The sequence below is a fragment of the Syngnathus acus genome, chromosome 4 (assembly GCF_901709675.1).
Source record: "Syngnathus acus chromosome 4, fSynAcu1.2, whole genome shotgun sequence".
Classification (NCBI taxonomy): Eukaryota; Metazoa; Chordata; class Actinopteri; order Syngnathiformes; family Syngnathidae; genus Syngnathus; species Syngnathus acus.
In genome coordinates this window covers 12,461,674-12,602,638 of record NC_051090.1, presented here as the reverse complement: position 1 = coordinate 12,602,638, position 140,965 = coordinate 12,461,674, and the positions used below count along the sequence as shown (strand labels likewise).

Below are 140,965 nucleotides of genomic sequence, written 5' to 3'. Positions count from 1 at the left end.
CACTCTGGTTAGGTTGGCAAAGTAAAAAGCGCTCTTGGGTGCTTCAGAGTGCCGAGTTTATCACTGCACATAAAGAAATGACCACCTGCAACGTTTGGTTTATGTTTTATGAGCATTTTTAATTGTATTGCTTAGAGCGCATTTTCTCGACGAGCTGAGCACTATTTCTAGTAAAAAGCGCTCTTGGGTGCTTCAGAGTGCCGGGTTTATCACTGCGCATGCAGAAATGACCACCTGCAACGTTTGGTTTATGTTTTATAAGCATTTTTTGTTTTATTGCTTAAATCGCATTTTCTCGACGAGCTGAGCACGTTTTCTGGATGGTGCCTCTCCCGTCACTCTGGTTAGGTTGGCATAGTAAAAAGCGCTCTTGGGGGCTTCAGAGTGCCCAGTTTATCACTGCGCATGCAGAAATGACCACCTGCAACGTTTGGTTTATGTTTTATAAGCATTTTTAGTTTTATTGCTTAAATCGCATTTTCTCGACGAGCTGAGCACGTTTTCTGGATGGTGCCTCTCCCGTCACTCTGGTTAGGTTGGCAAAGTAAAAAGCGCTCTTGGGTGCTTCAGAGTGCCGAGTTTATCACTGCACATAAAGAAATGACCACCTGCAACGTTTGGTTTATGTTTTATGAGCATTTTTAATTGTATTGCTTAGAGCGCATTTTCTCGACGAGCTGAGCACTATTTCTAGTAAAAAGCGCTCTTGGGTGCTTCAGAGTGCCGGGTTTATCACTGCGCATGCAGAAATGACCACCTGCAACGTTTGGTTTATGTTTTATAAGCATTTTTTGTTTTATTGCTTAAATCGCATTTTCTCGACGAGCTGAGCACGTTTTCTGGATGGTGCCTCTCCCGTCACTCTGGTTAGGTTGGCAAAGTAAAAAGCGCTCTTGGGTGCTTCAGAGTGCCGAGTTTATCACTGCACATAAAGAAATGACCACCTGCAACGTTTGGTTTATGTTTTATGAGCATTTTTAATTGTATTGCTTAGAGCGCATTTTCTCGACGAGCTGAGCACTATTTCTAGTAAAAAGCGCTCTTGGGTGCTTCAGAGTGCCGGGTTTATCACTGCGCATGCAGAAATGACCACCTGCAACGTTTGGTTTATGTTTTATAAGCATTTTTTGTTTTATTGCTTAAATCGCATTTTCTCGACGAGCTGAGCACGTTTTCTGGATGGTGCCTCTCCCGTCACTCTGGTTAGGTTGGCATAGTAAAAAGTGCTCTTGGGGGCTTCAGAGTGCCCAGTTTATCACTGCGCATGCAGAAATGACCACCTGCAACGTTTGGTTTATGTTTTATAAGCATTTTTAGTTTTATTGCTTAAATCGCATTTTCTCGACGAGCTGAGCACGTTTTCTGGATGGTGTCTCTCCCGTCACTCTGGTTAGGTTGGCAAAGTAAAAAGCGCTCTTGGGTGCTTCAGAGTGCCGAGTTTATCACTGCACATAAAGAAATGACCACCTGCAACGTTTGGTTTATGTTTTATGAGCATTTTTAATTGTATTGCTTAGAGCGCATTTTCTCGACGAGCTGAGCACTATTTCTAGTAAAAAGCGCTCTTGGGTGCTTCAGAGTGCCGGGTTTATCACTGCGCATGCAGAAATGACCACCTGCAACGTTTGGTTTATGTTTTATAAGCATTTTTTGTTTTATTGCTTAAATCGCATTTTCTCGACGAGCTGAGCACGTTTTCTGGATGGTGCCTCTCCCGTCACTCTGGTTAGGTTGGCATAGTAAAAAGCGCTCTTGGGGGCTTCAGAGTGCCCAGTTTATCACTGCGCATGCAGAAATGACCACCTGCAACGTTTGGTTTATGTTTTATAAGCATTTTTAGTTTTATTGCTTAAATCGCATTTTCTCGACGAGCTGAGCACGTTTTCTGGATGGTGCCTCTCCCGTCACTCTGGTTAGGTTGGCAAAGTAAAAAGCGCTCTTGGGTGCTTCAGAGTGCCGAGTTTATCACTGCACATAAAGAAATGACCACCTGCAACGTTTGGTTTATGTTTTATGAGCATTTTTAATTGTATTGCTTAGAGCGCATTTTCTCGACGAGCTGAGCACTATTTCTAGTAAAAAGCGCTCTTGGGTGCTTCAGAGTGCCGGGTTTATCACTGCGCATGCAGAAATGACCACCTGCAACGTTTGGTTTATGTTTTATAAGCATTTTTTGTTTTATTTCTTAAATCGCATTTTCTCGACGAGCTGAGCACGTTTTCTGGATGGTGCCTCTCCCGTCACTCTGGTTAGGTTGGCATAGTAGAAAGTGCTCTTGGGGGCTTCAGAGTGCCCAGTTTATCACTGCGCATGCAGAAATGACCACCTGCAACGTTTGGTTTATGTTTTATAAGCATTTTTAGTTTTATTGCTTAAATCGCATTTTCTCGACGAGCTGAGCACGTTTTCTGGATGGTGCCTCTCCCGTCACTCTGGTTAGGTTGGCAAAGTAAAAAGCGCTCTTGGGTGCTTCAGAGTGCCGAGTTTATCACTGCGCATGAAGAAATGACCACCTGTTTTATAAGCATTTTTAATTGTATTGCTTAGAGTGCATTTTCTCGACGAGCTGAGCACGTTTTCTAGTAAAAAGCGCTCTTGGGTGCTTCAGAGTGCCGAGTTGAGTGCGTGGTTTAGCGTCCGCCCCCGGTCCCTTATGGGACCCTATTTGGCCCGCGGACCGGCCGGCGGGAGCTCCGTGAAAGCCTGTCCGCCCTCCGAGCACTCCTGCCGGGCGTGGGTTAGAGACCGCGCCCGGTCACTTATGGGACCCTAATTGGCCCGCGGACCGGCTAGCGGTACCTCCGTGAATGCCTATCCGCCGTCCGAGCACTCCTGCCGGGCCTGAGTTAGAGACCGCGCCCGGTCACTTATGGGACCCTAAATGGCCCGCGGACCGGCTGGCGGTACCACCGTGAAAGCCTATCCGCCCTCCGAGCACTCCTGCCGGGCGTGAGTTCGAGACCGCGCCCGGTCACTTATGGGACCCTAAATGGCCCGCGGACCGGCTGGCGGGAGCTCCGTGAAAGCCTGTCCGCCCTCCGAGCACTCCTGCCGGGCGTGGGTTAGAGACCGCGCCCGGTCACTTATGGGACCCTAAATGGCCCGCGGACCGGCTGGCGGTACCACCGTGAAAGCCTATCCGCCCTCCGAGCACTCCTGCCGGGCGTGAGTTCGAGACCGCGCCCGGTCACTTATGGGACCCTAAATGGCCCGCGGACCTGCTGGCGGTACCTCCGTGAATGCCTATCCGCCCTCCGAGCACTCCTGCCGGGCCTGAGTTCGAGACCGCGCCCGGTCATGTATGGGACCCTGAATGGCCCGCGGACCGGCTGGCGGGACGTCCGTGGATGCCTATCCGCCCTCCGAGCACTCCCGCCGGGCGTGGGTTAGAGACCGCGCCCGGTCATGTATGGGACCCTGAATGGCCCGCGGACCGGCTGGCGGGACATCCGTGAATGCCTATCCGCCCTCCGAGCACTCCTGCCGGGCGTGGGTTAGAGACCGCGCCCGGTCAGTTATGGGACCCTAAATAGCCCGCGGACCGGCTGGCGGGACCTCCGTGAATGCCTATCCGCCCTCCGAGCACTCCTGCCGGGCCTGAGTTTGAGACCGCGCCCGGACAGTTATGGGACCCTAAATAGCCCGCGGACCGGCTGGCGGTACTTCCGTGAATGCCTATTCGCCCTCCGAGCACTCCTGCCGGGCCTGAGTTTGAGACCGCGCCCGGTCAGTTATGGGACCCTAAATAGCCTGCGGACCGGCTGGCGGGACCTCCGTGAATGCCTATCCGCCCTCCGAGCACTCCTGCCGGGCGTGGGTTTGAGACCGCGCCCGGTCAGTTATTGGACCCTAAATAGCCCGCGGACCGGCTGGCGGTACTTCCGTGAAAGCCTATCCGCCCTCCGAGCACTCCTGCCGGGCGTGAGTTAGAGACCGCGCCCGGTCACTTATGGGACCCTAAATGGCCCGCGGACCTGCGGGCGGAGCTTCCGTGAAAGCCTATCCGCCTTCCGAGCGCTCTTGCCGGGCGTGAGTTCGCGTCCGCGCCCGGTCGCCTCACGTCACTGTGGTTAAGTTGGCATAGTAAAAAGCGCTCTTGGGTCCTTCAGAGTGCGGAGTTTATCACTGCGCATGAAGAAATGACAACCTGCAACGTTTGGTTTATGTTTTATAAGCATTTTTAGTTTTATTGCTTAAATCGCATTTTCTCGACGAGCTGAGCACGTTTTCTGGATGGTGCCTCTCCCGTCACTCTGGTTAGGTTGGCAAAGTAAAAAGCGCTCTTGGGTGCTTCAGAGTGCCTAGTTTATCACTGCACATAAAGAAATGACCACCTGCAACGTTTGGTTTATGTTTTATGAGCATTTTTAATTGTATTGCTTAGAGCGCATTTTCTCGACGAGCTGAGCACTATTTCTAGTAAAAAGCGCTCTTGGGTGCTTCAGAGTGCCGGGTTTATCACTGCGCATGCATAAATGACCACCTGCAACGTTTGGTTTATGTTTTATAAGCATTTTTTGTTTTATTGCTTAAATCGCATTTTCTCGACGAGCTGAGCACGTTTTCTGGATGGTGCCTCTCCCGTCACTCTGGTTAGGTTGGCATAGTAAAAAGTGCTCTTGGGGGCTTCAGAGTGCCCAGTTTATCACTGCGCATGCAGAAATGACCACCTGCAACGTTTGGTTTATGTTTTATAAGCATTTTTAGTTTTATTGCTTAAATCGCATTTTCTCGACGAGCTGAGCACGTTTTCTGGATGGTGCCTCTCCCGTCACTCTGGTTAGGTTGGCAAAGTAAAAAGCGCTCTTGGGTGCTTCAGAGTGCCGAGTTTATCACTGCACATAAAGAAATGACCACCTGCAACGTTTGGTTTATGTTTTATGAGCATTTTTAATTGTATTGCTTAGAGCGCATTTTCTCGACGAGCTGAGCACTATTTCTAGTAAAAAGCGCTCTTGGGTGCTTCAGAGTGCCGGGTTTATCACTGCGCATGCAGAAATGACCACCTGCAACGTTTGGTTTATGTTTTATAAGCATTTTTTGTTTTATTGCTTAAATCGCATTTTCTCGACGAGCTGAGCACGTTTTCTGGATGGTGCCTCTCCCGTCACTCTGGTTAGGTTGGCATAGTAAAAAGCGCTCTTGGGGGCTTCAGAGTGCCCAGTTTATCACTGCGCATGCAGAAATGACCACCTGCAACGTTTGGTTTATGTTTTATAAGCATTTTTAGTTTTATTGCTTAAATCGCATTTTCTCGACGAGCTGAGCACGTTTTCTGGATGGTGCCTCTCCCGTCACTCTGGTTAGGTTGGCAAAGTAAAAAGCGCTCTTGGGTGCTTCAGAGTGCCGAGTTTATCACTGCACATAAAGAAATGACCACCTGCAACGTTTGGTTTATGTTTTATGAGCATTTTTAATTGTATTGCTTAGAGCGCATTTTCTCGACGAGCGGAGCACTATTTCTAGTAAAAAGCGCTCTTGGGTGCTTCAGAGTGCCGGGTTTATCACTGCGCATGCAGAAATGACCACCTGCAACGTTTGGTTTATGTTTTATAAGCATTTTTTGTTTTATTGCTTAAATCGCATTTTCTCGACGAGCTGAGCACGTTTTCTGGATGGTGCCTCTCCCGTCACTCTGGTTAGGTTGGCATAGTAAAAAGTGCTCTTGGGGGCTTCAGAGTGCCCAGTTTATCACTGCGCATGCAGAAATGACCACCTGCAACGTTTGGTTTATGTTTTATAAGCATTTTTAGTTTTATTGCTTAAATCGCATTTTCTCGACGAGCTGAGCACGTTTTCTGGATGGTGCCTCTCCCGTCACTCTGGTTAGGTTGGCAAAGTAAAAAGCGCTCTTGGGTGCTTCAGAGTGCCGAGTTTATCACTGCACATGAAGAAATGACCACCTGCAACGTTTGGTTTATGTTTTATGAGCATTTTTAATTGTATTGCTTAGAGCGCATTTTCTCGACGAGCGGAGCACGTTTTCTAGTTAAAAGCGCTCTTGGGTGCTTCAGAGTGCCGAGTTTATCACTGCGCATGAAGAAATGACCACCTGCAACGTTTGGTTTATGTTTTATAAGCATTTTTAATTTTATTGCTTAAATCGCATTTTCTCGACGAGCTGAGCACGTTTTCTGGATGGTGGCTCTCCCGTCACTCTGGTTAGGTTGGCATAGTAAAAAGCGCTCTTGGGGGCTTGAGAGTGCCGAGTTTATCACTGCGCATGAAGAAATGACCACCTGCAACGTTTGGTTTATGTTTTATAAGCATTTTTTGTTTTATTGCTTAAATCGCATTTTCTCGACGAGCTGAGCACGTTTTCTGGATGGTGCCTCTCCCGTCACTCTGGTTAGGTTGGCATAGTAAAAAGTGCTCTTGGGGGCTTCAGAGTGCCCAGTTTATCACTGCGCATGCAGAAATGACCACCTGCAACGTTTGGTTTATGTTTTATAAGCATTTTTAATTGTATTGTAGAGCGCATTTTCTCGACGAGCTGAGCACGTTTTCTAGTAAAAAGCGCTCTTGGGTGCTTCAGAGTGCCGAGTTTATCACTGCGCATGCAGAAATGACCACCTGCAACGTTTGGTTTATGTTTTATAAGCATTTTTTGTTTTATTGCTTAAATCGCATTTTCTCGACGAGCTGAGCACGTTTTCTGGATGGTGCCTCTCCCGTCACTCTGGTTAGGTTGGCATAGTAAAAAGTGCTCTTGGGGGCTTCAGAGTGCCCAGTTTATCACTGCGCATGCAGAAATGACCACCTGCAACGTTTGGTTTATGTTTTATAAGCATTTTTAGTTTTATTGCTTAAATCGCATTTTCTCGATGAGCTGAGCACGTTTTCTGGATGGTGCCTCTCCCGTCACTCTGGTTAGGTTGGCAAAGTAAAAAGCGCTCTTGGGTGCTTCAGAGTGCCGAGTTTATCACTGCACATGAAGAAATGACCACCTGCAACGTTTGGTTTATGTTTTATGAGCATTTTTAATTGTATTGCTTAGAGCGCATTTTCTCGACGAGCTGAGCACGTTTTCTAGTTAAAAGCGCTCTTGGGTGCTTCAGAGTGCCGAGTTTATCACTGCGCATGAAGAAATGACCACCTGCAACGTTTGGTTTATGTTTTATAAGCATTTTTAATTTTATTGCTTAAATAGCATTTTCTCGACGAGCTGAGCACGTTTTCTGGATGGTGGCTCTCCCGTCACTCTGGTTAGGTTGGCATAGTAAAAAGCGCTCTTGGGGGCTTGAGAGTGCCGAGTTTATCACTGCGCATGAAGAAATGACCACCTGCAACGTTTGGTTTATGTTTTATAAGCATTTTTAGTTTTATTGCTTAAATCGCATTTTCTCGACGAGCTGAGCACGTTTTCTGGATGGTGCCTCTCCCGTCACTCTGGTTAGGTTGGCATAGTAAAAAGTGCTCTTGGGGGCTTCAGAGTGCCCAGTTTATCACTGCGCATGCAGAAATGACCACCTGCAACGTTTGGTTTATGTTTTATAAGCATTTTTAGTTTTATGCTTAAATCGCATTTTCTCGATGAGCTGAGCACGTTTTCTGGATGGTGCCTCTCCCGTCACTCTGGTTAGGTTGGCAAAGTAAAATGCGCTCTTGGGTGCTTCAGAGTGCCGAGTTTATCACTGCACATGAAGAAATGACCACCTGCAACGTTTGGTTTATGTTTTATGAGCATTTTTAATTGTATTGCTTAGAGCGCATTTTCTCGACGAGCTGAGCACGTTTTCTAGTAAAAATCGCTCTTGGGTGCTTCAGAGTGCCGAGTTGATCACTGCGCATGAAGAAATGACCACCTGCAACGTTTGGTTTATGTTTTATAAGCATTTTTAATTTTATTGCTTAAAACGCATTTTCTCGACGAGCTGAGCACGTTTTCTGGATGGTGTCTCTCCCGTCACTCTGGTTAGGTTGGCAAAGTAAAAAGTGCTCTTGGGTGCTTCAGAGTGCCGAGTTTATCACTGCGCATGAAGAAATGACCACCTGCAACGTTTGGTTTATGTTTTATAAGCATTTTTAATTGTATTGCTTAGAGCGCATTTTCTCGACGAGCTGAGCACGTTTTCTAGTAAAAAGCGCTCTTGGGTGCTTCAGAGTGCCGAGTTTATCACTGCGCATGCAGAAATGACCACCTGCTACGTTTGGTTTATGTTTTATAAGCATTTTTTGTTTTATTGCTTAAATCGCATTTTCTCGACGAGCTGAGCACGTTTTCTGGATGGTGCCTCTCCCGTCACTCTGGTTAGGTTGGCATAGTAAAAAGTGCTCTTGGGGGCTTCAGAGTGCCCAGTTTATCACTGCGCATGCAGAAATGACCACCTGCAACGTTTGGTTTATGTTTTATAAGCATCTTTAGTTTTATTGCTTAAATCGCATTTTCTCGATGAGCTGAGCACGTTTTCTGGATGGTGCCTCTCCCGTCACTCTGGTTAGGTTGGCAAAGTAAAAAGCGCTCTTGGGTGCTTCAGAGTGCCGAGTTTATCACTGCACATGAAGAAATGACCACCTGCAACGTTTGGTTTATGTTTTATGAGCATTTTTAATTGTATTGCTTAGAGCGCATTTTCTCGACGAGCTGAGCACGTTTTCTAGTAAAAAGTGCTCTTGGGTGCTTCAGAGTGCCGAGTTTATCACTGCGCATGAAGAAATGACCACCTGCAACGTGTGGTTTATGTTTTATAAGCATTTTTAATTTTATTGCTTAAATCGCATTTTCTCGACGAGCTGAGCACGTTTTCTGGATGGTGGCTCTCCCGTCACTGTGGTTAGGTTGGCATAGTAAAAAGCGCTCTTGGGGGCTTCAGAGTGCCGAGTTTATCACTGCGCATGAAAAAATGACCACCTGCAACGTTTGGTTTATGTTTTATAAGCATTTTTAATCTTCCATGCGTGTCGCGGTGTGTGCGAAGCCCGAGCGCGGTCCACCGTCTTCGGACAGCCAGCAGCCGAGCGCCGGCCTCTCACTTCCACCCGCTGAGGCTGAAGAGAGCCCCGGAGAATAGGACCGGGCGTGTGTAAAACCCGTGCCCGAGCGCGGTCCACCGTCCTCGGACAGCCAGTCACATGGGCCCCTCCGGAGGCGCCTCCGTAGAATACGAACGGGCCGTGGCAGCGTGCGCCACAGCAGCCTCGCAGTGCCACTGGGCGAAAATGCACCAAAGCCCATTCATTTACAACGGCGTGTCCGCCAGATATATGGGGCTTGTTAGAGAGTGTATCCGCCTTCCGAGCGCTTTTGACGGGCGTGGGTCTGCGGCCGCGCCCGGTACATTGTGGAACCCTATTTGGCCCGCGGACCGGCTGGCGGGGGCTTCCGTGAAAGCCTATCCGCCTTCCGAGCTCTCCTGCCGGGCGTGGGTTAGCGTCCCTCGCCCGGTCCCTTATGGAACCCTATTTGGCCCGCGGACCGGCTGGCGGGAATTCAGTGAAAGCCTATCCGCCTTCCGAGCGCTCTTGCCGGGCGTGGGTTAGCGTCCGCGCCTAGTCCCTTATGGAACCCTATTTGGCCCGCGGACCGGCTGGCGGCGCTTCCGTGAAAGCCTATCCGCCTTCCGAGCGCTCTTGCCGGGCGTGGGTTAGCGTCCGCGCCCGGTCCCTTATGGAACCCTATTTGGCCCGTGGACCGGCTAGCGGGGCTTCCGTGAAAGCTTATTCGCCTACCGAGCGCTCCTGCCGGACGTGGGTTAGCGTCCGCGCCCGGTACCTTGTGGAACCATAATTAGCCCGCGGACCGGCTAGTGGGGCTTCCGTGAAAGCCTATCCGCCTTCCGAGCGCTCCTGCCGGGCGTGGATTAGCGGCCGCGCCCGGTACCTTGTGGAACCATAATTAGCCCGCGGACCGGCTGGTGGGGCTTCCGTGAATAGGTAGAAAAAAGATGAACAGTTAAAAGTTGGAATGGGTTGAAAAATGTAGAAATTAGATTAGAAAAACAACATTTTGGAGAATTTGGTTGAATTTCAAATTTGAAAATTATGAATTTTTGATAAGTGGGAAGTTGTGGAATAGCTAGGCAAAAGATGAACAGTTGAAAGTTGGAATGGTTTGAATCGAATGAAAAATGTAGAAGTTATAGTTGAAAAACAAAATTCTGGAGATTTTGGTTGAAGTTCAAATTTGAAAATTTGGAATTTTTGGTAAGTGGGAAGTTGTGGAATAGGTAGAAAAAGATGAACGGTTGAAAGTTGGAAGTGGTTGAATCGGTTGAAAAATGTAGAAATTAGATTAGAAAAACGAAATTTTAGAGAATTTGGTTGAATTTCAGATTTGAAAATTTGGAGTTTTTGGTAAGTGGGAAGTTGTGGAATAGGTAGGAAAAAGATGAACGGTTAAAAGTTGGAATGGGTTGAATATGTTGAAAAATGTAGAAATTAGAGTAGAAAAAAAAATGTTTGGAGAATTTGATTGAATTTCAAATTTGAAAATTTTGGATTTTTGGTAAGTGGGAAGTTGTGGAATGGGTAGAAAAAAAGATGAACAGTTGAAAGTTGGAATGGGTATAATCGGTTGAAAAATGTAGAAATTAGAGTAGAAAAACATAATTTTGAAGAATTTGGTTTAATTTCAAATTTGAAAATTTTGAATTTTTGGTAAGTGGGAAGTTGTGGAATAGGTAGGCAAAAGATGAACAGTTGAAAGTTGGAATGGGTTTAATCGGTTGAAATATATAGAAATTAGTCTAGAAAAAATTTTTTGGGAGAATTTGATTGATTTTCAAATTTGAAAATGTTGAATTTTTGGTAAGTGGGAAGTTATGGAATAGGTAGAAGAAGCCTCTAGCTGTTTGTATTTTACTTGAATAACATTCCATTTGTTATGATTCCATTGGTGACAATAAAGGTCAATAAAGGGGATTATTAACACGTTAAGAAATCAATGAACCTGGACTGAGTCATAGTGGCATCATTCAGCAAATCTTTTGTGGAACTGATGAGTGATCAGTTAAGGACTTTCTAGTGACATAAGCACTGACCACTAATATACTGTATCTCCTGATAAGACCTGATAAATTTTAATATTAATTTGTCTTATTGAAACCAATACGCTTACAGTTACTATACAGGGTCCATGTATGTAATACTACTCAAAAGTATTTAAAGCAATTGTATTTTTCTTGTCTCTCGTTCATTCATTTGGATATTTCTATTTCTTCTACCCCCACACCACCACTACCACCGCTTCACTAATCTCCACCTGACAGGACTGTCTCAGAAAATTAGAATATTGTGATAAAGTTCTTTATTTTCTGTAATGCAATTAAAAAAACACAAATGTCATACATTCTGGATTCATTACAAATCAACTAAAATATTGCAAACGTTTTATTATGTTAGATATTGTAAGCCTTTTTTATTTTAATACTGTTGATTATGGCATACAGCAGGGGTGGCCAACCAGTCAGAGGCGAAGAGCCACATTTTTGACTGTGTCATCCCAAAGAGCCACATCCCCCCCCCCCCGCAAAGAGCCACATCACCCCGAGAGAGACAGACACACACAGGCCTCTGCTCAGCCAGATTTATTGAATATGTCCCACACCAAGATAATGACAGTTATTTAACAGTTAACATTGTGTGCACTGTCTCACACACACATAAACTCTCAGTTCAAGCAAGTCCACAAACAGAAATATAACAATTTTCAATAACCCTAACCCTTTAATGAAGTCGCCTTCATTGTATGGCTTTTTAGCCTGTGCAATGTTCCAAGCCAGTTGATATGATGCAAGCGTTACGGTCTCTGAGTGGTTTGTAAATTTTTGGAAAAAATGCATCTGCTTTTCTGCCTGACTTTTCAAAGTGACCAACCTGTGCTTGCGAAGTTCAGTCCCTTTTGGAAATTCCTGGTCGATATTAGGATGGACTGAGCTGAAGTGACGCTGAAGATTTGAAGCTTTGAAATGAACTAATGATGCCTGACATATAAGGCAGAATGGCTTGCCATTACGTTCAACAAAAAAATATAAACTCTCCCACTCTGTTAAAAACGTCCTGTGTTCTTCTTCATATTTTTGTTTGGCTGTGCTTTTTTTCCCTGCCATTTTGAGAGCGAACTTGAAACAAATTATTTACAACTCAAATGAACGCGCGCATTTGTCATCAGTACGTCATTCTTCTTCTTCTTTTCAACTCAAACCGATTCAACTGGTCAGCGCACCACCGCCACCTAGGGGGAATAAATGGCAGCGCCAGCCAAGCATTTTGACGCTTGTCATGTGAAATCTCCTGAAGAGCCGCATGAAACCAGCCAAAGAGCCGCATGCGGCTCGCGAGCCGCGGGTTGGCCACTGCTGGCATACAGCTTAAGAAAACTCAAATATTCTATCTCAAAATTTTAGAATATCATGAAAAGATATACTAGTAGGGTATTCAAATAATCGCTTGAATCGTCTAACTCAGAACACCTGGAAGGGTTTCCTGAGCTTTGAAAAACACTCAGCTTGGTTCAGTAAACTAAATCACAAGCATGAGGAAGACTGCTGATCTGATGCTGTCCAGAGGGCCATCATTGACACCCTCCATCGGGAGGGTCAGACACAAAAAGAAAAAGGTTGACGTCATGATGGCGCCACGGATGGCCGCCACGGTTAGTCACTCTCTGTTACTTTGTCTTATTTTGTGTTTTCTGTGTCCTCTGATTTCCATCCCGGATCACTTTTACCAGAGAAGCGTTGTTAAACATCGGACAGTCTTCTCCTGGTATTTTCTCTTCTGTTCTCTTTGATCCAGACTGTTTGACGGAGATTTTAGCCGGAGCGGCGGTGCTATACAAGCTAGCACGTCGAAGACGACGCGCCAGAGCCCTCGTAAAGCTGAGGTGCCCTACCATCAATTCATCCGGCGAATGTCCGCTCCCTGGCGAACAAGATGGACGAACTGCTGCTCCTCGCTTCAAGGAACACGGACTTCAGCAGATCCGCCGCGCTGTGCTTCGTTGAAACGTGGCTTGACGGACGCACCCCCCACCATGCCGTGGAGTTAGCTGGGTTTCGGCTAATGCGTGCAGACCGCAGCGCGAAGCTCACCGAAAAATCAAAGGGAGGTGGTCTCTGTTTCTATATTAATGAACGTTGGTGTACTGATGTCACGGTGTTGAAAGAGTCTTGCAGCCCTCTCCTAGAAACACTTTTCATAAACTGCCAGCTGTTCTATTCACCACGGGAGTTCTCCTCGGTCGTCATGGCGGCTGTTTAAATTCCACCACACGCACGTGCGAGTGAAGCCACGCAGATGCTGGCTGACCAGGTGACAGACACGGAGAAACTTCTACCAAATTCACTAATCATTGTTCTGGGTGATTTTAACAGGGCGAACCTCGCACACGAACTCCCCCAATACAGACAGCACATAACGTGTCCCACCAGAGGGGCACTGGACCACTGCTACACCGTAATTAAGGATCCATACCACTCTGTGGCTCGTGCAGCTTTAGGATTCTCGGACCACTGTCTAGTTCATCTTATCCCGGCCTACAGGCAGAAATTACTATTTCTAAGCCTGTGGTGAGGACTGTGAGGAAGTGGACAGTGAAATCAAGGCAGGACCTCCAAGCCTGCTTTGACTGCACCGATTGCGGAGTTTTTGAAGCTGCAACTTCAGACCTGCATGAACTCACTGACACTGTCACATCATACATCAGTTTTTGTGAGGATCTGTGTGTGCAGACTAAGACCTTCTGCACGTACAACAACGACAAACCTTGGTTTACACCGAACCTCAGGAGGCTGAGCAAAGTCAAGGAGGAGGCCTACAGGAGCGGCGACCGGGACCTGTTCGAGCAGACCACAAACACACTGAACCAAGAGGTCAGGAAAGCCAGTAGGTGTTACGGGAAGAGCCTGTAGAAACACTTCTCTGCCAATCCTGATCCCTCAACAGTGTGGAAAGGTCTGCAGAGCACCACGGGCTTCAAGAAACGAATGGGGCTACATCTGCCAGAAACCTTTCTGTAGCTTGAACAGTGTCACTTTTGTTCTTTAAGAAATATACAAACACAGTCGTGGAAAAATCATCAGTAAATGAAACTGCATATCTGTAACCATTAGGGGTGTAAATCGCGGGTTTTGTCACGATACGATATCATATCGATACAAAGGACCACGATACGATTATTGCCGATATCTTAAAGCCTGCTGTGATTCATTCATGATACATCACGATATAGTGCTCCACGATCGATATTTTTATTTATTTTTTTTTTTTTTTAAATAAAAAATATAGAACAATATCCTGATTTATAACAATTCATACGCAAAATCAACAAGGTACTGCAAACTCTTTATTTAGGAAATTACAAGAGTATTGTAGTATACAAAGTGCTTATTTTAACACTGAACTTTATCAAATTCCTATATTTTTTCTCATATAAGTAAAGAAAAATGAATATTCTTTCTTTTTTTGGAATACCATTAACTTTAAAGTGCATTACTGAACTATTTATTTACAATAATTTTAATTGTCCGTTGAGCCATCTTTTCTTTGGAATCCAAAGTGCTTCCAAACGAATGACTTGAAGCCCAAAGGGGAGCGAATTTCCTCGTCTTCTTGGACACTAGCCATAGCACCAGCACGCCCAGGAGCCGCGTAGTTGTCGGCTCCCCTTTCACGCGCCTGCTCTGCTCACAACACAGCACGCCGCGTACTGCTCCCGGAAAGAGGAAGCAAGCAACAATGAACTGGATTTCAAAATAAAGTCGCGTCTAATGTCCGAGGTCAAACACGGCGATATAAATCGATGTTTACGTTTAGCATCGATGCCAATAAATCGTAGAGCATTATATCGATTAATCGATGTGTATCGATGAATCGTTACACCCCTAGTAACCATCTCTAGACTCTGGCTGGATTGGCCCTGCCAAATCTGTGTGAACTAGCTCAAGAGGGATTTTAGCCCTCACATCAGGTTCTTCGTTTCTGGTTTGGAAAAACTTCCCTTTAGTACACACTTCACAATGTTTAGGTCTGTTCATCGACCCCTTAATTTTCATGCCATCAACGACATTTTGTAACTTCTGAATGTCATTATAGTTGCAGTGCCCCAGTATCTCATGCCACGTCTGAATAGCATGACACCCTTTACATTGGTCATCATCACAATCATCGTTATCATCATCATTTACTGTGTGCAAATAACACACTTCTTTTGTCGATCAAGCAGACTTCTGCATCGCCTCGGCGCTCCGCGACACCCTTGCACCGCGTGCCGTCCGCTAGCTCCACGCAGTGTGTCTCGGCCTGGAACCCGTCATCAAACCGCTTGAACTTTGCCTGGTCTGTGACGATGTGCGAGGTAGCCCCGCAGTCAACCATCAGGCCTCTCACATGTCGACTCTCACTGTCCCCTCGCTCACTCGGAAGAAGTACTCGCCCTGGTCCTGGGAGCGGAAGTGTCTCCCCGTGGGCCCTACGTGCGTCGTCCCGGTTGCCGCTCTGCTTCCGCCTGCAGGTCGCGTCCCGGTGTGTGCTGCTCTTGCAATGGCTGCACCACAGTTTACGTCGGCAGGCTCTGGCCATGTGTCCCTTCAGGCCGCACTTGAAGCACACACCTCCGCGGCGCTCCTCTCGGCTCCCCGGTCACCTGAACTGTCAGGTCTTGCTCTCCTCTGCCGCACGTTAATCACGTTGTCATCTGCTTCAGCCCGCATCTTCTTTGTGTCCTCGTAACTGCGCAACTTTGTCTTGAAGTCAGAAAACTGCATCGTCTCATCACGTTGTGTGACATGGATTGAAAATGGTTTAAAAGACTCTGGCAGACCTTTTAAAACCATTGCTACCAATAGTCCATCACTTAATGTCTCACCGGCGTTTCTTAGCGCTGTGATTGCGGTCTCTGCCCGGATCACATACACTTTCACTCAAACTTCTGCAGTGATGTCAATTCTGTGTAGAGACTTATGATGCGTGGCTTGCCTTTGCCTTGATAGTAGTTTCTCAGGATCTTTAAGGCCCTTCGTCCGTCATTGCCAGCATCGCGCATCACCAGCGACAAACTTTTATCATTCAAAAACTGAATGAGTTCTGCATACGCTTCCGCATTCTTTCTTGCGTCTTCCCGTAGTTCGTCTTCTTCCTCTTCTTCCTCGGTTGTGGGCTCAGTTAAGATAACGTCTTTTAAACCCTGCAATCGCAGGTGGCCCAAAAACTTTGCCTCCCATAATTCGTAATTCTTTTCATCGCCGTAGAACAGTAACCGCGACCAGCGGCTACCAAGACTGTTCCTCTCTGCAGCCCGTCCGCTCATGGTGCTCACAGCATGCTATGAGTACGAGTACGTCGGTGGGAACATGCGGTGTTGGGTTTACCTGGGCCCATAACCTGTTGGCAGAGTAGCCATACAGCAGCAGGTACTTGTGAGAAACCCAATCGCACCATACCCAGTGGAATAAAATAAAGAAAAACGAGGTGGACGATCAACTCTGTTTGCACACCTCTCGAAAGATTTCATGACCACAGATGTCAGAGCGACAGGTCTATAGTCATTCAAACCTGTGATGGCGGGCTTCTTGGCCACCGGTACGATGGTGGAGCTCTTGAAGCACGAGGGCACCTCACACAGCTCCAGGGAACAGTTGAAGATCCGTGCAATGGTGGGTGCCAGCTCTTCAGCACAGACTTTCAAGCAGGAAGGTGACACGCCGTCTGGGCCCGGTGCCTTCCTGATCTTTCGTCTCCGGAACATCTGGCGCACTTCCTTCTCACGGATCTGGAGTGCGGGCGCGGCCTCTGCAAGAGAGAGAGTAGGTGACAACGGTGATGGAGGTGTGGACAGAGCGGTTGTGGGGGGAGGTGAGTTGTTGGCAGAGTAGCCATACAGCAGCAGGTACTTGTGAGAAACCCAATCGCACCAAACTCAGTGGAATACAATAAAGAAAGACGAGAAGGACGATCAACTCTGCACACCATTCACTGCGACTACTGCGGCAACAGCTAGTAGGGACCTACTGCGCAGCATGCGGGAAGGCATTTTATTAAACATGCCCACTAATCAACACAGGTGTCTTCATTTAGCACTTAGACAGTCAACATTTTCTGTCATTAAAACAATAAATTAATAAATACAATAAACCAACATTTGGAAAAACAATAGAAACCATATAATTGAGAGCATATCTCGGCATGAGTATGTTCCAAGATGGCGGCGCCCCTGTTGGCCGCGGCCGCTACGGGTCTCAGCATACGACGGGGATATTCACAAAATATGTCGCCTAGGACACTACAAACAACTCAAAGTTTAGTTTATCCATCCAGTAGATTAGCGTATGATCGCCAGCGCCTGCTGGAGGTACGGTCATCGAGTGTTTTCGGACACGTAGCCACAACTACCCTAGTCTGTTTGCGTAGCCTCGGAGTGCTCAGGGCGCTAGCCCCAGGAGCTCACGACGCAGCGGGCTCGCCGGGCAGCACACGCCGGAGGAGGAGTAAGCGTAGGCGGTGTGACCGGCGGCGAAAGCGCGGCTGTCGAGGTGGGCTAACGGCTAAGCTGAGAGCTAACCCCTACAAACCGCCGCTTCCATCCATCTTCCTCTCCAACGTCCGCTCGCTGGATAATAAAATGGACCATCTAAAACTGGAACTCTCTTCAAAGAGGGAAGTTAGAAACTGCTGCGCTCTCATCCTGACGGAGACATGGCTGAACTCATCAATGCCGGACAACGCCGTTAGCCTGGAGGGGCTCGCTACATTCCGCGCCGACAGAAACAGCGAGCTAAGCGGTAAATCCCGAGGAGGTGGGCTGTGTGTCTACATCAACAACAACTGGTGCAAAAATGCTAGATCTGTCGCCAGCTTCTGCTCTTCGGACATCGAGCTTTTGACTGTGAACTGCAGACCCTTCTACCTGCCCAGGGAGTTTACTGTTGTTAGCATCACGGCTGTGTACGTGCCTCCTAGCGCTAACACTAAAGAGGCCATGAGGGTTCTCTACCGGACAATTAGTGAGCTGCAATCCACGCACACAGAGGGGGTTTTCATCATTGCTGGGGACTTCAACCAGGCTAGCATGAAGACTATTCTCCCTCATTTTTACCAACACGTGGATTTTCCAACTCGGGGAGAGAACACTCTGGACTTGGTTTACACCAATATAAAGGATGCATTCAGAGCAGCCCCCCGCCCCCACCTCGGCTCTTCAGACCACCTATCTGTTATGCTAACCCCTGCATACAGGCCCCTGCTGATCAGAGCAAAACCCACAGTGAAGCAGGTGAGGGTGTGGTCTGAGGGGGCCATGGAGGCACTCCAGGACTGCTTTGAGTGCTCTGACTGGGACATGTTCAAATCAGCAGCAACATATGACAATCAGATCAACATTGATGAGTACGCCATGACTGTGTCAGCCTACATCAACAAATGCTCCGAGGACGTCAGCACCACTAAGAACATCATCACCCGAGCCAACCAACGACCCTGGATGACTGAGGATGTACGTCATACGCTGCGAGCACGGAACTCAGCCTTCAAGTCTGGCGACAAGGAGGCACTGAGGACAGCGAGAGCCAACTTGAACCGTGCCATCAGGCTAGCGAAGCGAAGCCACAGTCGGAAAATTCAGGATTTTTTCCACGACGCCAATAACACCAGGAGTATGTGGCAAGGCATACGGGCGATCACGGACTACAACTCACCCTCCCCCCCGGTGGGTGAGGTTGATGCTGACTTCCTAAATGGTCTAAATAACTTCTTTGGGCGTTTTGAGGCACTAAACAGCACTCCGGCAGTTAAAACTGTTCCCCACCAGGAAGAGGAGGTCCTCTGCCTTGACTCAGCCGACGTGTGGAAGACTCTGAGAAGAGTCAACCCACGTAAGGCCCCAGGCCCCGACAACATACCTGGGCGGGTGTTCAAGGAATGTGCAGGCCAGCTGGCTGGTGTCATCACAGACATTTTTAACATCTCGCTGGACCAAGCCAAAGTGCCAGTGTGCTTCAAGGCTGCCTCCATCATTCCGGTGCCGAAGAAACCTCAAATCACCTCATGGAATGACTACAGACCTGTGGCACTGACTCCCATCATGATGAAGTGCTTCGAAAGGCTGCTCAAAGATCACATCGTCTCCAGACTCCCCCCAACATTCGATCCGTTCCAGTTTGCCTACCGGCAGAACCGCTCCACTGAGGATGCCATCTCCTCCGTTCTTCACCTGAGCCTGGCTCACCTGGAGGAGAGGAACACCCACGTGCGGTTGCTGTTCCTGGACTTCAGCTCAGCGTTTAATACCATCATTCCACAACATCTGGTGGAAAAACTGGAACACCTGGGCTTCAGCACCCCCCTTCGGAACTGGCTGCTAGACTTCCTCACCAACAGACCTCAGTCAGTCCGGGTCGGACAGAACACCTCCGATGTCATCACCCTCAGCACAGGCTCCCCTCAGGGCTGCGTCCTGAGCCCCCTGCTGTTCACCCTGATGACACACGACTGCGCCCCCAGGTTCACCACCAATCACATCGTGAAGTTTGCAGACGACACAACGGTGGTGGGCCTCATCAGGGACAACAACGACCTGGACTACAGAGAGGAGGTGGAGCAGTTGGTGGGCTGGTGCAGAGAAAATAGCCTGATCCTGAATGTGGAGAAGACGAAGGAGATCATCGTCGACTTCAGGAAGAACCAGCCTCACCACGCTCCACTGATCATCAACAGCTCAGCTGTGGAGGTGGTCAGCAGCACTAAATTCCTGGGAGTCCACATCACAGACGACCTCACCTGGACTGTGAACACCACAACACTGGTCAAGAGGGCACAGAAGCGCTTGTACTTCCTGCGGAGGATGAGGAGAGCCCACCTGCCCCCACCCATCATGAGGACGTTCTACCGAAGCACCATAGAGAGCATTCTGACAAGCTGTCTCTCGGTGTGGTGTGGAGGTTGCAGCGCCTCCGATTGGAAGAACCTGAGGAGAGTGGTGAGGACAGCAGAGAGGATCATCGGGGCTCCTCTTCCCTCCATTCAGGACTTGTCATCCCAGCGCTGCGTGTCCCGAGCCCGAAATATTATCAGTGACCCATCACACCCCCACCATGGTCTGTTCTCCCTGCTGCCCTCTGGGAAGAGGTTTCGCAGCATCCGCTGCAGGTCCACCAGGTTCTGCAATAGTTTTTTCCCTGCTGTCGTCAGACTGCTGAACATTCAAACGTAGCATTCCTCTGCACACTTGTAAATACTGTTTTTGTCTCCTGCACTGTTCACATACTTTATCACTGCTGCACTTTGTACTTTATAATTATCTTATCTCATATTTTTATATAGAATGTCACTTTTTTTAACCAGCCGAAATACCTCTACATTGCTGAAAGCCGTATGCAACGAAATTTCGTTTTGTACACACCTAGTGTTGACAAAATGACAATAAAGTTCTGTCTAAGTCTAAGTCTAAGTCTCTAAGTTGATTGTGCTGCAGGAGGTCCTGTTGTGTGGGAGGACCGATCAAACCTGCAGTAGAACCTGTTTAGCTGGTTTGCAAGCCTTGAGCCCAAGGCATGATACGTACATGATACACTATATTATTTGCACTCAGTAAATGATGATGATGATAACGATGATTGTGATGATGACCAATGTAAAGGGTGTCATGATATTCAGACGTGGCATGAGATACTGGGGCACTGCAACTATAATGACATTCAGAAGTTACAAAATGTTGTTGATGGCATGAAAATTAAGGGGTCGATGAACAGACCTCAACATTGTGAAGTGTGTACTAAAGGGAAGTTTTTCCAAACCAGAAACATATAACCTGATGTGAGGGCTAAGGTCCCTCTAGAGCAGGGGTCACCAACACGGTGCCCGCGGGCACCAGGTCGCCCGTGAGGACCGCATGAGTCGCCCGCAGGACTGTTCTAAAATGGCGGCACTTGTCAGTGAGCTGCATCTATTTATTTTACAGTCAAACCTTGGCTTTTGAACATCCTGGTTCTCGAACAAATCGGAATTCTAACAAAAAATTCGAGATTTTTTTGCTTCGGTTGTCGAACAAAATTCGGAGGTCGAACCTCGCGAGATGAGCCGGGAGGACCCGAGAAAACCCGACCGCGCGGCCCGGATGCCGACTGACTCCGTTGTTATTGTATTTTCGTTACTTTGAGGATTGTATTAACCCCTAATCATGCCTCCAAAGAAAGGAAGTGGGAGCAGTAAAGCCATCCTAAAACACAAAGACGCTCTTAAAGCAATGCGACAGTGAGCGCCCGGCGCGCTACGGTTGCGCGATCGGACCAAATTAAGCTCCCTGCGCACTGAGGTCCACTTATAATTTTGGAAAGTACATCAGGACTTTAAAGATATTTTCAAAATTTTAGCGACGGCTCTGTCACAATAATGCGACCAGCGCGGTGCGGTTGCGCTGTCGGCGTCGCGCTACTGTTGCGCGTTCGGCGGTGCGCTGCGGTTGCACGATCGGACAAAATTAAGCTCCTGCGCACTTAGGTCCACTTAAATTTTGGAAAGTATATCAGGACTTTAAAAATATTTTCTAAATTTTAGCGACGACTCTGTCACAATAATGCGACCAGCGCAGTGCAGTTGCGCGGTGGGCGACGCGCTACGGTTGCGCGTTCGGCGGTGCGCTGCAGTTGCGCGATCGGACAAATCGGACCTCTCTCTGTCCCGCCCGTACGGTGTTTTGTTCGTTTAATCAAAGTCAAAGTCAAAGTCAGCTTTATTGTCAATCCCTTCATATGTCAAGACACACAAAGAAACCGAAATTCCGTTTCCTCCATCCCACGGTGACGAGACATACAAGTAGGCGACTCAAAACAAAAACAAGAAGGCACAAACCATAAATAATAAATAATAAATAAAATAAAATAAAATGAGCGATGAATAAATAACAGACCAATAACCCATTAAATATGAGGGGCAAAACCGAGCCAGTGTGCATACAGCAAGAACAGGACGCTACGCTGAAAGGGGGAGCGAGTTCAGGATCCTAACAGCCTGGAGTACGAAGCTGTTGGAAAGTCTGGTGGTGCGGGAGCGCAGGCTCCTGTACCGCCTCCCAGAGGGCAGAAGTTCAAACAAAGAGTGAGCGGGGTGACTCACATCACTCACAATCTTGGTCGCCTTGCGGGTGAGATGGGAGGTGTAAATGTCCTTCAAGGAGGGGAGAGAAGCACCAATAGTCTTACTAGCCGTTTTCACTATGCGCTGCAGGGCCTTCAAGTCGTGGTCAGTGCAGCTGCCACCCCAGACAGCAATACAGCTGGAGAGGACGCTCTCAATGGTGCCGCGGTAAAAAGTAGTCATGACGGCCGGAGGAGCCCCCGCTCGCCTGAGTTTCCGAAGGAAGTACAGGCGGCGCTGGGCCTTCTTCGCCAGCGACGCGGTGTTGGTGGACCAGGAGAGATCCTCACTGATGTGCACCCCCAGGAACCTGGCGCTGCTCACTCTCTCCACCACAGCACCGTCGATGGTCAGCGGCAGGTGTTGGGCGTGACCCTTCCGGAAGTCAACAACAATCTCCTTGGTCTTGTCGACGTTCAGCAGGAGGTTGTTGTCCCTGCACCACGCGGTCAGAAGGTCAACCTCCAGCCTGTATTGAGTCTCGTCTCCCTTGGTGATGAGACCCACCAGAGTCGTGTCGTCAGCAAACTTCACTATGCGGTTGCCGCTGCAGGTGGCAGCGCAGTCATGCGTCAGGAGGGTGAAGAGCAGCGGACTGAGCACGCAGCCTTGGGGGGCCCCTGTGCTCAGCGTGATGCTGGCGGAGATCTTGTCGCCAACACGTACCACCTGTGGCCTCTGACAGAGGAAGTCCAGTAGCCAGTTGCAGAGGCAGGTACTGAGGCCCAGCTTGTCAAGTTTGCTGATGAGACGCTGCGGCACAATGGTGTTGAAGGCAGAACTGAAGTCCACAAACAGCAACCTCACATACGAGTCCTTCCCCTCCAGGTGGGTGAGGGCCGAGTGGAGGGCAGAGCAGATGGCATCCTCAGAGGACCGTTTGGCTCGGTACGCAAACTGGAAGGGGTCAATGGTGGGGGGGAGAACTGACCGGATGTGCTCCAAGACAAGCCGCTCAAAGCACTTCATGATGATGGGCGTAAGTGCCACGGGGCGGTAGTCATTGAAGCAGGACGGAGCAGGCTTCTTCGGCACAGGTACGATGGTGGCAGCTTTGAAACACGACGGGACGATGGCCTGCTGCAGGGAAGTGTTAAAGATGTCCGTGAAGACACCCGTCAGCTCACCAGCGCAGTCCTTCAGCGCTCGACCCGGGATGTTGTCCGGGCCCGCCGCCTTACGGATGTCGATAGCGGCAAGCGTCCTCCTCACGCTGTCGGCGGAGAGGCACAGGGGCAGCTCGTGGGAAGGGGGAGTGGCCTTCAGCGGGCAAGTGCTGTTCCGAGCGTCGAAGCGAGCAAAGAAGCGGTTGAGGTCATTGAGCAGACGGACGTCGCCATCACAGCTCCGCGGCGCGGGCTTGTAGTCCGTGATGGTCTGAATGCCCTGCCAAAGGCGCCGTGCGTCCCTGCTGTCCTTGAAGTGGGCGGTAATTTTGCCCGAGAACGCCCTCTTCGCTTCTTTGATGCCCCGGGACAGGTCGGCCCTCGCAGTCCTCAAGCCAGCCTCATCCCCTGCCCGGAAGGCTTTGTCCCTGGCCCTCAGCAGCCTGAAGACAGCCCCTGTCAGCCATGGCTTCCGGTTAGCCCGAGTGACGACGGATACTGAGTGTGTCACATCATCAATGCACTTCCCGATGTAGGAGGAAACAGAGTCAGTATACTCCTCAATGTCCGCCCGACCGTCGCAAGTGGCCGCCCTCCTAAACACGTCCCAGTCGGTAGAGCCAAAGCAGTCACGAAGCGCATCAGAGGCACCCTCAGGCCACACCCGCACCCGCTTGCGAACCGGTCTGGATGTTCTCACCTTTTGTCTGTATGCGGGCAAAAGCATAACAGTGAGATGGTCAGAAAGTCCAAGATGGGGGAGGGGGGCGGCTTTGAAAGCTCCTTTATGCGAAGAGTAGACCAGGTCCAGGAAGCTGTCGCCACGCGTAGGAAAATCAACATGCTGGTGAAGCCTCGGAAAAACAGACTTCAGATTAGCATGATTAAAATCCCCAGCGAAGATGGTGAAACCGTCAGGGTGCGCTGTCTGTTGGTCACTGACAGCCTGGTACAGTTCACTAAGAGCCGCGACCCTGTCTCCTCCGATGTTGGAAGGCGGGATGTAAACCGCGACCAGCAGAATCGCGGTAAATTCCCTCGGCAGGTAAAAAGGACGGCACTTAATGATCACAAACTCCGCCAGTGGCGAGCAGTGCCTGCATACCACCACAGAGTCCCGGCACCACTCGTCACGGATGTAGACGCATATTCCACCTCCACGAGATTTCCCCCCTCGTACAATGGTCCGGTCCGCCCGATAGCACGCTAGCCGCTCCAGACGTACAGCCGAGTCCGGAATGTTGACGGTCAACCAAGTCTCAGTGAACACGAGCACACAGCAGTCACGCACCGTCCGGTTTGTAGATCTCAGCAAGCGAATGTAATCCATTTTGTTGTCCAGCGATCGAACATTCGCCAGAAGAATGGAAGGCACGGCCGGGCGAGCCGGGTTGGCTGCCAGCCTGGCCCGGACGCCCCCACGCTTGCCCCTCTTCAGCCTCCTCGCACACCGCTTTCGACGCTTCCCAACCGGGGGAGGAATAGCAGACGAGTCCGGCGACGCTTCAGGACGTAGCAGTCCGAGCTCCTTTAATGTCCCCGCATCAAAGTCCAGAACTCGACAAAACTCGCTTTCGCCGATGTCGAGCAGAACCTTCCTGCCGTACTTGTAGCACGACTCAGTACGACGAGACGAACGCACAAAACCGCCGGTCAAACACTCATTTGACGAACAAAACACCGTTCGAGCGGGACAGAGAGAGGTCGCTGCGTATGCACGCGCCGCCATCTTGTTAGCGTCTATGCGTTAATGAGTGTTTGTCCGAGAGTTTTGTGTGTTCGTCTCGTCGTACTGAGTCGTGCTACAAGTACAGCAGGCAGGTTCTGCTCGACATCGGCGAAAGCGAGTTTTGTGGCGTTCTGGACTTTGAAGCGGGGACATTAAAGGAGCTAGGACTGCTCCGTCCTGAAACGTCACCGGGCTCCCCTGCTATTCCTCCCCCGGTTAGGGGGCGTCGGAGGCGGTGTGCGAGGAGGCTGAAGAGGGGCAAGCGCGGAGGCGTCCGGGCCAGGCTGGCGGCCAACCCAGCTCGCCCGGCCGTGCCTTCCATTCTTCTGGCGAATGTTCGATCGCTGGACAACAAGATGGATTACGTTCGCCTGCTGAGATCTACGAACCGGACAGTGCGTAACTGCTGTGTGCTCGTGTTCACTGAGACTTGGTTGACTGTCAACATTCCGGACTCTGCTGTACATCTGTAGAGGCTAGCGTGCAATCGGGCGGACCGGGCCATTGTAAAAGGGGGAAAATCGCGAGGAGGTGGAATATGCGTCTACATCCGTGACGAATGGTGCCGGGACTCTGTAGTGGTATGCAAGCACTGCTCGCCACTGGCGGAGTTTGTGATCATTAAGTGCCGTCCTTTTTACCTGCCGAGGGAATTTACTGCAATTCTGCTAGTCGCGGTATACATCCCGCCTTCCAACATCGAAGGCGACAGGATCACGGCTCTTAGTGAACTGTACCAGTCTGTCAGTGAACAACAGACGGCGCACCCTGACGGTTTCACCGTCTTCGCTGGGGATTTTAATCATGCTAACCTGAAGTCTGTTTTTCCGAGGCTTCACCAACATGTTAATTTTCCAACACGTGGTGACAGCTTCCTGGACCTGGTCTACTCTTCACATAAAGGAGCTTTCAAAGCCGCCCCCCTCCCCCATCTTGGACTTTCTGACCATATCACTGTTATGCTTTTGCCCGCATACAGACAAATGGTGAAAGCATCCAGGCCGGTGGGTTAGAGTGTGGCCTGAGGGTGCCTCTGATGTGCTTCGAGACTGCTTTGGCTCTACTGACTGGGAAATGTTTAAGCTGGCGGCCACTTGCAATGATCGGACGGATATAAAGGAGTATACTGACTGTTTCCTCTTACGTCGCGAAGTGCATTGATGATGTGACCCACTCGAAATACATCGTCACTCGGGCTAACTGGAAGCCGTGGCTGAATGGGCCTGTCCTCAGGCTGCTGAGGGCCAGGTACAAAGCCTTCAGGGCGGGGGATGAGGCTGGCTTAAAAAAGGCGGGGGTTTTTGTCTTGAAACGGATTACATTTTTTTCCATTATTTGTAATGGGAAAAATAGATTTGGAATTCGACCGATTCGCTTCTCGAACCACCTTCTGGAACGGGTTGTGGTCAAAAACCAAGGTTTGACTGTATTTTTGCTATTCTTGTTAAAATCACACTTACATGTGAACTGGAAATGACAATAATAACACAGTGAAAGCCAAATTGAGCAAATTGGCTATTTCAGAAGTGTGTGTCAAACTGGTAGCCCTTTGCCTTAATCAGTACCCAGGAAGTAGCTCTCGGTTTAAGAACGGTTGGTGACCCCTGCTCTAGAGCTAGTTCACACAGATTTGGCAGGGCCAATCCAGCCAGAGTCTAGAGAGGGTTACAGCAGTTTCATTTACTGATGATTTTTCCGCGACTGTGTTTGTATATTTCGTAAAGAACAAAAGTGACACTGTTCAAGCTACAGAAAGGTTTCTGGCAGATGTAGCCCCATAGGACGGGGGGTTCGTTTCTTGAAGCCCGTGGTGCTCTGCAGACCTTTCCACACTGTTGAGGGATCAGGATTGGCAGAGAGGTGTTTCTCCAGGCTCTTCCCGTAACACCTCCTGGCTTTCCTGACCTCTCGGTTCAGTGTGTTTCTGGTCTGCTTGAACAGGTCCCGGTCGCCGCTCCTGTAGGCCACCTCCTTGACTTTGCGCAGCCTCCTGAGGTTCGGTGTAAACCAAGGTTTGTCGTTGTTGTACGTGCAGAAGGTCTTAGTCTGCACACACAGATCCTCACAAAAACTGATGTATGATGTGACAGTGTCAGTGAGTTCATGCAGGTCTGAAGTTGCAGCTTCAAAATTCCCCAATCGGTGCAGTCAAAGCAGGCTTGGAGGTCCTGCCTTGACTCCACTGTCCACTTCCTTACAGTCCTCACCACAGGCTTAGAAGTTTTTTGTTTCTACCTGTAGGCCGGGATCAGATGAACTAGACCAGGGGTGGGCAAACTTTTTGACTCGCGGGCCGAACTGGGTTCTAAATTTGGACCGGAGGGCCGAACCAGGAGCAGATGGACATAGTGTTTGTGTGAAGTAATATAAGCGACCTGTAAAGGTCATTGCATAAAAGATTTTGGCCTTTAGTAGGTAGTAAAGCATGGATATTCCAAACAAGTTTTTTGAAAACAAATGCATTTATTAACAGCATTAAAAAATAAAACAAAATCACTAAAAAACTGCTATCAGTGATTCTCATAAAATACGACACTGTTATTATGAATAACAGTCTCCATCACTTCAGCGCCCGCAGGTCAGATTAATGAAAGATGTTTATCTTATGAGATCACATCAAACGGCAAACATTCTGACCAAATATATCATCTTGAAGAATCGGTGAAAGCATACATCCAAATAAAGTAATCAAAACGGCAACACGGTGAGGGGTATCTGAAAATCAGAGCAGAGTTTTAACTCACAAACACCTGGTAACAGAGGTGAGGAAACGGGAAACACTTCCTTAAAGTAAGCCTTAAGAACTTTACAGGTTAAGATTAGTCGCAAACAGGTGGTGCATCAATGTCCTTGAGCAGGGGTCCCCAAACTTTTTCCTGTGAGGGCCACATAACTTTTCCCTTCTCTGATGGGGGGCCGGTGTCAGTTTGTAACAGAAAAAGTGTGACGATCGTAGGGGAGCTTAAAAAATTTATTGTTTTCCAGAAAGCCACATATAACCAAATAACGGTTATTTAATAACCCTTTCCAGGTTCTTTACAGAAAAAAAGTCAGGAAACAAATAATAACACTATTAATGAAATAAATAATAACTAAATAACCCTCTCTGAGTTCTTCACAGAAAAAACAGGAAATAAATAATAACTAAATAACTCTCTCTGGGTTCCTCATAGAAAAAAAAGCCATGGAACATTAACTTTCTGTTGTGCCATGCACAATCTTAACAGATAAAAGTTCAGCTCAGTTGTCAGAGCAGAATCTCTCTGACACATATGAGCAGTCTCTTAAAGTTCTTGTGTTCCTTCCTTATAATCCTTTTGTAGGTTCCAGTAGGCTTGTAGACACCGCTGTCTTTTTTGTTAAAGTTTGCTAGTGCGTCATAGTCTGGAGTAAAATTTGTTGTGGCAATTCTTAGGCGAGATCCGAGGTGTTGGTCCGTTTACCTCGATCTGTGACGGTTTGATGTTGACGTTCATGTGGCTGAACGTCACGTCGCGTACGTCGAGCCAAATTGGCCACTCTCTTTTAAACGCTCGGCACTGTGTCCACCTTGCTTTTCCTTGGGCGACTCATTTTAATGGAAGGATTCCAGGGGAAGGTTTGTGGGTGGCTTTAGCGCAAAACTGCATCTGAAAGCTCAGCGCGCGAATTACAAGAATGCTGTCGTCACAGCCCACGCTCTAAATTCGGGACTGATACAAATAGAGCGCGAGTGCGCCATGTCCGTACTACTGAGTACGTACACGCACTTGTGAGTGTGCACCGAGCTTTCTGACACGGCTTCCGGTAGTAAATGCGCAGGCGAGCGCTTCCCCATCTACTGGGGAAACGCAGTCATTGCAGGCAAAATGACTAAAAAAAAAAGTTTAATAATACAATTTGTTCAGGGTTGGCGGGCCGGATTAAACGGTCCCGTGGGCCGTATCCGGCCCGCGGGCCGTAGTTTGGTGACCCCTGTCCTTGAGCATCCTGCATTGTTTGAAAATGAGAATGGTCGCTAGTTTCAATCCCTGCTATGTGTACAAATCATATTCAAAATGCATTTTTTTACAACAAACTTGAGAGCCTCCCCTTCATTTTCAGTGGGAACAGTGTTGTTGGTCTCCCTTTTTTGCTAGTGCGTCATAGTCTGGAGTAAAATTTTTTGAGTAAAATTGCAATTCTTAGGAGAGATCCGAGGTGTTGGTCCGTTTACCTCGATCTGTGACGGGTTGATGTTGATGTGGCTGAACGTCACGTCGCGTACGTCGAGCCAAATTGGCCACTCTTTTTTTTAAACACTCGGCACTGTGTCCACCTTGCTTTTCCTTGGACAACTCGTTTTAATAGAAGGATTCCAGGGGAAGGTTTGTGGGTGGCTTTAGCGTAAAACTGTATCTGAAAGCTCAGCGCGCGAATTACAAGAATGCTGTCGTCACAGCCCACGCTCTAAATTCGGGACTGATACAAATAGAGCGCGAGTGCGCCATGTCCGTACTACTGAGTACGTACACGCACTTGTGAGTGTGCACCGAGCTTTCTGACACGGCTTCCGGTAGTAAATGCGCAGGCGAGCGCTTCCCCATCTACTGGGGAAACGCAGTCATTGCAGGCAAAATGACCAAAAAAAAAAAGTTTAATAATACAATTTGTTCAGGGTTGGCGGGCCGGATTAAACGGTCCCGTGGGCCGTATCCGGCCCGCGGGCCGTAGTTTGGTGACCCCTGTCCTTGAGCATCCTGCATTGTTTGAAAATGAGAATGGTCGCTAGTTTCAATCCCTGCTATGTGTACAAATCATATTCAAAATGCATTTTTTTACAACAAACTTGAGAGCCTCCCCTTCATTTTCAGTGGGAACAGTGTTGTTGGTCTCCCTTTTTTGCTAGTGCGTCATAGTCTGGAGTAAAATTTGTTGAGTAAAATTGCAATTCTTAGGAGAGATCCGAGGTGTTGGTCCGTTTACCTTGATCTGTGACGGGTTGATGTTGATGTGGCTGAACGTCACGTCGCGTACGTCGAGCCAAATTGGCCACTCTTTTTTTTAAACACTCGGCACTGTGTCCACCTTGCTTTTCCTTGGACAACTCGTTTTAATAGAAGGATTCCAGGGGAAGGTTTGTGGGTGGCTTTAGCGTAAAACTGTATCTGAAAGCTCAGCGCGCGAATTACAAGAATGCTGTCGTCACAGCCCACGCTCTAAATTCGGGACTGATACAAATAGAGCGCGAGTGCGCCATGTCCGTACTACTGAGTACGTACACGCACTTGTGAGTGTGCACCGAGCTTTCTGACACGGCTTCCGGTAGTAAATGCGCAGGCGAGCGGTTCCCCATCTACTGGGGAAACGCAGTCATTGCAGGCAAAATGACCCAAAAAAATGTTTAATAATACAATTTGTTCAGGGTTGGCGGGCCGGATTAAACGGTCCCGTGGGCCGGATGTGGCCCGCGGGCCGTAGTTTGCCCACCCCTGAACTAGACCAGTGGTTCCCAAAGTGGGCGGTACCGCCCCCCTGGGGGCGGTGGAAAGATCTGGGGGGGCGGTGAGGAAGAAAGGGGCGGTAGGGGGGCGGTAGGGGGGCGGCAGTCGATTTGTACACAACACGCCGCTCTGGCCCAGTCAGATCCGACAGCATAGACTACAAAAGCAAAAGCTCAGGTTTGTAATTTCAAGCTTGTAATGTTCAGAATTTTATCTTATAATAAAAACCGCATTCTGGCGGTCAACATCATCTTGAGTTCAAGTCAACATGAAATTGGGGACTCGCCAGAACGCGCCGTGTTGTGTTGTGTTGAGCTGGTTAGGGCAGTGGTCCCCAACCACCGGGCCGCGGACCGGTACCGGTCCGTGGGTCACTTGGTACCGGGCCGCCAAGCCGCACAGAATTTTTTTTTTTATCGACGATCAATTAATTCAGGTCAAGACACTCGTCCCGGTCACGTGACATGTTTTCCCAGTCGAGCCCGCAAAGCTAATATGTGGCGACAGGCTAACTAACCAGGCAGTGAAGCATTCAAAACTGCTTCAACACATGGAGACCAAGCATCCTGCAATAAAAGACAAACCTTAAATCACTTCGGGTGTCATTGTCTCCGATTACGTCTAGATGGGACCGGCTCGTTTCTGAGAAACAAACTTAGTGCTCCCACTAATTCAACGTAATGGTAATGATATTATAAATGTATTATTTATTTATTTATATAAATGTATTATTTATTTATATAAATGCCGGTCCATGGGGGGGGGGGGGGGGCGCTAGGAATTCACTGGGGAGCCAAAGGGGGCGCCAGCCTGCAAAAGTTTGGGAACCACTGAACTAGACAGTGGTCCGAGAATCCTAAAGCTGCACGAGCCAGAGTGGTATGCATCCTTAATTACGGTGTAGCAGTGGTCCAGTGTCTGTGCCCCTCTGGTGGGACACGTTATGTGCTGTCTGTATTGGGGGAGTTCGTGTGCGAGGTTCGCCCTGTTAAAATCACCCAGAACAATGATTAGTGAATTTGGTAGAAGTTTCTCCGTGTCTGTCACCTGGTCAGCCAGCATCTGCGTGGCTTCACTCGCACGTGCGTGTGGTGGAATTTAAACAGCCGCCATGACGATCGAGGAGAACTCCCGTGGTGAAGAGAACGGCCGGCAGTTTATGAAAAGTGTTTCTAGGAGAGGGCTGCAAGACACCGTGACATCAGTACACCAACGTTTATTAATATAGAAACAGAGACCACCTCCCTTTGATTTTCCGGTGAGCTCCGCGCTGCGGTCTGCACGCATTAGCCGAAACCCAGCTAACTCCACGGCGTGGTGGGGGGTGCGTCCGTCAAGCAAAGTTTCAACGAAGCACAGCGCGGTGGATCTGCTGAAGTTCCGTGTTCCTTGAAGTGAGGAGCAGCAGTTTGTCCATCACCAGGGAGCGGACATTCGCCAGATGAATTGATGGTAGGGCAGAACGGAACCCTCTCTGCCTCAGCTTTACGAGGGCTCCGGCGGGTCGTCTTCGACGTGCTAGCTTGTATAGCACCGCCGCTCCGGCTAAAATCTCCGTCAAACAGTCTGGATCAAAGAGAACAGAAGAGAAAATATCAGGAGAAGACTGTCCGATGTTTAACAACGCTTCTCTGGTAAAAGTGATCCGGGATGGACAGCAGAGGACACAGAAAACACAAAATAAGACAAAGTAACAGAGAGCAACTAACCGTGGCGGCAATCCGTGGCGCCATCATGACGTCATCCTTTTTCTTTTTGTGTCTTACCCTCCCGATGGAGGGTGTCAATGATGGTCCTCTGGACAGCAGTCAGATCAGCAGTCTTCCCCATGCTTGTGATTTAGTTTACTGAACCAAGCTGAGTGTTTTTCAAGGCTGAGGAAACCCTTGCAGGTGTTCCAAGTTAGACGATTCAAGTGATTATTTGAATACCCTACTAGTATACCTTTTCATGATATTCTAAAATTTTGAGATAGAATATTTGAGTTTTCTTAAGCTGTATGCCATAATCAACAGTATTAACATAATAAAACGTTTGCAATATTTCAGTTGATTTGTAATGAATCCAGAATGTATGACATTTGTGTTTTTTTAATTGCATTACAGAAAATAAAGAACTTTATCACAATATTCTAATTTTCTGAGACAGTCCTGTCAGGTGGAGATTAGTGAAGCGGTGGTAGTGGTGGTGTAGGGGTAGAAGAAATAGAAATATCCAAATGAATGAACGAGAGACAAGAAAAATACAATTGCTTTAAATACTTTTGAGTAGTATTAGATACATGGACCCTGTATAGTAACTGTATGTGTATTGGTTTCAATAAGACAAATTAATATTAAAATTTATCAGGCCTTATCAGGAGAAACAGTATATTAGTGGCCAGTGCTTATGTCACTAGAAAGTCCTTAACTGATCACTCATCAGTTCCCCAAAAGATTTGCTGAATGATGCCACTATGACTCAGTCCAGGTTCATTGATTTCTTATAGTGTTAATAATCTTCTTTATTGACCTTTATTGTCACCAATGGAATTATAACAAATGGAATGTTATTCAAATACAATACCAACAGCTAGAGGCTTCTCCTCTACCTATTCCACAACTTCCCACTTACCAAAAATTCAAAATTTTCAAATGTTTTTCAACTCTAATTTCTACATTTTTCAACCGATTCAAACCATTCCAATTTTCAGCTGTTCATCTTTTTTCTACCTATTCCACAACTTCCCACTTAACAAAAATTCCAAGTTTTCAAATTTGAAATTCAATCAAATTCTCCAAAATTTTGTTTTTAAACTATAATTTCTACATTTTTCAACCGATTCAACCCATTCCAACTTTCAACTGTTCATCTTTTGCGTACCTAATCCCCAACTTCCCACTTACCAAAAATTCAAACTTTTCAAGTTTGAAATCCAACCAAATTTTTCAAGATTTCGTTTTTCTACTCTAATTTCCAGATTTTTCAACCGATTCAACTCATTCCAACTTTCAACTCTTCATCTTTTTCTATCTATTCCACAACATTCACCACATTCAAATCACATTCAGAAATGCACACACTCACACACATTTCTCAAGTAATTCAACTCGTTTCAACATCATTCGGCAGCATTCTCCAAGACGTGATTTAAAGTGTTCGCCTTCTCATGCAATTTCTCCAGAAATTGCATTTTCTATTTTGAAAAATTAAATAAAGTTTATGCGTTTGAGCATTAAATATGTTGTCTTTGTAGTGTATTGTAGTGTAGTGTAAAACCTCCTAAAAACATTTTAATCAACCTGTTGATTAACCATACTGAATAAAACATCATAAAAACATTTGAATCAACCTGTTGATGAACCATACTAATTAAAACATAAGAATATTTGAATTAAACTGTTGATTAACTGTACTAATTAAAACATCATACAAACATTTGAATTAGGGGTGTAAATCGCGGGTTTTGTCACGATACGATATCATATCGATACAAAGAATCACGATACGATATTTGCCGATATCTTAAAGCCTGCTGTGATTCATTCACGATACATCACGATATAGTGCTCCACGATCGATATATTTTTATTTTTTTAAATAAAAAATATAGAACAATATCCTGATTTATAACAATTCATACGCAAAATCAACAAGGTACTGCAAACTCTTTATTTAGGAAATTACAAGAGTATTGTAGTATACAAAGTGCTTATTTTAACACTGAACTTGATCAAATTCCTATATTTTTTCTCATACAAGTAAAGAAAAATGAATATTCTTTCTTTTTTTGTAATACCATTAACTTTAAAGTGCATTACTGAACTATTTATTTACAATAATTTAATTGTCCGTTGAGCCATCTTTTCTTTGGAATCCAAAGTGCTTCCAAACGAATGACTTGAAGCCCAAAGGGGAGCGAATTTCCTCGTCTTCTTGGACACTAGCCATACCACCAGCCCAGGAGCCGCGTAGTTGTCGGCTCCCCTTTCACGTGCCTGCTCTGCTCACAACACAACACGCCGCGTACTGCTCCCGGAAAGAGGAAGCAAGCAACAATGAACTGGGTTTCAAAATAAAGTCGCGTCTAATGTCCGAGGTCAAACACGGCGGTATAAATCGATGTTTACGTTTAGCATCGATGCCAATAAATCGTAGAGCATTATATCGATTAATCGATGTGTATCGATGAATCGTTACACCCCTAATTTGAATCAACCTGTTGATTAACTGCACTGATTAAAACATCATAAAACATTTGGATAAACCAGTTTATTTTACTAATTCTTAACACACCACCATACAATCCTATGGCAGTGGGCATCCCTTTGTTAATCATGTGATAATATTGCTTTAAGCTGTACGGCTAGTACTGCTTTAGCAAATTTATCCTCCGTTGCCACAATATTTTGTGGCAGTTCATAATCTGAATGGTGGTGATCCCTGATTGGTGCCCCTCATACCCATCTGACCCATCAGTGCAGGGGGGGGGGGGGGAGTGGCTTCATCAGTGATTGGTTTCAGATGTGCCACCAGGTGCACTGATTGAACCTGCTATTTAAAAAGGACTCCGTGCGTTCAAGCTCGCTGTTTGTTGCGTGAACTGTGTGGCTAGTCAATCTGTCTCCATATTTGCTGAGGTGTGTTTGTAATGGTCTTCTATGTACTACTTTGTGTCAGTATACATTCACCTTGTGATGGTGAGAAAAAGTTCTTAACACAATAAAGCATTTTAGCCTAATGATGCACAATTGATCAACCAGTTTTTTTTAGTTTAGTTTATTTCGATCAGAAAAATATATACATTATATTCAGTACAAAAGTATCCACAGAAGGCAAATAATAAAAGAAAAACAATAACACAGAAACAAAACAAAAAATGAAAAGAGCCCTAAGGCTCAAAGTTCAGAAAGCTGACCGAAAGGGTTAAGGCTGAAGTTAAATAGCTTGTAAATGCCCGAACCTGTTTGCCTTTAAGTCTTACATGTAGGCATATGCAGTACACATGCATACATTTAAATACACAAATGTATATATTTACAACACCTAGCGTTCATACATATACATACATGCCCATATACACGCCACCTACCACCTATACATTTAAATACACATACACAAATAGAAATACAAAATGTCCCATAGGTCCTGATTTACCTCCCATCATATTTGTACTTCTCCAGAATAAAGTTTTTGTACTTTCTTTTAAACTGGACAAGATTTTTACATTCCTTGATCTCTTCCGGCAATGTGTTCCACAGTTTCACCCCACAGACAGACAGACACATGCTCTTCAAAGCAGGGCTGTGGACTCGGTCGGATTTTTGCACCGAGTCCGAGTCCGGCCTCTTGACCAGGAGTCCGAGTCCGAGTCCGGCTGTCCATTTTTTCTGTTAATTCATGTGACTGCTTAGTCTTTATTCAAGGCTAATTTAGATCAAAATCTAAATAATTACAACAGTTTTGTGATGGCTTTGTCTTTATTAAACATACACTACCGTTCAAAAGTTTGGGGTCACAAAATTGTTTGGGTGACCCCAAACCTTTGAACGGTAGTGTATATATTTATTTAGATAATTATTTATAGATTATATCTTCTGTGTAAAAAATCTTATAATATATATGTATACTTATATTCATAGATTATATATAATCTTATACAAATATAAGATATAATTTATAATATTTAATTCATAATATTTTATTATAATAATATTTACACTACCGTTCAAAAGTTTGGGGTCACCCAAACAATTTTGTGACCCCAAACTTTTGAACGGTAGTGTATAAACGAATACAATAAACAGATACTTTCAAGTTTTAATCATTAATTACACCATTATAGCTCAGACATTTATCTAAACACAAATACTTAGTGACGACCCCACAACTATCGAAACACATCAATGATATAAGCTGGGTGACATAATCGTCCTTGACATTGGTACATAATGTAAACATTAGCCTAAGTGCAACTCAACGTGGCCGCATTGAGGCGTCACGTCGTTGACCCGTCGGTAGTCCCCGCAAGGACTTCAGCCCCCTCCTGGTTTGTGGACGAGGTGCAGGGGGGAGGCCCAAGGACTGTTGGAGCGTCGAACAACCCCCAGGCGCTCCATGGACTCGAACTCCGTCTTGGCTATGGCAAGCTTGTTTGGCTCGAGGCAACGAGCGCGGGCGTATACGGGCGGGCTAGTGGTGTCAATGTGGTGCTTGACACCGTGCTTTGCTGTGGAAGAGGAGAAGATGGGCAGCGACCTTGGCCATCACAAAGTCACAGTTCGACACGCCTTGTCTGTCTCTGTCAGAGGCCTCATCACGCTGAGCACGGGGTCCCCCCAAGGCTGCGTGCTCAGTCCGCTGCTCTTCACCCTGCTGACGCATGACTGCACTGCAACCTACAGCGACAACCGCATAGTAAAGTTTGCTGACGACACGACTCTGGTGGGTCTCATCACCAAGGGTGACGAGACTCAGTACAGGTTGGAGGTTGACCTTCTGACCGCGTGGTGCAGGGACAACAACCTCCTGCTGAACGTCACAAGACCAAGGAAATTGCTGTTGACTTCCGGAAGGGTCACACCCAACACCTGCCGCTGACCATCGACGGTGCTGTGGTGGAGAGAGTGAGCAGCACCAGATTCCTGGGGGTGCACATCAGTGAGGACCTCTCCTGGTCCGCCAACACCGCATCACTGGCAAAGAAAGCTCAGCGCCGCCTGTACTTCCTGCGGAAACTCAGGCGAGCAAGTGCTCCTCCGGCCGTCATGACTACATTCTACCGTGGCACCATTGAGAGCGTCCTCTCCAGTTGTATCGCTGTCTGGGGTGGTAGCTGCACTGAATACAACATGAAGGCCCTCCAGCGCATAGTGAACACGGCTGGTAAGATTATTGGTGCTTCACTCCCCTCCCTGAAGGACATTTACACCTCCCATCTTACCCGCAAGGCGACCACGATTGTGAGTGATGTGAGTCACCCCGCTCACCCTTTGTTCGATCTTCTGCCCTCTGGGAAGAGGTACAGGAGCCTGCGCTCCCGCACCACCAGACTCACCAACAGCTTCATTCTCCGGGCTGTTAGGATCCTGAACTCTCTCCCCCCTTCTGCGTAACGTCCTGTACTTTTGCGCTATATTCTGACTGTCTGCTGTATGCACACTTGCTCCATTTTTGCTCCTCTTTTTTATTGTGTTATTTGTTTATTTATTATTTATTCATCACTCTTATTTATTCATTGTTTGTGCCTTCTTGTTTTTATTTTTTTTGTGTTGTTTACTTGTGTGTATATTGTGTACTATGTCTTGTCACCGTGGGATAGTGGGAACGTTATTTCGATCTCTTTGTGTGTCTTGGCATGTGAAGAAATTGACAATAAAGCAGACTTTGACTTTGACTTTTGACTTGTGCCGTACGTACGGATAGGGCTTCCATTGGCGGCTTCCATGGGGAGGCCGTGGGTGTCCGCCACCACGTCCTCCTGTGAAGCAGGCAGTAGACTCCGCTGCGCCCCTGTGTCGCAGAGGAAACGTCGGCCGGAGACGGAGTCATTGATGCAGAGCAGCCTGCCGGCATGGCCGACGCTCACGGCCACTAGTGAGCGCCAGCCTTGATGTTTCTAACACCACCGAAGCTGCATAGAGAGCGGCATCGTTTGGCCTTGGAGCCAAACTTGGCATGGTAAAAGCACACACCCGAAGACTTTTGACGAGGCGGAGCTGCTGCTGCGACGAGCGTGTGACCATCCAGTACATCAGATCCAAGACCAGTAGAGAGGAGGGCAGCTGCGCAGGGCTGCTGACTAGCCAGGATACACTTGTCAGCCTCAGCTGCCACATCTCTGCAAATCCGTGCTGGCAGTGTTGGCCAAAGCAGCATGAGCAGGCAGTTGGCACATGAGCAGGCAGTTGGCACAGGAAAGGGTAGAGGTAAAGGAAATCCGGCTTGTGGTCACCCAGCAGATCGAGCATCCAGTCCATTAGTTCTGAGGGCTTGCTGTCACCGAGCCCCTGAAAAGAGAAAAGCCTACAGGCCCTCTCAGTGCTAGACAGTTCAAATGTCTTTAGTAAGTATTCCTTCAGATATTCATACATTCTTGTCAGAGGAGGACGTTTAACAAGGCTCACCACCATCAAAGCTGTAGAACTTCCGAGGGCAGATACCATGTAGTACTTTAAAGGCGTAGAAAACGAGCCGAAAACTTCTCACATTCAGACTCTGTGAGCCATGTTTATTAACTGACCAAAGTACATCCCATGCGCATGACAGAAAAAGCCGTCACCGGAACTCTTAAAGGAACCACAACTCTAAATTTAATCAGAACGTCTTAACATATAACAGAACACACATGGTAAAGTGAATTATGTCGGCCTTGGAGAAAGCACCACACAATCTTAAAGACACGGCACGTCCGGAATCCAAACCCACATATGAGTGGGGAATTCAGTTGGATTCTGTTAGAATGTCTATTATGCTGGTGAAAATAAAAATATTTTGCTGTGGAAATATTGAAAATGTGTCCCTAGTTAAATTGAAAGATCATCACATGTAGAAGTTTGGAATGTAAATCAGCTTCTTCAGTTCAGAATGTCAAAAATGTAATAATGTTTTCTTTTCACAAGCATTTATATAGTCAGTGTCATTCATGGTTTTTGACTATAACTCTTCTTAGTAAATGTTCTTAATGGGTGATGATCATCATATAGAGCAGGGGTGCTCACACTTTTTCAGCTAGTCAACCTTCTCCAGGTGTGCACGGAATAATCTTTGAAGAGATCTGGCTCGAACAGAACAGGCAATCTTTGTTGTCACATCCATGATCTCTTTCAATTTGAGCATTTTAGCGCTAAAACGTTTGTTGGTGGATTATGCAATGGTAATTCAAGAAATCTGCAAAAGCATCATCCTGCCTGCATTTGGCAATACGCGGCCAACCATTGCGGGTGCTCCATCAATTGTAATAGACGCCAATTTCTATACTGGGAGTTTTCTCAATAAAAAATCAAATGACTGAAATTTGTCTTCTCGCTTTTTTTCTTTCATGGGAAGTATTGTCCACTCCTCTTGCAGTGAGGTCACTAAACACTATATGAATGAAAATGCACATCTGTGCTGTGTCACTCTCGTCAGTAGATTCGTCCAACTGCAGTGAAAAACACAATCACTGTTATCCTTCTAAATTTGCTGAATTACATACTCAGCCATGGCTTCACAGCGCTGTGTAACAGTATGTCTTGGCAACTGCAGAGAAGAAGGGGTTAGGGCAGGGGTGGGCAAACATTTTGACTTGCGGGCCGAACTGGGTTCTAAATTTGGACCGGAGGGCCGAACCAGGAGCAGATGGATGTAGTGTTTGTGTGAAGTAATGGCTCGTGTTTGTTTTGGAACTGGCTGATGCTCAATCTCATCATCTTCTTCTGAGTCACTGTCAGACTGAATTTTCAGAAATGTGATCCTCAAAATCTGAAACCTCTTCTTCTGAATCCTCTCCCTCGACATCAGGGGTCACCAACTCCGGTCCTCAAGGGCGCCAATCCAGCCTGTTTTAGGTGCAGCCCTGCAACAACACACCTGATTCAAATGATCAGCTTATCAGCAAGCTCTATTAAGGCTGATAGCGATCCTGATTATTTGAATCAGGTGTGTTGCAGGGGGGATACATCTAAAACAGGCTGGATTGGTGCCCTTGAGGACCGGAGTTGGTGACCCCTGCTCTACATCATAATCAAAAACTTCACTCTCTTCCAAAATCAATTTCAGGGCCCTCTGCGCAGAGTACCTTTTGGCCATATTGATCGAATGTGATAAGAAACCACACTGGCAGTTATAATTATAGTGTCCCGCCTCCAATTTGTAGCAGATTGACAGAGGGTCAAATGTGCGAGAAAATTAGAGCAGACAGTGTTGACAAACAATGTGTGGGAACCGTTTCTTTTGTGTTTCTGCACCTGCGGTTTCCACACAAGGTTGCAACATTGTTTGTCAACACTGTCTGCTCTCATTTTCTCGCACATTTGACCCACTGATGTTCTGTGTACCTACACTGTGTCCTCCTCCTGTCTTGGCCTGCTGTGCGTGTGTGTGCGTGTGCATGTGGGTGCGTGTGCGTTTGTGTGTGGTACACAGAACATCAAAATTTTGGATTTTGGCCACTTCTATTAGGCCAGGGTCCAGTGGACATCTTATATGTAATAGAAATGTGTCAGGGGGGTGTATGGTGTGTGGTCATTAAATATGTATTCTGATATATGTTCTTCACAGAAAATGAGCCAAAGCCAGTGAGTCTCAGTTGAAAAATTAATTCATTGTATCATTTTTATTTTAATAAGAAATGAAAACGGGTCCCACGGACCCGAACACCACAAAAGGGATAACCCTTTTGCATTTTTAATTGTATTGCTTAGAGCGCATTTTCTCGACGAGCTGAGCACGTTTTCTAGTAAAAAGCGCTCTTGGGTGCTTCAGAGTGCCGAGTTTATCACTGCGCATGCAGAAATGACCACCTGCAACGTTTGGTTTATGTTTTATAAGCATTTTTTGTTTTATTGCTTAAATCGCATTTTCTCGACGAGCTGAGCACGTTTTCTGGATGGTGCCTCTCCCGTCACTCTGGTTAGGTTGGCATAGTAAAAAGTGCTCTTGGGGGCTTCAGTAGTTCAAATTAAATAATGAATAAGGTACTCTAGAGCAGGGGTCACCAACTCCGGTCCTCAAGGGCGCCAATCCAGCCTGTTTTAGATGTATCCCCCCTGCAACACACCTGATTCAAATAATCAGGATCGCTATCAGCCTTAATAGAGCTTGCTGATGAGCTGATCATTTGAATCAGGTGTGTTGTTGCAGGGCTGCACCTAAAACAGGCTGGATTGGCGCCCTTGAGGACCGGAGTTGGTGACCCCTGCTCTAGAGCAACGTTCCCCAATCTTTTTTGTGACACGGTTAGGTGACACGGACAAATTCAACCGGGGGGGGGGGGTTGGAGTGACGTCACTGCCTGTCAGGTTTAAGTACCATCAGACATTAAACCACACGCTGGAACAAAGAGGAGAAGAAAACCAGAATAGGTTTACTCGCGAGGAGAACGATAGAGAAAGGAAGCTCAGTTACAATCTCCATCAATTCTGAGTCCTTCCTCTGAGTAACGTTTTTTTCCATGTATAATGCGCAAAATTTAACTAATTTATTGTCCTAAAATCTGGGGTGCGCATTATACATGGGTACAAATTTATTTTATTTTTTTTATTTTTTATTTTTTTTTATCCGGATATCATACGGAGGCCGCCATTACAGATGCGCTTTCTTCTCTGCTGTTCACTTCAAACACGCTCCGTACGAACACAATGCTCTCGTATCAGACGCTTGCTCGATCATCTGCTCGTTTGCTGTCACAATGTACCCTACACAAATCCGAAACATTTCTTCGCTATTGAGTTTGCTAGCGCATGCGCAGTGATACTGACCGGCAGAATAACATCCGGTTGTTCCCAAAGATGATCTTTTTTCTGAAATAATTTTACGTTTACGGACTTAAGTAGGAGTCAAAATTTGGGTGCGTCTTATACATGGGTACAGGCTTTTTTCCAGCATCAACATGCCATTTTTAGGGTGCGTATTATACATGGGGGCGCATTATACATGGAAAAAAACGGTAATCCTCTTTTTAATGTTTTGGTTGCCCTGGTTACAGAGGCATTGCTACACTAAAGGGAGGGGGTTTGGAACTGTAGCAACGCTGCCTATCTAAGGAATGTAGTGTGGTGTGATTCAGCATTTAATTGTTGGCCCGTGACCCCAGCACTGGAATTGGAGAGTCTGTCCTTTTTCCTCAACCAGCTGTCTTCTCCATGGTTGGCTGACTTGTCCTCGACTGTGATCAGATAACTTGAAGCACGTTGAATGCCGCTTTCCTGTGGAACAATGCAACTAAACCTTTGCTAAGTTTATCTTCTTGGTAAACTATCACAACACACAATAATAATGCGTAACTAACCCTACACACTTTGTGAGTGTCAGTTTCAGTTCAGTTTAAATTTCAAAGGTTAGATGTTGTATAGTTCTTGTCACACGCTTATCTTAAAACACTGTGTACAGCTGTTGCTCATACCCTTTTGAAGGTGGAGGTAGAATGTCCAAAATGGAGGCAAGCAGGCATGCAAGCCGAGGGAGAGAGGCAATGGCAGGCAGGCAAAGGTGGTAGGCCAAGCAAGGAAAGGGGGGAGGGGGAATGGCAGGCAGGCAAACAGGTGGCACACAGGTACAAATCCAAATTGTTTGTAATTCAACTAAGGTTTCAACATAAAGGGTTCCAAGAAGTAAACTAAAGTTTGTTTACTAAATTCTAAGTTTCAAATTCCAAAATTACAAGCTTTGAGCAGACTAGAAGTAGCTTGAAACGGCCTTTTAGCGGTAAAAAACTGTCACTACTATCTTCCTTCTCTGTCTAACTGAGACTGACTACCAAGTGGGAGCAGCCTATTTATTTCCCTGATCAGGTCCATGGCCCAAGGCCAGCGAATCTTAACCAAAAATATGAATTTAAGCTAAGGAAACTAAATTGGCTCCAACATATCCGGCCCCTTATAGCTACCACGTGTGGCTATAACAAAAAATTCACAATGGGGGCAATTTTCAAAAAATAAACAATGTTAATTTCTTAATTTTAAGTTTTACTTCCAATTATACTACAAATGTGTGCAAGTATCAGTGTATGAATGTAGTGCAAATGTAAGCACATGCAGTCTTTGTTCAATGTTGGTTGTTGGCTTTTACCAACAGGTAGATCTTGCTGATGGGCCGTAAGAGCTGGTTGGTTCTAGTTTGCAATCTCACAGAACGAACAAGGCCCTTGGAATCTGCTATGGCTTCGATTACTCTTCCGGTCACCCATGAGCCTCGCGGTGCTGTAGGATCAGCTATCACAACAATGTCTCCCACACCAAAGTTGGGCCTGATGCGGGACTATTTGGATCGTTCTTGCATGACTGGAACATATTCCCGTATCCACCGTGTCCAGAAAAGATCTGCGATATACTGTGTTTGCCGCCACCGCCTTCGGGCATACAAGTCTTCCTGTTTGAATGTTCCTGGTGGAAGCACGGGCTGGACCTTTAGCTGCAGTAGGTGATTAGGCGTCAGTGGTTCCGAGTCATTAGGGTCACTGGAAACAGTTGTCAAAGGACGGCTGTTCAGGATGGATTCAACCTCGCACATCACTGTTACTAAACCATCATACAAAGACTGCTGGTTTGTGATGGAGGATAATATCCTTTTCACCATTCTTATTATGCGCTCCCAGATGCCTCCATGGTGTGCACCGGCTGGAGGATTGAACGTCCACTTGACACCTTTCTGGATAAGACTACGCTCAATTTGATCCATGATCCATCGTTTCAGTGCTTCCCGTAGCTCCTTTTCAGAAGAGATCAAATTAGTTCCATTGTCCGACCTTAATTCTATCACTTGGCCTCTTCTGGCTATGAAGCGCCTAAACCAGCGGTGGCCAACCCGCGGCTCGCGAGCCGCATCCGGCTCTTTGGCTAGTTTCATGCGGCTCTTTTACGTTCATATCAACATTTGTGTTTATTTTTCGTGCGTATTTGCTTCGCTTGAGTTCAATATGGTATTTTGGTCAAACGCGCATGCGCGTGAGGTGAATTGGTTTTGCCCGCTTTTTTTATGAATGGCGACTGTGACTACGGGGGCCCATTAGGTCCAGTAAGGCTGACAAGACGCTTGCCAAAATGGCAAGGAAAAAATGCACAGCTAAACGAATATATGACGATGAACACAGGACGTTTTTAACAGAGTTAAAGTTGTTTTTTGTTGAACGCTATGGCAAGCCATTCTGCCTGATATGTCGGACGTCATTGGCGCATTTAAAAGCTTCAAATGGTCAGCGCCACTTCAGCTCACTTCATGCCAATATCGATAAGGACTTTGCAAAAGGGACTGAATTTCGCAAGCACAAGTTTGGAGACTTTGAAAAGTCAGGCAGAAAAATAGGTACAGTTTTTCAAAAAAATTACGAAGCACTCAGAGACTGTCACACTTGCATTGTTTCAACTGGCTTGGAACATTGCACGGGCTAAAAAGCCATACAATGAAGTGGAGTTCGTTAAAATATGCCTCAGTGACGTTATTGAAATCTTGTCTCCTGAAAACGACGAACTCAAACGAATGGTCTGTCCAGCCACACATAGTAAGTGAAAAAACTTATGTTTTTGTTTGTGGAATTTGTTGAACTGAGAGTTTGTCTGTGTGAGACAATGCACACAATGCTCATTGTTGAAAATGTGGTCTTTGGTCTGTGGTTTTAGTACTGTAGGAGTCAATTTGTCAGTATCATTTTGGTGCGTGACATAATAATGTCACAATAAATTTGGCTGAGCAGAGGGGTGTGTGTGCGTGTGTGTGTGTGTGCGTGTGTGTGTGTGTGTGTGTGTGTGTGTGTGTGTGTGTGTGTGTGTGTGTGTGTGTGTGTGTGTGTGTGTGTGTGTGTGTGTGTGTGCGTGTGCGTGTGCGTGCGTGTTTGTGTGCGTGTGTGTGTGTGTGGGGGGGGGGGGTGTTCATGTGTGCTCATGTGTATGATGTGGCTCTTTGCGATGACACAGTAAAAAATGTGGCTCTTAGTCTCTGACTGGTTGGCCACCCCTGGCCTAAACGCATTCACGCAAGAGTCTGTATCCATTGAGTGTGCTACTTCCAAATGGACTGCTCTAGTAGTCAGGCAAGTAAATAGCACGCCATAACGTTTTGCCATGCCACGCCCTCTTCTCACCTCTATTGGTCCAAAGTAATCCACTCCAACATGTGAGAATGGAGGGAGGTCAGGAGTCAAACGATCAATTGGCAGATCGGCCATCTTTTGTTCACCTGCACGTGCAAAGTTCCGCCTGCAGGGGACACAATTGTTCACAATTTCCCTTGCAAGAGAATTTGCACAAGGAATCCAATATTTTTGCCTTAAACTTGCCAAGATGTGATTTTTGCCACAATGGCCAACTTGCTGATGAATGTGTTGAAGCAGAAGCTCTGAAACGTGAGGCCTTTTAGGCAAGATAGCTGGATGTTTCGGTACCTCTGGCATAGCCATCCTGCTCAGGTGACCACCAACCCTCAATAAGCCATGGTCAAGGACTGGGTCCAGTCTGAAGATGGAGCTTTTCCAGTTGACATTCCTTCCGTTGTGCAAGCATGCCATCTCCTGTGGAAATCCTTGATTTTGGCAGAACTTCACAATGGCTTCTTCTACCTCTTCCAGGTCTTGAACAGAGAGTGTCTTAGGGCCAGCCATGTCTGCCTTTAAGGCCCGCTTTCTTTTGAGAACACATTGTGTGAGCAAACTCTTCAGCTTCAGGAACCAGGCAACGGCTCCTCTGAGTTTATTCCAAGTGGAGAAGTAATTCAGCAACACACTAGTCAGATCATGGTGACTGGCTAACGTGGCATTTACTTAATAATAATAATAATAATTCATTCAATTTATATAGCGCTTTTCAATGACCCAAAGACGCTTTACAGGGAATAAAAAGGGTGGTGGTGAGGGGGGGGACAATAGGTTATAGTTAACAGGACATCGGTCAGCAGTGCGAAGGAGATGGATGGAGGAGCAGGAGGGGCGGGAGCGGAGGTTGTTGAGGTTGCCAGTACGGGAGGTGGGGGTGACGGGGGGTTGGTAGTCCAAAAAGAGGAGATGGGTGAGCCATCGGGGAAGTGCCGGTCCAGATGTAGCGGCGACGGCGAAGGATCCCAGCCTCGTGTGGAAGCAGCAGTGGACCAGGTGGTGATGCCGGTCGACCTCGACTGCACCCGCTCGAACGGCAGGCCCCAACGCACCACGGCGGCACACAGCAGAGCCACGGTTGGCGAGCCCGCAGGGAGTGGAGCCCGTCCCCCAAGGACGCCGGACGGAAGGCCAGAGAGCCGGGCCAGAGCTGCCGTCGAGTCCACAGCAGGCGGCCACAGGCTCCGAGTCGGGAGGCAGGAGGGTCCGGTGGTGGTTTTGGCCAGTTGGCTGTTGGCTAGCTGGCTAACGTAGCTGGTAGTCCGAGGGAGAGGAAACAGATAGGTGAGAGCGGAGCTGCGGGGATGCGAGGTGGACGGAAGACAACACGAGAAAAATAAAAGAAGAGACGGGTGCACTGAAAACGGGAAAACGAAAAACAAGTAACGGACACGGTCCGGGACAGAAGCGGCAGTCAACAGATCTGACGCCAGCGTTGCTCTAACCCGGAAGACAACAGACGGTGGGGGAGGAGGGAACTTCTCTTCTCAACTCTGAGTCATCTGGAGGAATAGCAAGGTCGACAGGTACGTTGGGCCAGTGCTGGGTTAAGTCTTTCAAGAATTTGGGACCATTGATCCAGTTGTTGGTCCCTCCGTGAGTCGTCACCTTATCGTGGTGGAGGGGTTTGCGTGCCCCTATGATCCTAGGAGCCATGTTGTCTGGGGCTTCATGCCCCTGGTAGGGTCACCCATGGCAAACGGGTCCTAGGTGAGGGGCCAGACAAAGCACGGCTCATCAGCCCCTTATGATGAAAAAAATTAATGGATCACGTTTTCCCTCGCCCGGACGCGGGTCACCGGGGCCCCCCTCTGGAGCCAGGCCTGGAGGCGGGGCTCGAAGGCGAGCGTCTGGTGGCCGGGCCTTCGCCCATGGGGCCCGGCCGGGCTCAGCCCGAAAAGGAAACGTGGGTCCCCCTTCCCATGGGCTCACCACCTGTGGGAGGGGCCAAAGGGGTCGGGTGCATTGCAAGCTGGGCGGCGGCCAAAGGCAGGGACCTTGGTGGTCTGATCCCCGGCTGCAGAAGCTGGCTCTTGGGACATGGAATGTCACCTCTCTGGCTGGAAAGGAGCCCGAGCTGGTGTGCGAGGCAGAAAAGTTCCGACTAGATATAGTCGGACTTGCCTCCACGCACAGTTTGGGTTCCGGTACAAGCCCTCTCGAGAGGGGCTGGACTCTCTTCCACTCTGGAGTTGCCCACGGTGAGAGGCGTCGAGCAGGTGTGGGTATACTTATTGCCCCCCGGCTGGGCGCCTGCACATTGGGGTTCACCCCGGTGAACGAGAGGGTAGCCTCCCTCCGCCTTCGGGTGGGGGGACGGGTCCTGACTGTTGTTTGTGTCTATGCACCAAACGGCAGCTCAGAGTACCCACCCTTCTTGGAGTCCCTGGAGGAAGTGCTGGAGAGCGCTCCTTCTGGGGACTCCGTCGTTCTACTGGGTGACTTCAATGCTCACGTGGGCAATGACAGTGAGACCTGGAAGGGCGTGATTGGGAGGAACGGCCCCCCCGATCTGAACCCGAGCGGTGTTCTATTGTTGGACTTCTGTGCTCGACACGGATTTTCAATAATGAACACCATGTTCAAACATAAGGGTGTCCATGTGTGCACTTGGCACCAGGACACCCTAGGCCGCAGTTCGATGATCGACTTTGTAGTCGTGTCATCGGATTTGCGGCCGCATGTTTTGGACACTCGGGCGAAGAGAGGGGCGGAGCTGTCAACTGATCACCACCTGGTGGTGGGTTGGCTCCAATGGTGGGGGAAGATGCCGGTCCGACCTGGCAGACCCAAACGTTCTGTGAGGGTCTGCTGGGAACGTCTGGCGGAATCCCCTGTCAGGAAGAGCTTCAACTCCCACCTCCGGCAGAGCTTTTCCCACGTCCCGGGGGAGGCGGGGGACATTGAGTCCGAGTGGACCTTGCTCCGCGCCTCCATTGTTGAGGCGGCCGACCGGAGCTGTGGCCGTAAGGTCATTGGTGCCTGTCGTGGCGGCAATCCCCGAACCCGCTGGTGGACACCGGCGGTAAGGGATGCCGTCAAGCTGAAGAAGGAGTCCTATCGGGCCGTTTTGGCCTGCGGGACTCCGGAGGCAGCTGACAGGTACCGGGTGGCCAAGCGGAACGCGGCTTCGGCGGTTGCTGAGGCAAAAACCCGGGCGTGGGAGGAGTTCGGCGAGGCCATGGAGAATGACTTCCGGACGGCTTAGAGGAAATTCTGGTCCACCATCCGGCGTCTCAGGAGGGGGAAGCAGTGCAACGTCAACACTGTTTACAGTGGAGATGGCGTGCTGCTGACCTCGACTCGGGACGTCGTGTGTCGGTGGGGAGAATACTTCGAAGACCTCCTCAATTCCACCTACACGCCTTCCATTGTGGAAGCAGGGCCTGGGGACTCTGAGGCGGACTCTCCAATCTCTGGGGTTGAAGTCACTGAGGTAGTTCAAAAACTCCTCGGTGGCAAGGCCCCGGGGGTGGATGAGATCCGCCCGGATTTCTTAAGGGCTCTGGATGTTGTGGGGCTGTCATGGCTGACACGTCTCTACAGCATCGCGTGGACATCGGGGACAGTGCCTCTGGATTGGCAGACTGGGGTGGTGGTTCCCCTCTTTAAGAAGGGGGACCGGAGGGTGTGTTCCAATTACAGGGGAATTACACTCCTCAGCCTCCCTGGTAAGGTCTATTCAGGGGTGCTGGAGAGGAGGGTCCGTCGGGAGGTCGAACCTCGGATTCAGGAGGAACAGTGTGGCTTTCGTCCTGGCCGTGGAACAGTGGACCAGCTCTTCACCCTCAACAGGATCCTCGAGGGTGCATGGGAGTTCGCCCAACCAGTCCACATGTGTTTTGTGGACTTGGAGAAGGCGTTCGACCGTGTCCCTCGGGAGGTTCTGTGGGCGGTGCTTCGGGAGTACGGGGTACCGAGCCAACTGATAAGGGCGGTTCGGTCCCTGTATCACCGATGCCAGAGTGTGGTCCGCATTTCCGGCAGTAAGTCGGATTCGTTCCCAGTGAGGGTTGGACTCCGCCAAGGCTGCCCTTTGTCACAGATTCTGTTCATAATTTTTATGGACAGAATTTCTAGGTGCAGCCGAGGCGTTGAGGGTGTCCGGTTTGGGGACCTCAGCATCGCGTCTCTGCTTTTTGCAGACGACGTTGTGCTGTTGGCTTCTTCAGGCCGTGATCTCCAGCTCTCACTGGAGCGGTTCGCAGCCGAGTGTGAAGCGGTCGGGATGAGGGTCAGCACCTCCAAATCCGAGTCCATGGTCCTCGATCGGAAAAGGGTGGAATGCCCTCTCCGGATCGGGGATGAGATCCTGCCCCAAGTGGAGGAGTTTAAGTATCTTGGGGTCTTGTTCACGAGTGAGGGGAGGATGGAGCGTGAGATCGACAGGCGGATCGGTGCAGCGTCGGCAGTAATGCGGACTCTGTACCGGTCCGTCGTGGTAAAGAGAGAGCTGAGCCAAAAGGCAAAGCTCTCAATTTACCGGTCGATTTACGCTCCTACCCTCACCTATGGTCACGAGCTATGGGTCGTGACCGAAAGAACGAGATCCCGGATACAAGCGGCCGAAATGAGTTTTCTCCGCAGGATGTCCGGGCTCTCCCTTAGAGATAGGGTGAGAAGTTCGGTCATCCGGGAGAGACTCGGAGTAGAGTCGCTACTCCTCCACGTTGAGAGGAGCCAGATGAGGTGGCTCGGGCATCTCATCAGGATGCCTCCTGGACGCCTCCCTGGGGAGGTGTTCCGGGCATGTCCCACCGGTAGGAGACCCCGGGGACGACCCAGGACGCGCTGGAGAGACTATGTCTCTCGGCTGGCCTGGGAACGCCTTGGGATCCCCCGGGATGAGCTAGATGAAGTAGCTGGGGAGAGGGAAGTCTGGGAGTCCCTCCTGAAGCTGCTGCCCCCGCGACCCGACCCCGGATAAGCGGAAGAAGATGGATGGATGGATGGATGGATGGATGGATGGATGGATGGATGGATGGATGGATGGATGGATGGATGGATGGATGGATGGATGGATGGATGATCCAGTTGTTGCTTTTCAGAAAGTCTGCAGTGTTTAATCCGCGTGATGCATAGTCTGCTGGGTTCAATTTTCCAGGAATGTGTTTCCACTGTGATACATCAGACCTGCTTCTGATTGCATTTACGCGATTCGCAACGAACGTGTGAAATCGTCTATTGTCATTCTTTATGTATTTCAACACAGTCTGTCCAAAACACGGATGGTTCCAGGTCCATTTTTAATTCATCTACGAGCATCCGTTCTACACGAACTGCCAGCACTGCAGCAGTCAGCTCCAGACGTGGGATTGTCATAAATTTCAACGGTGCCGCTCTTGATTTCCCCATCACAAACTTCACATGTACCTGCTCCTTACTGCTGACCAACCTCAGATACGTCACCATGCCATATCCTACTTCACTTGCATCGCAAAAGTGGTGCAATTGTGCATGTTCAACTTTTCCGAAGTTCATGGGTTTAAAACTGCGGGTGATGTTGAAGGCTGTGAGAGTCCTAAGGCTATGCAGCCAACGTTTCCAGGATTGTGCATGAGTGTTCGGTATGTCTTCGTCCCAGGTAAGGTTCAGCCTGCAAAGTTCCTGCAGCAGATGTTTTGCTGGAAAAGTCACTGGGGCAAGAAATCCTAGCGGGTCATAGATTGAACTAACCGTGGACAGGATGCCTCGCCTGGTGCATGGTAGCTCTTTGAGAGCCACGTGGAATTTGAAGACATCATCTTCTGCACTCCAGTGCACACCAAGGGCCCTTTCTAGTGGCAGGTCGTCCAGGTCTAGGTCCAAGTCCTTCACTCCCTTAGCCATTTCGCATTCAGGAATGTGGACCAGGACGTTTCGGCTGTTACTGGACCACTTGGTGAGATTGAAACCTCCTGCTGCGCACAGAGCTTTCAACTCCTTGCACAGTTGAATGGCATCGGTCTCTGTATCCACGGACTTCAGCAAATCATCAACATAAAAGTTGAGGACTGTGTTCACTGCTTCAGCTGAAAAGCTGCCTTTGTTATCCTCAGCTGTCTTCTTTAAGGCATAACTGGCACAACAGGAAACGTGCAAGGAACATCTCTACAGACCCTTCTCACCCAGGTTGCAGTCTGTTTGAACTACTCCCCTCCGGACGGCGTTATAGAGCTCGGTACGCCAAAACCAGCAGACACAGAGACAGCTTCTTCCCCCAGGCTGTTGCTCTGATGAACTCACACCACTCTTAGAGTCTCAGAGCCATTACTGTGCAATAACATCCTGCTCTCCACACCTTTTTTGAATTTGTCTACACTGTTTGTACTTTGTGTCCTCTCTGCATCCATTGCAGCCTGGTCATCCTGGATAAGGGACCTTCCCATCTGTGGTCTCTTCTCAAGGTTTTGCAGTTCCCCTAGCTGGAGTTTTGAGTTCTTCCTTGCCCTCTTGGGAGTTTAAGATCAGGGGATGTCTGAGAATATTTGCCATTTTTCACATGTCCTGAGTGTTGTTAGTCACCTAAATGTTGAACAGAGGCTGTGATTTACCGAAGTCAAATTCCTTGTTTGGCACGCTCAAACATGGCGAATAAAAAACTCTTGAATCTTGAACTGGCTGATGATGTTGCTCCGAAGATATGCACTGTCATCCTGTATTCCATGAGAGGCTGAGACGTGTTGCCATCCTCCCACCACAAGAAGCGCAAAAAGTCAACATGCTCTGGTGGTATCTTTACCTGATAATACATCTTCTCTACATCTGCCAGTATGGCTACATTCCCCATGACAGAAACACAGCAGGACACCAATTAAGGAGTTTGTAAGATTTGGGCCCTTCAAGAGTTCATTGTTGAGAGATGTTCCTTGGTAAGATGCGGAGCAATCAAAAACCACTCGCAAGTTTCCTCTTTTGGGATGACGTTCCACGGTGGGGTATGTACCGGTCTTTGCCATTCTGTATTGACTCTTCCTGTTTGGGTAAGAGTTCAGCATGTCCACATTTCAACATGGTGTTCATGAACAATGCGTATTCTTCCCTAAAAATAGTGTTCCTTCCAAACTTGCGCTTCAAAGGCTCAGCCCGCTGCTCTGCCATCATACGGTTGTTGGGCATTCTGGGATGTCCTTTAAATGGCAGCGGCAATTGATAGTGTCCATCTTGTACTTTGACTGAGGTGTTCATTATGTTTAGAAATCTCAGATCCTCTTGAGACATTTCTTCCTTTTCCATATGCACTCTCCGGAAAGTCATGGTTGAGTTGCTGCACCAGAAGGTCACGTACAATTTCCACAGAAATCCGATTGGTGTAAACATATGGCTTGCCTTGCTTACTCAGACTTGTGTGCTCATCATGGAGGAGACCACTGACAACCCAGCCCAGCAGGGTTTTGGTTGCAAAGGGCCCATTGCCGTTGCTATTAATCACCCTCCATGACTCCATGAGTTTGGGCACATTTGTTCCAATCAAGAGATCGATGTCAGCATCAATGGTAGGCAGAAATACATCCTTCAACTGTGGCCATTTCTTCAAATCCTTCTGCTTTGGTATGTGGTCTTTGCTGACTGGAATTTCTTTCTGTGTGTAAACATCGGGCAATCCATAGAAAATTTCCCCTTCCAGACTGCTTACTTCTAAGCCACTGACGACGATGCTGTTGGTGGGTTTTTCTTGACCCATAGTTCGCAAAAGGATCCTGTGATTTATTCCTCTTGCATTGAGTCGTCGTCGGAGACTCTCAGTGCAAAATGTGGCGGAGCTGCCTGGATCAAGGAATGCATACGTCTGGACAACATGGTTGGAATTACTCAGCTTCACTTGAACGGGTACAATAGAGGCTTTGCAGTCACGTGGTTTTATCACGTGATTTTGTGTTATGCCGCCATCTTGGCGGTCAACCGGTCAGCTCGTTCCTACGTGTTCGTACAGATTCAGTTTGATTTCTGCGCTACATTTTCACCGATTTCATCCGAATTATGGCTGATTTGCTATCCAATGAAGTTGGGCATTTGGATGAAGAATCCAAGAAACGTTACAGAGAGAAGTTGAACCCTGTTGGCACAACGGATCCGTACCTTTTACCGAGAAGCATGCTAAAATCACCTGAGCATTTTGCAACAGCCGACCTGCCTGATCTCTCATATCCAGATATTTATAATTACCTCGTCGATTCACCATCTCCGTACACTGGAAAGGACCTTATGGCATACAAGAGTCTGGATGCCTACAAGTATTTTACAGCAGGTTTTGTGCATGATGGGCTGATATGGCAGATTCCAAACAGAATCGATTTCTTCTCATGACCAAGGTAAGGAAAATATCATATTGAAATCTGAGAAATTAATTCCTACAATAAAACATTACATAATTTCCAACTATTCAATATAGAGCTTATGCAACAATTTCTACAAAAATACTTTTTAGAATTCATGCTTGATAATTCCTTTTGGTCTCTTGCTCAAAATGAACCAGGTTTAAATTTTCAAGCCAATTTAATGAATGATTCATGAGAAAATTTACCAAATGCCAGGTAAAATATGCATAAATGGACAGTAAGAGGTCTAGCCTTGTATATTATATCCAAATTAGGGACTGATAATAATATAAGGTATGTCATATTATCTGTTTCAGGTAAAACACTCTCAACGGATGAATGATCCTCCCCTCAGACCTTGGGTAGCAATAGCGAAAGATGGTCAGATCCTGTGCTGCCACTGTACCTGCATGGCTGGATTGGGTGAAACATGTTCACATTCAGCAGCATCCCTGTTCGCCCTGGAGACATTAATACGTATGAAGACGGCCACTTCATGCACATCACTACCTTGTCAGTGGCTGAAACCATCAGCATCGCACATAGAATATGCTGAAGGATGCAATATCGATTTTGCCCGTCCAGCCCAGAAACGAAAGTCAGAAGTTTCAACTCCTGAGGAAAGTGCTGCGAGAAAACTGCTGAATGTTCCTCCACCAACTGAAGAGCAGAAAGCTGCCTTTTACAAGGCTTTGTCTGAATGCGGTGGAAGACCAGCAATTTTGAGCATTGTCCCTGACTATGCTGACAACTTTGTGCCAATGGCAGTGAAGCGAAAGCTTCCTGTACCTCTCTCACAGCTGTACGATTCTGGCAATATGAAACTCAGCCCAGATGAACTTGCACTAAAATGCCGGTCAGAGCTGGAAAAGTTACATTCCATTACCAGAGAGCAGGTTTGTATTTTTTTTGCACTTAGTAATTAATATATATATCATAAATAATTTATTGTTCTCCAACCTGTTACAAATAATCTAATCATAGTGAAAACAATTTTTATTAAAATGTTTTTCAGATATCTGCGGTTGAAGAAGAGTCCAGGGGCCAAGCAACATCACATCTTCACCAGCGGGTAGTTGATCATTTTCACAAGGGACAGACTGGGAAATATTGACAAGTGCTGCTGCTGCTGCCAATGCCCTCTCGCGGTCTCTCTTGCGCTGCTTGAGATTTTGTCTTCTCTCAAAGATCTTCAATGAACATTTGAGTTTTCGTTTGTGAGGTGACTGGGTATGCTCAAATATACTTGGCACATAGTCTGGGGATAGTGGATCTTCGCTTTCTGCACCTGAAACAATTAAACAATCACATTATTCATAATGACTACCATAAATAATTAAGCACGTTGTTGAAGGGGATATACCCAGTTCAGTTTGTTTCGTAATGGCATTTCATAACTTGACATATTAAAAACCTCAATAGAGTGAAATCATTCAGTAAACTGTACCGGTCTGTTCAAGTTGCTACCATTTTTATTTTTTGTTTATTTTTGCATGATGCCTCATCTGATTGGCTTGAAAACTTAACCAATAAAAATTTTAACCTTGTGCCAATGGCTTGAAAACTTTATCAATGTAGATTTTACCTTGTGCCAAATGAAGTAACAAAAAGCCTCTTGTTCAAAAATGCTTCATTAAAAAAAAATTGTTTCACAAGGTTCATAATAATTTCTTTTGAAATTTCCTAATGCATTCACTCATGAGAATTAATTGTTCAACTCCAATATGATTTTCAAGCCAATCAGATGAAGCATCATGAAAAAATAAACAAAAAATAAAAACGGAGGGGGGGGGTTGAACTGAAGAAATCATCCCATTCCCTGCCTTGCTGCTCTTGCTGCCTTTCTAAAAATGCACCCAGCATTTTCAACAATCATATTTGTATCATCCCATATTGTATTATTTCGCATTTTGTGAAACAAATCAGGGGTGAATAGTTTACATACCTGATATGATTGCATATCCTTGTGTAAATCGTAGGTTTCCATCGTTCACGACGAATCGCCGCGATCCATTTATCGCGTTTTTGGATGATAGAAGGTTTATCGCCTCGTCTATTGCTACATCCAACAGCACAGCAGGTTTCCGGCATTTTCAAGCTCAAATAGCAGCAGATGTAACAAGAAAGCGTGTGAGTCGTTGACTGGCACTGAAATGTTGACCGGCAAGATGGCCGCCAAGCTAATGTGCGCGGCTGATGACGTCAGCTGCAAAGCCTCTATAGCTAATGTGCAGTGATCGTCACTAGATCCAATGCTTCCATTTTCCAGTGAGACCAATCCACTATTTATTGCCATTTCAGATCCACTGGGGTTCCCCTTGTGGTCTGTGATTCCATCAGCTGTCCTTTGAATATGCAGTATGTCTGGATGCCTTTTAGAACACAGAGAACAAGTAAGGCGCCGTTTACAATCTTTGCTCAAGTGGCCCTTTACCAAACAGCCAAAACAGACACCTTTTCTCTTCGATATTTCAACACGCTCTTCATGTGTCTTAGAGAGCAACTCTTTACATGAAGTCAATGAATGCGTTTCATTACAAATTGCACAACTGCTTGTAACAGGAGACTTGTTATTAGCAGATTGTTGCTTGGGGACATCACTTTTGGCAGAGGCGGAAGTATTTGCCACAGCAGTTACAAAACTACCTTTGCTTTTAAATGGAAGCTTGGAATCTGATGTGGGTTTAGGTTGCAAGAACTTCTTTTGGAAAGTGGCTGTTGGATGTCACCAAAGAGAGGATCCTGGCATGTCTTTCAATAAAGATAACCAGGTTAGAAAAAGTAGCCTTCGTTTGTCTCTGCTTCATGATGTCAAATGCTCTAGACCGCCATCTTTCCCTCAACTTAATAGGAAGCTTTGAGACAAGAAGCCTCAGGTTAGAGGGTAGACTAAGCTCCTCCATATCTTGCAGACTTCGAGACAGGTTGCAGCATGCTCGAAGGAAGAGTGCATAACTGTACAATGCCTTTCCGTCTTCTGCCTTAATGGTGCTCCAGTTCATGGCTTACTCCATGTACGCATTAGTGAGCTTTATCTTGTCACCATAATGGTACTCCAGCAATCGTTTAGCCTCTGCGTACCCATCACCGGCACTCATATGCAAACAGCTTCTCACCAGTTCTTTTGATTGGCCAGAAGTGTATTGCTCCAGGTAATACAAGCGGTCTTGATTACTTATGGCCTTATTTTCAATTCCATGCACGAATGCTTGCATAAAAGGCCTAAAGTTCAAAGGTTCCCCATCAAAAACAGGTATATCCCTAGTGGGAAGCAAAGATAACCGCTGTTGCTGCATAAAGAGGTTTACAATGTCACTTAAACCGCTATTTGTAATTGGCTGTGCAGAGTGTGAGGTTAGATTAGCTGCTGCAGTCATGAGGGCAGGGGTGGCTACTACCACAGTGGGAGCAGAGGTAGCTGCTACTATATTGGGAGTGGAAGCAGCAGCTGTAGGAATGGAAGGGGCTGCTACACCGGCTGTTATGGAGGTGGCAGCTGTAGTCTGAGGTTGCTTAGAAGGTAATTGGTAGGGGAATTGGGTTTGTCTTTGTGCTGTAAGCATTTGAAGAGGAGTCTTGGGGACAGTATGTATATTTGCATATTCAATTGAAATCGCCGGTTCTACATAAGTTTCCTTTACATTTTTTCCATGTGCCTCCAGGTAAGAATTCATGCTATCCATGGGTTCTGATCGACAAACGGAGCCTCTTTCACTTTTGCGTTTGCTGCAGCAATGTCAATTTCTATGGCGCTCTGTTCTATTCCACCTTGCAGTTGCATTCTTTGCAGCTCAAGAGCGTGTTTTTTCTTTAGCCCAGCAGCACGTTCCAGAAGAGCTGCCTTTTCTGCTTCAATCTTTACACGAGCTGATGACAGTAATGATGCCCCTGATTTAGAAGAACTACCTGACTTTCTGGGTGTATTAGAAGCACTGTCCATAGGGGGGACAACAGGTAATGGCTGAGACAGACTGCCTTTGAATGTCTGTGCATTTTCAAGAAAATATAAGACAGACTTCTTTTTTGGTTCATACCATTGGACATGATCTTCTTGCCTTTCATAACCAGCCAACATGTCTTGCACCAACACATGAGCTTTGTCAAATTCATCCAGTGCATCAATAAGATCATTAATGCCTTTGTCCATATCAGCAACGCTGGCATTATCCATAAATTGCTTTAACTCATTTTGTTTTCTTGTGCAAAAACTCAGTTTTCCCTTTCGGGTTGCAATGTGCTGCCTCAACAGCTGTTCAGCCATGATTTGCACATTAACATCATCTGTGTGAGAATCTTCAACTTCAGGTGACTCAGACCGAGACATCTTCAAACAATTTCGATTAAAGTGATGATAACACCGGAAATTCCATTTCAATCCAAGGATGTGTTCCAAAATCCAGTAGATCCAAGTGTGTGGCTACACACAATTCAAATGAATCCACATTCCATTGTCAAACAAATCCTATTTCAAGTGGAGTTTCCATGTTCTAAGCACTTCATGAAAGTTTTTTACTTAATGTGTCAGTTTCAGTTCAGTTTAAATTTCAAAGGTTAGATGTTGTATAGTTCTGGTCACACGCTTATCTTAAAACACTGTACAGCTGTTGCTCATACCCTTTTGAATGTGGAGGTAGAATGTCCAAAATGGAGGCAAGCAGGCATGCAGGCCGAGGGAGAGAGGCAATGGCAGGCAGGCAGGCAGGCAGGTCGAGGGAGAGAGGCAATGGCAGGCAGGCAAAGGTGGTAGGCCAAGCAAGGAAAGGGGGGAGAGGGAATGGCAAGCAGGCAAACAGGTGGCACACAGGTACAAATCCAAATTGTTTGTAATTCAACTAAGGTTTCAACATAAAGGGTTCAAAGAAGTAAACTAAAGTTTGTTTTCTAAATTCCAAGTTTCAAGTTCCAAAAATTACAAGCTTGGAGCAGACTTGAAGTAGCTTGAAGCGGCCTTTTTAGCGGTAAAAAACTGTCACTTGTTAGGGTAGTGCTCACTCTAACTTATTTTGCAAGAACCACACTGGAGACAAGTTAGTCGTTTCAGACACCTGCAGGTGGAGAGTTCACTCGTCGCTGTGCTTACAGCGATGGTCGAATGAAGTCTGACTCAGGCCTCATCAGGTGCATATTTATTGAGAAGAAACAGAGTGGGGTTGAAAGTGGGGGTGTGGGAACACAGGATGGGGTGAAGCCGCTTCCCTGCTGATCAAAGCATAGCAGGGGGCCTTTTACGACTTTGTGTAAACAAAGCAACTTTGATTGCTTCCTCTGCAACTAGTCAATCAGGTGAAAAGATCTTAGCACTTTGGTCTACTACTTTTGTTAAGACAGGACAAGCTAGGTAAATTAATTATTACAGGTTACATTCCAACATAATCATACGATGAAGATATTCTGCAAACCCTAACATATCCCTCCTGTTTTATCATATGAGTATGTCAATCCCGATCAATCAAACATAAGAAAGAAAATACAATGACAGCAATAATTCCCAGTGAAGACGAGGTATTTCCCTCAATACTCCAGTCCAAAGTTTGTGTGCAACTGAAAAACCTGCGGCTAGATTAAATGCAGGAAAAGAGTTACACGGTCCCTCTGCCTTAGGCGACCAGAATGCTATCAATAAAAAAGAAAAAGAAAAACACAGAAACAGTACATCATTGTACCCATCACTTGCAAGGCATTTTCGATGATCAAATCATCAAGTTTCTGTAAAATAATGCTGAGCTAAACAGCATTCTACGCAATCCACATCTCGCAGCACATCATAGTCATCACATCCATCATCTCTGAGAAGTTGTATATGTACTTGTGCCACGGTAGAAGACACAAACCTTGTCACAGCAGACTTCAAACATGGGATAACACAGGTCGTAAACAAGCACAACAATACCAGCACAGCAAGCACAGGAGTCACAAGTTTCAACAGCAACTGCCACCAAGCGCCAGAGAATAGCCATGAAAAGAAATCCCATTGATGTGGGATGTTATCCTCCGACATGGCCTGCTGTAAATTCCTCAGTGAGTTCATGGCTTCCTTGATGTGCGTGTCGTTATCTCCTGGAATGTATGTGCAACAGGAAGTCCCAATGATGTGGCACACACCACCTTGTGCTGCCGTCATCAAGTCTAGAACCATCCTGTTTTGCAAGACCATTAGTCTAATAGCCTGGATCTCTCCATTTTGTCCATCATCGACTTGCAGTGAGAGATTCACAAAGGATTGAAAACGATAGTTCAGCGTCTCGATGAAGAGAGATTGTTTCCCAACTCCGATCCAAGGAAAAAGCGCATGAACAACTTCGTTTCCGACAGGCCATATTTTATGGTCGTCCGGAACATTCGCACCCCAGACAGGGTCATGGGGGTCAAAGGTTGTAATCGCCCTGCGTCGACGTCCAGAAGAGTTGTGTGCTGTCGTCAGCTGACGATGTTGTGTCCTGTAGGTGTGGTCTGTCACCCACACTGGTGCACACACTCCTGTCCAGTTGGCGGGCAGCATCGGATAAACCTTGTGACCACAAAGCCACCAGCCATTCTGTATGAAGTATGTTCCGTTTGATGGTGCAGCCATGTTGGTCGGAGAGCCCTCACCACCTGAAATGGCTCTCTTATCCTGACACTCAGTGGCGATGTCCAAAGCTCCCATCCAGTTCCCTCCTGGAGAGCAGTCTCTGTCAATGCATTTGTGGGTCTCACTTCCTTGGATGTAACACGTATAGTTCACTCCAGGTGGCCGGTCTGTGAAGGCCACCTGCGGCAGTGTTCGTCCTTTAACAGTCACATTGAGATTTGTCCAGAAAAGCTGATCACAGGTACCTTCCGCAAGTCCGGGGCGGGACGGGTCGGCGTCACTGACTGTGACAGCACGGTGTTGATATCCAACTCCTCCCATGGATGCCATGCATTTCGCTTCAGCGACATTCATTGCTCTGGCCTCCAAGTGAACTTGTGTGGAGGACGGCGGGAGTTTGGAACACACATAGCAGCCCTCCTGTGTGTGCGATCTCACAGTGAATTTGACGTATCGGTACCAAGTGTTGGTTTCGTATGGGTTTCTCGGGTCCCATGACCAGTCCTCAAAGTTCTCATCGTGTGACCATCGTTTTCCACGGTCAACATTGTCACTTGGTCTGTTCAGTTGAGTCCATAGACCATAGCACGCTCCAACCACAACGCAGCAGAGGATCCATCTGGCATATGGAGCCCCGTTGCTGCTAGGATGGCAGAGACACCGGGACATCCCCTCGCCTAGCGGAGTGGGGATCGTTGTTTTCTTCACCAACATTGAGACGTCCCACCCTAAACGATAGGACTCCTTTGAAGTTAGCCTTCCCCACCACTCCGAATTAGGGGTCCAGCACTCTCTGCAACTTGCAGTGGCTGAGGTGAATCCAGCTGGGCCGTTCAGCTATCTTTACTGCGGTGGGGGTAGTCAGCAGGACTTGGAATGGTCCCTCCCACCGTGGGCTGGCCCAGCTCTTTCTTTTGATGACTTTGATGTAGACCCAGTCTCCCGGCTTGACGCTGTTGTCGACCTGTGAGGATGAAAGATCAGGCGGCAGTAAATTTGCATTTGACACCTCTGTCAGTCTGAGCGTTCTAATCATGCAGTCTGCCAAAGACTGTTCTTCATCTGTGGACCATTGTCACTGTAAATGGTTTGGGGGATGCCATGAGTCGGTATGATGGCTTTGCAAATGGCTTTTGCCACTGTTAAGGCATCCGCACGTTTAGACGGAACTATTTCCACCCATTTGGAAAATGCATCAATCATCACTAGGCAGTATTTGTGAGGTCCACTTTGTGTGAGCTCAATAAAATCCATGTGCATGATTTGAAATGGGTAAGACGGTTTTGGAAATGAGCCTCTCTTAGGTCTCATGTTTCCTTGTGGATTATGTTTCACACAAACGGGACATGCTTTACAAAAATTTTTTAAGTAAACATCCAAACCAAAGGTAGTGAATTGTTGATGTATGATGGACCTCATCCCCCCTGTCGACACATGGCAAGGCCCATGCGTCGCAATTGCCGCTGCTTTAAAGAGTGACTTAGGCAAAACAGGTTTGTCATCGACGCGGAGGATATTATCTGTGTCCACTATTGCTCCTTTTGTCGTCCACATTCGTTTTTCCACCATTGGAGCATTGCCCTGCATATCTGTCAGTATAGTCTTATCTATGAGTTGCGTGTCCTCTGAATCCATTAAAAAAATTCATGGCCATGTTTCCCTGCTGCCGCTTCTTTAGCAATTCTGTCCGCTAGTCTGTTTCCATTCGAGGCTTCGTCTGTGCCTGTGGTGTGAGCAGCACATTTACACACAGCCAGTTTAGCAGGTAAATGAATGGCCTGCAACAAGTCTTTCAACAAGGAGGCGTGGGTAACTGGCTTACCAGTTGATGTTGTCAACCCCCTGCGCTCCCATTGTTTTGCAAAATAGAACAGAGTAGAAAACGCATACTGACTGTCTGTGTATACAGTGACTTCCTTATCTTCCGCCAATTCACAAGCTCTTGTTAGTGCAATTAGCTCAGCAGCCTGCGCCGACCTGTTGTATGGAAGCTCCTCTGCTTCAACGATCTGGTTTGGCAATTTCACAATTGCATACCCACTTTGATTGTTCCCTTTATATATTTATTTCTTCCTTAGCATTTAACGTACTCAAAATCACTCTTTCTTCAAAGTCGCTCTACTAATTTTCGATAGAAGTGTCCAACAACGCCAACCATTCAACCTGTATTTTCCCTTCATTCAGGCAATCAGTCATCAATGCTCATTTGCATCTCACACGCAGTCTCCAAGAAGGAGACTTTCTATCTCATCGGTCCCAATACATCCAAGCTCACCACACAACATTCACATACCGTTTCCATCTCAAGGTTCTTGATAGAACAATCCACCAATCCAAAAAAAACTCAACACGCAAAAAAACTGCTGGCAAATCAATCAGAAGTTTTCCTTCACAATTTTGATTCTTCCAATTCCTGAAAGCATGTTCTGTCGTTTCTTACTTAACATGCACTAGTGTGGATCAGTTTCTGCTCGCAAACAGATTTCTCTCTTTTCCTCTCATTTTTATCTTTCAAAAGCGTTTCTGTTCTGCGGTGCAAATTGGATAGACCACAGTCTAGCAAATTTCTGTGCACTAAAAGTTTAGCCAATTTTCATAATTTTAACACGCATGCACAGCTCTCGCGCGCGTAAGGTAGATCCCAGCACCAATGATTCGTCACAGGCTGGCCATTTCCTGTGGTCGATCATGAGCTGGTCCCTCCCACGCACACGAGGACAGCACATTCTAAGTTTTATTTATCTTCTAGAAGCCAGTTGCATTCATTTACCACTTGATTTGCAAATTTTAACTTTAGTGTACATACACAATTTGATCTCTGGTCATTTGTCATTGGGCATACAACAGCATTGTCATACTCCTTGCATGGACAGGAGCTCTAACAATCTAAAAAAACGTTCTAATAATCTGACAATGACATGTCTTGCTTTCATATGGACATCTGTTATTTCTTCCTCTGTATGAGAAAAGAGATCACAGGGGAGGAATCTAGTCACGCTGACAATTTGGCTTTTCCTCTGCCCCTTCCTCCACCCTTTGATTGGTATTGTTTTGCAAAACGACACGCTCTTGCCAAGTGTCCTCGTCTCCCACAGTTCCAACAGTTGTCAGAATCTGATGGGGGTTTTGAATTATATTGCGGCCTGCGACCTTGTTGGCCTCTACCTCTTCCTCTGGCCTGCTGGGACCCATGAAAGAAGACTGTTGTATCTTCATCTAGGTCAACATCATCATCATCATCGCCTAGATGAAATACATCAGAACTTTTGGCCCATTGCGTAGTTGTTGTCACACTTGCAATATCTACTTCCACCAAATGTTTCCTCACCCAGTTGCCGAAGTCGGGGGGGGGAAACAGTGATGAGCGCGTTTTTAAGACGTTGCTGATAAGCACTCTCAGCCGCATCATCGAATGGGGTGCCACTGTGCACCCAGAATTCTTTTTCAAATCTTAATTGAATGGCGGTCTCATCACTTTTTATCTTTCCAGGTTTTGTCTCCTGAATTTGTTCTCTTTTCTCTTGTGAAGCTTTCAACCACATTCTAGCACAATTCAACTCTCTCTCTTTTCTTTTCTTTTTCAGTCCCTTTGTCGTTCTATCTACACTCTCCTCCAAAACATCAACCACCATCTTCCACACTTCAACTTTCAACTTCCCTTCTACTCCATACTTTTTCTTCCACTTTGGCATGTATTGCATACAATTAAGAAATTTACATGCCATGTACTTCTCATCTCCTTCAAGAGCTAGGGATTTACCGGTTTTGTTTCCCATCTTAATTTGGTATTTTAGGTTTATACAATTGTTTTTTATTTTTTATTTTTATTTTCTTTGAGGATCCTCAATGCAGGTTTAAATTGACCTTCCACCAAATTCTCTTTGCAGTCAATTTATCCTACCAGTCGCACTCTCAACCACACAAATTTCTTATCCCTGCCTACGCGAAGTCCTCTTTCTTAAAATAAAAAAGAGCTGCTTCATCCGGAGAGGGGACTCTACAACACCCCTTCCTTCCCTGGGAACTAAGACAACAGTCCTGTTACCCAGCCCTGCCAACGCGAAGTTGTACCCCTTAGAACAGTGGTTGTCAAATGAGGGTACACGGAGGTATGTGAGATTTTACAAAAATATATAAAACAGTTTGAAAACCACTGCTCCAGAAGAGCCACTTCATCCGGAGGGGGACTCTACAACACCCCCTCCTTCCACAAGACTTAATATCTTCTGTCTTGCCTATTTTTTAAGTTTTCCCTGTGCACTTTTTTCACAACAACACAATCACACAATTTTAGGGCGTTAACTTACTTGTCCCCTGGTTCGTTGCACTGCCGGGTCCCGTCAATCCACCTCTGTCAGACGAAGGCAGACCTAAGACGCTGGCCCAGCGAAGGATTTCCTTCCCAGGTCTTTCTTTACCAGGTCCTCCTAATAGACGCTGGCCCGTCGACGGTGTACAGCGCGTCGTCCTCCGTCAGCCAGATGGCGGGTATGAGGGTTCCGGGTTTCGGCACCAAAATGTTAGGGTAGTGCTCACTCTAACTTATTTTGCAAGAACCACACTGGAGACAAGTTAGTCGTTTCAGACACCTGCAGGCGGAGAGTTCACTCGTCGCTGTGCTTACAGCGATGGTCGAATGAAGTCTGAAGTCAGGCCTCATCAGGTGCATATTTATTGAGAAGAAACACAGTGGGGTTGAAAGTGGGGGTGTTGGAACACAGGATGGGGTGAAGCCGGTCCCCTGCTGATCAAAGCATAGCAGGGGGCCTCTTACGACTTTGTGGAAACAAAGCAACTTTGATTGCTTCCTCTGCAGCTAGTCAATCAGGTGAAAATATCTTAGCACTTTGGTCTACTACTTTTGGTAAGACAGGACAAGCTAGGTAAATTATTACAGGTTACATTCCAACATAATCATACGATGAAGATATTCTGCAAACCCTAACAAGGTTTATACAATTTTTTATTTTTATTTAATTTTTTTTTTATTTGAGGATCCTCAATGCAGGTTTAAATTGACCTTCCACCAATTTCTCTTTGCAGTCAATTTATCCTACCAGTCGCACTCTCAACCACACAAACTCCAGCGCTTTTTATTTTTAGGCCTATCCAGGATGGGTGTAAAACCCTCCAACACAGCTTGGAAGAACGGACAAAAAAAAGAATCTACGCCATTCTTCAATTAGGAAAAAGAAACTCTGTTTTTTCTTAGCCCGTTCCTTCCACTGGGACTTGAACCCAAGCTGTTCTTTGGCCGGAAAAACGTACAAAGAAAAATCTACACCCTTCTTTGATTAACAAAAAAGAAGCTCCGTGTTTCTTAGCACGTTCCTTCCACTGGGACTCTAACCCAAGCCAGATCCCTCAGCTTGGAAAAACAGACAAAGAAGAATCTACGCACTTCTTCGATGAACGAAAAAGAAGCTCTGCTTTTCTTAGTCTGTTTCTTCCCCTGGGACTTGAACCCAAGCTATCTCCCGTGCACCTCTACCTTTTACGCGTTTCACAACAACACAATCACACCACTTTAGGGCGTTAACTTACTTGTCCCCTGGTTCGTTGCACTGCCGGATCCCGTCAATCCACCTCTGTCAGACAAAGGCAGACCTAAGACGCTGGCCCAGCGAAGAATTTCCTTCCCAGGTCTTTCTTTACCAGGTCCTCCTAATGGACGCTGGCCCGTCGACGGTGTACAGCGCGTCGTCCTCCGTCAGCCAGATGGCGGGTATGAGGGTCCCGGGTTTCGGCACCAAAATGTTAGAGTAGTGCTCACTCTAACTTATTTTGCAAGAACCACACTGGAGACAAGTTAGTCATTTCAGACACCTGCAGGTGGAGAGTTCACTCGTCGCTGTGCTTACAGCGATGGTCGAATGAAGTCTGACTCAGGCCTCATCAGGTGCATATTTATTGAGAAGAAACAGAGTGGGGTTGAAAGTGGGGGTGTGGGAACACAGGATGGGGTGAAGCCGCTTCCCTGCTGATCAAAGCATAGCAGGGGGCCTTTTACGACTTTGTGTAAACAAAGCAACTTTGATTGCTTCCTCTGCAGCTAGTCAATCAGGTGAAAAGATCTTAGCACTTTGGTCTACTACTTTTGTTAAGACAGGACAAGCTAGGTAAATTAATTATTACAGGTTACATTCCAACATAATCATACGATGAAGATATTCTGCAAACCCTAACATCACTGTTGGATTTTGTCCACAATTTAGGGAGCGCGCTATCTGCGCCTCACGGCAAAAGCCATTGCCAAGCACCTGTTATCCAATTTACTCACTGCGTGCTCGTTTGATTTCTTCAGATTTAGGAAAATGCTAAAACACTGAAGCAGAAATTAGACTTACACAGGTTGGTTGAGTTCAATCACAATTCTTGTTAAGAAAGCTCTGTTTTCAGGAAAGTACAATACAGCGCTGGGCCTTTCGTGCGACCATGCTCAAGAGCAGAAAGTCTCCATTCAGAAAAGGCAACGTTCAAGGTTCTTTGGTCAGCTTATATTCAGTTGCACGTGCCGGTGTGGGCCGAGTTTGATGGGTGATGAGTCAGGGGGTGGGGCAAGTTCGCAGGAGATTTTGATTCCATGGGAGTGGGTGCTGGTTCGGTGAGAGCTGGTTCCGCGGGGGTGGGTGCTGATTATAGGCGATTCGGTGTGTGTGGGAGCTGTTGTCTTCCATCCCGTCTTTCAGCCTTGGCGATCATCTTTGGCCGGATTCTTGGCTGTCTCCCTCTGGCACCTGCTGGTTTTATCTCCAAGTGACCTTCCTGTAAACATTCTGGTAAACATTCTGCTCCATTCTTGCACATACACTGTCACACCTCATCCATTCGTCATTCTTTCAATTTTGTCATTTTGTACGGAATTATGTGAGCTTTTGGCTGTGACATCATCAGTTTATTAATGTTCCCTGACTATGCAAAGTTTGTACTCACCACTTACCATGTTTTTGTTTGTTTGTTCTTTTGATACTCCATGTACTTGCTTACGTCATCATATTCTTAGTTTAATCATGCTTCCAACCATATCTTTTCTTTGTTAGGCAAAATATTTCCCTCTGTCCAGAACGTTCAGTCGTAATCTAAAACTGGCGTCTAGCATTAGTCAAAACATAAGATACAATCAAGTACTGAACATTTTTAGACGACTTTGGCAGTGTCCGTGATTTAGAGAATCATCAGGCATGCATTAAACAGTTCCTTAAGGGTCATTAAGCTATTCAGGCAATATATCAAAAAACATTTGTTATTTCAAAGTGCTCAGAAATATATATCAGATCATAAAGTTATAAAAACCTTTGTCATTACCACCTATCAAAAATGTCTAGTTATGTCTTCTTTATTGATTTGGTGTGTAGGTATAATTATATGCTTAAAATATTTCTTTTATTGCTTTAATATGTGAATATACTTGTCTGCTTATGTACTTTATTCAATCAGGTTTGAGCATATCTGTTTTAGTAGCTAGGCAGGACTTTTTGTATTTCGACCCCATTCCTTCACTCCCTCTATTGACCTCAGTTTAACTGAGGTCACCAAAACCGTTGATACCACCAGGGATCCCTCTGTGGGCACACTACGTCCCTCTGTGGGGCCGCCAATGAGTGAGAAAAATAAATATAGATAAAATTCATACCCAGACATTTGTAAAAGATGGAGAATGGAAAGGCAATTGGCCTAGACGACATTCCAGTGACAGCATGGAACTATCAAGGAGAGATGGCAGGGAAGATTCTTAAAAAGCGAGAAGATTCCTGGAAAGGTGCTGACTCCTATTTTTTATTTCAGACCACGGCAATGTGCAGAACTGTAGTAGCTACAGAGGTGTTGTTATGTTGATTAAGCAAAGCATGAAGTTATGGGAAAGAATGTTAGAAGCGAGGCTTGGAAATCTGTACTGGCCAAAATAATGGAGAGTGTGGCAGAGATGAAGATGTTGCAGGACATGCAGATGGTTGGTGTGACAGGACAGAAAGATATGGAAACGATTGCTCTGTTGTCGCGGCCCCTAACAAGAGCAGCCGAAAGAAGTGGAAGATGAGAAAGAAAATGTGAGAGAAAAATACATAAACAAATAACGAAATACATACATACATATATACATACATATAGACAGACAGACATCGAACGATCGTCCATTCGGTCACTCGGTCATTTGGTCTCGGTCATTCTGTCACTCGGTCACTCGGTCACTCAGTCACTCAGTCACTCAGTCAATCAATCAATCAATCAATCAATCAATCAATCAATCAATAAGTCAAATCAATCAATAAGTCAAATCAATCAATCAATCTCACTCACTCACAAGTGTTAACTAATTTGTAATAGTATTGCAAGCAGTTTAAATTGTAATGGAATATGTGGATGTCCATATCAGTTTTATCAAATTCTAATCCTACTTTACCTTTGTATAAGGCACAGGTGTCAAACTCAAGGCCCGGGGCCAGATGCAGCCTGCCACATTATTTTATGTGGCCCGCGAAGACAAATTGTGCTTCACATTCATGTGTCATTACTCGAATTGCAAATTGTCTTCACTTTTAATAATATTTTATTTTTAAATATTAGACCAGTTTTTACTTGTCTGATTTGAAAACGAGTTAATTGTCAGTTTGTTTTATAGCTTTTACTGGATATAATATGAGGTGCTCACACATTTATTTGGGGTGACAGTCTTTCTCCGAAAGAAGCTATGACTACAATGCGGCCCGCGAAAAAAAAATTGACACCCCTTGTATAAGGGATAGCCTTTTCAAAGCATAGTCATCGTAATCTATTCAATCTGTTGTTTTACTAACATTTAATCATTGATCAATCACGTATCTTAAATCATGCTTTTCCTCCTTTGAAGCGACTATGTACTTCAAACCCAAACGCCACCATTTTATAGGGAAAGAAAAATCTGTTGAATCTATTTGTTTTCGACATGCAGTCGTCTTAAATTTGTTCAATTTATCAATCCCTTCCATTGTTTATCCTGCAAATGAATCACGTGAATAATGTGTTATTCAAACTTTAACTTAACGTTCATAAGTTATCCACCTGTTGCCAATTCGTTTTCAGTCTGTATGTTATTGTTCCAATTTTTTACATTTAATACTCTCCCACCTATTTGATCCTATCTTGTAAAGGTCTACAATTTATTCTAAGCTATTTTAAAACTCTCCACACTTGTTACCAGGCTTTGGCTCCATTTCACGATGTTGTCTCCCATTCCCTTCATTTCTGCCGAGCTGTTTCTTCTCCTCCGTCTAGCATGTTGAAGACTTAAAAATAGGGGTGTAAATCGCGGGTTTTGTCACGATACGATATCATATCGATACAAAGAATCACGATACGATATTTGCCGATATCTTAAAGCCTGCTGTGATTAAGATTCATTCACGATATATCACGATTTAGTGCTCCACGATCGATATATATATATTTTTTTTTTAAATAAAAAATATAGAACAATATCCTGATTTATAACAATTCATACGCAAAATCAACAAGGTACTGCTAACTCTTTATTTAGGAAATTACATTTAGTAGTATACAAAGTGCTTATTTTAACACTGAACTTTATCAAATTCCTATATTTTTTCTCATATAAGTAAAGAAAATGAATATTCTTTCTTTTTTTGTAATACCATTGACTTTAAAGTGCATTACTGAACAAAACAAAAACAAGTTCTTTATAATGAAAGTACCGTAATTTTCGGACTATAAGTCGCACCGGAGTATAAGTCGCACCAGCTATAAAATGCCCAAAAAAGTGAAAAAAACCCATATATATGTATATAAGTCGCTCCTGAGTATAAGTCGCCCCCCCACCCAAACTATGAAAAAAAACCGCGACTTATAGTCCGAAAATTACGGTAGTAAACATTACACCTTGACCATATGTTCTAACCCAAATGCAAAAAAAAAACATTCTCTTGCAATACCAGAGAACTATACATAAATAAAATATGTATGTTGTTATTTAACTCTTCTATAAAACAAAAATAACTTAATTTATAACTCTTTATATAGAATTTTAACATTACACGGTGTCTACTCTTTGAACTGTTCAATATGGCCAATAATAACCAGCTCAGTGGCCTAGTGGTAGAGTGTCCGCCCTGAGACTGGAAGGTTGTGGGTTCAAACCCCGGCCGGGTCATACCAAAGACTATAAAAATGGGACCCATTGCCTCCCTGCTTGGCACTCAGCAGTAAGGGTTGGAATTGTGGGGTTAGATCACCAAATGATTCCCGAGCGCGGCGCCGCTGCTGCTCACTGCTCCCCTCTCCCCCAGGGGATGGATCAAAATCACACGGGGATGGGTCAAATGCAGAGGACAAATTTCACCACACCCAGATGTGTGTGTGACGATCATTGGGACTTTAACTTTAACTTTAATACAACATGTAGTGCAAAATCAAAAGTAGTTTGTCACATGTTTGTTTAGTGCATTGAAATTTGTGATAGTGCGTTCTTTGTTAGGTTCTTCTTCAAGAAAATCAAGTGATCGACATGCTCAGGTGTCAAAACACTACGTTCTGAGCGGACAATGTCACCTGCAGTGCTAAATACACGCTCGGAGGGCACGCTTGTCGCAGGAATACAGAGATAGGTTTTGGCTAGATTTGCAAGGAGGGGAAACTCTATTTCATGACTTCCCCACCATTCTAACAGATTACCTTTGAGTGTTAATAATTCAGTCTCTTTGTATCTATTTACTTCCATCTCTGCCAGCTGCTTGGATGTTTTCACTAACACATAATTATTTATAATAATTAGGTGTTATTTAATTATGCAGAAAACACACACCTGAAGCATGGAGCTCATCATCACATGCCTCTTCAGATGGGTGTGTTGTGTGAGTTTCCTCCATTGCAGTGCCATCATGAGCCTGTGTGTCTTCCTGTGAACCGAAAAAAGATGTGCATTGTTAATAATTATCTGGTAATACATTTATCATGTGCTAGTATTTAATCTTACTTACTTTTTGGTCCCACAGCTGTGTAGCCTCATTTATGATATTCTTGAATGTGGCATCCCTCTCCTCTTCGCACAGAAAGGGCAGGGTCTTGAATCTTGCATCAAGGGCAGCTGCAGTGTTTAATACTTCTTGGACATCTGTGTAACGATGCTCGAGCTCTTTGGCCATTGTTTGTTTCATTTCTTTGATCAGTGGCATGTCATCCTCACAGACACTGAAATGTTCAATCAATTTACTTTTAAGTGGAGCAATGACTGAGATAGTTGGTTGTGCCTCCTCACACATTATTGTAGTTGCAGTTTTCACAGGCCTCAGTAACTGTATCATTTCTTCAGCTGTGGATATGTCATCTTCATTTTGTGTTTGTAAATCATTCTTCATGGACTTTCTGATTTTTTGGTCAAGCTGTGTAGCACACACAGCAGCCTGTTGCTCCAAAAAACGCTCCAGCATATCAAACGAGCTGTTCCAACGTGTGATGACATCTTGGATGAGTTTGTGTGGTGGGAGATCAAGTAGTTTTTGTTTCTCTTTTAACACAGCATTGGCCAGCGTGCTGCGGTGAAAAAAACTCACAACACGACGTACTCTACCTAAAAGACGGGCAGCATCATTGCATTTGAGTCCTTTTTGAGTTGCCAAGTTGATAGTATGTCCAAAACATTTTATGCGCGGTGACAGATGCGCCTCTATTCCTGCTACGGTCATGTTCCTGGCATTGTCAGTTACAAGAGCTGGGTTTTTATCTGCAATGTGCCATTCTTCACATGCTTCGTTTAGGACAGAGGCTAGGTTCGGTCCTGTGTGAGAGTCACTAAAAACGCGAGTCTGAAGCACGTAGTTTTTTAGCGTCCATGCTGTATCAATGTAGTGGCAAGTGACCGTAATGTAGGCTTCAGTTGAGCGAGAAGTCCATCCATCTGTAGTGATAGCAACCCGTTCTGCTTCCTTTAGTTCGTGTAATACCTCCGCGTTAGCACGGGCATATAGACGTGGTACACATGTTTCACTAAAGTACTGTCTCGATGGTACTGTATATCTGGGCTCTAGCGTATTCATCAACTCGGAAAATCCCTCACCCTCCACGCTACTAAACGGTCTCAAGTCTTTACAAATATAATATGAAATTGCAGCAGTGATGGATTTAGCTCGTTTAGAGTTTTTACTTAGCATTTGGGGGAAAAATGTGCTCACGGAGGGCGTCGTGTCTGTGTTGTTTTCGCGGCCGCTGCTTGAGGGAGAGATGTCGTGTTTTTTCTTTAAATGTGCGGCGAGATTTGTGGTGTTCCCTGAATATTTGATCACCGCATGGCAGAATTTACAAACTGCACGTGTCTTGTCCGTTGAGCCATCTTTTCTTTGGAATCCAAAGTGCTTCCAAACGAATGACTTTAAGCCTAAAGGGGAGCAAATGTCCTCGTCTTTTTGGACACTAGCCATACCACCAGGCCAGGAGCCGCGTACTAGTTGTCGCCTCCCCTTTCACGTGCCTGCTCTGCTCAAAACACAACATGCCGCGCACTGCTCCCGGAAAGAGGAAGCAAGCAACAATGAACTGGATTTCAAAATAAAGTCGCGTCTAATGTCCGAGGTCAAACACGGCGATATAAATCGATGTTTACGTTTAGCATCGATGCCAATAAATCGTAGAGCATTATATCGATTAATCGAGAGAGAGATATATATAAAGGCCGGTCCGCGAAAATATTTCTGACACGTGACCGGTCCGTGGCGCAAAAAAGGTTGGGGACCACTGCATTAATGGACATTTTCAAATGTTTGATTTTGTTTTGCTGTTATAAATCTTTTTTTTTTACTTGGTCTGAGGAAATATTCTAATATTTTGAGATTGGATTTTTGAGTTTTCTTAAGCTGTAAACCATAATACACCCTTGATGTCTATTGTATGCAAATGTATATGCAAATGAGCTAGGCGCCAGTCTGGCGGGCGCCAAGATAGCGCCAGTCAAGAGGGGGGCGCGGTCGCCATTTTGGTTTGGTGGTGCCATTTTGGATGGGGTTATGTCTGGGCATGTATGGGGCCTGTATTATATCAGCCGGATGCAGAGTCAGATTTTCTAACAAACATTGATAAAATAGATTTGCATCCATTTATTGTGAAACAAACCAAAGAAGTGATACATCTGAGCTAGATTTGCTATCAACCTGTGCGCCTAGGGGTCAAGGGGGGAGTTTTGTTGAAAAAAAGGCATCTGAAGGAGCTAGTCAAGGTGTTGCTGCACCTAATTTGACATACAATAGCTTGTGGAGCCTCTGCTAGTTGAGTCAACAATTACTGGGTCCGAGTTGTCTTTGTGAAACAAACCAAAGAAGTGATACATCTGAGCTAGATTTGCTATCAACCAGTGCGCCTAGGGGTCAAGGGGGGAGTTTTGTTGAAAAAAAGGCATCTGAAGGAGCTAGTCAAGGTGTTGCTGCACCTAATTTAACATACAATAGTTTGAGCTGAGGTAGAGTCATTAAAGCGTCGTTTGGGTCCGAGTTGTCTGCGTGTAACTTTGTTGAAAAAAGACATCTGAAGGAAATTTAACATACAATAGTTTGGAGTGTTCTCGCGACACATGACCCTATAGGCGTGGTCTTCTCTCCGCCGAGTTTGAGGTTAGTTTGGGACGGATGACCATCGATCATTTTGAGAAGACAAGCCAGCGCATGAGCTCTGATCAGAGGAGTTGGAGTGCGTCAAAAGTTGTTTCGAGATGGTTAAAGGTAATGTAAAGGTCATGTTACTATTTTATCGGTATAATAATATAATAATAATAATACTGTTAGGGTAGTGTTCACTCTAACTTATTTTGCAAGAACCACACTGGAGACAAGTTAGTCGTTTCAAACACCTGCAGGCGGAGAGTTCACTCGTCGCTGTGCTTACAGCGATGGTCGAATGAAGTCTGAAGTCAGGCCTCATCGGGTGCATATTTATTGAGAAGAAACACAGTGGGGTTGAGAGTGGGGGTGTGAGGACCCAGGATGGGGTGAAGACGCTCCCCTGCTGATCAAAGCATAGCAGGGGGCCTTTTACGACTTTGTGGAAACAAAGCAACTTTGATTGCTTCCTCTGCAGCTAGTCAATCAGGTGAAAATATCTTAGCACTTTGGTCTACTACTTTTGGTAAGACAGGACAAGCTAGGTAAATTATTACAGGTTACATTCCAACATAATCATACGATGAAGATATTCTGCAAACCCTAACATATCCCCCCTGTTTTATCATATGAGTATGTCAAACCCGATCAATCAAACATAAGAAAGAAAATACAATGACAGCAATAATTTCCAGTGAAGACGAGGCATTTCCCTCAATGCTCCAGTCCAAATTTTGTGTGCAACTGAAAAACCTGCGGCCAGATTAAAATGCAGGAAAAGAGTTACACGGCCCCTCTGCCTTAGGCGACCAGAATGTTACCAATAAAAAAAGAAAAAGAAAAACACAGAAACAGTACGTCATTGTAACCATCACTTGCAAGGCATTTTCGATGGTCAAATCATCAAGTTTCTGTAAAAGAATGCTGAGCTAAACAGCATCTACGCAATCCACGTCTCGCAGCACATCATAGTCATCACATCCGTCATCTCTGAGAAGTTGTATATGCACTTGTGCCACGGTAGAAGACACAAACCTTGTCACAGCAGACTTCAAACACGGGATAACACAGGTCGTAAACAAGCACAACAATACCAGCACAGCAAGCACAGGCGTCACAAGTTTCAACAGCAACTGCCACCACGCGCCAGAGAATAGCCATGAAAAGAAATCCCATTGATGTGGGATGTTATCCTCCGACATGGCCTGCTGTAAATTCCTCAGTGAGTTCATGGCTTCCTTGATGTGCGTGTCGTTATCTCCTGGAATGTATGTGCAACAGGAAGTCCCAATGATGTGGCACACACCACCTTGTGCTGCCGTCAACAAGTCCAGAACCATCCTGTTTTGCAAGACCATTAGTCTAATAGCCTGGATCTCCCTATTTTGTCCATCATCGACTTGCAGTGAGAGGTTCACAAAGGATTGAAAACGATAGTTCAGTGTCTCGATGAAGAGAGATTGTTTTCCAACTCCGATCCAAGGAAAAAGCGCATGAACAACTTTGTTTCCGACAGGCCATATTTTATGGTCGTCCGGAACATTTGCACCCCAGACAGGGTCATGGGGGTCAAAGGTTGTAATCGCCCTGCGGCGACGTCCAGAAGAGTTGTGTGCTGTCGTCAGCTGACGATGTTGTGTCCTGTAGGTGTGGTCTGTCACCCACACTGGTGCACACACTCCTGTCCAGTTGGCGGGCAGCATCGGATAAACCTTGTGACCACAAAGCCACCAGCCATTCTGTATGAAGTATGTTCCGTTTGATGGTGCAGCCATGTTGGTCGGAGAGCCCTCACCACCTGAAATGGCTCTCTTATCCTGACACTCAGTGGCGATGTCCAAAGCTCCCATCCAGTTCCCTCCTGGAGAGCAGTCTCTGTCAATGCATTTGTGGGTCTCACTTCCTTGGATGTAACACGTATAGTTCACTCCAGGTGGCCGGTCTGTGAAGGCCACCTGCGGCAGTGTTCGTCCTTTAACAGTCACATTGAGATTTGTCCAGAAAAGCTGATCACAGGTACCTTCCGCAAGTCCGGGGCGGGACGGGTCGGCGTCACTGACTGTGACAGCACGGTGTTGATATCCAACTCCTCCCATGGATGCCATGCATTTCGCTTCAGCGACATTCATTGCTCTGGCCTCCAAGTGAACTTGTGTGGAGGACGGCGGGAGTTTGGAACACACATAGCAGCCCTCCTGTGTGTGCGATCTCACAGTGAATTTGACGTATCGGTACCAAGTGTTGGTTTCGTATGGGTTTCTCGGGTCCCATGACCAGTCCTCAAAGTTCTCATCGTGTGACCATCGTTTTCCACGGTCAACATTGTCACTTGGTCTGTTCAGTTGAGTCCATAGACCATAGCACGCTCCAACCACAACGCAGCAGAGGATCCATCTGGCATATGGAGCCCCGTTGCTGCTAGGATGGCAGAGACACCGGGACATCCCCTCGCCTAGCGGAGTGGGGATCGTTGTTTTCTTCACCAACATTGAGACGTCCCACCCTAAACGATAGGACTCCTTTGAAGTTAGCCTTCCCCACCACTCCGAATTAGGGGTCCAGCACTCTCTGCAACTTGCAGTGGCTGAGGTGAATCCAGCTGGGCCGTTCAGCTATCTTTACTGCGGTGGGGGTAGTCAGCAGGACTTGGAATGGTCCCTCCCACCGTGGGCTGGCCCAGCTCTTTCTTTTGATGACTTTGATGTAGACCCAGTCTCCCGGCTTGACGCTGTTGTCGACCTGTGAGGATGAAAGATCAGGCGGCAGTAAATTTGCATTTGACACCTCTGTCAGTCTGAGCGTTCTAATCATGCAGTCTGCCAAAGACTGTTCTTCATCTGTGGACCATTGTCACTGTAAATGGTTTGGGGGATGCCATGAGTCGGTATGATGGCTTTGCAAATGGCTTTTGCCACTGTTAAGGCATCCGCACGTTTAGACGGAACTATTTCCACCCATTTGGAAAATGCATCAATCATCACTAGGCAGTATTTGTGAGGTCCACTTTGTGTGAGCTCAATAAAATCCATGTGCATGATTTGAAATGGGTAAGACGGTTTTGGAAATGAGCCTCTCTTAGGTCTCATGTTTCCTTGTGGATTATGTTTCACACAAACGGGACATGCTTTACAAAAATTTTTTAAGTAAACATCCAAACCAAAGGTAGTGAATTGTTGATGTATGATGGACCTCATCCCCCCTGTCGACACATGGCAAGGCCCATGCGTCGCAATTGCCGCTGCTTTAAAGAGTGACTTAGGCAAAACAGGTTTGTCATCGACGCGGAGGATATTATCTGTGTCCACTATTGCTCCTTTTGTCGTCCACATTCGTTTTTCCACCATTGGAGCATTGCCCTGCATATCTGTCAGTATAGTCTTATCTATGAGTTGCGTGTCCTCTGAATCCATTAAAAAAAATTCATGGCCATGTTTCCCTGCTGCCGCTTCTTTAGCAATTCTGTCCGCTAGTCTGTTTCCATTCGAGGCTTCGTCTGTGCCTGTGGTGTGAGCAGCACATTTACACACAGCCAGTTTAGCAGGTAAATGAATGGCCTGCAACAAGTCTTTCAACAAGGAGGCGTGGGTAACTGGCTTACCAGTTGATGTTGTCAACCCCCTGCGCTCCCATTGTTTTGCAAAATAGAACAGAGTAGAAAACGCATACTGACTGTCTGTGTATACAGTGACTTCCTTATCTTCCGCCAATTCACAAGCTCTTGTTAGTGCAATTAGCTCAGCAGCCTGCGCCGACCTGTTGTATGGAAGCTCCTCTGCTTCAACGATCTGGTTTGGCAATTTCACAATTGCATACCCACTTTGATTGTTCCCTTTATATATTTATTTCTTCCTTAGCATTTAACGTACTCAAAATCACTCTTTCTTCAAAGTCGCTCTACTAATTTTCGATAGAAGTGTCCAACAACGCCAACCATTCAACCTGTATTTTCCCTTCATTCAGGCAATCAGTCATCAATGCTCATTTGCATCTCACACGCAGTCTCCAAGAAGGAGACTTTCTATCTCATCGGTCCCAATACATCCAAGCTCACCACACAACATTCACATACCGTTTCCATCTCAAGGTTCTTGATAGAACAATCCACCAATCCAAAAAAAACTCAACACGCAAAAAAACTGCTGGCAAATCAATCAGAAGTTTTCCTTCACAATTTTGATTCTTCCAATTCCTGAAAGCATGTTCTGTCGTTTCTTACTTAACATGCACTAGTGTGGATCAGTTTCTGCTCGCAAACAGATTTCTCTCTTTTCCTCTCATTTTTATCTTTCAAAAGCGTTTCTGTTCTGCGGTGCAAATTGGATAGACCACAGTCTAGCAAATTTCTGTGCACTAAAAGTTTAGCCAATTTTCATAATTTTAACACGCATGCACAGCTCTCGCGCGCGTAAGGTAGATCCCAGCACCAATGATTCGTCACAGGCTGGCCATTTCCTGTGGTCGATCATGAGCTGGTCCCTCCCACGCACACGAGGACAGCACATTCTAAGTTTTATTTATCTTCTAGAAGCCAGTTGCATTCATTTACCACTTGATTTGCAAATTTTAACTTTAGTGTACATACACAATTTGATCTCTGGTCATTTGTCATTGGGCATACAACAGCATTGTCATACTCCTTGCATGGACAGGAGCTCTAACAATCTAAAAAAACGTTCTAATAATCTGACAATGACATGTCTTGCTTTCATATGGACATCTGTTATTTCTTCCTCTGTATGAGAAAAGAGATCACAGGGGAGGAATCTAGTCACGCTGACAATTTGGCTTTTCCTCTGCCCCTTCCTCCACCCTTTGATTGGTATTGTTTTGCAAAACGACACGCTCTTGCCAAGTGTCCTCGTCTCCCACAGTTCCAACAGTTGTCAGAATCTGATGGGGGTTTTGAATTATATTGCGGCCTGCGACCTTGTTGGCCTCTACCTCTTCCTCTGGCCTGCTGGGACCCATGAAAGAAGACTGTTGTATCTTCATCTAGGTCAACATCATCATCATCATCGCCTAGATGAAATACATCAGAACTTTTGGCCCATTGCGTAGTTGTTGTCACACTTGCAATATCTACTTCCACCAAATGTTTCCTCACCCAGTTGCCGAAGTCGGGGGGGGGAAACAGTGATGAGCGCGTTTTTAAGACGTTGCTGATAAGCACTCTCAGCCGCATCATCGAATGGGGTGCCACTGTGCACCCAGAATTCTTTTTCAAATCTTAATTGAATGGCGGTCTCATCACTTTTTATCTTTCCAGGTTTTGTCTCCTGAATTTGTTCTCTTTTCTCTTGTGAAGCTTTCAACCACATTCTAGCACAATTCAACTCTCTCTCTTTTCTTTTCTTTTTCAGTCCCTTTGTCGTTCTATCTACACTCTCCTCCAAAACATCTAGAAGCCATCTTCCACACTTCAACTTTCAACGTCCCTTCTACTCCATACTTTTTCTTCCACTTTGGCATGTATTGCATACAATTAAGAAATTTACATGCCATGTACTTCTCATCTCCTTCAAGAGCTAGGGATTTACCGGTTTTGTTTCCCATCTTAATTAGGTATTTTAGGTTTATACAATTTTTTTTTTTTTTTTTTATTTTCTTTGAGGATCCTCAATGCAGGTTTAAATTGACCTTCCACCAAATTCTCTTTGCGGTCAATTTATCCTACCAGTCGCACTCTCAACCACACAAACACCAGCGCTTTTTATTTTTAGGCCTATCCAGGATGGGTGTAAAACCCTCCAACACAGCTTGGAGGAACGGACAGAAAAAAGAATCTACGCCCTTCTTCAATTAGGAAAAAGAAACTCTGTTCTTTCTTAGCCCGTTCCTTCCACTGGGACTTGAACCCAAGCTGTTCTTTGGCCGGAGAAACGTACAAAGAAATATCTACACCCTTCTTTGATTAACAAAAAAGAAGCTCCGTGTTTCTTAGCACGTTCCTTCCACTGGGACTCTAACCCAAGCCAGATCCCTCAGCTTGGAAGAACAGACAAAGAAGAATCTACGCACTTCTTCGATGAACGAAAAAGAAGCTCTGCTTTTCTTAGTCTGTTACTTCCCCTGGGACTCGAACCCAAGCTATATTCCGTGCACCTCTACCTTTTACGCGTTTCACAACAACACAATCACACAACTTTAGGGCGTTAACTTACTTGTCCCCTGGTTCGTTGCACTGCCGGGTCCCGTCAATCCACCTCTGTCAGACGAAGGCAGACCTAAGACGCTGGCCCAGCGAAGGATTTCCTTCCCAGGTCTTTCTTTACCAGGTCCTCCTAATGGACGCTGGCCCGTCGACGGTGTACAGCGCGTCGTCCTCCGTCCGCCAGATGGCGGGTATGAGGGTCCCGGGTTTCGGCACCAAAATGTTAGGGTAGTGTTCACTCTAACTTATTTTGCAAGAACCACACTGGAGACAAGTTAGTCGTTTCAAACACCTGCAGGCGGAGAGTTCACTCGTCGCTGTGCTTACAGCGATGGTCGAATGAAGTCTGAAGTCAGGCCTCATCGGGTGCATATTTATTGAGAAGAAACACAGTGGGGTTGAGAGTGGGGGTGTGAGGACCCAGGATGGGGTGAAGACGCTCCCCTGCTGATCAAAGCATAGCAGGGGGCCTTTTACGACTTTGTGGAAACAAAGCAACTTTGATTGCTTCCTCTGCAGCTAGTCAATCAGGTGAAAATATCTTAGCACTTTGGTCTACTACTTTTGGTAAGACAGGACAAGCTAGGTAAATTATTACAGGTTACATTCCAACATAATCATACGATGAAGATATTCTGCAAACCCTAACAAATACACTGGGGTTATTTGTAAAACATGATGTAATGTTTATGTAATGTCATGCAGATATAATCGTATTTGCTGATGTACATACACCCTTTGACGACGACTTTAGTGGAGTTTATCTAACACAATCAGACTACGGTGAGTCAGCCGTTCATCTACGATAGTTAATATAAATGCTATTAGTTGGTGATTTATTTTATGTATGTAACAGATCTCGTGGCCGCGGCCACTAGAAAAAACGAGCCGCCGACACAAGCTGGTTTTGAAACCCAGACTCTAGTGGACGTCTCTGGACGCCATTTTGAAGCATCGAAGGCGGCAGAGCCAATCGCATCAGAGCCAGCGAGACCAACCGCATCAGAGTCACCTGCTACCATTGAGACCAATCAACTCACGCCCCACGCCGACCGACAGGAAGTTGTCACGAGCATAGAGGCGGAACAGGAAGCATCCACAGACACAGAATTGGCGGACGCTTTATCTGCATACGAAGGCGTGAACCTTCCTCACGAGTCGACAAACAAAGTTAGAGGTATTCCTTCTTTTTTTTCTCTTTCTATGTTATCATTCGACTAGCTATTTTTGGTATTATAACGGTTTAACTGCTTTTTAATATCTACTTCCAGTTAAGCGTCATGACATGGGGCGAGGGGTCCAAAGAGGAAGGAGGAGGAGGGCAACCTTCTACAGCAGGGGTGCCCAAACTTTTTCAGCTCGCGAGCTACTTTTGAAATGACCAAGTCACAAAGATCTACCCACTAAAAAAAAAAAAATTTTTATATATATATATATATCATCGTGAAAAAAAAGTCCTACTCCCATTCCCTATGAAAGTGATACTTCTTACTATGGCCAGCTGCCCCACTCATTTTTATACCCTTTCTTAAGTTTAAGAGAAAAAACAGGGTTCTGACAATTGGAGGGAACTCGCGAGCTGGCGTGTTTGTGTTGTGTTGTTAGCGCCGTTGTTTGTACACGCGTCAAGTGCGAAAAAAACCCCCAAAAAAACCATTTTAATATCACGCGATCGACCAATAGTGGCTTGGTGATCGACCGGTCGATCGCGATCGACGTATTGCGCACCCCTGTTCTACAGCATTGGCCACTCAACCACCAGGGGGCCTGAGCCGGCACGCGAGAGTCATCCCCACAAGAATAGAAGGCGTCCTGTAAAGTGCAGTGGTAATTGTATCTACAAAAGTCGGTTACAAGAATGTTTTAAGGTAATACGTATTCTGACAGATTTGGCCGAATCAAGATAGGTCTGATTTTTTTTACTACACTGTGTTGTTTCTGTTGTGATTTTCTTAAAAAAAGAAATATAATGGATCATTCTAACCTTACGTCAGCAGAGTCGGATTTCTTAACAAACATTGACGAAATAGATTTGCAGCCATCTTGTGAAACAAACCAAAGAAGTGATACACCTGAGCTAGATTTGTCAAGCGTTAACAATGATTCGCTATCAACCAATGCGTCTACGAGCCAAATATCAGATTTGCTCAACATTGTGAACAATGCTTTGTTGGAGGGAGAAAACCCCGACAGTCCTGATATTCTTACCCATTTACAAGTTGTCGTAGATGAACTGAACAATCAAAGTCTGAATGAAGGTAGACAGAGTCCTACACTGATCCCGTCACAATTGCTAAACATGATAGCAGAATTAAATAACCAAGCTAATGATAGCAACGGGCGTAGCAGTCCTGATATTCCTGTTCAATTGCTAAACATGATCCAAAATCTAAATACACAGCCTCTGATTGACCCGTTGACCGTTAAGCCTGTCGATTCAACGCCGGCTGTTATTGATGACAGCACACCGATATTTCAGCACCATCGTGACAACGCTTCTGTAATAACTGTTGACACTCCACCGGCATTTCAGCCTAACAACTGCTCTGTTATAATTGATCACGAAATACCGTTTTTTTCCGTGTATAATACGCCCCCATGTATAATACGCACCCTAACAATGGCATGTTGATGCTGGAAAAAAGCCTGTACCCATGTATAATACGCACCCAATTTTTTTTTTTCTTTAATTTTTTTTTTTTTTTTTTTAAAGTCCCAATGATCGTCACACACGCAGGGAGGCAATGGGTCCCATTTTTATAGTCTTTGGTATGGTCTTAACTAGGCTGGATGTATTTTTTTTGTTGGCGTTGATTTCTCCGACTGCCCCTAAAGGCACCACCGCGATCAGATGAAAAGAGAGGAAAGTGACGTGCGGACATGTGAAAAAGGCGGCTCTGTATGGGAGAGACGTTGAAGAGGAATAAAAACACCCTTGGAAACCAAAACTTGCCCCTCGTCGTGACTCGGAGCCGCAACAAATGTTTCGGATTTGTGTAGGGTACATTGTGACAGCAAACGAGCAGGTGATCGAGCAAGCGTCTGATACGAGAGCATTGCGTTCGTATGGAGCGTGTTTGAAGTGAACAGCAGAGACGAAAGGAACAAGGCAAAGTGTTGTGAAATAAAATATTACCTGTAATACGCATTTTGTTATTTGCTGATTGTATTAAACTATCACATTCATTGTCAGTCAAGAAGAGAAGAGGACTATTATCCCTTCTTTGACGAAATGACCAGAGCACAGTACAAACACACTATTGTTCTTTCGGTATTTATTCAACCCACATTCTTTCACAACATGACAAGAAGAGAACAATACATAAATCAATACTCGTACCAGTACCATGATTTTCTTAAAAAAAAAAAAAAAAAAAATTAAATTAAAAAAAAAAAATTAAAAAAAAATTGTACCCATGTATAATGCGCACCCCAGATTTTAGGACAATAAATTAGTTAAATTTTGCGTATTATACACGGAAAAAAACGGTAGATGTTATTGATGATAGCACACCAGCATTTCAACACATGCCTCACCAATCTAACAGCGGTTCTGTAATAACTGACCAGCGCGGCGGTTCTGTTGTAGTCAATAGACCGCATTTCAATAATATCGAGGTAAGGCGGCAGTTAAATATACCATCGCAAGCGAACATCAATGATTTTGCAAACTTTTACCTCCAGATTGAGGATAAAATAGATGATGTCTTGCAAGGTGGATAGGCGAGCACAGCCAGGTGACGTGATTCAAGCTGAGTTAGTGGCTGGAAATGATAGGGCTCACATTTACCAGCAAAAGAGCGACATAAACTCTATCAGAGATAGTGTATCAGATCTCGAATGATAACATAGAAAGAGAAAAAAAAGAAGGAATACCTCTAACTTTGTTTGTCGACTCGTGAGGAAGGCTCACGCCTTCGTATGCAGATAAAGCGTCCGCCAATTCTGCGTCTATGGATGCTTCCTGTTAGGGATGGGCGGATCGATACCAAAATATCGATATATCGATCCAGGCTGCTCATTTTTGAGTATCGATCTCCCTAGCTAAAATATCGGTACTTACAATTATTTAATTATATTTTTCCTCGTTTTTTTCTGCTCCAATTTGACGACTTGCACTCATGCTAGCACTACTTTTCCTTCCGCCTGCTGCACCGGCGTGTCCTGCTCTGCTCTGCTCCCGCCCCCTTTTCTCACAAGCCAAGCCCTCCGCCTCCGCCCCCCTTTCCAATCCAAACACAAACAAGCATGGCCACGGCGGCGGCCCAGTCCGAACGTAAGAGAAGTCTGGTTTGGAGGTATTATATTTTAGTTAATAACAACGAGGCAAGATGTGAAATATGTCACAAAACGATTAAATATTGTGGCAACACCACAAACTTAACAAAACATTTAAGTAAAATTCACCCCACGGTTCATGAAGAGCTGCAGTTGAAACGTGCCGCAGACACTAAGGCAGCGACGGAAAACCCTGCAGCCACACCGAGGCTAAGGTACCAAAGTACCAGCGTTTCAGAAAGGCAAGACATATCCAGGTATCAGGTGCTAACCAAAAATCGTAAGCATTTGTGGTTGATGTGCTATTTGAAGCAATAATTACTGCGCTTTAGTCAGTCATTTATAAATAAAGTTTTCCCCTTTTCAATTTGTGGTCGAACGCCATACGTTTTATTTGTAACTCCACTTCCTATAAACAACACTAAAGTATTACAATATTAAATGTAAGTATCCAGTGGCTTTACAAATTTATAGTTTTGCTGCTCATGACGATTAAGCCCTGCATCTCTGTTGGTACCATGTTTCTTTTTACAATATACTAAAAGACAAAACTTTTTCCCAACAACAGAGAGAGAGAGAAAAAAGTAAAGAATAGCTCCTTTTAATTAAAGTTATACTATTAATAAGCATCTTCCATTAATGTTTTTCTAAAAAGGTTAATAATTCATGTACATGACGTAATACTTTTTTCTACAAAATTCAATAGATGACTCTCCAAGAGCAAGTATCATTTGCAGTGAAACACCTGCTGTAGTATACAAATGTGCAGGTCAATAGTCACATGTAAGGCACAAAATATTGATGCAGCATGCCACTGCATTTAAATTGGTTTTTTTGGCGGGAAATTACACTTCCGGTATCGATATCGGATCGATATCGGGTATTTTTGGGCAGGAAATACTTGGTATCGGATCGAATCCAAAATCATTGGTATCGCCCATCCCTACTTCCTGTTCCGCCTCTATGCTCGTGACAACCTCCTGTCGGTCGGCGTGGGGCGTGAGTTGATTGGTCTCAATGGTAGCACGTGACTCTGATGCGGTTGGTCTCGCTGGCTCTGATGCGATTGGCTCTGCCGCCTTCGATGCTTCAAAATGGCGTCCAGAGACGTCCACTAGAGTCTGGGTTTCAAAACCAGCTTGTGTTGGCGGCTCGTTTTTTCTACTGGCCGCGGCCACGAGATCTGTTACATACATAAAATAAATCACCAACTAATAGCATTCATATTAACTATCGTAGATGAACGGCTGACTCACCGTAGTCTGATTGTGTTAGATAAACTCCACTAAAGTCGTCGTCAAAGGGTGTATGTACATCAGCAAATACGATTATATCTGCATGACATTACATAAACATTACATCATGTTTTACAAATAACCCCAGTGTATTATTATTATTATTATTATACCGATAAAATAGTAACATGACTTACCTTTAACCATCTCGAAACAACTTTTGACGCACTCCAACTCCTCTGATCAGAGCTCATGCGCTGGCTTGTCTTCTCAAAATGATCGATGGTCATCCGTCCCAAACTAACCTCAAACTCGGCGGAGAGAAGACCACGCCTATAGGGTCATGTGTCGCGAGAACACTCCAAACTATTGTATGTTAAATTTCCTTCAGATGTCTTTTTTCAACAAAGTTACACGCAGACAACTCGGACCCAAACGACGCTTTAATGACTCTACCTCAGCTCAAACTATTGTATGTTAAATTAGGTGCAGCAACACCTTGACTAGCTCCTTCAGATGCCTTTTTTTCAACAAAACTCCCCCCTTGACCCCTAGGCGCACTGGTTGATAGCAAATCTCGCTCAGATGTATCACTTCTTTGGTTTGTTTCACAAAGACAACTCGGACCCAGTAACTGTTGACTCAACTAGCAGAGGCTCCACAAGCTATTGTATGTCAAATTAGGTGCAGCAACACCTTGACTAACTCCTTCAGATGCCTTTTTTTCAACAAAACTCCCCCCTTGACCCCTAGGCGCACTGGTTGATAGCAAATCTAGCTCAGATGTATCACTTCTTTGGTTTGTTTCACAAAAAATGGATGCAAATCTATTTTATCAGTTTGTTAGAAAATCTGACTCTGCATCCGGCTGATATAATACAGGCCCCATACATCACCAGCTCAGTGGCCTAGTGGTAGAGTGTCCGCCCTGAGACTGGAAGGTTGTGGGTTCAAACCCCGGCCGGGTCATACCAAAGACTATAAAAATGGGACCCATTGCCTCCCTGCTTGGCACTCAGCATTAAGGGTTGGAATTGGGGGGTTAGATCACCAACTGATTCCCGAGCGCGGCACCGCTGCTGCTCACTGCTCCCCTCTCCCCCAGGGGATGGATTAAAATCACACGGGGATGGGTTAAATGCAGAGGATAAATTTCTCCACACCCATGTGTGTGTGTGACGATCATTGGGACTTTAACTTTAACTTTTTAACATGCCCAGACATAACCCCATCCAAAATGGCGCCACAAAACCAAAATGGCGACAGCGCCCCCCTCTTGACTGGCGCTATCTTGGCGCCCGCCAGACTGGCGCCTAGCTCATTCGCATATACATTTGCATACAATAGACATCAAGGGAAGGCACATAATAGACATCAAGGGAAGGCACATTCTTGATGTATGACATTTTTGTTTTTTTAATTGCATTACAGAAAATAAAGAACTTTATCACAATATTCAAATTTTATGAGACAGTCCTGTATAGGTAGGATTTTTGCACACACAAACAGGGGGTGGGAGTAACTGGCAGTTTAGGCCAATTCAACAGGGGGAGCCATATTTTTTTTTTTCAAAAGCTCAAGTTTAGTTGAGTGACCTGTAAGGTCACTCAAACAGGGGGATTGTTAGAATAGGCCTCTTTGGCACATGTGATTAGCTAGGTAGCTTGAGCTGTGCCGTTATATCGCTGTAACCCTTCTCTTGCTTCATTAGCTTTCTCTTCTCTATGACACTCTATGCAGATATGTAGAAGTCGCTGTCAGTTAAGACTACAAGGTCACACATTATCACACAGGCTAGGCAGAGTCGCCTCCTTGCAGGAAGGCGGCCGAGAGTAGTGTAAGAGCAGGAACCTTGGCGCTGGGAGTTAGACCTTCTTCCGAATCTCGCAGAAAGGGCTCCACAGCTGTGCATCGATCATTCTGGCATACATTAAATAGTTAAACTGTGAAAGCGGCCTCTTGGTAATTACTGTTAGCATAGCGAGCATTAAAGATAAAGAACTGGGAACGAACCTAACAGATGGCAAAATGTAGCTTAAGCCATGAAGCATTTCAGAAAAATGTGTCAAAAAGTACTGATTCCTTTCTTGAGACATCGTGTGCTCGTCAGGGAAACCAATTTCCATGAAGCATTTCAGAAAAATGTGTCAAAAAGTACTGATTCCTTTCTTGAGACATCGTGTGCTCGTCAGGGAAACCAATTTCCAGAAATTGTGTGAAAATCTTTGATAGCCAAAATGAGAATGGGCTGTCAACAGCCGTACTGGAGGGATTGCTTTTACGGCAGATGATTGTTCCCTATGCTTATCTCGAATCAAAATGCTTCTCTTTGCGGTCATCCGTAAAGAGACTCACACGGCTTCACACAAGCAACTCAGTCACAGGCCATTCCATTCTAACAATGGAAAATTTCTCAGCCTTTTTGTCTGTTTTTGAAGCCTTTAAAATGTCACAAGTTATTATTACTGACAAAATTTCACGACAGTTTTGTTCCTTTATTTCAAAGTCAAAGTCTGCTTTATTGTCAATTTCTTCACGTCACCCCAAAATGAACACAAAGTGAACCGGAAGGGCCCCAACATGAACAGTAATTGAACTGGAAGTGCCCCAATTTTAACAGGAAGTGGACCGAAAGTGCCCCAAAACAAACCGGAAGTGACCCAAATTAACCGGAAGTGACCCAAATCCAACCGGAAGTGACCTATATCAAACCGGAAGTGACCAAAATAAACAGGAAATGACCTTTTTAAACCGGAAATGACACGCATAAACCGGGAGTGACCTCATCTAAACCGGAAGTGACCCAAACAAACCGGAAGTGACCCCAAACAAACCGGAAGTGACCTTAATTCTACCAGAAGTGCCCCAAATAAAACCAGAAGTGAACTAAATTAAACATTTGCTCTAACTTTTACAATTTTTGTCCGATTCAACCTGTTTCAACTTTAGAATTCCAAAGTGAACCTCTTAAACCCGTAGTTTTCCTTTCATTCTAAATTTCAAAAATGTTTGGCGCAATTCTTTTTTAAATTCCCATTCATTCTCTATGAGGATTGAACATTTGCTCTAACTTCTACATTTTTCAACCGATTCAACCTGTTCCAACTTTCAACTGTTCATCTTTTGCCTACCTATTCCACAACTTCCCACTTACCAAAAATTCAAAATTTTCTATTTTGAAATTCTCGCCAATTTCTTCAAAATTTCATTTTTCAACTCTAATTTCTACATTTTTCAACCGATTCCACCCGTTCCAACTTTCAACTGTTCATCATTTTCGTACCTATTTCACAACTTCCCACTTACCAAAATGTATAGATTTTCAATTTTGAAATTCACCACAAATTCTCCAAATTTTCGTTTTACACTTCTGTTTTCTACATTTCTCAAGTTATTCAACTCATTTCAACATCATTCTGCAGCATTCCCCAAGAAGTTATTCAACCTCTTCACCTTCACACGCATTTTCTCCAGAAATGGCATTTTCTAGTTTGTCTACGATGTCTGGGTTTTTACTTGTGCTGAAAACATGGATGGCTAATTGGTAGTAATCACACCTGACGTTTTCGTTGAGATCTGTTGGGTCCATGGATGACAACAATGAACTTGACCGAATTTGTTGGCACTTGGACCTTTTTTTTTTATGCATCCAGGTTGGTCTTCCTGTTCGTAGATTTTCTATATTAAGGAAGAGGTTGCCATTGGGTGTCCTTCACCGAGCTTCCGTTACTATTTCAGGCCCGCCCAGTCCGTCCAAACACAACCCAGACAAAAGTGGAGGTAACACGTTTGGGACAAGAAATGGATTTTATGAATTGAAAAAGAAATAAAAATATGTGGTTTTGGTTCCATTACCAGCTGCCAAGCTAATCTTCAATTTAAGTTCATGGTACTTTGTCATTAATGAAACTTTTTAAGTGTGTTCATAGTTGAATGTGGGGTGTCATGAGACATCTGGGTCGTGACCTTTGTGACGATAAGCAGGTCAGATAATGGATGGATACTTTTAGAATGGCTTTAGGCAGGGCTGTCCTGAAGAGCCCCTATCCAGCCTATTTGAGATGTCATCCAACTGCAACACATCCGATACCATGGATGAGCTCAGCAATAAGTTTGCAAAAGCCTGATGATTTGAATCAAGCAACGTTGGAAATACAGCCTGGGTAGGTTCTCTCAGGACAGGACTTGGGCAGCCCTGGCTTTAGGGCTGCTTGTGACACCTGCAGGACAAAAGGTGAACTGTGCAACAAAGAATCGAGTCAGTCTTTCACACTGAAAAGTCCGCAAAGGAAGGGAAGAAAACAGTCGCCACTCAGCAGGAGACAAAACAGACAACGACCTCTGGTCCGGGAGGATGAAGACGAGTCATCGTGTCAGAGGATGACGAGGAGCAGGAGGATGACCAAGAGGACAGCCAGCAGCACACCAATGGCGCACCACTGGCGACGGTCTGCGCCGTCATCCACGGATGGGGAGATTGAGGGAGGGAGAATGGGAGGTGAGGGAGATCAGGTGTGAGAGATGCCAGTTGGCCAGCCCAAGTCCTTCTAAACCAGCAAGCAGGAGGTACTGCGGCCGGCCGACAAGTTTGAGTGCCTACCGCTGGTGATGTGGGACACTTTGGCCAGTTTCTTCATGACGTTGTCCAGTCTGGAGTGTGTGCTGTCCATCTCCTGGCCAAAGTCGTCCAGCATACTGCAAAAAAACAAAGACGCACACAACTAAGTGCCGCTTTTCCTCGCCTGCCGTCATGGCGGGAGCGCGGCCATCTTACACAGCCTGTTCGTCCAACTCCAGGCCAATCCTCTCTGACATGTTCTTCAGGACGCCAATGGTTCCCGAGACAAGCTCCAGCTGTTCGTCCTGCTGCTCCGCCATCAACTGACAGGAAAACCAAGGAATGAGCAAAGCCGGCCGGCGAGCGGTTTTTGGGCCGGCCGTGCGTCTTGGCCAACCTGTTGCTGAAGTTGCTGGTTCTCGATGAAGTCGGAGTTAGTGTCGTGCAGGCCACGCGCCGGCGGCTGGTACACGTCGCATTTGGCGCCGTCGCCGAGCGGCACCTGCGCACACACCACATTCTTCAGACCTTACCGCCTGAGCACACGCATGGTCATTTGCGCCGGAAGCCGATGGAGCACCCGCTTGTCTGTCCCGTCGGCAAAGGCCACGGCCGGACCACTCGTCATGTGCTCCTTCATTTGCTGCGACGGGAGGGAGGAATGTGACAAGTAGCTCAATGCAAGTCATCCACAATGAGGCGTGGCGTACCTTGACAATGCGTCTGGTGCTGCTGATGAAGGCTTTTCTCTTGACCAGCTCATCGGCATCCAGGTTGAACTTCTTGGGGTTGGACTCCACGATGCGTTGACTGACTGTTAAGAAAGCAGACACTGGCGGGCCGGCTTTGAGCCAAAGGGCGGGCCATGTTCTCGCTTTCTCAGCGTGGACTGGACGGACCGCTCTTAAAAGCTCTGAAGGACCTCCTCCCTGCCACCACTTCAAGAAAATCTCATCAGAGTAAAACTACTGTGGCGCTGAAAGTACCTAGAATGCACCACATTCCTTTCACAGCAGGCATAGCCTCGGCCTGAGCGTGCTTGATCCTGAACTCTAACCCCAGAAGGGTATTCCAGAAAGTGGGGGAAACTCTGAGTTATCCGTTCCAGAAAGAGAGGTAACTTAAACTCTGGGTCAGTTACTGCGGTAACTTACTCTATGAACATAACCTGCTCGCTGGCAGGTTTACTATAAGAGACCCAGAGTTTCAACCTGTCTCCTCCCACACAAAGAAAGCGGTTAATCACGGATTGGCTGTTCATTCAAAATCCGATCGACATCGAAGCCTTAATAATTCGAAACACTTTACGTTGCGAGAGAATCTTCCGACCCAGATTAGACGTTTTATCATTTCTCAAAGAATATATTTTCGAACGCTACCGCTTTTCTTTGAACAGTATAATTTATCTCAATAACCTTCTCCGTGGGATGCCTGATAGATAGTGTAGTGGCACACTCACCTGTCTTGGGTGCAGCACCGTGAGTTCGATTCCCACACACCGCAGATGAGCACTCACATCAGACCAAACTTTACGCATAGCAATACGTTTGTTTTGCAAACGGCGTTTTCTTTATAATATCAGGGATGCATAACATTACTTTTTTCTATTGGCTGAGCAGAACTCAATGTTTGTTTTAAAATAGTATTTTAATGAGTGTTGCTGTAGGCTAGTGTCACATTTTAAATGACTACAACATAAATGATGTTCATGTCAAGTATTAATCCACGAAGTGTAGAATTAACCGAGAAGATGTGGGAAAACATTTTGTTTGGGGTTTAAATTATTTGAAGTAGCCACTGATTTAAAATTGTAGTCTAAATTAATATTGACTTTGTTTTATAGCGTAAGTCCATTTAAAATAATTAAATTAAAATCAAAGTGAGGTGCAATCACAGGCTAGCAAAACATGCCTTATCTTTTTGACTAATGTTTTTGTTTCATTTTGAGCTGCTTCCAGGTCCTTGTTTCTCCTGTCGGATTGCACTAAATGAAATTCTGATTTTATTCCTATTTAAATTCATAAATATAGGCTATGCTACCATCTTATGGTTAGACGTTACATCAATGAAATAGTACATTCAAACCTGCGCATCAGGCAGCAATTTCCTCCTATGACGTCTCGCTCTCCTTCGCTGCTGCAGCCGTATTAGATTTGCGGTGAAAAATACGTTTGTACTCGCTTGCATAAGGACCTCTAACTCCATTGTGGTAAAATAAAGTGATCTGTTTTTTCCTCAGTTGTCATGGTGACTCGTGGCTTCGGGGCTCGATTGATGATGGGTTTTTATAGTGGTTGTGCGCGCGCATAACTCCAGGTTAACATACTGAGAGTTGATTGAACTAACTCAGATCATCTTTTCTGGAACCGAATACTCAGAGTCTCCATTCTCAGGGTAAGTCACCTCAGAGTTCAAGGATATACTCAGAGTATGTTGAAGCTGCTTTCAGGAATACCCCCCAGGTGGAGTTGATTGTCAACCTGAACACACGATAAAAACGACGACACACCTTGTATATTTGAACACATGACTTGCTTCCTTTTCAAATACATCACCAATGCTAATGCTAAAGTCAGGGAGAAAATCCCACTCACACGCGAACATTAAATTAGCATTGACTTCTGGGAGCAACAAATATTCACACACAAACGCTGTCGAGAACTCACGCGCACACACACGCACACAGCAAATAGAAAGATCGCCTTGTGAAAAAGCTCAACTTTCTTCTTCTCCTCTTCTAAGCAGCTAACTACACTGGGAAAGGATATTGATGGTCTCATCAAGGTCTTCCAGGTCCCACTCAATGGAGCGCAAACTGTTCCTCAGCTCATTCGTGGTCCAGTCCATCTCCTCCTTCGAGGCTGCACCCCCTTCCAGCAGCAACTCTCTCCATCTGTGATGGAGGGTTTGAGCGCCGCTCACGGCCTTCTGCACCTCCCTGTTGACGAGCAAACAGGCAAAGTTGGGGGTTTCCAGCTGTCACGAATCATTCTTGGGCAACAAAAACCTGGGTGCAATAAGAGGCGAGCTTGAATCCAATTCAATGGAAAGTCGCTACCTCCGGTAAAAACGAACAACAGTGATATTTCCTATTTACTCATCACTTGTTCAGGCCATTCCAGTTGTGTGTCGTAGAATTGTAGGACGTATTGGCTTTTGACTCAAAGTGTAAACCAGTGCTTCTTAACCTGGGTTCGCTCAAACCCTAGGGGTTCAGTGAGTCGGTCTCAGGGGTTCGGCAGAGCTTCCACTGCAGAGGTCCGAACACACCTGGTTTATTGTGTAAATTCGTGATGACGCATATCTCGCAAATGCAACAGCAGAAGTCAAAACTAATTTTATTTTTTAACTAAAGAGGGGTTCGGTGAATGCGCATAAGAAACTGGTGGAGTTTGGTACCTCCAACAAGGTTAAGAACCACTGGTGTAAACCATGTGAGCCATTAGGCTGAGCCTGTCATTCGTTGTAAATACGAGATGAATTGTTGATTTGAGCTATTATCAACGCACCTTTTTTTCACCTAATTACTGTCAAACGAATTGTTTAATGGAACGAGTTGATTACGAATATTGCTCTATTATCACATGAACTACTTGATTGTTAGGAATATAAGATAAATTATTTAGTGAAAATCATACGTTATATGCTTGAACAAGTCTATATTTTGGAGATTTAACGCCGACTTGTTTGGTTGTGCAGAGACACGGGATGTGCCAGTGCTAACACGCTAACAGTTTCCCATAAGCTTTTCTGACCCTTTGACGACGAAGAAGGGGTCTTCCATGGACATGTTGCCGCCTCCACTTCACTCCATCACTCGCGTCACACCCACGAACAACCTCGACGTCCAGTACGGGAGCCTTTTTCTTAAACGCCGTTTGTTTACATCAAGCTGCTGTAGCTGCCTTCGCAACGGAAGTAGCAGATTGACGTCATCCGGGGGGGGGGGGGCATGTATGCGCCTGCTGCTATCTTGCGGATAGAAAAGGAACTACGGTATACAAAACCCAGCGGCTCACATACCACATTGCTCCAGTTGAGGTTACTTTACGGAAATGTATATATAATTCAATGAAAATGAAGCCCAGATGCATTTATGATCAATACATCTTTTATATAGCACTTTCGCAACGGCTTTCGTTGAAATAAAGCGTTTTACAAAACCAATGACAGAAAATAATAGAATATTGATGATCAACATTAATGATCAACATTGATGTTGCCCCAGTGCGTGGGAAATTTGTATGCTGACAGCACATAGCCTACTATGATACCGCAATGATACCATAGTTGCTTGTGATATGTTGCATTACTTAGCTACTGAGAAACTTCAAATGCTTCTTGTAAATCGCTACTTATGTCTACGGAAGTGAATACTGAGCAGCATGGCTGATTTTTGGGATGGGTTTTTATTGAGCTGAGGTGGTTTGGAGAGAAACAAGCAACATTGTGGGGAGAAATGTAGTCTGTGGATGAGAAGGGTTTGCCCTTGTGACAAGTGAAACCAAAGCAACGAGTTGAGCTCAGGACAGCCAAAATGAGCGTACGCTCCACAGGTGGACAAGGTAAGCCCCACAGAAAGAGAGCAACAAGCTGGGACCTGGGGTCTACTTGTGTCCTTTGCTGGTCTTGAAGGACACCTGGAGGACTTTGTCCCCCAGCCTGTAGCCATTGAGGTTGTGTATGGCCATGGCCGCCTCCTCGTAGTTGTTCATGGTGACAAAGCCGAAGCCTTTGCATTTGTTGCTGCTGAAGTCACGGATGACCTTGACATTGCTGACGGCGCCAAAAGGTCCGAAGAGCTGCCACAGCATGGCCTCGTCCGCTTCCTGGCCCAGGTTGTAGATGAAGATGCACCATCCTGACGGGGTTCCCGAAGCCCCTCCTCCTCCTGCGCCCATGTGCTCCACGCTCATTGGAGAGAACCTAGAGGAGAAACAGCTGTTATGTGATGGCAGCGATTTTCGCACCACCCCGCCTTCCCAAAAAAATCCCAATTTTTCTGTAAATTTAAAAACCACATCCTGTGGGAATTCCCATATGCAGGGATTAAAGCAAAAAGAAAAACACACAAAAGGATCACTTACAAGTTGGGGTACTTCCATGTTGAGGTACATAAATATTGTACATTTTTATACCAGGTATGATGTGCCCTAATTGCAGTTTTTCACCTGGGTTTAAACCCTCAAAAACAGCCTTATTTTTCTTTGCAAAAAGTGAATCGCCATGGCAACGGCATGTGACAGGGAAAAAAGCATTCAAAAACCTTTCATGAATGAAACACCAAATGTTTGAAGATGATCGGAGAAAAACTCTAGGAGTTTGTTAAAACATTACCTCTGTCCAAAGGGCGGACTTGCTGCATTTAGGTAGATGAAACGTAGAACCGTGAATAATTTGTCAAACCTTTGTAAGGGGAGCTATGAATCCTTTCTTGAAAATCGTACAAGAGGTCTCAAAACTATACGTAGGCGTTTATGCCAGGTCTAATGTGCGTGCAAAGTTATTAAGTTTGCGTTCAAGGTCCGAACAGGGCTAGGCCAAATGGCCCAAAATTTATATCACTATCAATTGCATGCCTTCACAGTGACGATACATCATCAAGATACAAAAATTATATATGGGACGTTTAGCAACGCTAAATTTGTATAGTTCCGCAGCTTGTGGCGACTAAACAGGCAAGATGAGCGTAACGATTTCAGTGACAAGGACCGCGTTGTGTTTACGTTTCCTGGTGACTTATGAAAGGCAATGGACAGACATGAGCGAAATGGCACCTTAGCCGCAGGGAGGCAGCTCATTGCCTGCTCTTTGGCATGGTGGCCAAGAAAAGCGGTATATGGTTTTGCTTTTGTATTGTCATTGTCCTTGATTCATACTTGGCCTGACTTTTGTGATAAGCCAATCCAGTGACCACTGTCTGTGGCTTGTTCTTTCCTGAGCACATGTATGTGTGGCGTGGCGCGTACCTGAACCTCTGTGTCTGGTGGTGCACAGGTCCAGCGAAGCGTCGCGATTGGCCATGGTACATTTGTGAGACAAGCTGAGAGTTCCTGGCCTGGTTGGGATTGGCGGCAAACTTGACCGTGATGGGCTCGGAACCGCCGGGCGGCGTGTGCCCGTTGAGCTCCTTGATGGCCTCTTCCGCCTCAGCCCTCTTGTCGAATCGGATGAAGGCCACGCCCCTCGACAGACCTAAATGGCCGAGCGCATGTGTGAGCTGGATGTGACTGCTGCCTGGCATGCGTGTGTGCTTACCTGATGCCTGGTCCACCAGCACACGGGAATTGATGATGTGCCCGTAGCGAGAAAACATGTCTTCCAGGTCCTGCTGGCTGATGGTGCGCGGCAGGCCGCTAATGTACAGATTGGCATCTTTGATGGTGTCTGAGCTGGGACGCGCGTACGACACCTGCAGCAAAAGACCAAACGCTTGAACAAGCTGCACAAAGTCAGCTTGGTCAAAAGAAAACATTGACATATTCAAGAGCAAAATTTCATTGGCAGCATTTAGGCAATTTCATATTACATCAAAACAAAAGCCTCAAACAGCAACGTTTGTTCATAAAAATAGAAATAAAAGACATCAAAACTTGATCAAATCAAAACAATAGGTGACTAAAAAAAAGTCAGGCACAATAGAAGTGACAGATTGCTTTGTTGAAAAAAACAAAAACAAACGACAATGTTGAGTACCTTGTGGATGCTTGAGAAAGAGCACCCCCTACAGAGCAGCAAGTGAAAGTGGAACTTTACCTTGATGGTTTTAGACTGAAGCCTCAGGCCGTTGAGGGAACTGATTGCCCTCTCGGCATCACTAGCGTTAACAAAGTTAACAAAGCCGTAACCTAAACTGTTTCCTAGAAACACAAAGCAAAACAACAAAACAAAAAACAACAACAAAATGACAGAGGTCAACAAAAGTGCACAGTGTACAAATGCTCGCTAAGGCTGCATGACCTTTCCACCGGCTCAGATTTTACAAAAACACAAAAGGTTGCTACAAATCAAATACATTCCCTTCATGTTGACGATCACAGTGACTCTTTGACAGCGGGGCCAGTTCAAGAAACAAACAATTTAGAAAAAGCTCACAGGTCAACACGCCCTCGACGCAACATATTGTAAAAATTCGACATTCAAACAAACACAATGCAACGCCGGTTCCCAAAAACAAGGACAACGGTCGGCGGAAAAAACAAACGGCCGCCTGAACAGCATTTGAAAGGGAACCGGTCGTGGGTGTGACAGACATGGAAAATCCAAAATAAAATAACAAAAACACACCATTTGGAACTCAGGTCTTAACTGAAAGACATCATGACTGGAAATGATTGTTGTGACACGGGACCCGTTGCCGCTGCCCGTTTGCAATTGGCCCTCGCTTCAAGGCGCAGGGAATGTGCGGGGAGCGCCCGCCGTCGTACATGTTAAGTACGTCCGATGTAGACCGAGCATATTTCCGTTCCAGTGGCGGTACTAATTCCCTTGAGCGGCCAATGGCTGGCTCATGTGAGCGAGCGAGCAAGCGAATGCAAAGGGAGGCACTTCCCAAGACTAATTCTTTCAATAAAATGTCATGACATTAGATGCCAACGCTGTACCGCTTCACCGCATCGGGGATAACGTCAGGCGCCCAGACAAACTTTCTTTTCTTTTTCTTTCTCTCCATAAAAAAACAAAACAAAAATAACCTAGGAGCACAGTGGGCCTGAACTGACACTGCTTCACGCCCCGTACAGGTCACTGTCATTGTGGTAGTCCGCCGCCGCTAACGTGACAGCATGGTGGTGTGAGCGGCCGCAATGCGATTCAGCAAACAGTCACATACCTGCGACTTTGTCCCGAATCAGCTTGGCCGACTCCACCTCGCCGACATTGCTGAACAGGTTGCGCAGTTCCTCCTGGTTCATGCTTTGCGGCAGGTAGTTGACGATCAGGTTGGTTCTGGCGTTGTCGTCCTCGGCGGCGTGCTCGCCATAGCCGTTGTCGTACATCTCCTGCGGACAAAGCGTCATGACATTATCAAGCACATGGACATGGGCGGGCCGTCGCGCCCCGCTGTGCAAAGTCACCTTTGCTCCGCCGGCTCCTTCAGCGTCTCTGATATCCTTCTGGGACGCCTGCACCTCGCACACCTGAAACACAGCCTTTGGGTTAAAGGGTCACCTGCCGACACACAAGGCAACCCTTTTCAACTTTGTGACTTTCTCCCACAGGCCAACTCGGCCAGGGTTCAGAGGCCTCTCTCACCTTCAGGTACCTCACGTGTCCTCGTCTCAGCGCCATGCGATTGACTGACCAACTGATGGATGGATGGATGGATGGTCTGTCTGTCTGTCCGCCCGCCCTTGAAACACAGTTGCGTGCCTGAGCAACAGCCCACGACAAATACAGTTGTGCATGCGCAAATTGATACTTTATTGATCCCCAGAAGCAGGTCATGTGCATCATAACGTGAAGGGGTGCCAGTGTGCCACAAATATCGAAGATGCAGCAGGTTTTGCATTGTCTCTTTGAGAGCGGTTATTGAGCAGTGATCACCAACTCGCCATGGATGACCAGGACAAATTCTTTGATGGGTAAAATGTTGAAGACTACTTGAAACAGAACTTACCCTGTATTTTGCTGCTTTTGAATATATGTTTTCCTTTACAAACGTTTTTTTATTAGGCTGTTCATTTTCACAAACTAATTATGAATGGATGAATGGATAATGTGTATTTATGCAATGCTTCTCATTTCTTGTGTAATTTAATTTATATTTCTTAGCCGTGCATTCGTTGCAATTACCTTAGACTGCTGTGTTTTTAAATGACCAATGTGTGAAAGTTAGTGTATGGGGATTTTTTGTTTGTGGGGGGGGGCTAACCACTTTGTAATTGTGTCTTCTTTGCAATATGGTAAGACGGGCATAAAGGTCTCAAGAAGTTGGCATGATCGTGTTAACTGCTAAGAGTGTTTCGTCTCCTGATAGATCCTTATCAATTTCGTGATTTTCAACGCTACCTAGGCCAGTTTGAGGTTTCCGTTATGCTAGCCTGAGTGCAATAGTTTCAACAATAAGACACTCGCAACCCGAACGAAAACCCAAGTAGACGCATTTTGCAAAAGTTGACTCTCGGAAAATTTCGGGGGGCTGAATGTGATGGAGGCCACGACCTAGCAGCCAATGTTAGCCTCGGCGCAAACAAAGAAAATGATGGCGGGAAGAGGGAGCGACACGTTCTTACCTGGAACGACGAAAGTGTGACAAAGCAAAAAAAAAAAAAAAAAAAAAAAGAACTTCTGGCGCGTCAAAAAATTCACAACAGGTCTCGGAGGCGATTGGATTCCAGCCTAGCGCAAGCTCACTCGAACAGGCACCTTCAGAATCACGCTAAAACTAACGCCACGCCAGAAAAATTTGTGCGCAAGGCCGCAGGGATATTTTCCCCCTTTTCTTCTTCTTCTTCTTCTTCTTCTTCGTCTTCTTCTTCTTCTTCGTCTTCTTCTTCGTCTAACGTTTAACGAGGGTTGGCCAACTCAAGCAGTGCATTACCGCACCCCAGAGGTATGTCATGTTAACTGCTTCCATGCCAATAAATCATTATACAGTAATCCCTCCTACATCGCGGTTCGTTTATCGCGGCTTCAGTACATCGCAGATTTTTTTTCCAAATAAAAAAAATCAGAAATTCACAAATTCAAAATAAAACTTCTAAATTGAGGAATTATGGCACGAAAGTTGCCCACACGCCAGCAGAAGGCAGGGAGTGTCCACACAATTGCAGTATGTACACTTTACCTTTTTATAAAAAAAGTTGTTGTAATAATAAGCGTTCTAAAAACATATTTACAGTAGTGTACCTTGTTATAAAAAATCGTTATAATAATAAGAGTTCTAAAAACATATTTACAGTACGTACACTTGTACCTTCTTATAAAAAAAAGTTGTTATAATAAGAGTTCTAAAAACATATTTACAGTATGTATACTTTAGCTACATCTACATATGTTACACCAGGGGTCGGGAACCTTTTTGGCAGACAGCCATAAATGCCCATTTTTTAAAACTAATGTTTTTTCCATGTATAATGCGCCCCCATGTATAATACGCACCCTAAAAATGGCATGTCGATGCTGGAAAAAAGCCTGTACCCATGTATAATACGCACCCAAATTTTGACTCCTACTTAAGTCCGTAAACGTAAAATTATTTCAGAAAAAAGATCATCTTTGGGAACAACCGGTTGTTATTCTGCCGGTCAGTATCACTGCGCATGCGCTAGCAAACTCGATAGCGAAGAAATGTTTCGGATTTGTGTAGGGTACATTGTGACAGCAAACGAGCAGGTGATCGAGCAAGCGTCTGATACGAGAGCATTGTGTTCGTATGGAGCGTGTTTGAAGTGAACAGCAGAGAAGAAAGGAACAAGGCAAAGTGTTGTGAAATAAAATATTACCTGTAATACGCATTTAGGTAGAGAACTGAACTCCCGCTCTTTATATAGCTGATGTGTCAAAAAAAAAAAAAATTGTACCCATGTATAATGCGCACCCCAGATTTTAGGACAATAAATTAGTTACATTTTGCGCATTATACATGGGAAAAAACGGTAATTTCCCGTGAGAGCCATACCATTTAAAAAACAACGATAGGCTAAATACAATTAAATACCTGCGTGAAGCTGGGCCCCACCCCACGCAAAATTTAAGCAAAATAGTCGGTTAAATACCTGCGTGAAGCTGGCCCCCCACCCCACGCAAAATTTAAGCGGGGTGGGGGGCCAGCTTCACGCAGGTCAATTACCTGCATGTATTTTAATTAAGGCCAACGATTTTTTGAGTGTACTAATGTATTCTTTTTAATAACGTTTTTATATTGCAGCCTAGAAAAAAAACCTCACCATTAATGAGACTTCTGGGGCTGCATCTTAGGGATTGCTAACGTAAAATTATTTCAGAAAAAAGATCATCTTTGGGAACAACCGGATGTTATTCTGCCGGTCAGTATCACTGCGCATGCGCTAGCAAACTCGATAGCGGAGAAATGTTTCGGATTTGTGTAGGGTACATTGTGACAGCAAACGAGCAGGTGATCGAGCAAGCGTCTGATACGAGAGCATTGTGTTCGTATGGAGCGTGTTTGAAGTGAACAGCAGAGAAGAAAGGAACAAGACAAAGTGTGAAATAAAATATTACCTGTAATACGCATTTAGGTAGAGAACAAACTGAACTCTCGCTCTTTATATAGCTGACGTGTCTTGCGCATCCGTTCTGCGCATCTGTAATGGCGGCCTCCGTATGATATCCGGTTTGCGATGGAGATTAAAAAACAAACAATATTTGACAATAACACACCATCAAGGATTTCACCATCGCATCAAACGATGTGTCGTCAATTATGAATTTTACTGACTAAGTGTGTTGGGCAGGATGGCTGAATGCGATGCGCGATTGACGTGTCTTGCGCATCCGTTCTGCGCATACTGTCATGGCGGCCTTCGTATGATATCCGGTCTGCGATGGAGATTAAAAAACAAACAATATTTGACAATAACACACCATCAAGGATTGCATCATCGCATCAAACGATGTGTCGTCAATTATGAATTTTACTGACTAAGTGTGTTGGGCAGGATGGCTGAATGCGATGCGCGATTGACAACAAACAAGAAGAAAGGTGATTTCAAGTTTTATTTCGAGGGAGATTTTCTTCAAAAATTGTTGTACCCATGTATAATACGCACCCAAGATTTTAGGACAATAAATTAGTTAAATTTTGCGCATTATACATGGAAAAAAACGGTAATCACTTGCAGTGTTATTGGAATTTGGAGCTCATCCTCAAGAAATATAGTTGTATCATCAGCCAACTCACATATCATAATTTGGTCATTGTTCAAATCCAGACCTTCGATTGTGGAATTTTTAACTAAATTGGACAAAATCTCTGCCACCATTATAAATAATAAAGGGGAGCTTCCACATCCTTGTCTGATTCCTCATTCTATACTAAATATTTTATAAGTTCCCTGGCCTATGGACACACAACTATTTATGTCGAAGTAGAGCATACTATTAATATCTTCAAAATGTTCCCCAAATCCAAAATAATTAAGTGTTTCTAAAATAAAAGCATGTTCAACTAAGTCAAAGGCCTTGTAAAAATCTAGGAAGAGTATAAATCAGAATCAGCCTTATTGACCAAGTTTGTGCATGCCAAACATGGAATTTGACTACGGTTGATCTCAGCCTCTATACGACATTTAAGTGACTGACAACATTCAGACAACTAACAACATTTAAGTGGCAAGAGCAGAATGTTATTGCACAGTGATGTCTCTGAGTCTCCAGGAGTGGTGTGAGTTCATCAGAGCGACAGCCTGGGGGAAGAAGCTGTGTCTGCTGGTTTTGGCGTACAGCACTCTAACGCCGTCCGGAGGGGAGTAGTTTGAACAGACTGTGACCTGGGTGAGAAGGGTCTGCAGAGATGTTACTTGCACGTTTCCTGGTCCTGGACAGGTACAAGTCTTGGATAGATGGAGGTTGGTCCTGATTATCTTTTCCGCAGACCTGATTGTCCGTTGCAGTCTGTGCTTGTCTTATTTGGTGGCTGATCTAAACCAGACAGTGATGGAGGTGCAGAGGATAGACTGGATGATGGCAGTGTAGAAGGTCTTCAGCAGCTCCTGTGGCAGGTTGAACTTCCTGAGCTGTCTCAGAAAGTACAACTTCTGCTGGGCCTTCTTCCGGACAGAGTCTATGTGGCCGGTCCATTTCAGGTCCCGGGAGATTGTGGATCCCAGGAACTTGAAGGTGTCCGTGGTGGGAATAGCATTACTGAGGATGGTGAGGGGTGGAAGTGGAGAAGGGTCTCTCCTGAAGTCCACTGTCATCTCCACAGTCTTGAGCAGGTTCAGCTCCAGGTGGTTTTGGCTGCACCAGTGGACCAGCCGCTCCACCTCCTGTCTGTACGCAGTCTCGTCACCATCCCGGATCAGTCCGATGAGAGTGGTGTCATCCGCATACTTCAGGAGCTTCCCAGAAGAGTCGCCCGAGGAGCAATCGTTAGTGTAGAGAGAGAAGAGCAGTGGGGAGAGGACGCACCCCTGGGGGGCGCCAGTGCTGGTGGTCCGGCTGTCGGATGTGATGTCCCCAGTCTCACATGCTGTCTCCTGTTGGTCAGGAAGCTGGTGATCCACTGACAGGTGGAGGTAGGCACTGCGAGCTGGATGAGCTTCTGGTGGAGGATGTCAGGAGAGATGGTGTTGAACGCCGAGCTGAAGTCCACAAACAGGATCCTGGTGTACGTCCCCGGGATGTCTAGGTGGCGCAGGATGTAGTGCAGCCCCATGTTGACCGCATCGTCCACCGACCTGTTTGCCCGGTCGGCAAACTAAATGTAAATCTTGCAGTAGTTTTTTTTCTTCTTTGTTTTTGAGTGTTAAAAACTTACAAAATGTATACTTTTTTCTCTAATCCTGAATTTTAGAAATTCCTATGTATTAATAGGACCAATAATTGTGTTGTAATGTTCTATTTCAGTAATCAATTTTTTTTTATCTTGTTACAGTACTCTTCATTTTCTAAAAACTTGGCATTAAATTTCCAATAGCCTCTCTGATATATTTTCTTGATGGCTGGTTCTAAAGTTAACATAATAAGACAGTGATCTGATGAAGGTGCATTGGACTTGGAAACCTTTGTAGTTTGAGATATTATATCGTCAGTGCCCAACCAGTAATCAATTCTGGATCTACAACTTCCATTCGGTTTAAACCATTGCGGATTTTTTTTCCGAATTAAAAAAATGTTTTAAAGTCAAAATAAAACTTCTAAATTGAGGAATTATGGCACAAAACTTGCCCACACGCCAGCAGAAGGCAAGGAGTGCCCACTCAATTGCAGTGCGTACACTTGTACCTTTTTATAAAAAAAAATTATAACAAGAGTTCTAGAAACATATTTACAGTGTTGTACCTTGTTATACAAAAAACGTTATAATAATAAGAGTTCTAAAAACATATTTACTTGTACCTTGTTATAAAAAAATATATAATCATAAAAGTTGTTCTAAAAACATATTTACAGTATGTGTTAAGAATTCTCCAAGTTATTTATGTTATTCAGCCGTGCTTTGATTTGAGGTAGGGTGATTTATTTTGAAGGCTGTTTTCTGGCGATACCGCTTCCTGTTTTACGTTCGTGTACATATGTCTGTTACAGTGGTACAGGAGTCATTGACGATGTAAGTGGGTCTCCTAACGAGAAATGAACGATCACGTGTCTAACCCAGTGACGTGCGGTGACGTTCATGACTGGGGATGCACTGACGTCACCCCCCTGGTAAAATTTGTCCGGCACCTAACCGTGTCACAAAAAAGGTTGGGGAACGCTGCTCTATAGTGGCTTATTCATTATTTAAGTTTAACTATTTTAACTCCGTTTGAAAAGACATGCTCCGAAGTCCCGTTGCCGAATCAAACATTTAACTCCGGAGTTGGTCTTACTTTACTGATGACCTCCTGCTTTGACCGAAAAGCCATAGTAGAAAATCGTTTGGATATGTAATCCTCCATTGTAAAACGAAATGTGAAAACGGGGGAAAAAAACCCCGAATGTAAAACGAAATAAATGGAACCTGCTCCTCAGTTATTCACTGTAAATTTGAACTGGAGATCTCTTATTCTACAGCAGGGGTCACCAACCTTTCTTAAACCGAGAGCTACTCCCTGGGTACTGATTAAGGCAAAGGGCTACCAGTTTTGACACACACTTCTGAAATAGCCAATATGCTCAATTTAGCTTTCACTATGTGTTATTATTGTCATTTCCAGTTCACGATTGTGAGTGATGTGAGTCACCCCGCTCACTCTTTGTTCGATCTTCTGCCCTCTGGGAAGAGGTACGGGAGCCTGCGCTCCCGCACCACCAGACTCACCAACAGCTTCGTACTCCAGGCTGTTAGGATCCTGAACTCTCTCCCCCCTTCTGCGTAGCGTCCTGTACTTTTGCGCTATATTCTGACTGTCTGCTGTATGCACACTTGCTCCGTTTTGCTCCTCTTATTTATTTATTTATTGTGTTATTTGTTTATTTATTATTTATTCATCACTCTTATTATTCATTGTTTGTGCCTTCTTGTTTTTATTTTGTGTTGTTTGCTTGTATGTATGTCGTGTACTATGTCTTGTCACCGTGGGATAGTGGAAACGTAATTTCGATTTCTTTGTGCGTCTTGGCATGTGAAGAGGTTGACAATAAAGCAGACTTTGACTTTGACATGTAAGTGTGATTTTAAAAAGAATAGCAAAAATACAGTCAAACCTCCGTTTTCGACCACAATCCGTCCAGAAGGCGGTTCAAGAAGCGAATCGGTCGAATTCCGAATCTATTTTTCCCATTACAAATACAGTGGAGCCTCGGTTTTCGAACGTCCCGGTTCTCGAACAAATCGGTATTCGAACAAAAAATTCGAGATTTCTTTGCTTCGGATGTCGGACGAAATTCGGTTGTCGAACCTCGCGAGATGAGCCGAGAGGACCCACATGCCAATTGACTCCATTCGTTATTACGTTCTTGTTACTCTGAGGATTGCATCAACTCTAATCATGCCTCCAAAGGAACAGGACTTTAAAAATATTTTCTAAATTTCAGCGAAGGCTCTGTCACAATAATGCGACCAGCACCGTGCAGTTGCGCGGTCGGCGACGCCCTACGGTTGCACGTTCGGCGGTGCGCTACAGTTGCGCGATCGGACAAAAATTAAAGTCCTGATGTACTTTCCAAAATTTAAGTGGACCTCAGTGCGCAGGGAGCTTAATTTGATCCAATCGCGCAACTGTAGCGCGCCGGGCGCTCACTGTCGCATTGCTTTAAGAGCGTCTTTGTGTTTTAGGATGGCTTTACTGCTCCCACTTGCTTTCTTTGGAGGCATGATTAGGGGTTAATACAATCCTCAAAGTAACGAAAATACAATAACCATGGAGTCAGTCGGCATCCGGGCCGCGCGGTCGGGTTTTCTCGGGTCCTCCCGGCTCATCTCGCGAGGTTCGACCTCCGAATTTTGTTCAACAACCGAAGCAAAAAAATCTTGAATATTTTGTTCAAATTCCGATTTGTTCGAGAACCGGGACGTTCGGAAACCGAGGTTTGACTGTAAAATAAATAGATGCAGCTCACTGACAAGTGCCACTATTTGAGCTAATTTTAGAACAGTCCTGCGGGCGACTCATGCGGTCCTCACAGGCTGCCTGTTGGTGACCCCTGTTCTACAGGTAGGCGCATGAAGCATCCCAGGATCACTCGCACCCCTTGCCATAAGGCTGGAAAAGCTTTTTTTTGTTGCCTCTGTAAGGTCTCTTTTCAAAGCCGTTTTGTTCATCTAAAGAAACACGACGTTACAGACAGATGACAAAAACACTAGATATTATATACATCAGCTTAACTACGGAAATGTGTTAATATAGCCACAGTGTTTGAACACTTAAACAGCGACATAAAGTGTTGGAATAATTCAAGTGAAGTCTTGGCCTGCCAGACCTGGAGGCTTTGTCTTTACGAGTTTATGACTTTCCTTTTATCTAGGTTCTTCCTCTTTAGTGACAGGGATGTCTTTTGATCCCTGTCAGCCATATGTATCCTTCCTGTCCTTATGTTGTCTGTGTGGTTTTGTTCCTGTAAGAGGTGTTGGATTTTGTCCACAATTTAGGGAGCGCGCTATCTGCGCCTCACGGCAAAAGCCATTGCCAATCACCTGTTATCCAATTTACTCACTGCGTGCTCGTTTGATTTCTTCAAATTTAGGAAAATGCTAAGACACTGTAGCAGAAATAAGACTTACACAGGTTGGTTGAGTTCAATGACAATTCTTGTTAAGAAAGCTCTGTTTTCAGGAAAGTACAATACAGCGCTGGGCCTTTCGTGCGACCATGCTCAAGAGCAGAAAGTCTCCATTCAGAAAAGGCAACGTTCAAGGTTCTTTGGTCAGCTTATATTCAGTTGCACGTGCCGGTGTGCGCCGAGTTTGATGGGTGATGAGTCAGGGGGTGGGGCAAGTTCGCAGGAGATTTTGATTCCATGGGAGTGGGTGCTGGTTCGGTGAGAGCTGGTTCCGCGGGGGGGTGTGCTGATTATGGGCGATTCGGTGTGTGTGGGGGCTGTTGTCTTCCATCCCGTCTTTCGGCCTTGGCGATCATCTTTGGCCGGGTTCTTGGCTGTCTCCCTCTGGCACCTGCTGGTTTTATCTCCAAGTGACCTTCCTGTAAACATTCTGGTAAACATTCTGCTCCATTCTTGCACATACACTGTCGCACCTCATCCATTCGTCATTCTTTCAATTTTGTCATTTTGTACGGAATTATGTGAGCTTTTGGCTGTGACATCATCAATTTATTAATGTTCCCTGACTATGCAAAGTTTGTACTCACCACTTACCATGTTTTTGTTTGTTTGTTCTTTTGATACTCCATGTACTTGCTTACGTCATCATATTCTTAGTTTAATCATGCTTCCAACCATATCTTTTCTTTGTTAGGCAAAATATTTCCCTCTGTCCAGAACGTTCAGTAGTAATCGAAAACTGGCGTCTAGCATTAGTCAAAACATAAGATACGATCAAGTACTGAATATTTTTAGACGACTTTGGCAGTGTCCGTGGTTTAGAAAATCATCAGGCATGCATTAAACAGTTCCTTAAGGGTCATTACCAGCTCAGTGGCCTAGTGGTAGAGTGTCCGCCCTGAGACTGGAAGGTTGTGGGTTCAAACCCCGGCCGGGTCATACCAAAGACTATAAAAATGGGACCCATTGCCTCCCTGCTTGGCACTCAGCATTAAGGGTTGGAATTGGGGGGTTAGATCACCAACTGATTCCCGAGCGCGGCACCGCTGCTGCTCACTGCTCCCCTCTCCCCCAGGGGATGGATTAAAATCACACGGGGATGGGTTAAATGCAGAGGACAAATTTCACCACACCCAGGTGTGTGTGTGACGATCATTGGGACTTTAATCTTTTTAATCTTTAATTAAGCTATTCAGACAATATATCAAAAAACATTTGTTATTTCAAAGTGCTCAGAAATATATATCAGATCATAAAGTTATAAAAACCTTTGTCATTACCACCTATCAAAAATGTCTAGTTATGTCTTCTTTATTGATTTGGTGTGTAGGTATAATGATATGCTTAAAATGTTTCTTTTATTGATTTAATATGTGAATATACTTGTCTGCTTATGTACTTTATTCAATGAGTTTTGAGCATATCTGTTTTTGTAGCTAGGCAGGACTTTTTGTATTTCGACCCCATTCCTTCAAAGGCCTTCCGTAACACTGAGCAGACTTTATTTGCATAGGCAAAATGTTCTTTGTTTGGTTCAAAGAAACTTCATTCCTTTTAGTTAACTGTAGGTTTGGTTCATAGATTGTTGTTGATCAGAACTGTTTTTCTTTGTTAAGTGTTATATACAGTTTGAAGTAGTTGCATACAAGTTATCCCATATTTACTCAATGTTTGTTTAAGGAACTGCATACCAGTTACCTCACATTTACTTAATGTGTGTTGAAGTGTTTAGGACAAGTTACTCATTATTATTGTGTGTTAATTTACCAAGTAGATAAAGTTAGCAAAGGTTTAGTTGCATTGTTCCACAGGAAAGCGGCAATTCAAGTTATCTGATCACAGCCGAGGACGAGTCAGCCAACCATGGGGGAAGACAGCTGGTTGAGGAAAGAGGACAAATTCTGCGGGGGTCACGGGCCGACAATGAAGTGCTAATTCACACCACACTACATTCCTTAGCTAATCAGCGTTGCTACAGCCACAATCTCCCCTCCCCTTAGTGTAGCAACGCCTCTGTAACCTGGGCAACCAAAACATTAAAAAGAGGGGCACGTGGAGTAAGGACTCAGAACTGATGGAGATTGTAACTGAGGTTCCTTTCTCTATCGTTCTCCTCGCAAGTAAACCTGTTCTGGTTGTCTTCTCCTCTTCTTTCCAGCGTGTGGTTTAATGTCTGATGGTACTTAGACCTGACATAAAGACAGAGAGCAGTTCAGTCTAACTGCGTAGCCCAGTGGTTCTTAACCTTTTTCCTTGTTCGCACCCCATTCAATTCACCAACCAGTTCTCGCACCCCTAACCCTAAATAATTTATTATAATAATAATAATTGGTTTAGCTATAAGGCTTAATTAGCATTAACCCTAATGCCAATTAACACAATGACTTCTTGATTTCCAGAATGTTTCTCTTTTTTCGGTTACCCGACCATTATCCACGAAAAATTGTAAATTTCCCCCAGGGTATCCTCGCACCCCCTAGGAAGCATTCTCGCACCCCTAGGGGAACCACTGGCATAGCCTGTCAACATAGGCAGCCGTGTGATTACGCAATCCTCAGAGGAGGCAAGGCAGGAAGTTGGCTCCTCCGAGCGAATCGTCTGCGGTTTTAAAATAACTATAAAAATTCAGCCATTTTGGCAAAATGATACAAAACTACTGAAAATAAATGGAAAATGACTTTATAATCAAAACAATTGAATTTGTTTTTCCCTTTTTCATGATGGCAGGGAAGGCGTGGCCTCCCTTGCCTCCTCTGACCGCACGTCCCTGGTCTAACCTTTAGGACAATGTAGTATTGCTCCAAATGTTCGTTTAAATTCCTTTAGAGGTCCGTTTTCGCGTGTTAGCACGATCGTGAATTAACATCTTTCCGCTAACTCGTTAGCCTGCCCAGTACTTCTTGTTAATATGTTACACGCACATACGTATAATATTTATATTTTCAATATTTATACAAAACTTTCTGTATGTTATTTATACTATTAATGTATTATTTACATGTTTGAAAAAAATATTTAATGTTCTAATAATAAAATATGCACTTAAATGGTTTCATATACATTTATTGACACACAAAAAATGTACAGATAAAAAAAAATGTACAGATGAGAGGGTGACCATACTTCGCCGATTTCACTTATCGTGGGTGGTTTTTGGAACCAATTATCCACGATAAACGAGGGATTACTTTACTAGCTAGCAGGCAAGCTACAACTTAAATCCAAGCTTGAAATCCATTGATAATGAAATGGACAAACTTTCAGGACAAAACAACAGCTCTTACTGAAAAACCTCGAAGACTCACCTCATAGCAGCCTTCCTTGGTGTCTTTTTTTTAATTTTGTCTTTTAGAAGCAACTTGTGTCGACTGAGCAGTTTACTTGCTGTGCACACTTTATAACTTCTTGTTTTTTTACAGTGGCGCACAATTTATGCACGTGTCTGCCTCTAGCGTTTCGAACGAAGCAATACAACATTGTTCGTACAAATTACAGCTGGTTTAGGGTTCAATATTTCATATTTGATTAATTTAATTTTGGCATCTACAGTGCCTTGCGAAAGTATTCGGCCCACTTGAACCTTTCAACATTTCGCCACATTTTATGCTTCAAACATAAAGATATAAAATTTAAATTTTTTGTCAAGAATCAACAACAAGTGGGACACAATCGTGAAGTGGAACGAAATTTATTGGATAATTTAAACTTTTTTAACAAATAAAAAACTGAAAAGTGGGGCGTCCAATATTATTCGGCCCCTTTACTTTCAGTGCAGCAAACTCACTCCTGAAGTTCAGTGAGGATCTTTGAATGATCCAATGTTGTCCTAAATGACTGATGATGATAAATAGAATGCCCCTGTGTGGAATCAAGTCTCTGTATAAATGCACCTGCTCTTTGATAGTCTCAGGGTTCTGTTTAAAGCGCAGAGAGTACCATGAAGACAAAGGAACACACCAGGCAGGTCCGAGATACTGTTGTGGAGAAGTTTAAAGCCGGATTTTGATACAAAAAGATTTCCCAAGCTTTAAACATCTCAAGGAGCACTGTGCAAGCAATTATATTGAAATGGAAGGAGTATCAGACCACTGCAAATCTACCAAGACCCGGCCGTCCCTCCAAACTTTCATCTCAAACAAGGAGAAGACTGATCAGAGATGCAGCCAAAAGGCCCATGATCACTCTGGATGAACTGCAGATAACTACAGCTGAGGTGGGAGAGTCTGTCCATAGGACAACAATCAGTCGTGCACTGCACAAATCTGCCCTTCATGGAAGAGTGGCAAGAAAAAAGCCATTTCTCAAAGATATCCATAAAAACTCGTTTAAAGTTTGCCACAAGCCACCTGGGAGACACACCAAACATGTGGAAGAAGGTGCTCTGGTCAGATGAAACCAAATTCGAACTTTTTGGCCACAATGCAAAACGATATGTTTGGCGTAAAAGCAACACAGCTCATCACCCTGAACACACCATCCCCACTGTCAAACATGGTGGTGGCAGCATCATGGTTTGGGCCTGCTTTTCTTCAGCAGGGACAGGGAAGATGGCTAAAATTGATGGGAAGATGGATGGAGCCAAATACAGGACCATTCTGGAAGAAAACCTGTTGGAGTCTGCAAAAGACCTGAGACTGGGACGGAGATTTATCTTCCAACAGGACAATGATCCAAAACATAAAGCCAAATCTACAATGGAATGGTTCACAAATAGACGTATCCAGGTGTTAGAATGGCCAAGTCAAAGTCCAGACCTGAATCCAATCGAGAATCTGTGGAAAGAGCTGAAGACTGCTGTTCACAAACGCTCTCCATCCAACCTCACTGAGCTCAAGCTGTTTTGCAAGGAAGAATGGGCAAGAATTCCAGTCTCTCGATGTGCAAAACTGATAGAGTCATACCCCAAGCGACTTGCAGCTGTAATTGCAGCAAAAGGTGGCGCTACAAAGTATTAGCTCAAGGGGGCCGAATAATATTGCACGCCCCACTTTTCAGTTTTTTATTTGTTAAAAAAGTTTAAATTATCCAATAAATTTCGTTCCACTTCACGATTGTGTCCCACTTGTTGTTGATTCTTGACAAAAAATTAAAATTTTATATCTTTATGTTTGAAGCCTGAAATGTGGCGAAATGTTGAAAAGTTCAAGGGGGCCGAATACTTTCGCAAGGCACTGTATATAAGGTCTATGGAATAACCTAATATCGACTTCTATATGAGGTTACAGAATTAATCACACTTCACACGGATCATTGGTTGTTTAAAACAAAGCAATACAACTTCTGTACATTATTTATACAACTTATAGCTGGTTTAGGGTTTAATATTTCATATTTGATGGTGGGGACAAGCGGTATAGAAGATGGATGGATGGATGGATGGATGGATGGATGGATGGATGGATGGATGGATGGATGGATGGATGGATGGATGGATGGATGGATGGATGGATGGATGGATGGATGGATTTAATATTGGCCTCAGGTTACAGAAATAACCACACTTCACATGGATCAATGGTTGTTCAAAACAAACCATCACAACTTCTGTACATTATGTATACAACTTACAGAATGGTTTTGGGTTTAATATTTCATATTTGATGGATTTAATTTTGTCGTCTATTTTAGGTCTATGTGTAGACCTAAAATAGATGTCTATTTTAGGTTATTCTAGAGCCCTAAAATAGACGTCTAAATTAGGTCTATGTGTGACCTAAAATTGATGTCTAAATTAGGTCTACACATAGACCTAATATAGACGTCATCTGGTTACAGAAATAACCACTGGATCAATGGTCGCTTAAAACAAAGCAATGTAACCTCTGTTCATTATTTATACAACCTACAGCTGGTTTATGGTTTAATAGACCTAATTTAGACGTCTATTTTAGGTCTATAGAATAACCTAAAATAGACATCGACATCAGGTTACAGAAATAACCACTTCATATGTACGGATCAATATGGTTGCTAAAAACAAAGCCAAACAATTTACCGTTTTGGCCTGAATATAAGACGATGTTTTTTGCATTGACATAAGACTAAAAAAGTGGGGGTCGTCTTATATTCGAGGTCTAGACATTACACGGATTTTCACTTCTGCGCAGCGGTAAATTAAAGGTTGCTGGTATCGACTGAGCATGTTGCTGTGATCGTGTGCGTCTTTGACACAAAGTGAGCATATACATTTCATTGTTACTACTGTCCACTGTTGTGCCGTTTGTCCGATCGTGGTTTGCTTCGTGTGCGCGCCGTTTGATTGACAGCTCCGGCGCGCTCCTTTAAGTTTGCCTCGCATCGTACGAGTAGCCGTTACGCAGCGGCACGGCAACTAACGGTCGCCAGCAAATGTATTTTGTTGTCTCGATCGATGACTTATGTTTGGTGTGTTGCCGAGAGTTTTTCATTTATGGTTATTTATTTATTTATTTATTTATTTAGCCAATAATTCAGTAAAGCAGTCAAAACTGAATCACGTCTTCCTTCCTGTGTTCTGCCCGACACCCGGGGGCGAAAAGAGCATAAGCATCCGAGCCAACCCCCTTTTCAGTCCTCAGGCTCCCCAACAATAGCGGTAGCAGTTTGCACTATTTTATTGCAATGTTTTTCCTTATTCAGATTTGTTTCAAGACTACAGTTAGACTTCACTTAGATGGTTAATGCAGTTATTGAAATTTTGTACTTTTATCACAGTAGATTGGTTTATTTACATTTCAAAACCCAGAAGCCATTCATTTACAAATGTGATTGCACTTTAGTTTACATATTTAAATGTTCAGATATTAAGATGTGATAGACAGTTTTTGCATGATTTGTATAAGGCAAAAATAACATGCTTTTTCACTCGAATATATTGTTATAATCAGTTGTTTCAGATGTAATTATTTTCTGTATAAAAATTAAATTTAGTGTTCAAAAAGTCTTTTTTCAAACTTGAGTCTTGAAAAAGAGGGGGTCGTCTTATAATCGGGGTCGTCTTATATTCGGGCCAATACAGTATGTACATTATTTATTAGGGGTGTAACGATTCATCGATACACATCGATTAATCGATATAATGCTCTACGATTTGTTGGCATCGATGCTAAACGTAAACATCGATCTATATCGCCCGTTTTTGACCTCGGACATTAGACGCGACTTTATTTTGAAATCCAGTTCATTGTTGCTTGCTTCCTCTTTCCGGGAGCAGTGCGCTGCGTGTTGTGTTGTGAGCAGAGCAGGCACGTGAAAAGGGAGCCGACAACTACGCGGCTCCTAGGCTGGTGCTATGGCTAGTGTCCAAGAAGACGAGGAAATTCGCTCCCCTTTGGGCTTCAAAGTCATTCGTTTGGAACCACTTTGTAATTTCCTAGATAAAGAGTTTGCAGTACCTTGTTGATTTTGCGTATGAATTGTTATAAATCAGGATATTGTTCTATATCGATCGTAGAGCACTATATTGTGATGTATCGTGAATGAATCACAGCAGGCTTTAAGATATCGGCAAATATCGTATCGTTGTTCTTTGTATCGATATATCGTATCGTGACAAAACCCGCGATTTACACCCCTATTATTTATACAACTTACAGCTGGTTGAGACTTTAAAATTTCGAAATATGATCATATTTGATGGTTTTAATTTAGACGTCTATTTTAGGTCTATACATAGACCAGTTTTGGGCGTCTAAATTAGGTCTACACATAGACCAGACGTCTAATAGACATCTATGGCTGACAGGGCAGTTTCAAACGTGTGTTGGGGGGCGCCTTATTCTTTTTCGCCAGTGGCGGAAGTGACGCCACAGCCCCTGGAAGAGGCGCAAAATGTCGGCCCCGTTGGAGGTAGTGGTGAGCAGCGACGCCAGCTCTCAGCTTTGGAACGTGTCCGTGTTCGACTTGCACAGCGGCTCCAGCCTGCTTTCGTACCGCGGCGGCAACAGCTCGCCCCGAACGCTGTGCCTCCTCAACGGCCAGTACCTGCTGTCCGCGCAGCTGGCCAAAAACGTTATCAACATCTGGGAGATCCACAGGAAGGTAGAGACCGAGCGGCGAGCCACACGCACCGTCCATCGCAGCAGCTTCCCTTTGATTGCTTTGAGCGTACTCGGTGTTTCCCGCTATTCGCTGACGCGCACACAAATGCACAGAATCACTTCATCTGAATAGGAATCGCGCGGGGAGGAAAACGCGACGACCGAAGAAACGAGCTGGTGAAATGTTCCATAAAAAAAAGACTCGTCGGCTCTGTCCGCCCACAACTCGTGTTCTTGTGGCTGTCGCAGCTGTTGATTTTCCTCTTGTCATGCGGATTTGCACACTGAAGGCAGGCGACCTTCGGGGAAATGCTTGCCGCTCGGAAGCACTTACCGAGTCTCATATTGGGAAGCATGGGCGCTATGCTATGCTATGTACGTGCATCTCCCGTTTGGAGCCACCAGAGGGCTTGCAAAAGTGGGGGCCATTAAAAAAAATAAGGTCATACAGTACTATAGGTGCTACACTACCGATTTGGGGTCTATTCTTTGTACTATGCCGCTCTGCTGTTTACATGCCGAACGACCATCCTCGAGTGCACTACTTCCTGTTTTGTGTTTGTAACTTCCTGCAGGAGCAGCTTCAGCAGAAAATAATTTGTCCAGGCGTGGTCACGTGTATCAGTGCCTCCGCAGACGGCATTTTCTTGGGGGCCGGCGTGGCCGAAGCTGTGTATTTGTGGGAGGTGGGTTGCCGTTGGCGGGTCCCGCTGGCCGTGCGTATTGTTGACAAGGTTGATGCTGCTCAACAATTGGCCAGGTGTCCACAGGCAAGCTGCTGTCCGTGGTCACACGTCACTACCAGGACGTCACCTGCATCAAGTTTACGGATGATGGCAGCCATTTTGTTTCCGGCGGAAAAGACAGTGTGGTTTTGGTGTGGAGTCTTAGCAGGTAGCCGCGCTGTCCCTCATCGGTTTGGAACTAGCGTCACTCCTGACATGATAAAGCCAAAGTCTCTCTCCACCTTTCACCCAAAACACATGCATAGTGTGATCCAGTTGGACCTAAGCCACGCCCCTGAGCCTCGGCACATCCTCTCTCATCACTCTCTGCCAATCACAGACCTCCACTGTGGCATGATGGGAGCTCAGGCCCGAGTCGCCACAGCGTCCTTGGACCAAACAGTAAAGGTCAGTTGAGGTCATTATGTCGTCCATCTCCTGTAGATCTTTCAAGAAAGCTGTGTGTGTGCGCAGCTGTGGGAGCTGTCTTCAGGAGAGCTCCTCCTCTCAGTTCTCTTTGATGTAGAAATCATGTCTGTGATCCTTGACCCCTGCGAACACTACCTGTTTTGCGGCGGCAGCGACGGGAACATCTTCCAGGTTTCTCTGAGTACTCAGGTGAGTCAAGGACATTATTTGGGTGCACGCAAATCCTGCCCGAGGTCATTGCGGGTATTTGGACAAAGGCTAAAGAGCCTCGAGTGAAGCCATAAAAAGATGAGCTGAATCAGCAGTTTAATATGCACAAACAAATGAGAACCTATTTGAGAGGCCATTATTTGAGGAAGTGACATGCGGGTTTGTCTGCGGCAGAGTGCGCCGGCCGATAACTTGTTCCAGTGCGACACCGACGCAAAGCAGACCTTCAAGGGTCACAGGTCAGCGAATAATACCACTGGGAGGGACGGGATGCGGCGCAATTGTGGTGGTGACATGCGTGCTTGTTCCCCCACAGGAAGATGGTCACCTGCTTGTCCGTGTCCATGGATGGGACGCTCCTGGTGTCGGGATCCCACGATGAGTCAGTGCGACTGTGGGACGTCCAAAGCAAACAATGCGTCCGTTGCTTCGCTCACAAAGGTGTCACTTGTATCCAAAAGTGTCAGTTGGTGACGGGGACTGCTGTTGCTCAGAATGCTTAGCGTTGTTTCAAAGCCAATCGCTTGCAAATGTCTTCTATTGATGGCAGAGGACAGAAAAGGCACACTGTTTACTAACGAATGTCTTCTATTGATGGCAGAGGACAGAAAAGGCACACGGTTTACTAACAGGAGGGAGCCTGATACTGGCGATGTGGACAGTTGACTAAGGATGAAAAGAGTGCCAGAGGAACTTGCTGACGACTTCGTTGTTGCACTTGTGTGAAGGAATGGATGGCCGACGCACTTTGCATTGACTCTTGCCCGCTTGCTTTGTGTTCAGGCCCAGTGACCAATGCCAGCATCACGGTGGCTCCCGCCAACATGTTCCTCCCCGACTCGCGACCCCCCGTGCCCCTGCCGCGGTTCAGCCGCCACCGGCTGGAGAACGACGGCGGCCGGTCGGGCGAAGTGTGCGTCCGCCTCGGACTCCACGCTCAGGTGCGTTGGTAGCACGCCAGACATGCGTGGCCATCATGACACGAGTGAGCCATTTTTGCTCGCAAGCATCGGAAAAACATCCCTTTGGCTGGCGCTTGCGATTTTTCCCAGCCGACTCAGAGCCTGTCTCTTTTCTTTTGCGCTCGGCAGAAGGAAGAGCCGGCCTACCTGCAGAAAGCCGACAGGCTGGCTTCCTTGATGAACGGCGTGACCGACAGGGTAAGCGAGCACTGACGCCATTCAATGCGACAGGAAGCCCAATGTGCTTCTCAGGAGCCGTCTGTCGCTCTTCTTACCAAGCTGCTTTTGGGAGACGGCGAGAACGGCCACGCACGTGTGGCCGAGTTGGAGGAGGAAGTTCAGACCCTGAAGAAAGTCAACAAAAATTTGTACGACTTTTCGAGTCATCTGCTGACAAAAGCCACGTGAAGCTCCGGCCTGTTCTGTGAACAGCTCTTCCGGTCGGTCAACTTGCGTCGAGCCAATAAAATCAACAGTCAATTGCTCCACTGTCTTTGATTGCTCATCGTGAGCGAGGCTTGGCTCTGGCCCAACAAAAGCCAGCTTCTCACTCAGCAAGCCATTCATTGCGAGGGCGACCGTCTGTGGCGTGCTTCCTCAACTGACCTCAATTTTCTCCGTGCGGAGACACAACTCAAGCTAGCCATTTGCCGCAAGTTCGCCTTGCCAATGCTTTGAGGACATCAGATGAGGCCGCTGTTTTCCCCGAAATGTCAGAGGCAAGCGTTTCCATTTTGAAATGACCATTTGGACGGCATTCCTAGGAAATCACCATTTGCCATATTTTTGCCATGGGCTACGTTGGCGGAGCGTGTCCTCAAACACTTCTGTTGACCGACCTCGCTGGCCCAGCCGGCGACTCAAAAGATTTTCTTGTCGACAGTTCAAAGTGAGGAAATGGGTCATCTTTTAATAGGAGTTTCAGGGAGACATAGGTGCAAGCTTTCAGGCGAGCGTGGGCGGGACACGGCGCCACAAACCTCCGCACAAGCAGTTCTTGATCCATCGCTGCTCCCACTGCTTCATGGCGTTGCTGTTGTTGGGCGACCGAAGCATGGTCACACAGCCGCACCTGCCAGGACAAGCTGGCAGTTGAGTGCGTCCGCCGCCCCTTCCAAGTCTCAACATGACTCACCTGGTGCATGCCTTGCTCTCCTCCGTGGGACAAAGGCCCATGTGGACACAGCGGAGGTTGTCTGTCCTCTGGCAGCCGGCGCTCCTGTTACAAACATGGCCAAATTGAGCATTTTTGTCTAACAAGTCCATCCCACAATGTCTAATTCAAAGAAGAGTGTATGAAAAGCAAAATAAACAACTCATCTTCTGTCATGGTCATTGACAGCAGTCAAAAGTTCACATTTAAAAATAGGGTGAATTTTCACGCACATGTAGTGAGACACTTTTCACAGATGTACTATAGTTATAGCAATATATAGCGATACGCAGAATTGTGTCCTAAGGTGGCTTGCACTTGGGAAATGCGAGGTTTTGAAGAAAAAAAAAATACTAAAATGAAGCATTTTGGGAAAACCAGTATACACGTGAGCCCGGATGAAGACGGTCCCTCTGTGTGTGTGTGTGTGTGTGTGTGTGTGTGTGTGTGTGTCCCTCGCGCGCGTTCTCGCGCGTTCTCGCTCGCTCTCTCTCTCTCTCTCAAAAACATGCTTGGTAGGCCAATTGAGCACTCCAAATTGTCCCGAGGTGTGAGTGCAAATGGTTGTTTGTCTCTGTGTGCCCTGCGATTGGCTGGCCGCTTCCATACACCAAGTGTATATACAAAAAAAATTCTCAACGGATTTACACGATTCACGAAAATGATACTTTCGACGGAAAAAAAACACGGAAATCCGCGGATCCGCGGAAAATTCTCATCCCTGCCGAGCACGACAACAGGCGCTTACCTGCCAAGGGCATCTGAGGGGGCGAGCAAGGCGGCTTTTCCAAAGTGAAGCCTGACGGGCTGCTTGCCCTGCAGACGGACGGTGACGCCGTCGTTGACAGGCAGCCAATCCATGCCGGGCACCAGAAGCTGACTAGGGAGCAGGCAGCACTCGTCGATCAGGCTCTCGTCGGGCTCCTGCGGGGGGGCGTCGTCTCGGCCTGCCAACATGCAAGTACGTTAAGACATGGTGGCATGATCCCTCCCCTCCCATCAAAAGCACCTTGCTGAGGCTGAGCTCAAATGTATTTGTTTACTCTCTCAACATTGTCCGACGCTGTTGCTTATTGTGAATACAAATAGACATCATTTGCTCCTTCAGGTGGGCGATGCAGGCCAGGATAACGACTGCTCTACGACCGATCCAAAAATAGTGGATACATTTTACGACCCATCCAAAAACTTGATAAATTTTGTCCGGCCGTTCATACATGTTGATGCGAGCGGGTAGACGTTCTTACAGCACAGCCACAGCTTGGTGAGCAAGCGGAAGAGCAGTTGCAAACTGTCCTGGCTGTCCGACGTGGCTGTGAAGGTGGGGAGGCAGCCAGGCTTCAGCAGACCCCAGATTCGGATCATCACCAACATTTCCCGCAGCATTCCCAGAGAGGCTCCATCGCGCATGAAACCGAAGCCAGGCCGCACCAGCGAACCCTGAACAGGAAACAGATTGGGTTGAACCCCCAAGCACTCACCCCCGCCCCGGCTCACCTGGTTGGGGAGATTGGCCAGCAGGTAGAGGACAAAGTCCCCCACCCACTGGATGAGCTGCTGCAGGGACTGCAGTGGGGCACCGTCCAGCACAAACTCCTCCGTCTTCAGGTTGATCATCACCTTGTCGATGTCTGCAGACACAGTGGTGGCCCTATTGTCTCAGCTCACCAGCATGTGTGAATTTGGCGTGGGTCCGCCTTCTCACCCGAGTCCAAGTTCTTGGCGCAGATCTCGCTCAGGCGCTCTCCTGGACTCTTGTCGGGGGTGTTGAGGACGTGCGGTCTGAGCAGAGACTTAAGGGTGGAGCTGATGGCGATGAGCAGCAGCTTGGCGTGGAAGTCACAGGCTCGCGCCGCCGTGGCCGTCGACAGCTTGCACAGTGACGCCTTGACCGCTACGATGCGCGTGGCCAGGACCTGCAACACCCACCGTTTGGCTCACACGGAGGAGGGCAGCATCAACGAGTAAGCGGCGAGCACAGCAACGGACCTGCTGCAGGGCCTGGTTTTGCCTCATGTACTCCTCATGGAGCTTGTCCACCAGGTTGTGGACCATGCCAGGCTGCACGTGTAGGAGGACGTCCCACCAGTCATAGCCTGTCACCATGCAGTACTCCAGCAGGAACAGCAGATGGCGCAGCGTGGTGTTCATCTCCAGCACTTGACCCATCGATGGCGACACTCTCAGCATGTGCAGCTGACAACCAGTCACATAACTCGTCATGACTTGTCGAATGGCGGAGAGCAAACAGAGCAAGCCCGGCCGTGTGTCAGACCGACAGACGTTGCAAAAGCTTCTGCGCAACAAAACGCAAAGCCAACCCCTCTGACGCCTTGCCGCAAATTTGGCTTTTTCTCTCGCGCCGCCAAAACGTCCCACCAAGGTTAGAATAGGTTGAGAAATGGCATGATGGTGAGATTTCATTTCCTTTGCAATTTTGTAGTCACCCCGATGCTTTTTATTTGCTTTCAGAGCAGCTTTGTTAGCTTTCATTATCTTAGCTTCCACAAAGACGTGTCACACGTGCACCCTCACCTTGCCATGATTATCGACTCCGGCCAGGGCCAGCGAGGTCCAGGAAAACTGCAAGGCCTTGAAATGGAGGCCGGGCGCCCCAGTTCTTTGCCGTTTGACGGCCGACTCGTCTCCCGGCCGCTGCCCTGGTCCGCCGCAGCCAGCCACGACGCCATAGAAGACGCCCATTGTGTGGAGGGACAGGCGGTGCAGGATCTGGATGGTGCCGTCGTGGAAGGCCAGAGCCAGACCTGAAGCAGCACAGTGGTGGCCGGCCGTGAGCCGCGGGCGGGCGGCCGGCCGTGGGCCGCGGGCGGGCGGGCGGCCGTGGGCGGGCGGGCGGCCGTGGGCCGCGGGCGGGCGGGCGGCCGTGGGCCGCGGGCGGGCGGCCGTCCGTCGGCCGTCCGTCGGCCGCGGGCGGGCGGGCGGGCGTCCGTCGGCCGTCCGTCGGCCGCGGGCGGGCGTCCGTCCGTCGGCCGCGGGCGGGCGGGCGTCCGTCGGCCGCGGGCGGGCGGGCGTCCGTCCGTCGGCCGCGGGCGGGCGGGCGTCCGTCCGTCGGCCGCGGGCGGGCGGGCGTCCGTCGGCCGCGGGCAGGCGGCCGTCCGTCCGTCGGTCGGTCGGTCGGCCGGGCGGCCGTCCGTCCGTCCGTCGGCCGGGCGGCCGTCCGTCCGTCCGTCGGCCGCGGGCGGGCGGCCGTCCGTCCGTCGGCCGCGAGCGGGCGGCCGTCGGCGGTGGGTGGGCAGCCGCGCTTACCCAGTCCGGGGCAGAACTTGGTGTCCGACGCTACCTTCAGGTCAGTGTTGGAGATAGAAACGGGCAGTTTGGGAAGGGCGACGGCCGACACTCTCTCCAGGTCGTTGGTGGTGGTCAGGATCCTCCACTTGAGGATAGTGGGTTGCTTCTCACCCACTGGAAGGTCACAAGTGGCCCGTGTCGGCCCAGATCAAAAGGTCAAAGGTGCTCAGGACTCACCAACGGGCGATCGATGCTGGAAGATGTTGTTGACGGGGAGCCCCTCCTTCCTCAGCGACCAGCACTCCACTATGCTGCCGCTCTGGTTGGACGCGCACAGCAGAACCTGAAGGGCACACGAGACGGCGGCTCAGCCTCTCGAAGACATATCTTTGAAAAAGAGCTGCGTGGCGGTTTTGTGTCGACAACGAGACTGGAGCCTGGCTCCCAGCCAATGAGCATCACTTCTGCATAGCTGCCAGCCTCTTGATCTGCTCACTGAGGAAGGAGAGTGGGAGGGCGCCTTTGCTTCCTACCGCTTTGCTTTCAAACTTGACATTTGCGCCTCCGGACGTGGCGCAAACTTCTTGGCAATGCTGAATCCTCCTCGTCAGTGCTCGCCACCAAATTGAGCACATGTCTCGCACGCCAGTTGGAGGGAGATAAAAAAATGCCTGGCAGCACGCTTTTCGACTCAGAGACTCCAGCGGCCGCCAAATGAGACTCCAAGATGGCCGTCAAGTCAGCGAGCTCAGTTACCTGCTCAGAGTTCTCTCTGGTCAGGAACTTGAGGTGCGTGACGGCGGGGTACTTGTCCCGCCTCAGCGGGTCTGTCATGCAGCGCAGGAACAAGGAGGGCAGAAGCTCGGTGTCGATGCGGCACTTCTCGCTCACCACACTCACCACAACCTGCGCACACACACACACGGCGTCAGGCACCGCCTGCGAGCCGGTCGCCAGCATCAGCGGGGCACCTTGTAAAACTGGACGGGCGAAGAACTGCTGCCATCGGTGGCGGCCACCACGATGTTGCCGCCTCCCGTGAAGGCAATGTCAGCCAGTGCCACGCGTCCTCGCAGGCGACACAGACACTCGCTGGCCGTCAGCAGGGCGCCGCCGGGTTTGAGCAGTGACACGGTGACCAGGCCGCTGACCGTCACCGCCAGCCAACCCTCCATTGGCTTCCCGCCAAACAGGGTCAAGGATGGCGAGAACTTGACCCGGGAGAACTTTTCACCAAAGTTTGTGGAACCCGACTGCAAACAAACAGGTTGACTGCCGGAGCAAGGAGAAACGTGGCGGCGCCGGGCGGGCGGATACCATCTCCACGTGCAGGGCTAATTTGACACCGTTGTGCAGCCAACTCAGCGCCACGATTGGATCTCCCTCAACAGAACTGCTCAAAACACTGTGCCAACTGTTGACCAGGTGCTCCGACATGGACCAGCACTTGATGTGCCCGTCGCTGTCCGCTGACAGCAGTCTGGAGCCTGCGAAGCCAACGGATACCTGTTCAGACAGGCACCCACGCGCCTAGGATATTCAAATGCCCTGAAAGATCATTGGCAACAAAGAAATTCAGGAGAACAAGGTGGATCGCCGCTGCTCATGATCACGTTTGTGCAAAAAGTCTTTGCTCGAGTTGTTCGGGCCACCACGGCGAGGATACGGCCACGTCTCGGAATTTGGGTCTGTACGAGCTTATTGAATTTTGAAAGAAAATTCTTCGGCTGACAGAGGAGACTGAACCAGAGCATCCAGGAGATACGCATGTTGCCAAAGGATCAAGTTCTACTCTGTCAGTGGAATTTGAAGATGTTTGGTTTTTATTTTTTGGGACGCGACAACACACTGCCTTTCACTGGAAGCCATCCATTTTTATTTTATTTATTCTTGCTGCGTTGTCTCTCTCAGCGCTTTGTCAGACCGTCAGTTGGAACGCTGCTAATTCTGGTGACTAGGAAGTTGTGAACGATGTGTTGTGAACGCCGTGACTGCAAGTCTTCACTCCTTCCCGTCTTATTGTTGTTTAATCGCTCCAATCTGCCACCTGTACGATGAGTTGATCTTTGAGCTGCCTTTCAGAGGTTGGGTCTCCCGAATATGATAAGCACAAAATGTGTCACGTTGGGCAAGACTTTGGTGTTTGTCACCTGACCTGACTGGTCCCACTCCAGGCAGGAAATGACCTCAGCGTGGCCCGAGCTGATGGAGTACACATCCCAGGGATGCTCAGTGTCCATGATGTGGATCATCTGGCTGACATCTGCAATGCGTCAAGCCGTCAACCGAACAGAATGGTGGCTGAGGCGCTCACCGAACGTCGGATGCTGCTCTTGGCTAAGAGGAAGTGCATGCGCGTGCCTACCTGGCTCGCCACTGTCCCCGTCGTCTTTCAGGTCAGTGGTGAAGGCCACCAGGTTTCTACAGGACCAGGAGCAGACCAGGGGGTTGGAGGGGCAGTGGGTGTTTTTGGGGCACCTCTCCCAATCGCATACGTACGCCAACTCCATGCTGCCCTGAAACACCAGCGGCAAACAAAACATCAACTGGAGGGTTCCGGCGCGCCTAGAGCATGCCGCACAGTCGCACCGAGGCTCCCTCAGCAAGTACACGGAGAAGCCAAGATGTGGATCGGCCGCTTTTTCCCCACTGTCATTCCTCGGGAGATTCAATTTCCGCTCCTGCGGTGTGTACACCACACCATCTGAGGGAGGGCCTTCACTGGCGGCGCGACTATGTCAACTTTATTTGAGGAGTCCCTTCATCTGTGCCTCATATTGGGTGATTCCCAACCTTTGCCAACCTTTATTGAGCCGAGGCACACATTGTAAGTTTGAGATAGGAAGTTTCAGACGGACAGACAGCTGATGTTGCCCAATACATGTTCAGAAAATATATAAAAACAGTCGTAAAATATTTGACCTCATGTGAAAGCATCACACCCAGTAGCATAGAAATAACCCCTGCCTGCCAGAGAACATAGAAATGCTTGAAAATTTATGTTAAATGTATGAATACGGAATCAACAGTGAAAATTCCGACCGACCGACACTTTGTTGATCCCAGGGGGTCAATACAGATAGACAATATAAACATCGGACACCACAAAAACGATAACAAGAGAGGAAGCGTTTAATAGATAGGTTAATAATAATTGATAATAAAATAAATACAAATTAATATTTTAATAATTAATTTATAATTAAATAGGTCAACTGACGCACTGGTTAGCAGAGGCGAAGACTTTGAATAACTTCTTGGGGAATGCTGCCGAATGATGTTGAAACGAGTTGAATTACTTGAGAAATGTAGAAAATAGAAGTGTAACAAAATTTTGGAAAAGTTCAAAATTGAAAATTTTTCATTTTTGGTAAGTGGGAAGTTGTGGAAAAGGTAGGAAAATGATGAACAGTTGACAGTTGGAATGGGTTGAATCCGTTGGAAAATGTAGAAATTGGAGTTGAAAAACGAAATTTTGGAGAATTTGGCGTGAATTTCAAAATTGAAAATTTTGAATGTTTGGTAAGTGGAAAGTTGTGGAATAGGTAGGAAAAAGATTAACAGTCGAAAGTTGGAATGGGTTGAATCGGTTGAAAAATGAAAAAATTAGAGGTGAAAAACAAACTTTTGTGAAACTTTGCGGAAAGTTCAAATGTGAAATTTTTGAATTTTGCAATTTTGGGAATGTCGAGAATCTTTCCGAATGTGATTTGAACGTGCTGAATGTTGTGGAATAGGTAGGCAAAAGATGAACAGTTGAAAGTTGGAACGGGTTGAATCGGTTGAAAAATGTAGAAATTAGAGTTCAAAACCGAAATTTTGGAGAATTTGGCGTGAATTTCAAAATTTAAAATTTTGAATTTTTGGTAAGTGGGAAGTTGTGGATTAGGTCGAGAACGTGAAAACGCGAAATTTTGAATTTGGCAATTTTGAGAATGTCGAGAATCTTTCCGAATGTGATTTGAATGTGCTGAATGATGTGAATTTCAGACTGGAACGACGTAAATCTGAAATGTTGAATGTGCCATTAAGAATGAATGGGGAAAATTTTGTCGTAAATTTGCCAATTTTCCGAAAACGGAAAAGTTTCGGAATAAGAAAAATGCAAGCGCTCATCTCGTGAATATTTGGAATACGTCAAATGTAGAATGGAGTGAATCGGTTGAATTATGTGGAAGGAGTAGCAGGACAAAAAAGTGAGAATAAAATATAATAAATAGAAAATGCAATTTCTGGAGAAATTGCGTGTGAAGGCGAAGACCATGAATGGGAATTTTAAAAAAATTTGCGCCAATTTTTTTAAAAATTTGTAACAAAACGAAAACTACAGGTTCAAGAGGTTCAATTTGGAGTTCAAAAGTTGAAACGGGTAAAATTGGACAAAAATTGTAAAAGTTAGAGCAAATGTTATATTTAGGTCACATATGGTTTGTTTAAGGCACTTGTTGAAATAAGGTCAATTCCGGTTTATTTGGGGCCCTTCCGGTTTAATTTAGTGCACTTCCGGTTCAGCGGAGGTCACTTCCGGTTTATTTGGAGTCACTTCCGGTTTAAAACGTTCACTTTCGGTTTATTTGTGTCACTTCCGGTTTGACTTGGGGCACTTCCGGTTTGACTTGGGGCACTTCCGGTTCATTCTGTGTTCATTGGGGGCACTTCAGGGTCAATCCAAGATGGCCGCTACACTGGAAGTGGGGGTCAAGGGTCGAATTGTGTATGCATAGTGGAAGTGGGGGTGAATATGGTAAGCATAAGGTGAACAAAGTGAATAAAGTTGGAATGGGTTGAAAAATATAGAAGTTAGAGTAGAAAAACGAAATTTTGGAGAATTTGGTCGAATTTCAAATTTGAAAATGTGGAATTACAATTGAAAGTCGGAATGGGTTGAATCGGTTGAAAAATGTAGAAATTAGAGTAGAAAAACATTTGAAAGTTTGGAATTTTTGGTAAGTGGGAAGTTGTGGAATAGGTAGGCAAAAGATGAACAGTTGAAAGTTGGAATGGGTTGAATCGGTAGAGAAATGTCGAATTTAAAGTTAAAAGTTAAAACTTTTTGTTAAAAGTCCCAATGATCGTCACACACACATCTGGGTGTGGTGAAATTTGTCCTCTGCATTTAACCCATCCCCGCGTGATTTTGATCCATCCCCTGGGGGAGAGGGGAGCAGTGAGCAGCAGCGGTGCCGCGCTCGGGAATCATTTGATGATCTAACCCCCCAATTCCAACTCTTAATGCTGAGTGCCAAGCAGGGAGGCAATGGGTCCCATTTTTATAGTCTTTGATATGACCCGGCCAGGGTTAGAACCCACAACCTTCCAGTCTCAGGGCGGACACTCTACCACAAGGCCACTGAGCTGGTCGCAATTTAGAGTAGAAAAACGAAATTTTGGAGAATTTGGTTGAATTTCAAAATTGAAAATTTGGAATTTTGGGTAAGTGGGAAGTTCTGGAATAGGTAGGCAAAAGATGAACTGTTGAAAGTTGGAACGGGTTGAATCGGTGGAAAAATGTAGAAATTAGAAGGGAAAAACGAAATTTTGGAGAATTTGGCGTGAATTTCAAATTTGAAAATTTGGAATTTTTGGTAAGTACACCGTAGTCATTTAAAATGTGACGCTGTAGCCTACACCAACACTCATTAAAATACTATTTTGAAACAAACCTTGAGTTCTGCTCAGCCAACAGAAAAAAGTTATGCTCTGCATCCCCGGTATTATAAAGTGTAATTTGAAAAACAAAACAAAAAAACGTAGTGCTATGCATAAAGTTTCCTCCGATATAAGTGATCATCCGCGCTATGTGGGAATCGCGCCTGCACCCAAGACAGGCGAGTGTACCACTACAACATCAGGCATCCCACGGCCGGAGAAGGTTATTGAGATCAATTATACTGATCAAAGAATGCAATAGCGCTCGAAAAGATATTGTTTCATTTGAAATAATGAAACATCTAATCTGGGTCGGAAGATTCTCTCGCGTTTCGAATGATTACGGACACATGTCGATTGGATTTTGAATTAATGGCCAATCCATGATTAACCGCTTCTTTTGTGTGGGAGGAGACAGGTTGAAACTCTGAGTCTCTTATAGTAAACCTGCCAGCGAGCAGGTTATGTTCACAGAGTCAGTTACCGCAGTAACTGACCCAGAGTTACCGACTCTCTTTCTGGAACGGATAACTCAGACTTTCCCTCATTTCAGGGTTAACAGTTTTCACATAACCCGTTTTCTGGAATACCCCTCTGGTGTAGTCCGTAATATCCATGTAAAAAAAAAAAAAAAAAAAAAAAAAAAAACAAAATCGCCCTAAACTGCATTGTTTTTCAAGGTAAAAAACATTTGCAAATCGCTGGCGTTGGGCCGACACCACGTATGTCACAATCAAGTGAATTTTTATCATTTTTCACAAATCAACACAGTCGGTAAGACGTTAAAATGTTGACATTTGTTTGCTAAATGTTGACTGTTGCTCAAACGTTTTGTCTCCTCTAAAGTGAGGATTTTGGGAAGATTCCGCCTGATGCAAGCAAAATGCCTTTTTGGGTTCATTCAACACAAAGAGAATCAATATGCCATGATCAAATTAGTGCAAGAGACTATGAAAGCGTCTACATTCGAGGAGAGTTCGACGCTCACGCACGTCTCATTCATTGTGTGCACTTACTTCGAATGCAGCGTCGTCTTCAACGAAAACCTGAACACGACAAATGCCTATAGACACGAATGCTATTGAATTTTATAGCCACAATTAGTCACATTGCCAAAGATAATCCGAGACAAATCTCGCGGACACATTGGAGCATTTGAGCTCATCGCGAGAACCAAAAGCTCAGGACCCCAAAGCCCACATCGGTGTCCTTTGATGCGCCTGAGCGAATATGAAAATTATTTTGTACTTTATAGGCGCACAATGGTGTTTAATTATTGATATGAATCAATCGAAATAGACATAATGGTCTATAAATGATAATAAATGCAGAAATTATTAAATGGAAAAAAACATACAATGTCTATTTTGGGCCGCACGGCGCACAGTTGGTGGATTAGATTCCGATGTAGGTAAATCTACTCGGGTGTTCAGGAAAAAACAAATACATCCGCAGCCGAACACCTCTCAAAATATTCAATAGCATCAATATGCACACTGGGAGCACTCATCATTGGACTCATTGCTTTTTTGTGAATTCAATGAGTGTTCCGACTGTATGATTGGTCACTGAACGCACCTCCTCCTTCCACTCAATGCGTGCGCGCTCCCGCGGCAGGGGAAGGGGGGGCGGTACTTATTCTAACAGGGCTGCTGTTGTGAGAATTTGTACCCCTCTGTAACTTTGCCTTGGAAGGCAAATTTGCCACAGTACCTGAAAAGAACCCCAAGACGGCAGAGAAAAAGTCAGTTGATAGCTTGGGCTCACCGATTTGAGATGGGGGTGAGGGATTTATTCTAACGGGTTGACATTCTAACAGAGCTCCTGTTACAATTTTAGGCCTCCCACCACCTGTAAATTGTAACTTGCTTGGGACAAAAGGAGCCTTCAGAACTGAAATTCATTCTCAGTCATTCACTCAAATCATTCTCGTTATTGATGATTTCATCACAAAACGTGCCTGGCTTCTTTTTTTTTTAAATGAACACTTCTTATGTTGCTGTCGTGTCAGCATTTAATTATTATGCATTGTCACTTTTAACTCGAATTAATAAATACAAATATATTAAGTTGCTTTAAAAATACCTGAATAATAAAAATTGATTAATGATCTATACGTCTAATAGACATTTAATAGACGTCTATCCTGCAGACGTCTAAAAATCTTTCACATATAGACGTCTATTAGACATCTATGCTATAGACGTCTACGGCATAGACGTCTATTTTTATTTCACCTTTAGACAATCTTTAGACGTGTGTTAACCGAAACGTCTGGGTAGCATATATAGACGTATATATTAGACGTCAAAATGCTCGCAGGGGATGATCATCACAATGAAATGTAAAGTCCCCTTTGTAATATATACTCCTTGTAGCATGTAATCTTCCCCAAAAAGTGGACCTCCTTTGCATCGAGGTTTATGCAAACAGCTCATGTAATTATCATTGCTTTTTGGTGAAGTGAATGAGTGTTCCGACTGTAGGATTGGTCTTTGAACGCACCTCTTGTCAACGGCAGAACACGAATGAACTTAAAGAAATTAAATACAATAAAAACCTTTCTAAAAATGGAAGTTGACTGACGCTAACGTGTGTTCTTCATGTTTTTATTGAAAACAAGTTGGTACGGCATCGGTTTCCGCTTTCCATTCAAGGCTTGCGCGCTCCCGCGGCAAAGGATACATATTTTCACTGGGGTAACTACATTGGCACAACCAAGGGTACACAATCGATAATTGCTGGAGCAAGTGGCGTGTCATATGCCTTGACGTGTTGTAAACGGAAGATGTGGATGATGTGTACATCTTCATCGCCTTCCTCGCTCTGAGCCTCATGGGGCTGTACCTGTACGACAAGCTGGACCAGAGGGCAAAAATCACAGATGAAATGCTCTGTCGTGAGATGGCTGGTCTCAACGCGACAATGGTCAGGATACAGCACGCCAGTGTGAGAGACAATAAGCCGTGTGATCGATTAGTGCAAGTGCCGCCTGTTGCTGGGGACGATACCCGGGGTGCCTTCGGAATAGTGACTCAGACTCTCTTGAAATTATTTAAACGTTACTGCATATCATTGTAAATTGTTATTGCTGTATTCAAATCATTTCTGTATACAGATAATTTTCCAACTCCAGATTATTAGTAATCTATAATGTAGATTGTGTGTCAGACATTGAAACCCTGGTTGAAGTCGGGACGGGGCTAGATAAGAAAATTGCTTCCAGCCACTTCCCTTTTCCACAAGTCATGTCAAATGTGAAATGGAACTGTAATAAATGTATTGTGTATTTGCCCAAATAAACAATTTAAATAAAAAATATTGCAATAAAAATGCTGGTGTGATCTGTGACACACAAACACATGCGTCTCGTTTCCTGTCAGTCTGGAATGCAATGACATCAACTAAATGTGTAATCAAACAATGATATTGACCTCAACCTTTTATTATTGTTGGGGACTGGTCACATGGATTGGCACATGGGCGTACACACACACACACGGTCCAATCAGCTAGCAGCATTGTGTCAGGGGGCGGGGCCATGATGAATAGCCAAGGCACTTTCCCACAATTTGCTCCAAGCTCCATGCGGGCAGGGCTGGGCCGAACGGAGGGGGTGGAGCGATCCGGCCAGGTTCATCACAGTCAGGCCCCATCCACGAAAGGTCACACCGTGACCCCGGGTGAGATCAGAGATCACCGCCACAGACTGTGATTGGTCCCAAAGTCCAGAGAGGAGGAGCCTCTACATGGCAGCCATGTCAATTTCTGCATAGAGCTGCCGAACGCCCACCTGCGCACACCACAAAAGTTACACCAGGGGGCACCGCAGCAGAACAAGGTAAAGCAACGTGCCCAAGCCCAACCTCAATGTCAGTGAGTGCAGAAGCCACTTGACTTCTGACCTGATTTAAAACAAAAAAAAACATACAAAAAAGTGCCTTCGACACGCACACAAATTGTTCAACTATTCCTAGGGATGGCCGATTCTGGCCTTATCTCAGGGTATCAAGTAATGGATGCTGATATCGGCAACCGATACTTAAGACATACACAAATGTGACATTGCCTTGCCCCTATTAGTTGAATTCGGTTTAGACCGTTGAGTCCCACACACACATATGGGCCCGGCAGAATCAAACGAAGTCAGAGAACCAAAAAAAAGAACACGACGAGCCAAGTTCAACACTTGTGGTGAGCGCAATTTGAGCCAACCTGGGGACGCACGCGCATACGGCAACGTGGCGAGGCAAACGACCTGTGTGAAGATGTTGTGCGTCTGGCTGAGTATCCAGCGGGCGTCGGCGTCGGGGGCCACGGCCACTCTGAGGGTTCCCACGTAGACGTCGCTGCACAAGGTCCAGAAGTGTGGCTGCTGCACGTTGTACACGCCCTCGAGCCGCTGCACCTAAATGCAGCAGCGGCGTACGCATAAAACGTGCGCCCTAAGACCGGCAGGCGGCGCCACCACCTACCCGCTGATAGCACTCGGGGAGGGCGTGCTCCAGGGATGGAGGCGTTCTCTGCATCAGGATGCCGATGGACTCCCGCAGCAATGGGACCACACTGACAGACAAAGACTCTGTCAGGTGCTTCCGCAAAGTGGCGAGTGCGCGCGAGCCCCGCGTCACCTGATTCCAATGAGGATCGCGATGAGCATGGAGCAGATGGGGTCAGCTATCATCAAGTTGTAATTCTGCATCAGAAGAGCTGAAACGATCACGCCCACGCTGCCCAGAGTGTCGGCCATGATGTGCAGCAGCACACCTGATTCGCGCGCGTGCACACAAGTGACATCAGTAAAATAAGTGGAGTTGGGTTTGCAGTAGGAGTGCCTCACCTTGGAGGATCTGTTTACTGGAACCCGGTCGACGCTCGTCTGTCGACACAAAGCATGCGTCAGTTTTCGTATGATGTCATCATTTCATTTCATTGCACGTCATGCGACGTCATCATGCGACATGAATGCTTTTCAGTGTCACAAATTGTCAGTTTAGTTTTGTATTTAAAAAAAAAAAAGACTATTTCCATAGCCACCATTTTAAATTATCTAATTCGTTTATATCACAACACGCATCATTATCAAGTAACCTACTGTCAGGATCATGGTGACTATGCCCGTGGTGACCGGCGTGGTGCGCGTGGTCTTCGTAGGCATGACCGCCGTGCCCGTCGTAGGCGTCATGGGCGTGGCCACCATGGTCGCCATGGCCCGCGCTGCCGTTAAACAACGAATGGCTGTGTCCGTGACCTGTGGGGGGGTGGAGACAAAGGACGAGGTGGCGGGCTTGGACCAGTTGTCACGTCAACACCATTCAAGCGCGCAACTCACGGAGTGTCCTACGCCAAAGTGCGACTCTTCCAAGTTTTGCAAAAAGTGGTTGTGGTGGCGTGCACGTACACGTTACCTTGCTCTCCGTGCGAGTGTGCATGTCCTCCGTGTTGGAAAACAAAGATTCCCACCAGGTTGACGAGCAGGCCAGCCACTGAGACAGGAAGAAGACGCTCGTGATGAACGTCCGGCGGCTCCAGAGCTCTCTGTCACACGCGTAATCGAGTTACGCACATGACACTTCCACGCTTTGTTCATGTGAGTGTGTGTACGTTACCTCAACGCCTTCAGAGAAGATGAAGAAAGCAGTGAAGATGAGGAAGAGTCCGTTGACGAAGCCGCCTATGACCTCGGCTCTGACATAGCTGACACACGTGGTTAAGTTAGACGTTTGGGTGTGGGCGGGTCCTGGAGGGCTCGCCTCCCGCTCCATGATGTCGTCCGGCCACAGCTCACCCGTAAGAGAAGCTGTCGTTGGAGCGCCACCTGGAGATGACAGAGGCCGCCAGGCCCGCCAGCAGTGCCGTGCAGTCGAAGAACATGTGGAACGAGTCCGAGATCAGACCTAGACTGAAGGCATGCACAAGAGCATTCTCATAGTCCTTTTTTTCCCCACACTTTGCAACTCGGATCTTCCCGTTCAAAGGGGTGTTTGGAGTGCACTTTTCCTAGTTGGAAGTCCCACTTCCCCCGAATGCAGCGTTCCTCCTGTTGCGTCACTTCCTGTACTCGAGCACGGGCACGTACAGACGTGCGTACATACGTGGCACATCCACGTCGCACGCAACAGGCAAGCGACGGGGCGAATGCGAAGATTGGCGAGCCTTGCAGACGTTGCGTTCTGTTGTACTGTCCTTGCACGTTTTTGGTTTGTGCTTTTCGGCTTACCTGTTGCTCCAGATGCCGTAACTCAGCTCCACAAAGGCGAAGGAAAGGTTCAAGCACAAGAAGAAAAACAAATTTCTCGACGTTTTGTCGGACAAAATAGACCTGGGAACGCATAAAAGCACATAAATGTATCCCGCTCCCACACCAACAAAAGAAAACAAAACGAGCACGTTAACTTGCTGCTTTCTTTTGCGCTTGTGTTGCGTGGTGGCCGCGTTAGCATCGTCGCTTACCTGATCCATCCTGACAGCTTGAGCAGCAAATTGAACTTGGCAGGTTTGTACTCGTCATCCTTGATGGATAAAGGCAACATGCTTGTCACACAGACACATAGACGCAGACTGCAAGCGCGCACGCGTACAAACAAATGCACGGCTGGACACGTTAAGCTAGTGCAACGTTTCCGCTCGCGTGGATTTCCCAACAAATGCCGAGAAAGGGCACTTCCGGTGGGCTGCAGCGCTTGATGTGAACGGCAGATGGCGGTGAGGACGGCTTTGGGACTGACAGGGAGCCGCCCGCAGAGCGCGTGACCCGCGCGAGCGCGTCCGTGCATTCCAGTTCTTTTAGGTCAGTGGTGACCAACCCGCGGCTCGCGAGCCGCATGCGGCTCTTTGGCTGGTTTCGTGCGGCTCTTCAGGAGATTTCACATGACAAGCGTCAAAATGCTTGGCTGGCGCTGCCATTTATCCCCCCCCTAGGTGGCGCGCTGACCAGTTGAATCGGTTTGAGTTGAAAAGAAGAAGAAGAATGACGTACTCTAAATGATGACAAATGCGCGCGATCATTTGAGTTGTAAATAATTTGTTTCAAGTTCGCTCTCAAAATGGCAGGGAAAAAAGCACAGCCAAACGAAAATATGAAGAACACAGGACGTTTTTAACAGAGTGGGAGAGTTTATATTTTTTTGTTGAACGTAATGGCAAACCATTCTGCCTTATATGTCAGGCATCATTAGCGCATTTCAAAGCTTCAAAGCTTCAAATCTTCAGCGTCACTTCAGCTCAGTCCATCCTAATATCGACCAGGAATTTCCAAAAGGGACTGAACTTCGCAAGCACAGGTTGGTCACTTTGAAAAGTCAGGCAGAAAAGCAGATGCATTTTTTCCAAAAATTTACAAACCATGATGAAGATGATGTGGCTCTTTGCGATGACACAGTAAAAAATGTGGCTCTTAGTCTCTGACTGGTTGGCCACCCCTGTTTTAGGTGAACTGAATCTTTAGAATCAGTTCACTCAAAAGATTCGTTCAAACGAATCGTTCAATGAATCCCCCCTAACCCGACCCCCCCCTCACACACTCACACACACACTGATACGTTTTCTTTCTTTTTTTTTTACATCCATTGGAAACAACCCATACACATCAAACAATACAACTACACAACCCCCCCCCAAATTATTATACCGTAATTCTCGGACTATAAGTTGCGTTTTTTTTCATAGTTTTAACTAGTAGTAATAGTAATTTAACTAATTTATTGTCCTAAAATCTAGGGTGCGCATTATACATGGGTACAATTTTTTTTTTTTTTTTTTAAATTTATTTATTTTTTTATAATCCGGATATCATACGGAGGCCGCCATTACAGATGTGCTTTCTTCTCTGCTGTTCACTTCAAACACACTCCATACGAACACAATGCTCTCGTATCAGACGCTTGCTCGATCACCTGCTCGTTTGCTGTCACAATGTACCCTACACAAATCCGAAACATTTCTTTGCTATTGAGTTTGCTAGCGCATGCGCAGTGATACTGACCGGCAGAATAACATCCGGTTGTTCCCAAAGATGATCTTTTTTCTGAAATAATTTTACGTTTACGGACTTAAGTAGGAGTCAAAATTTGGGTGCATATTATACATGGGTACAGGCTTTTTTCCAGCATCAACATGCCATTTTTAGGGTGCGTATTATACATGGGGGCGCATTATACATGGGAAAAAACGGTATATGTTTTTTTTCACAAATTTTTACTTGATCATTAACACATCACTTACTTACAAGTATAGTTGACCACTTCACATGTTATTTTTAGTATAGTTGATCACTTCACATGCTTTGATATCTTTATCTTGAACATATTCAAAACATGAAAAATAGAGAGAAAAAATCAAATAAAGTAATTAACACTTTAAAGCGCCATATCCTCTGGACATGTCCTCTGTCACCAGGATGACATAAAGGACGAGAAATTTGATCGATGGATTTAATGATTTGGAGTGACACAAATGGTTTGATAATATTGTTGTTTATGTGATAGTTATTTAAAATATAGTTTATATATCGTTGTATGGGCCTGTGGAATAATTTGATCTGTGGCGCGGCACACGGCATTGTTGACAAAGGACGATCGATAAAAGACGAGAAATTTGATCGATGGATTTAATGATTTGGAGTGACACAAATGGTTTTATAATATTGTTGTTTATGTGATAGTTATTTAAAATATACCGTTTTTTTCCGTGTATAATACGCAAAATTTAACTAATTTATTGTCCTAAAATCTGGGGTGCGCATTATACATGGGTACAATTTTTTTTAAATTTTTAAAAAAACTTTTTTTTTTTTTTTTTTTTTTTTTTTTAAGAAAATCATGGTACTGGTACGAGTATTGATTTATGTATTGTTCTCTTCTTGTCATGTTGTGAAAGAATGTGGGTTGAATAAATACCGAAAGAACAATAGTGTGTTTGTACTGTGCTCTGGTCATTTCGTCAAAGAAGGGATAATAGTCCTCTTCTCTTCTTGACTGACAATGAATGTGATAGCTTAATACAATCAGCAAATAACAAAATGCGTATTACAGGTAATATTTTATTTCACAACACTTTGCCTTGTTCCTTTCGTCTCTGCTGTTCACTTCAAACACGCTCCATACGAACGCAATGCTCTCGTATCAGACGCTTGCTCGATCACCTGCTCGTTTGCTGTCACAATGTACCCTACACAAATCCGAAACATTTGTTGCGGCTCCGAGTCACGACGAGGGTCAAGTTTTGGTTTCCAAGGGTGTTATTATTCCTCTTCAACGTCTCTCCCATACAGAGCCGCCTTTTTCACATGTCCGCACGTCACTTTCCTCTCTTTTCATCTGATCGCGGTGGTGCCTTTATGGGCAGTCGGAGAAATCAACGCCAACAAAAAAAATACATCCAGCCTAGTTAAGACCATACCAAAGACTATAAAAATGGGACCCATTGCCTCCCTGCGTGTGTGACGATCATTGGGACTTAAAAAAAAAAAGAAAAAAAAAAATAAATTAAAAAAAAAAAAAAAAATTGGGTGCGTATTATACATGGGTACAGGCTTTTTTCCAGCATCAACATGCCATTGTTAGGGTGCGTATTATACATGGGGGCGTATTATACACGGAAAAAAACGGTAGTTTATATATCGTTGTATGGGCCTGTGGAATAATTTGAACTGCGGCGCGGCACACGGCATTGTTGACAAAGGACGATCGATGGATTTAATGAATTGGAGTGACACAGATGGTTTTATAAATGTGTTATTTATGTAATAGTTTTTTTAAAATAACTGAATGTTACGTCAGGCCCGTTCTCAGCTCCTCGTTTGTGTTTGTCACGTTAGCATACCGTATCGTTTAGCCTGTTGTTGCTCGTTCATGTCTGTTCTTGGTGTTGGATTTTGTCGAATAAATTGCCCCCCAAAATGCGACTTATACTCCGGAGCGACTTATATATGTTTTTTTTCACATTTTTGGGCATTTTATGGCTGGTGCGACTTATACTCCGGTGCGACTTATAGTCCGAAAATTACGGTATATAATAATTGGCTTGGATAATTAACACATTTCTCTCTATGATACAACACTTACACACTGATCCGTTGGCAACAGTCTCTCACCCGGTCGTGAACGGGAAATTGCGTCACTGACTCGTTCATGAACGGGAAATTACGTCACTGACTCGTAAAGTCCCTCCTCCATCTATCGCTCGCTGGCGCTGCTGATTGGTCGTTCGCGAAGATTCACGAGTGAGTGACACAGCATTGCCGCTATGCTATTGTCAGCCGACACACGTTATGCCGACATTGATATTTTAAGTTTGTATTTGTTGGCTAGTAGTTGATGGTGTTATTATACCGAATGTGTTTATGTTTGAATAAAAGGTTTAAAAACAAAAAACGTTATGCCGACATTTGTTAATTTTGGGGACACCAACTCATATAACAACGTAAAACACATACATAGTCATATAAAGCAGTTAACCAAATGTCAGATTTTTATGTTCTGAATGGCGAATATAAAAACAAGAAATAAAACACCAGACAAGTTATAACATAAATGTTTATAATAATAATAATAAAAGTACGGAACTGCAGTAGATATATTGGATAACAACATTTAGGCATATATATGCATACACGTTACCTACTATAAGTAAATCGTAAATCTACATTCTGGCTTCCATAGTACACGCCAGGAGACGCAACATACCGTGTTTTCCATGCATAATGCACCCCCGTGCATAATACGCACCCTAAAAATGGCATGTCGATGCTGGAAAAAAGTCTGTACCCATGTATAATACGCACCCAAATTTTGACTCTTACTTAAGTCCGTAAACGTAAAATTATTTCAGAAAAAAGATTATCTTTGGGAACAACCGGATGTTATTCTGCCGGTCAGTATCACTGCGCATGCGCTAGCAAACTCGAGAGCGAAGAAATGTTTCGGATTTGTGCAGGGTACATTGTGACAGCAAACGAGCAGGTGATCGAGCAAGCATTGTGTTCGTATGGAGCGTGTTTGAAGTGAACAGCAGAGAAAGGAACAAGGCAAAGCGTTGTGAAATAAAATATTACCTGTAATACGCATTTAGAACTGAACTCCCGCTCTTTATATAGCTGACGTGTCTTGCGCATCCGTTCTGCGCGTCTGTAATGGCGGCCTCCGTATGATATCCGGGTTGCGATGGAGATTAAAAAACAAACAATATTTGACAATAACACACCATCAAGGATTGCACCATCGCATCAAACGATGTGTCGTCAATTATGAATTTTACTGACTGTGTTGGGCAGGATGGCTGAATACGATGCGCGATTGACAACAAACAAGAAGAAAGGTGTGATTTCAAGTTTTATTTCGGGGGAGATTTTCTTCAAAAATTGATGTACCCATGCATAATGCGCACCCCAGATTTTAGGACAATAAATTAGTTAAATTTTGCGCATTATGCATGGGAAACACGGTATTCACTGACTGATCCGTTGATGCACAAGAAGGCATTTCACTCATTGACTCGTTCGCGAACGGGAAAGCCAGGATTCATTCCCTCACTGATCCGTTCTCGCGGTGAACTGGAAATGTGATTCACTCAGTGAGTGATTCACTCAGTGAGTGATTCACTCAGTGAGTGATTCACTCAGTGAGTGATTCACTCAGTGAGTGATTCACTCAGTGAGTGATTCACTCAGTGAGTGATTCACTCAGTGAGTGATTCACTCAGTGAGTGATTCACTCAGTGAGTGATTCACTCAGTGAGTGATTCACTCAGTGAGTGATTCACTCAGTGAGCTTCAATGGGCATTACTGACATCTACTGGTTGAAGTTATATATGAAAGGAAAACAAGAACGAATCACTTTAGGAAGTGATTCGTTCACTGAAAGGAGTCGTTCTTTCTGAACGAATCGTTCACTCACGAGCCAACACTAGCCTGTGACTTTGTGCGCCTGTAATTTGTGAAGCCCCAGTCAAGACCGTCCAGCCCTGGCCAGGAAGAGAAAAAGAAAATCTGGAATAATGCCTGCAAGCACGACTGCATTGTTGTGCTCTTCCGGTGTTTGTGTAAACCCGCGCGCGTGTGGCTGACAGCCTTATTGCATCGTTTATTATCTTAGAAAAGACTGACGGACGGGCGCGATCGATGTTGAGAAGTGATTGCCACGGATGCATTTGCGTGCGTGCGGCTTCAAGTGATGAAGCAACCATGAAACTGGGCGATGTCCCGCCACTTCGCTCAACTTTGGCCACCTCCGTACTGCTGACTCATCAAATCTCCTCGGTCGGCGTGGAATGGGATGGAAGCCAAAACTCATCTTGCTCAACGCCTCAATACAGCTTCAAACCCAAACGAGGAGGACGTGCTCACGTCTTCCAAGATCAAAAGATTATCTTATTCAGCCAAATTTAAGTTTGATGTTTGCTCTTGCAAGCGGGCAAGCAGGATGCATCAGGAGGGACATTGAAACGCTGACATGCAGCACAATCATTGTTTGTGGCCTGCAAGAGGGTCACAGGTCGCAGGTGGAAAAACACCGCAAACCCAACATTTACAACTTTTGCAGAGGTCTCTGCGTGAATCCCAAGCAGCTCCCTAACGAGGCTTTCTGTCGCCTGGGAAACACCAAGGCCCAGCTCGCGCACAGGCTGTGAACCGGGACGCAAACTTGGCCCGCTCGGGCGACCAATGAGCGCAGACCCCATTCAGGGGCTCTTTGGCCGGTTGCCAGCAAACGCAGCCTTACACGACAAGTTGGGCGGAGAGCCGGCTGCCTTGACTGCCGGCCGTTTCTTTATTCCAAGTTGATGAGCTCCAATGCAAGCATTGTCGAGCGAGCGACGGTTCTGCAACCTCATTTAACAAGTCACCAGTGGCAAACATGGTCAATGGCGAGGGGCCACTTCAGGTGGGTGGGGTCGGGGGTTTTTGCAGGCTGCGGCGTTCAAGCGCTGAAAGGGTGCTGTTCAGGCGCAGGGGTGGAGGACGTCAGCCGGTAGGACCCTTTCTTTTTGGACCTTCTGAGGTGGTCCAGGACCAGTGCGGCGGCAACGGGCACCAGGATGGCGGCGAGAGCGGGCAGAGTCCTAGCACCGGGCTCTGCAACACAAAGACCCGAGTAGAAGTTGGGCCGACAGAAAACGCCACCGTGAAAGCTTAGGGCAGCCAAAGCAGCACCTGTCACGGTGAGGCGGAACACTCGGACTTGGTGGCCCAAGGGGTTGCTGGCGTTGACCCGGTAGAGGCCCGAATCGCGCACCGTCACATTGAGCAATCGGAAGACGCCGTCGGCGGAGCGGCGCTGCGTCCCGTCGGCTGCTCTCTCGAGGACAACGTCCGGCGGGGGGAAGCCTGCGCTTTGGCAGGACACTGTAACGTTCTGGCCCGCTGACACTGCCGCCGATGGCGCGACCACCACCGTCGTGTTCCTGGGAGGAGCTTTGGCAAACATGTGCACAGGACCTTGTTAGTGTGACAAGATTCGGATTGCATCCCTAAAGCTGGCCAAAATGGCCACCGCCTTGAGTCTTTTGCAACGTGTGCTTTCTCTGACGACTCTTTTGCATCATGATGAAAGAAATGCAAATCAACAGCAACGAAGCGAAAAGGACTGGTCAGCTTGCAACCAAGAACCATTCAACTCATATGCCATATTTCACAAGAGAACACAAATGTCTACTGTCAAAGATGGCATCAAATGAGCTGGTCGCGGTTGCATGGCTGATTTGTTGGCGTGGGCGTCTCGAGTGTTGTTTGCATGTCGTCGTCACCTGATTGTGTGGCGCTAGCGTGTATGCTTGCGGTTCTTACCCGCCACCGTGACATTTTGTGTGACGCGTTGCGTTCCCAAGGGGTTGCTGGCGTCGCATCTGTACTGGCCAGCGTCATCGGGCCGCACGGACAGGCTAAAAGTTAGCCAGGGGGTGGAGTCAGACCTCCAAAGCTCCACCCCCTCCCTACTCAGCACCAGGACGGGGGGCGG

At 45.9% G+C, this 140,965-nt stretch overlaps 7 protein-coding genes and 4 long non-coding RNA genes across 24 annotated transcripts in view; 4 read left to right on the top strand and 7 right to left on the bottom strand.

Annotated features, from left to right (window-relative positions):
• Positions 1–53,084: 53,084 nt before the first annotated feature.
• On the top strand, positions 53,085–54,477 carry LOC119121721. Its single transcript, XR_005097737.1, has 4 exons — positions 53,085–53,106; positions 53,618–53,636; positions 53,738–54,316; positions 54,436–54,477. It is a non-coding gene; the product is annotated as an uncharacterized LOC119121721 (long non-coding RNA).
• A 13,033-nt stretch (positions 54,478–67,510) lies between these two features.
• LOC119121729 lies at positions 67,511–70,096 on the bottom strand. The gene is made up of 3 exons (XR_005097745.1): positions 70,063–70,096; positions 69,871–69,878; positions 67,511–67,979 (listed from the first exon to the last, which is right to left on the bottom strand). It is a non-coding gene; the product is annotated as an uncharacterized LOC119121729 (long non-coding RNA).
• A 404-nt stretch (positions 70,097–70,500) lies between these two features.
• LOC119122158 (E3 SUMO-protein ligase ZBED1-like) lies at positions 70,501–72,544 on the bottom strand. Its single transcript, XM_037250367.1, has 3 exons — positions 70,962–72,544; positions 70,787–70,880; positions 70,501–70,565 (listed from the first exon to the last, which is right to left on the bottom strand). The coding sequence occupies exons 1-3, from the start codon at positions 72,396–72,398 to the stop codon at positions 70,501–70,503; spliced, it is 1,596 nt and encodes a 531-aa protein (XP_037106262.1). The 5' UTR covers positions 72,399–72,544.
• A 988-nt stretch (positions 72,545–73,532) lies between these two features.
• Positions 73,533–81,038, top strand: LOC119121719. The gene is made up of 5 exons (XR_005097734.1): positions 73,533–73,688; positions 80,422–80,499; positions 80,573–80,778; positions 80,810–80,893; positions 80,988–81,038. It is a non-coding gene; the product is annotated as an uncharacterized LOC119121719 (long non-coding RNA).
• An 8,346-nt stretch (positions 81,039–89,384) lies between these two features.
• Positions 89,385–93,732, bottom strand: stx6 (syntaxin 6). The gene is made up of 8 exons (XM_037249564.1): positions 93,543–93,732; positions 92,556–92,725; positions 90,498–90,592; positions 90,368–90,430; positions 90,185–90,289; positions 90,004–90,110; positions 89,830–89,924; positions 89,385–89,679 (listed from the first exon to the last, which is right to left on the bottom strand). The coding sequence occupies exons 1-8, from the start codon at positions 93,575–93,577 to the stop codon at positions 89,603–89,605; spliced, it is 747 nt and encodes a 248-aa protein (XP_037105459.1). The 5' UTR covers positions 93,578–93,732; the 3' UTR covers positions 89,385–89,602.
• Positions 93,733–94,177: 445 nt separating this feature from the next.
• Positions 94,178–99,260, bottom strand: LOC119121641 (ELAV-like protein 1). 6 transcript variants are annotated; one of them, XM_037249466.1, is made up of 7 exons: positions 99,021–99,260; positions 98,041–98,137; positions 97,863–97,925; positions 97,619–97,787; positions 96,544–96,647; positions 95,757–96,199; positions 94,257–94,713 (listed from the first exon to the last, which is right to left on the bottom strand). In XM_037249466.1, exons 2-7 carry the CDS (start codon positions 98,074–98,076, stop codon positions 94,395–94,397), a joined length of 1,134 nt encoding a protein of 377 aa, XP_037105361.1. In that variant the 5' UTR covers positions 98,077–98,137; positions 99,021–99,260; the 3' UTR covers positions 94,257–94,394. The 6 variants fall into 6 exon arrangements, with proteins under 6 accessions (XP_037105356.1, XP_037105361.1, XP_037105359.1 ...); XM_037249464.1 differs by having other exon boundaries at positions 95,757–95,982; positions 96,046–96,199; positions 97,619–97,925; positions 99,021–99,258; XM_037249463.1 differs by lacking the exon at positions 99,021–99,260 and having other exon boundaries at positions 95,757–95,982; positions 96,046–96,199; positions 98,041–98,590.
• Positions 99,261–108,358: 9,098 nt separating this feature from the next.
• On the top strand, positions 108,359–124,854 carry LOC119121728. Its single transcript, XR_005097744.1, has 4 exons — positions 108,359–108,371; positions 110,690–110,691; positions 124,595–124,681; positions 124,821–124,854. It is a non-coding gene; the product is annotated as an uncharacterized LOC119121728 (long non-coding RNA).
• On the top strand, positions 114,388–117,448 carry wdr18 (WD repeat domain 18). Of its 2 annotated transcripts, none has more exons than XM_037249459.1 (10): positions 114,388–114,633; positions 115,208–115,318; positions 115,393–115,526; positions 115,624–115,765; positions 115,832–115,975; positions 116,171–116,235; positions 116,313–116,437; positions 116,780–116,937; positions 117,088–117,156; positions 117,211–117,448. In XM_037249459.1, exons 1-10 carry the CDS (start codon positions 114,424–114,426, stop codon positions 117,364–117,366), a joined length of 1,314 nt encoding a protein of 437 aa, XP_037105354.1. In that variant the 5' UTR covers positions 114,388–114,423; the 3' UTR covers positions 117,367–117,448. The 2 variants fall into 2 exon arrangements, with proteins under 2 accessions (XP_037105354.1, XP_037105355.1); XM_037249460.1 differs by having other exon boundaries at positions 114,389–114,633; positions 117,238–117,448.
• Positions 117,842–128,174, bottom strand: med16 (mediator complex subunit 16). 5 transcript variants are annotated; one of them, XM_037249326.1, is made up of 16 exons: positions 128,026–128,174; positions 123,965–124,041; positions 123,726–123,877; positions 123,516–123,623; positions 122,678–122,847; positions 122,332–122,613; positions 122,117–122,266; positions 121,598–121,703; positions 121,379–121,534; positions 120,647–120,876; positions 120,101–120,307; positions 119,817–120,027; positions 119,359–119,742; positions 118,860–119,058; positions 118,094–118,177; positions 117,842–118,030 (listed from the first exon to the last, which is right to left on the bottom strand). In XM_037249326.1, the coding sequence occupies exons 3-16, from the start codon at positions 123,868–123,870 to the stop codon at positions 117,904–117,906; spliced, it is 2,559 nt and encodes an 852-aa protein (XP_037105221.1). In that variant the 5' UTR covers positions 123,871–123,877; positions 123,965–124,041; positions 128,026–128,174; the 3' UTR covers positions 117,842–117,903. The 5 variants fall into 5 exon arrangements, with proteins under 5 accessions (XP_037105221.1, XP_037105220.1, XP_037105222.1 ...); XM_037249325.1 differs by lacking the exon at positions 123,965–124,041 and having other exon boundaries at positions 123,726–123,888; XM_037249327.1 differs by lacking the exons at positions 123,965–124,041; positions 128,026–128,174 and adding an exon at positions 125,812–125,826 and having other exon boundaries at positions 123,726–123,889.
• A 2,264-nt stretch (positions 128,175–130,438) lies between these two features.
• On the bottom strand, positions 130,439–133,685 carry slc30a7 (solute carrier family 30 member 7). 2 transcript variants are annotated; one of them, XM_037249487.1, is made up of 11 exons: positions 133,463–133,685; positions 133,230–133,331; positions 132,798–132,911; positions 132,576–132,706; positions 132,418–132,495; positions 132,105–132,260; positions 131,850–131,888; positions 131,641–131,776; positions 131,485–131,575; positions 131,268–131,417; positions 130,439–130,802 (listed from the first exon to the last, which is right to left on the bottom strand). In XM_037249487.1, the coding sequence occupies exons 1-11, from the start codon at positions 133,540–133,542 to the stop codon at positions 130,755–130,757; spliced, it is 1,125 nt and encodes a 374-aa protein (XP_037105382.1). In that variant the 5' UTR covers positions 133,543–133,685; the 3' UTR covers positions 130,439–130,754. The 2 variants fall into 2 exon arrangements, with proteins under 2 accessions (XP_037105382.1, XP_037105381.1); XM_037249486.1 differs by having other exon boundaries at positions 132,418–132,547; positions 132,619–132,706; positions 133,463–133,681.
• A 6,052-nt stretch (positions 133,686–139,737) lies between these two features.
• vcam1b (vascular cell adhesion molecule 1b) overlaps positions 139,738–140,965 on the bottom strand; it is a 3,738-nt gene continuing 2,510 nt past the window's right edge. For all 3 annotated transcript variants that reach the window (XM_037249389.1, XM_037249390.1, XM_037249391.1), the window contains 3 exons: positions 140,794–140,965; positions 140,161–140,421; positions 139,738–140,082 (listed from right to left, as the gene is read on the bottom strand). The exon at positions 140,794–140,965 is cut by the window's right edge and continues 92 nt beyond it. In XM_037249389.1, coding sequence (XP_037105284.1) covers positions 139,928–140,082; positions 140,161–140,421; positions 140,794–140,965 — 588 coding nt within the window. In that variant the 3' untranslated portion in view covers positions 139,738–139,927. The remainder of the gene's footprint in view (positions 140,083–140,160; positions 140,422–140,793) is intronic.

Bases quoted from the DNA above. Each gene is read 5' to 3' on its own strand.
- LOC119122158 (XM_037250367.1), bottom strand. From the start codon at position 72,398: ATGGCTAGTGTCCAAAAAGACGAGGACATTTGCTCCCCTTTAGGCTTA. The intron at 70,881-70,961 runs GTAAGTAAGATT...TTCGGTTCACAG, and splicing joins CACAGCTGTGGGACCAAAAA to GAAGACACACAGGCTCATGA. The intron at 70,566-70,786 runs GTGTGTGTTTTC...TCCTGCGACAAG, and splicing joins TGATGAGCTCCATGCTTCAG to CGTGCCCTCCGAGCGTGTAT.
- stx6 (XM_037249564.1), bottom strand. From the start codon at position 93,577: ATGTCCATGGAAGACCCCTTCTTCGTCGTCAAAGG. The intron at 90,593-92,555 runs ATATCCTTTCCC...CAGTCAGTCAAC, and splicing joins AGACCTTGATGAGACCATCA to GCATCGTGGAGTCCAACCCC. The intron at 90,290-90,367 runs GTGCTCCATCGG...GTGTGTGCGCAG, and splicing joins CCGACGGGACAGACAAGCGG to GTGCCGCTCGGCGACGGCGC.
- LOC119121641 (XM_037249461.1), bottom strand. From the start codon at position 98,241: ATGATGCACATGACCTGCTTCTGGGGATCAATAAAGTATCAATTTGCG. The intron at 96,648-97,618 runs GTATGTGACTGT...TTGTGTTTCTAG, and splicing joins GATTCGGGACAAAGTCGCAG to GAAACAGTTTAGGTTACGGC. The intron at 96,200-96,543 runs GTAAAGTTCCAC...CTTTTGCTGCAG, and splicing joins TTCAGTCTAAAACCATCAAG to GTGTCGTACGCGCGTCCCAG.
- wdr18 (XM_037249459.1), top strand. From the start codon at position 114,424: ATGTCGGCCCCGTTGGAGGTAGTGGTGAGCAGCGACGCCAGCTCTCAG. The intron at 116,938-117,087 runs GTGCGTTGGTAG...TGCGCTCGGCAG, and splicing joins GCCTCGGACTCCACGCTCAG to AAGGAAGAGCCGGCCTACCT. The intron at 117,157-117,210 runs GTAAGCGAGCAC...TGTGCTTCTCAG, and splicing joins TGAACGGCGTGACCGACAGG to GAGCCGTCTGTCGCTCTTCT.
- med16 (XM_037249324.1), bottom strand. From the start codon at position 123,903: ATGTTTTGTTTGCCGCTGGTGTTTCAGGGCAGCATGGAGTTGGCGTAC. The intron at 120,308-120,646 runs GTGAGGGTGCAC...ACTGGTTGTCAG, and splicing joins GAGTCGATAATCATGGCAAG to CTGCACATGCTGAGAGTGTC. The intron at 119,743-119,816 runs GTGAGAAGGCGG...CTGTGTCTGCAG, and splicing joins CGCCAAGAACTTGGACTCGG to ACATCGACAAGGTGATGATC.
- slc30a7 (XM_037249486.1), bottom strand. From the start codon at position 133,542: ATGTTGCCTTTATCCATCAAGGATGACGAGTACAAACCTGCCAAGTTC. The intron at 132,912-133,229 runs GTAAGCCGAAAA...GCATGCCTTCAG, and splicing joins TACGGCATCTGGAGCAACAG to TCTAGGTCTGATCTCGGACT. The intron at 132,548-132,618 runs GTAACGTACACA...CGCGTGTGACAG, and splicing joins TCTTCTCTGAAGGCGTTGAG to AGAGCTCTGGAGCCGCCGGA.